Source organism: Leucoraja erinacea, chromosome 28, assembly GCF_028641065.1.
Source record: "Leucoraja erinacea ecotype New England chromosome 28, Leri_hhj_1, whole genome shotgun sequence".
NCBI classification, from domain to species: Eukaryota; Metazoa; Chordata; class Chondrichthyes; order Rajiformes; family Rajidae; genus Leucoraja; species Leucoraja erinaceus.
In genome coordinates this window covers 10,956,963-11,101,141 of record NC_073404.1, presented here as the reverse complement: position 1 = coordinate 11,101,141, position 144,179 = coordinate 10,956,963, and the positions used below count along the sequence as shown (strand labels likewise).

General features: G+C 42.4%; 1 protein-coding gene across 1 annotated transcript; it reads left to right on the top strand.

The window, feature by feature from the left end:
- Positions 1 to 61,970: 61,970 nt before the first annotated feature.
- tbx4 (T-box transcription factor 4) lies at positions 61,971 to 123,151 on the top strand. Its single transcript, XM_055657709.1, has 8 exons — positions 61,971 to 64,716; positions 71,398 to 71,492; positions 91,324 to 91,443; positions 92,575 to 92,722; positions 103,634 to 103,786; positions 111,261 to 111,373; positions 113,914 to 114,149; positions 121,230 to 123,151. Exons 1-8 carry the CDS (start codon positions 64,561 to 64,563, stop codon positions 121,844 to 121,846), a joined length of 1,638 nt encoding a protein of 545 aa, XP_055513684.1. The 5' UTR covers positions 61,971 to 64,560; the 3' UTR covers positions 121,847 to 123,151.
- Positions 123,152 to 144,179: the final 21,028 nt, after the last annotated feature.

Here is a 144,179-nt window from a genome sequence, read left to right as displayed (position 1 = left end):
AGAGCAGTCCTTGGCGATGCTGAGCGCCCTCCGCAGATAGCGCTTGCTTTGGACAGACTCAATGGAGGGGAGCGAGGAACCGGTGATGCGTTGGGCAATTTTCACCACCCTCTGCAATGCCTTCCGGTCGGAGACAGAGCAGTTGCCATACCATACTGTGATGCAGTTGGTAAGGATGCTCTCGATGGTGCAGCGGTAGAAGTTCACCAGGATCTGAGGAGACAGATGGACCTTCTTCAGTCTCCTCAGGAAGAAGAGACGCTGATGAGCCTTCTTGATCAGAGTAGAGTCGCTATTTTTCCCATTCTAGGGAGACACAGGGCATCGTGGTGTGCCCGCGCCGCCGCCATTTTGTCAGTGTACAGTACTGGCTCAGATGGAATACAATGCCAGAATGGGCCTCATTACACGTGATTCCTAATTCTTTCAAGAGCCATTATTTTTATCCACTTGGGAGTAGTAAGCGACATTAAATGTAGGACATGAAATTCCATCGGAAAAATAATTGATGATTTCTCCTGTCAATCCTCTTTGAGAGAGAAAATGTTAACTGACGGATGAGGCCTCCATAGTAGTCAGAGAATCACAGAGTATTATAGCATGCAAACAGGTCCATCAGACCAACTCAACTATGCCAACCAAGGTGCCCATCTAAGCTAGTCCCATTTGCTCATGTTTGGCCCATTTCCCGCTAAGCCTTTCCTAACCATGTACCTGTCCAATTGTATATTAAATATAGTTATTGTACCTGCCTAACCACTGCCTCAGGCAATTTGCTCCATATATCCACCAGCATCTGTGAAAAAGGTTGCCCCTCAGGTTCCTATTAAATCTTTTCCGTCTTACCTTAAACCTACACCCTTGAGTTTTTGATCACCGTTCCCTGGAAAAAAGGTGTGACCTTATCTATGCCCCTCAGAATCTTATACACTTTTAGTGGATTACCCCTCAATCTTCCACACTTCAAGGAATAAAATGCCAGCCTGCCAAGGAATAAAATACAGCCTCTTGCTGTAACTCAGGTCCTTGAGTCCAAACAAAAGCCTTGTAAGTATTTTTTACTCTCTTTCCAGCTTAATGACATAGTTCCTATTGTAAGGTAAACAAAACTGAACACAATATTCTACGTTACAATATTCCAAGTGCAGCCTCACAAACACCTTGGAAATCTGCACCATAATGTACCATCTTCAATATTCAATTCCCTGACTGATGAAGGGTAGCATGACAAACAGCTTCTTCACCACACTTTGTACTAATGCCACTTTCAGGCAACTATGCATTTGTGCTCCAGGTTTCTCTTTTTAACCACGCTCAACAAGGTCCTACTATTTACTGTGAAAAACCTTTCCTGCATTGATTTCCCAAAATGCACCACCTTGCACTTATCTGAATTGAACACCATTTGCCATTCCTCTGCCCATTTATCCAGCTGATCAAGAGCCCACTGATATTGTTGATAACCATCTTCACTGTCTACGATATCACATATTTTAGTGTAATCTGCAAATGTACTCATAATATCTTGTGCTTTCTCACTCAAATTGTTCAGGAAATGATGAACAATATTTGGACCAGCATTGATCCCTGAGGCAGGCCACTAGTCGGGTGCTTCCAGTCCAGAGAGCAACCTCCCACCATCATCCTCCACTTCCTACCATCATGTGTCCAATTAACTAGCTCTCCCTGGATCCCATACATACAAATCTAACCTTCCAGACTAGCCTACCAAAGGTCTTGCTAAAGCCATATGGACAATTTCCACTGCCCTGCCCTCATCAATCCTCCTGGTTACCTCTTCAAAAAAGTCTAACATATTTATGAGACACAATTTCCTGTGCACCAAGCACTGCTGACTGTCCCTAATCAGCTCTTGTCCATCTAACTGCTGGTAGAATCGCCTCCAATAACTCTCCCGTTATTGATGTCAGGCTCACCAGCCTGCAGTTCCTTGGCTTGTGCTTGCTGCCCTTCTTAAATAACGATACAATATTTGCAACCCTCCAGCCTCCTAGAACTTTACCTGAGGCAAAAGATGATGTAGTAATTCTAGATGGGCCTTTACAAAAAATGTTCATTCGCTTTCCACGGGGTTCAAGGATGCATCTGGGAATTTATCAATCTTAATGTACTATGGAAACGCCAATGTGCTAACGCGTAAATGGTCCAGATATAGCGAGTCACGTTTTGGATCAAAAGGATAAGTGGTTAATAGTGATGTGATGTTACTGGACTAGTTGCAGTTAATGATGTGGCCAGCACGTTGCCCCTGCCGATGGATAAGGTCGGAGTAAAAATACTGCAGTTCGAGCTGGAAAAAGAAACGGATCTGCAGCTTTAAAGGCCACATTGCCCTTATTGGGCAGCAGGTCGCCGATTGCCCAGCGCTTCCAGAGAATCCCGGAACTCTGTGGGAAATGTATCATACACCGAATGTCATCGGGGAGATGACTCGCCGCTCCCAGCCACGGCCGGTGAACCTGTTGCCCAATACCATGAATCCCTCGTTGGTTACACAAAAAAGCTGGAGAAACTCAGCGGGTGCAGCAGCATCTATGGAGCGAAGGAAATAGGCAACGTTTCGGGCCGAAACCCTTCTTCAGACTTCATGAATCCCTCTCCCGATGTTCCTCCGTAATATACCCACAAGTTCACCGTCACATTTTATCTGAGTAGAATTAGGCCATTCGGCCCATCGAGCCTACTCCGCCATCCAATCATGGCTGATCGCTGCCTTCTAATCCTATTTTCCTGCCTTCTCGCCATAACCCTTGATACCTGTTCTCCCCATCCCGGGCTGTCAGGCATGAACAGGCCCTTCGACCCACAAAGCCCGTGCCGAACATAATTCCAAGCTAAACTATTCCACTCTGCCTGCATATTCCTCTACTCCCTGCATATCCATGTCCCCAGCTTGCCCCACGTGTTTTTTATGTTTACAGAAATGCGCTACAAAAATATTTGGAACTTTCCATGCAGACAATAGACAATATACAATAGACAATAGCTGAAGGAGTAGGCCATTCGGCCCTTCGAACCAGCACCACCATTCACTGTGATCATGGCTGATCATCCACATCACATTCCTGCCTTCTCCCCATATCCCTTGACTCCGCTATCTTTAAGACCTCGATCTGACTCTCTCTTGAAAGCATCCAGAGGATCGGCCTCCATTGCCTTCTAAGGCAGAGAATTCCACAGATTTACAAATCTATGGGTGAAAACGTTTTTCCTCATCTCCGTCCTAAATGGCCTACCCATTATTCTTAAACTTTGGCCCTTGGTTCTGCACTCCCCCAACATCGGGAACATGTTTCCTGCCTCAAACGTGTCCAATCCCGTAATAATCTTATATGTTTCAATAAGATCCCTTCTCATCTTTCTAAATTCCAGTGCACATAAGCCCAGTCGCTTTGACAGTCCCACCATCCCGGGAATTAACCTCGTGAATTAACCTACGCTGCACTCCCTCAATAGCAAGAATGTCCTTCCTCAAATTTGGAGACCAAAACTGTACACAATACTCCAGGTGTGGTCTCACCAGGGCCCCTGTACAACTGTAGAAGGATCTATTTGCTCCCATACTCAACTTCTCGTTATGAAGGCCAACATGCCATTAGCTTTCTTCACTGCCTGCTGTGCTTACTTTCAGTGACTGGACGGAGACAAGGACACCCAGATCTCGTTGTACTTCCCCTTTTCCTAACTTGACACCGTTCAGATAATAATCTGCCTTCCTGTTCTTGCCACCAAAGTGGATAACCTCACATTTATTCACATTAAACTGCATCTGCCATGCATCTGCCCACTCATCCAACCTGTCCAAGTCACCCTGCATCCTCATAGCATCCTCTTCACAGTTCACACTGCCACTCAGCTTTGTGTCATCTGCAAATTTGCTAATGTTACTTTTAATCCCTTCTTCTAAATCATTAATATATTTTGTAAATAGCTGTGGTCCCAGCACCGAGCCTTGCGGTACCCCACTAGTCACTGCCTGCCAGTCTGAAAGGGACCCGTTAACCCCTGCTATTTGTTTCCTGTCTGCCAACCAATTTTCTATCCATGTCAGTATCCTACCCCCAGTACCATGTGCTCTAATTTTGCCCACTAATCTCCTATGTGGGACTTATCAAAGGTTTTCTGAAAATCTAGGTACACTACATCCACTGGCTCTCCCTTGTCCATTTTCCTAGTTATAACCTCAAAAAATTCCAGAAGATTAGTCAAGCATGATTACGCCTATCCAAATATGCTGCTATTTCATCTTTTATAATTAACTCCAGCATCTTCCCCACCACCGATGTCAGGCTAACTGGTCTATAATTCCCTGTTTTCTCTCTCCCTCCTTTCTTAAAAAGTGGGATAACATTATGTACCCTCAGAGGAAACAAAAAAACGTTGCTCAACCAGGAACTGATCCTGAATCTATAGAACATTGGGAAATGATCACCAATGCATTCACGATTTCTAGAGCCACCTCATTAAGTACCCTGGGATGCAGCCCATCAGGCCCTGAGGATTTATCAGCCTTCAGTCCCATCAGTCTACCCAACACCATTTCCTGCCTAATGTGAATTTCCCTCAGTTCCTCCGTCACCCTACGTCCACTGGCCACTAGTACATCTGGGATATTGTTTGTGTCTACCTTAGTGAAGACAGATCCAAAGTACCTGTTCAACTCGTCTGCCATTTCATTGTTCCCCATAATAAATTCACATGTTTTTGTCTTCAAGGGACCCACATTTGTCTTAACTATTTTTTTCCTCTTCACGTACCTAAGGTGCTTTTTACTATCCTCCTTTGTATTTTTGGCTAACTTACCTTCGTACTTCATCTTTTCTCCCCGTATTGCCTTTTTTGTTACTGCATCTTCTGTTGCTCTTTAAAGGTTTCCCAATCCTCTGGCTTACCCGCTCATCTTTGCTGTTATACTTCTTCTGTTTCGTTTTATACTGTACTTGACTTCCCTTGTCAGCCACGGTCGCCTCTTACTCCCCTTGGAATCTTTCTTCCTCTTTGGAATGAACTTATCCTGCACCTTCGGTATTATTCCCAGAAGTACCTGCAATTCTTGTTCCACCTCATCCTTGCTAGGGTCTCTTTCCAGTCAACTTTGGCCATCTCCTCCCTCATGCCTCCATAGTCCTCTTTGTTCAATTGTAATACTGATACAAACGCAAACAAAAACCTTTAAATCACTTTGGTAAAGATATTTCCAGTGGCTTTTTTCCCCTCATGGAATCAACCGCTGATTAATAAATTCGGTGACTGTATTTTCCGCAGTTTGCTTGGATTATATTCTTACTGAGTTGGTTTGAATTCTCACTTCTTTAAGGGATTTGGTGCAAAGGACTCGTTTCACACATCTAAACATACACTCGGCTCCTTCAGCCTTTTAAAATTGAAACATCCAAAATGAACGAACACGGCTTATCATTTAATAACTGTTCCGGCCTGAGGGTTAACTAACAAATTAAAACCAGTGTTAACATCCAGATTTAAGAACTTCTATGGAGAGGTAAACAGCTGGCGGGAATTGCAACCGGTGGTTTATAGGACTCTACTCTTTTTCAGTTAGAGCCTTCGTTACATTTTGCGAAATGACATTTACTGGCTGAAGTTTAGTTGCAATTGCAAACTGCTGCTGAAACCTTGCGCTCCCACCGCCACTGACAGCCTGCCCCCGCACGTATTTAGCGGGGTGTTGCGAGGATTGCGGCTGCTGGTGTTGAGTAGACACACTTTGGTTTGATGTCCGCTTCGTTGAATTTTATTTGAATAGTGTAAGATTTTACAGACACATGGAACTGCAGATGCTGGAAACTTGAGAAAAACACAAAATGCAGGAATAACTCGCGGGTCAGGTAGCATCCATGGTCTGGAGGGGACGTTTCGGATCGGGGCCCTTCTCTGCTAGGTCAGAGCGGCTGAGCAGAAGTCTATCCATTCCCTCCACAGATGATGCCTGATCGGCTGAGTTCCTCCAGCCAGCACTTTGTGTTCTGCTCAAGATTCCAGCATCTGCAGACTATCGTGTCTCCATGTAAACTTAAAGTTTCATTTTTGTTATCATTGGTTTGTTGTTGTCTGAATTTTATGGTTCTGGTATCTGGGAAAGTTATTGAAACTTAAGCGCTGTTATTGAGGTATCTATGAATTGATGTATGTTCGCGGGCCGCGGGGGGGGGGGGGGGGGGGGGGGGGGGGGGGGGGAGCGTACGTAGTTGTGCAAGACAGCAAACTAACACTACCCTGTGTTATAACATCGCAACTCTCTAAAACGCCAATTCATTATTAGATTGCAAACATAGATTGAAGGATGGTAAGAATGTGTGTGTGTGTGTGTGTGTGGGGGGGGGGGGGGGGGGGGGGGGGGGGAGGGGGGGATGATTAATGTTAGAATTAATTGATTCGTTTTAAATGGGTGGTTGGCGGTCGGTCTGGACTCCGTGGGCCCGAAGGGCCTGTTTCTGTGCTATGTCTCTCTAAGACTCATTTATAGAACATTTTATTTTCGCCTACATTCATTTGGTTAATGAAAAGTAGTTCCTGTGTGCAAAAAAATCCCCACTGGAATTAACATTTCCTTGTTAAAACATGGAGTTTGCAAATGCTGTATTTAGAGGAGGGATTCGGACAGCTTCATGCGGCTCTGCGGATATAAAGCCTTTTCGTAAGCAGGGGATATCTATCAGACAGTTTAAAGTCCAGGCGTTACGGAGCAGTCTTGGTTTTGTTGGAGGCGAAAGCCTACAGCCGTGACTCCTCCGATTTATAGCCGGCAGGGAGGGAAGGGGCTTCTCCCGAGGAAGGGACGGAACTTCGCAGGCTGTGTCGCCGGGGGCCCTCTCGCCAAATATGTCAGCAATCGCAGGCCAAGAGGCCAGAGAACAGGAATCTGCTTGGTCCGTCAACGCGGGGCGCGGGGAGGGGGAGGAGAATCTATCTTGAAAGCAATTCGACAAACCAATTATCGTGCAAGCTTCCAATTCAGATGATGTCAAAAGGAAGTAATTGGCTTTGATGAGTTGCCTTCACGTTATTTATCAGACCTATTATCTCATTCGCTTGAATGGCAGCTCATCTGATTCCGAGTCTATAAGGCGTCCGTCCCTCTTCAGGTTTTAGTGATAATTTCTCTCCCGTTAGTAATTCTGTCTCCAGTCCATACATCGTCCACGTGGCAATCAATTAGCATGTCCATGCTGCTTTGCATTACGGTGTTAGATGTCAAACTCATAAATCTCAGCCATCTCAATGGATTGAGTTATCTGCCCTTCAGACTAAGGCAGACCAGAGCACAATATGGCCGGCTCTAATCAAGAACATACCCGCGGAGGAAGTGGTTCAAATGATAAACAGCAGAAACTGAGTCCTTCTGGTGATATAACGTTGTCAGGCGATTTTAGCTGAAGCACATTATTAGGCACTGACCGTCCTTCTATAATCCGACTGCTAACTTCCAGTAACATGTCATAATGAAACCACTTCTCTGGCTTCATAAACTGACACAGTGAGGTTGAGGGGTTCAAAATTCACTCGCCGGTTTGATCCCATTGTTGTTTTTTTTGTAGACGGGGTGTTTTAACTGCAACCACAAACGACCAGAGGAATGAGACTCAAGGAAGTTTTGATCTCTCGCCGTTTCTCACTATGCTATGCCACAGTAATGACGCGTATGTCGTGTTTGTCCGGGCCACGATGTCAGAATTGTGGTCTGGGTAACTTATGCCATTTAATATATCGCAACACAGGTCACGCCACGTCAGGTGCAGTAATTTTAAATCATATGCAACATTTCAGGAAGGGACAGGTACAATGGAAATCATGTTTGCAACAACTTCGCGGGAGAATTAACATTATATAGGATTGTGAACTCACGCTTTCCAGTCTTGCGAAACGTCGAACACCTGGCACCTCTCTATTTGTGAGTTTCTTCAAAAATGCGGCTAGTTGTGATGGTTCTATATCCGCCCCACTTCTGTCCTACAAAACACTGTCACATACATTCGGAGCAGCACAAGATGCTTCGGGAAGCCCTTCTTCTTTGTAGCTATAATATTTGTTTTAATTGATTGAAATATACACCATGGAATCAGGCCCTTCGGCCACTTAGTCCATCTCGACCACCTGTTCACGTGTAGGAAGGACCTGAAGATGCTGGTTTAAACCGAAGATAGACACACAAAAAAACTGGAGTAACTCAGCGGGACAGGCAGCATCTCTGGAGAGAAGGAATGGGTGACGTTTCGGGTCTTCATCAGTCTGAAGTCCCACTGAGTTACTGACGCCTGAAGGAGGGCCTCGACCCGAAACGTCACCCATTCCTTCTCTCCAGAGATGCTGCCTGGCCAGGTAAGTGATTCCAGCTTTTTGTGTCAGTCTTCGATCACCTGTTCATATTAGTTCTATCTTATCCTACTTCCGCATCCACTTCTTACACATTAGGGGGAATTTACAGCTGCCAAAATGACCTACAAACCCGCACGTCTTTGGGATGTGGGATGAAAACAGGGCACTCGTTGGAAACCCACGCGGTCACAGGGAGACCGTGCAAACTGCTCACTGACAGCGCCCGAAATCAGGATCGAACCTGGGTCTCTGCGGCCGTGAGGCAGCAGCTCTACCAGCTGCGCCACTGGGCGCCCACTAATGAATTAAAATCTTGTAATCATCCTTGTCATACTTGTTTAAGTAATGATATAGGCCAAAATGGATCTATGTATCTGATGACTCTGAGAAACTATTGGTGATATTATACATTAGGTCCACATAAAAATAATTTAAAACTTGATTCTGGCTGTAATTTGCAATGGGGCACCTGGGAATTTCTTATTATTGAGATATGGATGAAAAACGATTCAAGCTTCTCTCAACACTAATGAGGTGAATCTTTAGATAACACGTTTCTAGATGTTGGCCTGTGGACCTATATTAATCAAGGCATGTCGATAATTCATTTGCTCGTTCTTTTCAATGTACCGGGTAAGGTCAGTCCGGGTAAGACATCCATGTAACACAGCTCAGCGTGGCCGAGTTCAACACGTAATCTCTTCATTTAAACCGCGACCTTTTGATTCAGAGGCGAGGATGCCCCCACATGAGCCAAAGCTGACGCCCAGATTGAAGTTAACAGCCTTCACTTCAGGGATTTGTCCAATTTAGAGATCCCCGGGCTGTTGAATTGCGATTAACTGTCATTGATGGACGAACATTTGAAAAGGCTTCTTATTTACAATTACAGAAAGAAAACAATTCAGTTCTCTTGAAATTGTCTGGAATTTGTTTTGTTTAAAATAACTTGGATGGTGGGATGTCCCCGAACCTTGGGTCTGTATTGGGTTTTGTAGCGCCAGCGTTGGCACCATATTCAATGTTTCACTCAGTCCTCCATGAAACTGGTGTGAATTTACAGTTGGGGGTTCCGGCAGAAAGTGGTGGTTGCCAATATCGCTCTTGTTGTCATTTCCAGGTCTTCGACTCTCTGGTAATTTCGTGCTGTCACTTCCGTCGATACCCAGTAAATTCTCTGATCGCACAGAAATAAAGGTTTCTGTATCCATTCTCAATGGTATCCATTATCCTACCGAATGTCAAGCACCTGATCCCCTATCCAGTTGGTGTAATACCTCATGCACTTGAATATAATTTGTTTGCAACCCCAGGCAATGAATCCCGGGAAGACATTTGGTCCCAAATTGCATCGCAAATGGGATTGGGTCCCGTCTCGTCCATTAGATCGACTGGGCTTATATTCACTGGAATTTAGAAGGATGAGAGGGCATCTTATAGAAACATAAATAATTCTTAAGGGATTGGACAGGCTAGATGAAGGAAAAATGTTCCCGATGTTGGGGGAGTCCAAAACCAGGGGTCACAGTGTAAGAATAAACGGTAGGTCATTTCGAACTGAGATGAGGGGGGGAAACATTTTCATTCAGAGAGTTGTGAATCTGTGGAATTCTCTGCCACATAAGGCAGTGGAGGCCAGTTCACTGCATGTTTTCAAGAGAGTGTTGGATATAGTTGGATAGGGCTATCGGAATCAAGAGATATGGAGAGAAAGCAGGAACTATGTACTGATTTTGGATGATCACCCACGATCATATTGAATGACGGTGCTGGCTCGAAAGGCCGAAGGGTCGAATGGCCCACTCCTGCACCTGTTTTCTATGTTTCTATCTATGTTTCTATTGTTCCCTAGCTGTCACCAAGAACCAAGAGTGCGGCAACCCATCATTTTCCTCCCAATTCAGTGTTAACGAGGTTAGCTGCGGGGTCCAAGTCACATCCCCACCCTGGAATGGAAAACCTGATATTTTTTCCCCTATGCTCCATTGAACAATGCGGCTCTTCATTCACCTCCTGGGGAACTCTGATATTTTGATACAGTGAAGTGAGTTTGGATTTATTCACCATTTTACCAATCTGTTAACTAAAGCACACTCGATAATCTGCCCTAAATGGTCTTAGTATAAACAGTTAAATCTTTTTATGGCGACACGCCCCTCTGTTCTACACACATGACCTTCAGAAAATGAAAGTGGTGGGATAGAAAAAAAATCCTAACTTATTAATGCTCCTGGTAGCCTTCGGTTCACCTATATTCCGAATTTTCACTCCATAAATCAGCAGTAAACACACAAAAATTAACCGGAATAAAGCTATTTTGAAGACCAGAAAGTTTCACTGTTTTATTCTTGCATTTTAACTGGAGCTTTTGTCGAGCCATCTTTCAGTTGAATTGAAGCTCAAGGTCTCGATAAAATCTTCTAATATTTATTTCTAACACCTTCTATTACTCATCCTGCAGTCTCTGTGTTCTACGCCATGTCTCCCCACGGATCGTCTATTAGAAATGATTTCTCGAACAAGCTATGGTGCCAGATCTGCTTCGATTATTTTTACATATGTTGAAAATACTTCGAATAACTTCAATGCTATAATGTTCTGGTTGGAACAATTCGTTCAAATATTTTGGCAAAATGAAGATTCCGTCGGACTTATTAATTGAGACCCAACTCCCTGTGAAATAAATTAACGTGTTGTATACACAGTACGTTATATTTTTCTCTGCAGTCATGCAAAGCGTGTGAGTTCTTAATGTCTAGATTTAACAACGAAGACGTGGGCTTTGGATTTTATAAATTACGTGTTCAAGTCATTGATGAAGATAAAGATTTCATTCAGAATTTATAAATCCATCCAAATTACTTAAACTTAAACCGTGTTGTCCAACAATGTGACAACGGGAGGCTATTGAGATTCGAGTGTTCTAGCATAATTGTTTTATCTCAAACGCCTGAGGTTGAAGGTAGACCTGGTATAAGTATATAACATTATGAGGGTCATAGATAGGATAGACCTTCGGAACGATGACATCACATCCCAGACCTCAACTCGCAACGTTTCATTTCTTTAAGGTTCAAGGGAATGTGGTTAGTGCGTGAAACTGACGAGAAATTAAAAGATCAGCCAAGACTCTGTTAAATTGAGGAGCGGGGCGTGAGACCGAATGACCTATTGGCCTTACTTATGTTCTTAAAACCTACCTCTATAAACGAGGTTTTGATCACCTGCCCTACGTTTCCTCATCCGGATCAGTGTCTTGGAGACATCTTGGAGGTGCTGCAATGTTGAGGGCACAGTGTAAGTTATGGTAATCGTTCTACTGTTACTGCTCAAAGGATCGAACAATGCTACATCGTCGTTCATGCCATCCCATTACAGAATGTTCGAGGTATGTCCCAATATTTTACTTTTAGATTCTCTTTCACCCTCATTCCCACGCTGACCATGCAGGGAGCTGTGGTGTGGGATGAAAACCATGTGGTATGTTTGCCTTCATCGGCCGGGGCTAAGAGTGGGAAGTCATGTTGCAGCTTTATAGAAATTAAGTTAGGCGCATTTGGAGTGCCGTTCTGATCGACCCATGACAGAAAGCACGTGGACACTTTGGAGAGGATGCAGAAAAGGCTTATCAGGATGCTGCCTGGATTTGAGGGTATTAGCTACAAGGAAAAGTTGACAAAGGTTTTTTTTGTTCTGGAGCGCCGGAGGCTAAGGGGTAACCTGATAGAAGTATATGAAATTATGAGAGGCATAGATAGGGTTAGAATCTTTTTCCCAGAGGGTATAGTTTAAGATGAGATGTGCGGGACAAATTTTACACACAGTGTGATGGGTGCCTGTAACATGGGGGTAGATACGATCGTTGCATTTTAAGTAGATTTTTGGTAGGCACGTGGATATGCAGGAAATGGAGGGGTATAAATTACATGCAGGTAGAGGAGATTGTTTTAATTTGGCATCATATTCCACGTGGACATTATGAGCGGAAGGGCCTTTTCTTGTGCTGTACCCTTCTGTGTTCTCAACTGCTATCTCCCATCATAGGAGAGGGCCACATGCGAACTCAAGAACTCGAGCCTGGGTTTTATTCCACAGCCCTTCCATCTCAGGCTAGGAGGGAGCAAACCACTAAGTTACCGAAGGCAATCCACTCTCGACATATGTATCTGACTGGGTGACCAATCTTTACACAGCCGTTCAAACGATCCAACTTCTACACCTGAGTATTTGGTCATTAAATCAGCAAATTAGAAGTTCGGCGCAAACTAACGGAACTGCGCATACAGGACGACAAGGAAATATATATAGTCAGGGCTGTAACAATTTGTAAAGCTGGAATTAAATGAGCTCCACGTTCCAGGTGTTCAGATTTTGCCATCGACAGTTAGGTATTAGTGAGAAGCTTTTTTTTTTAGCGTTGGTGTAAAATATAGGAATAATTAAGAAGGATACGGTAGGCTGAAGATGCTGGAGAAAGGAGCAAAAACAAAGCGCCGGAGGAGCTCAGCGGGCCCGGCAGCATCTGTGGAGGGGAGTGTCGAATCGACATGTAATCTCTCAGTTTTTCACGACTTAAGAGTATTTTATCGGCAGATAGATATACAGGGAATGAAGGAATATGGATTACGTACAACGAGATGAGCGACGGTTTTTGCATCATGTTCGGCACAGACATTGTGGTTGAAGGGCCGTTCCTGTGTTATTCTATATGTCTCTGATCTGCAAAATAAAAAAAAAACCATAAAAGTTATAAGAGCCGAGTTTGCAAATTCGTCATGAATTTGTTTCAAGCTAAAATATAGAGCTCGATTTGTTATTGGAATGCGCTACGTCGGCGTTGTACAATGAGCGCCGAAATTGATCTCAACTCTTTGAACTAACGCCTAGGTTCCCGTAGAAAGGTTCAGATCCGAAACGTTGCCTGTCCATTCCCTCCACCGAAGCTGCCCGACCCGCTCAGTTCTCCCAGCAATGTGTGTTTTGCTCAAGATTCCAACATCGGCTGCTCTTTGTATCTCCAGGGTTCTGGTTTCGACGAGTTTACGTACCCAAAAAAAGCACAAACTGCTCCGTTATATTCTGCGAGTTCTGAAATGTGCTCGTTTTTTGGGTCACATGTATCTCCCAGAGCTGTAATTGAAGCAAGTCTTGATGTCTACGTCTCAATTCGGAAAGTATAACCCATGGGCAATTTTAATGCAGCGTGTATTGGCTCAAATACACACATTTTGGGGAAATATGGAAGATTTAGAAGAAAGTCACGAAGCATCCAGTATGGGAAAATTCCTGAAATAAGAACAGAAACTGAATTAATATCTGACCAGGTGACGCAAGCGGCGGCAAACGACGGGGCAATTGTTGGGTATTTTGTTTCTTATCTTAGCCTCGGTTCTCTCCACAGAAGCCGAAACCTGCTGAGCTGTTCCACTGTTCTCTGATGCTTCAGATCTGCGGCGTGTGTTCTTGCGGGAATTTCTGTGTCGTGGCGTGCGTCACAATGAGAACACATCTTCCTTAGCAAATACAATTGATTTAATAAACACAGAGGTGCATCATATGTATTATACAACGTGAACCGAATGGTCCAACCATGTTGCAAATGCAGCTCATATAGGAAATATCGAGCAGAGCTATCCTTTCCACAGCAGAGACGCGGGTTCAATCCTGACCTCCAGTGCTGTCTGCGTGGAGTTTGCACGTTTTCCCTGTGATCGTGTAGAAAGGAACCGCAGATGCTGGTTGAAACCGAAGATAGGCACAAAATGCTGGAGTAACTCAGCGGGACAGGCAGCATCTCTGGAGAGACGGAATGGGTGACGTTTCGGGTTGAGAAAAGAAGGGTCTTCCATTCCTTCTCTACAGAGATGCTGCCTGTCCCGCCGAATTACTCCAGCCTTTTGTGTCTATTCCCTGTGATTGTGTGGGTTTGTAGGTTTATTGGCCGCCGTGAATTGCTCCTTGTGCATCGGCGGGTGGTGGGATCACCTGGATGGAAGAGTTGATGAGAGCTTGGTGTTCATTGAGGATGAATGTAAAGGTGTGATTGGTGGTCGGTGTGGACTGGGTGGGCCGAAGGAGTATTTTTCGGTAATGTGTCTATGACTATTTCCCCAAATCCCCTCAAGTCTCTAAAACTGTTCCGCATCAATGTTAAAGGGCATAACATTCTGCAGATGTTAAGGGTAGAGAATGCCAGCGATTCTCAGCAGGTTGCGTAGCATGTGTGGGGAGGGAAACAAAGTCAATCTTTCATATCGATTATCTTTCACTTTTCGATAAATATTGTTACCCGCGAATAGAATATTTAACATAATCCCATTAGAAACTAAAACTGTGGACATCTTTTGGCATGAAAATGATGGATTGGGGACATCCATTTCTGTGGTCTGTTCTTCAACAAAGGAAAGCGGTGTTGGTTTCATTGATGTGGAACGCCGTATAAAACCCTGAGCAAAACACAACCCATTGGAAGAGATTACCGGGTCAAGGTAATATATGGGGAGGGACTAGACAGGCGAGGTATTGGGTTGGGACCTTTCTTCATACTGTCCATAGAGGCTTCCTGAGTCACTGAGTTCCTCCAGCACCTCGTGCTTTGCTCAAGATCCCAGCATCTGAAGAATCTTGTGGCACCGACGGCGGACCAAAATAAAGCTAGTCCGACGCCGTCAGACCTGAAGACGTGCACCTAACCGAGGTTGTCTGCGAAATATCTGCTTCCTAACAGCATCATGTGGGTATGCAATTACCTTGGAGACTGAACCATTTCAAGAAAGCAGCTCAACGGTATCATCTCAAGGGCTACCTGGGATAGACAAGAGAGTCAAGAGTGTTTTATTGTCATGTCCCAGATGGGACAATGAAATTCTTCCTTGCTGCAGCACAACAGAACATGTAAACCTGGTACATAACGGGAGAAGAAAAAAGAGTCAAGTGTGTGTATACATATGCACACATACTCAATACATAACAAATGTAGTGCAATAATAATAATAATAATAATAATAATAATAATAATAATAAAAATAATAATAATAATAATAATAATAATAATAATAATAATAATAATAATAATAATAATAATAGTCTGTTGCAGTTCAGAGCTTATTTGTTGTTGTGTTTGTCTGGTGGCTGTAGGGAAGAAGCTGTTCCTGAACCTGAACGTTACAGTTTTCAGGTTCCTACACCTTCTTCCCGATGGCAATGGTGAAATGAGTGCGTGGCCAGGATGGTGTGGGTCTTTGATGATGTTGGCTGCCTTTTTGAGGCAGCGACTTCGCTAGATCCCATTGATGGTGGGGAGGTCAAAGCTGGTGATGGACTGGGCAGTGGTCACAACTGTTTGCAGTCTTTTCCGCTGCTGAATGTTCAAGTTGCCGAACCAGGCCACGATGCAACCAGTCAGTATGCTCTCTACTGTGCACCTGTAGATGTTCAGGAGAATCCTCTTTGACATGCCGAATCTCCATCATCTTCTCAGGAAGTAGAGTCACTGATGTGCCTTCTTTAGAATTGAATCAGTGTGCTGGGTCCAGGAAAGATCTTCGGAAATATGCACGCCCAGGAATTTGAAGTTTTTGACCCTCTCCACCAGGACTGTGGGTCCTCGTCGTTCCCCTACCAGAGTCCAGAATCAGTTCCTTGGTTTTACTGATGTTGAGAGCCAGGTTGTTGTGCTGGCACCATTTGGTCAATTGGTCGATCTCACTTCTATATCTGACTCATCACCATCTGTGATTCGTCCAACAACGGTGGTGTCGTTGTTGATGGAGTTTGCACTATGTCCGGCTATGAGTATAGAGTGAGTAAAGCAGGGGGCTGAGCACGCAGCCTTGAGATGCTCCCGTACTGATTGTTACTGAGGATGAAGTGTTTCTGCCAATTCAAACTGACTGTGGTCTGTGGATGAGGAAGTCGAGGATCCAATTGCAGAGGGATGCACAGAGACCAAGTTCCATGAACTTGGTAACCAGCCTGGGGGGGGGGGGGGGGGGGGGGGGGGGGGGGGATGACGGTATTGAACGGCAAACTGTAGTCTATAATTTTTATTGTCCAAGTGGTCCAATGCGGAGTGGAGAGCCAGTGAGATCACATCATCCATTGACCTGTTGTGGGGGTAGGCGAACTGTAGTGGGTTGAGGTTCTTGTCAAGGTAAGAGTTGATATGCACCAAAACCAATCCAAAACGCAAAGCACTTAATCACCACAGACGTTAGTGCCACTGGTCGATAGTCATTGAGGCATGTCACCTTATTCTTCTTGGGCACTGGTATTATGGATGTGCTCTTAAAGCAGGTGGAAACCTCAGACCTCAGAAGTGAAAGGTTGAAAATGTCTGTAAAACCTCCGGCCAGTTGGTCTGCACGGGTTTTGAGAACTCGACCGGGTATAGCATCAGGTCCAGGCGCTTTCAGAGGGTACAACTCCTTTGAAGGATCTTCTGACGTCAGCCCCTGTGAATGTGACTGTAATACCATCAGGGTGAATTGGGGCTCGGGAAGGCACACCAGTGTTCTCCCTATCAAAGCGGGTAGAACGCATTGAGCTCGTCAGGGAGTGATGCCTCGCTGTCATTTGAGCTGCCTCCTGATTTCGCCTTGTAGATAATGATGGCATTCAAGCCCTGCCACAGTTGCCGAGCATCCGCCTCATCCTCCAGCTTAGAGTAGAAGTCCCTTTTGGCCTTTTTGGTGGCCTTGTCAAGGTCGTATCTGGACTTCTTATAGACATCTGCGTCACCAGACCTGAATGCCCGAGATCTGGTCTTCAGAAGTATGCGGATCTCTTGGTTCATTCAAGGCTACTGGGTCGGAAACACTCGGAAGGTTGTTGTTGGAACACAGTCCTCCACACATTTCCTTATGAAGTCTGTAACGACTGTGGCGTATTCATTCAGGTCCGCTGCCGAATCCTTGAACATTGCCCAGTTCACAGATTCCAAGCAGTCCTGTAGTTGTTTACATTAAGGCACAAAAATCTGCCGAGGGTGGAATTTTGAGAAAAACACAAAGTGCTGGAAGAACTTAAGAAGGTTCCGAACACAAAACATCGCCTGTCCATTCCCTCCACATATGCGACCTGATCCGCTGTGTTCCTTTATGTTGTGGGTAATTACATGTTGTCTCAGCATGCAAAACCCACATCCCTTCAATTAATATATAAAATCTATTGTACACAGTGTCCTGTTTAACGTCGATCCAGCAGCCAGACCCCTATCATTTTGTTAATTATTGGATCTTACTTTGTGCTAATTGATTGTATCGTTTCTTTTTTTTAATCAATGACCACAAAATATATTTGGAATGTCACATCGAGCCACAATTATGGGTCAAGAGGTAGTGAATGGCGTTATCTCCGGATAAATAGGACTTTGCCCTCTTTGTGTGGTTAAGGGCAGTGTTAACAAAAATATTCAAAGTTCGCGGAGGATAACTAAATCGGTCCCATCTGCCCGGTGAGTCGGTTACCGGAGCAGACGGAGTTTACTGGAAAACAGACAAAGGAGGAGATAAGTGTGGTTTTATTATACTCTGCGCGTTGCTGCGATTTGAAAGCGTCTGCCTAAAGAGATGATCGAAACAGATTCAACCGAAACTTTGAGATGGGATTTGTATACATTTGGTCCGCGCGTTCAATGAGCCGGAATACTGACGACCGAAGGGCATCCCATAGCGCTGTATAATTCTATTGCAGACAAATAGTTAATGTACATTTGTTAGTGGAAGTAGGTGTTCAAATTATTAAATGAGTGCAAAGAAAAAAACAAGGGCGCGCCGTGCAAAGTCCTCAGCGCGGATAAAATGGTAGAGATTCTCACAGAATCCGGCAGCGTTTGTAGAGAATGAAAAAAAAGTTGGAGTAACTCAGTGGGACAGGCAGCATCTCTGGAGAGAAGGAATGGGTGACGTTTCGGGTCGAGACCGTTCTTCAGGCCGATAAAAGTTGATGAATGAAAACTGTGTCTCGGGGAATGTTTCAGGCCAGTGGCATGCCTTTTGAATTAATGTTGACCTGAAACTTAATTCTCTGAGTAATTTCTGCTCATTTCCTACAACACGGTTTTAGCAGAGGAGAGACAGATTTAACGCTATTGGTAGAATGATAGAAGAACGGGAGCCTGAGAACCATGACCTCCAGGTTGAAGAACAGCTTCATCCCAGTAACAAGGTCCTGAACACCACACAATACCAACCACAACATTACCTCTGCAACAATGAGCCCCGATGAACTTTGCTTCGGTTGCATTACGTACCGGGATTTTGCACTATAACGGTCTGGGTACCCAGTATTACTGATTATCGATTTATTGCAATATTGATTTATTGTATATGTATTTGTTGCATTGTTGCGCTAATGGGCATGTGAAGCTGCAGAATGTAAGAATGTAATTGTTTAATCGTCAGTGTAAACGACAATTAAACATTTCCTTTTCTCCATTCGAGTAGAGATGAGAATCCTTTCACCCGGAGGTCGTTGGGATTCTGGACCTCGCTACCTGATAGGAAGATGGACTGTTGTCTGTTGGGCAATTGTAAAACTGTTTAAAGTAAACTTGAGTGATCACAGAACCGCGAGCCAAGAGCTGTGAACTTGGATATGGAGGCGATGACCTTTTCCTGTGTTGTCATTATTTTATATCATTCGATGGAAACAGGGAGGGGGGAAGGCGGGTCCAGACACTGGCCTCGAGTCTTGGAGACACAAGAAACTGCAAATGCTGGCAATCTTGCCTCCTTAACACCCCCACTGCCCAACCACTTCCTCAGAAATTGCCCGTCCTGAAGGAGGTACCGAAATTAGGAGATGATCATTAATTTAGGTCTCCAGCATCTGCAGATATTTTACGATAGCGAACCATCCTTGATTTTAACTTATTTCAATGACAATACGGTTTTTAATATAGGTCACAATTTGTCATGAGGTGCGGCGTAGGAACGCTGGGATTGTAACCTGTATGTCCCCTCTATCTCGAAGCAGCCAGACTGGAGGCTGGGTTTACGCCCTTTGCAAACTGAAAGCGCCCGCGAGCTTCCTTGCAAACTGGGAATCTCGTCTCCAAAGTAACGAGGCCACTGCCAGATTCTCGGGATGCGCCTTGTTTACATTCAATTGTTGCTGCGAATTTACTTCTGAAACAAAACCAGAAAATGCCGGAATTACTTAGCAGGTCGGGCAATACCCGTGGAGAGAGAAACGAACGACGTTTCGGGTGTGCAAACCTCCACGAAAATCAAAAATGCAAACATAATTCATTAGACTCTTCGACCTGAAATGTCGGCCGTTTTCCTTCCCACACATGCGGTCTGACCAGCTGATTATTTTCAGCATTTTCTGTTTTTATGTCAAGTTGGCTGCAACATTTTATATCGGTGGTGTCAGGGCTCATTTTCGTTCATTTACCACCGAGACGCCCCTCTCTAAAATATCAACGTTACCAATGAACCCATTATCTGAATAATGAATCTTACGATATAGTGTATGCATTTCATTGTGGGCCCAGGTCTGGTTAGTGCAAACTCCTGGGGCTGTTATTATAAGGGCCACATTATGGAGGTTTAAACTCAGCTACGCGATTAGTTCGGAGAAAGTTCCTAGCAGTGAACATTTAATAATGAGCTAGAGTAATGAGCTTTTAATGAGGTTCCATTCTGCAGATGCATGTTCTCGCTGCAAGACACATGTTTCACTCTGTAATCTACAGATTTAATTGACGTACCTGCATTTTTATTCGCAATGGAGATATCCTATGTGACACTCTGGATCACAAGAGCATACGAAAATAGGAGCAGGGGTAGGCTAGAAACCCCCTCAAGCATGCCGCACCATTTTATAATCCCCATGACTGATTTGCACTGGCCTCTGCTCCTCATCGGCTTCCCCCCGAATTTAAATCCTCGATTAAAAAATATTGTGTATCTATCTGTATTGTGTAGCTAATGACGCGCATTCTCAACCCTCTGGGGCAGAGAATCCCAGAGATTCATTACCCAGAGGGTGAAAAAAAATCTAGGTTCATCAGTCACAAGTGACCAACGCGTTATGTGTAACTGTGCCCCCTTCATAGAGACTCTCCCACCAAAGAAAACTCAGTGTGATATATCGGAGAATGTGTGTTTACATGTTGGAGTCCCAGAGGCTTATTCATCGCTTGTTCTCCGGCTGCTAGTTTAAATATATATTTACCTTAGCATATTTTACAAATTCTACCTTCTATTTTCACCAGAATCAAATGACGAACAGTTTTGAATTTGAATCTTAAAACGGTCCCAAAGCCTCAGCTAAGGGCAATTGAATTGTGCAGTGCTATTCTGTTTTGGACGATTGCGGCAAATGGAATACTTTATCATACAATTGGCATTAACCTCATGATAAGGATTTCTAATCAAATCCTAAAATGGAACCTTAAAGGTCAGCTCCCCATCTCCCCCATTCCAGCTTCCCCTCCCCCATACTCCTATCTGTCTGAAGAAGGGTCCAGACCCAAACATTCCCTCCACGGATGCTGCCTGACCCCTGAGTTCTTCCAGCATTTTTTTTACATTGGTCCAAAAATCTATGTGAATGGCCTATCTTTGCTCTCGTTTCCAGTCACCTAGAGTGTTTGATAATAAATAGCGTGCAAAAAGCGCGTAACAGTAATTCATTGGTGATCCACCTTCAGGCCGACCGACTGCTCTCCCTCTTGTGCTCTGGTTGACTTGTGAGAATTTAGCCAATCCCCTAAAGTTGTGTATTCCTCATTCCCCACGCTTGCTTGAATTAATAAAAAAAACACAGACAACACATTCGGTTTAATCCTCCGTTCATCGATTGCAAGTGGGAAAAATAACGCTTGCACTGACAACGCTCGATATGCGGCCGAGGTGTCAGTCCTGTCGCAGCGGCATCTTGAACTCCGGGCTTCTCTTGTGCCGCAGCACGGGGATGTGGTTACCGACACGGTTCGCTCACTCTCTCAATGGGGCACCCACTCCAAATACTAAACGACTTTAATCCAATTGCGAGTGTTTTGACATCGCCACATTATAGCCTTCACATCAAACTTTGCACAGAGATGCAAGGAACTGCAGATGTCGCAGAATTCTTGACCAAAACACAAAGTGCTGGGGGAACTCATCATGTCAGGCAGCATCTTAATTCAGCTGCCAAACCCACTGACCCTCAGCATTGTGTGTTTTGCTGTTAACATCACAGATGCTGCATCTAGAAAGCGTGCAAACAGCACAGAAATAATCTAAAATATCCAAATACATTTTATTCACAATTAAAAAACAAAAATTCTGTTATTATAACAGCCAAATAATTTGAATGGTCTATTAGTCGACTCGATAATACAATATTTTCATTATATAATTTTAACATCAAGGAATACAATCTGATTTATCGGGGATATGCTTCCACGTATACGTTTTTTTTAAATATTCTGTGCCAACCGGCCAGTTATCCCTTGGATCGATGTGAGGCACCACTATTAGGAAACAACTTTAAACGTGAGTATGAAGCACTCACATAATAGTTGTCTCAGTATAATTTTAGCTTATTCAGCAGGGTCCAATGAACAGGGCACTGGTCCGGCAGCATCGGGCCCAGCAGTAAATAAGAAAGCCTCTCTTATCGTGGAAATAAATATAGAAAGCAATTAAGAAGTAACTAATTTTACGACACGGGGAAATCAGATGATGAATTGGCTATGGAGTCCTTTTAATACTAACTATAACATACTGCAATTACACATAAACAAAATCTAATTTTGTGATACAAACAATTTCTTATTAATGCAAGAGAATTGTGACAATTTATTTGTACGGAATTGAAATGAAAAGTAAATTGAGTAAAAAGCCGAAGGGAACGTGCAAGGGGCATCGCGATGACGGTGGGGGAGGGGGGGGGGGGCTGTTTATTTCAGGACATTTACATAAATTAAAAAAAAACATAATATTTGAAAATGTCTGAACCGGTGAAATTGAACAGTCGTCGCTCTCCATCATCCATCCGAGATGCTAAAATCAAGTCGAAATCTGCCCCTGAGCACAGGAAGCAGAGAGGAATTGGAATAACACGATTAACGTATAATTTTCCTCCTGAGCTTTGAATCCGAATATGAACATTTAAACTCTGTAAATAATGCTTTTAATTAACACCCGATATTAAAAATGTTCTATTGTACCCCCTTCAATCAATAATTTTCCCACAAATTTCGGTTCTCACATGTTTAATAAAATCTCTTTCCGATTATAAATATGGCTCTTGACCAATTGTTGATTATGTATTATCAGCTCCTAATTGGGTGCGATGTTTCAAATCCCTTCTGATACTAATTATCTCTTTCAAATGTAAAGCAAAACTAAGTGGACGGATTTCTGTTGGGGACACAGCGGGAGTTTCCTTGCTTTGACAGGTGAGTGAGGTTTCTGGCCGTGGCACATTTTTAGGGGATTGGGAAAGGTGGGGTCGGTCGGTAGGTGTGAGACTACTTAGCCACGTCATTCAGCTTTTGTACAGTGAAGCACCCCAGTGATGCGAGCGGTGGGTTGCACAACCCAGGGCTCGCTCTTAATTAAATGGAGAAGAAGGAAATTAAAAATATACTCAGGTCGAACTTCTGCCTCTATTTAATTGTTGCCCCCAAATATATATTGACTCGTTCGCTGCTTATTTGCTGACCCCTCTTCTCAGAAATAGTCTAAATGGAATTCGGATAACGGTTATTGAAAAGAAATGTCACAACTTTTTTTTTAGTTTTGTAAAATTTCCAGTAAACTTCTTAGAATTGTCATCGTTAGTATGAAAGTTTTTTTTAACTGCTGGAAGTCTAAAATTACAAAAAAAAAAACAGAAGTGCTGGAAATACATTTGTTCAGCCATCTCCCGCTCTAAGAGATTTTATTAAAGGGGTTGATTTTGCTGAAAGGTTTCACGCTACACTCTCTTTGAAAGGTCCCCCCCCCCCCCCCCCCCCCCTCCCTTTCCAAATACTCGTTTCATTAAATTCCTGTAAGGTCGATTTTTGCGTCACGTGACAGGGGAGTCTCCACAGATAAAATTCAGTGTTAAACTCAACGAAGCTCCCAACCCCTGGCTGCTACGCATATTCCTTTTGAAGGAACGGGGCCCTCAGTTTAAGAACCATTTACCACGGCATTGGACTGCTCATCAACCTAGCCAAGAAAAATACTGGATTATCTATTTGCAAAGACAGTTCGCGTTAGGTAAGAACTTTCTCAAAAAACTAGAGGGGTTAAAAAAAATAATCAAACTTGCAAGCATAAATGTAGAAACCAGAATGGTTTTAATTCAGGTTTAATTTGAAGAATTGTTTTCAAGTTTATTGTTCTAGCCCACAGGCCGCATTGAGAATATCAGCAGCCAGCAAACGCGCTTTAATTCAATACAACCCGAATGGCCCGATATTAATATCTGGATTGAAATGATACTTTCCGGCGTTAAGCTGACAAGTTCCAACTAATTCTCAATGCACGCGGCGTTTAAAACGAACACAGGAGATTAAAGAAGGAGATTTTCCATCTAAAGTATCCAACTAACTTTGGGATCATTGTCTGGTTGGTTGAAAGTCTGACAGCGATGACAGAAGATGATAAATAGGAGGGAGACCAGTGAGAGGTGGGGGTTGGGTGCAGGATGTCACTGGAAGAAAGTGGCAGCACACAGGACACCGACTAACAGGCAGAAAGAAGAGAAGTAGCAGTGAGTTAGGAAGAGGGAACCGTGAGCGGGGGCGGCAAAAGTGAAACACTCAAATTGTGGGAGTGTTTATATTGGATGATTGTTACTGTATCTGTAAGAATTTTATAGTGAAATAAATACAGCATCCAAGCTGAATGCGCCCTTTCAGAGAGTGTGGGTAAGATTTGGGCAACACTATTGGGGTTTTTTTCTGTGTGCACTGACATCGATTAGTATTTCCTAAAGTTAATGGTGGGATTTTGAGTTAGTGTTGGGCTTGATCACAATTTATCCTCTATTGTTCGGTATTTACGCTCAGGTATAGAAAGAATCCTAGCCATCTCGTGCCCAATTTTCTAAGAAACAAAATACTCTTATGGAACAAGATAAGATGCCATGAAACCGTTTTGGGGGAGAATCTGTAGGTTTCACAAATGTCCACATGTTTTGGTGTGCTGGTGTGCAAATGGGACTTTGGTTAATTTATCATTTGTGTTTGTTAATGTAAATGATGCGGCGATTAACAGTCACGTCCCACCAGAATTGTAGTTTTAGCGGAAGGAGTGGCAAAAAAGTTTTCCCGAGTTCCTGAATCGTGGGGTTTTCCGCACCGTCCCCGGGTTCCCCGGTATTTAAACATTCTAAAAGTTAACATCCGCTGTACGTTACGTTAAGTCGGAATCCTAGTCGCCACCTGGAATCTGTTGGAATCTGTCTGAAGCAAGGTCCCGGTCCGCAACGTCACCTATCCATGTTCTCCAAAGACGCTGCCCGGCCCACCAGTACTTTGTGTCTTTTTTGACGTGTTGGAAAATCTCGATTAAAAACCCATTCCCTGGACTGTAACCTGCCCTGTGACAACCGTGTAACAATTGCAACAAGGCCGCCACCATAACCTGTCCCAAAACGTTCTATTGCAGATCATTTCCTACTAAATTTGAATGGTTTAAAAATCAAAACATATTCCCCCCCTCCCCTCCCACTACCCTGCTCGACTAAAATAGTAAATCAGTAAAGGTTCAGTGGACGTAGACGGATAATTATTCATCATTATTATTTATTACACTTAAAACCAATGTGATATAAAAAATGTATAAATGCACTTGACCTGTTACCGTGAAATAAACTTGCTTCAATACAGGGCCAAGCGCTCCATTTTCTCACATCTGGATGATTTATGCCGGGAGGGTCGTCGATAATAGATTTCAGCAATATCATTAAATCATTTTCATTCAATGGGTACAGGAATGTAAAGGACATTTTATAAATTTGGCGGGGGCGGGGTGAGGCGGGAGGACTACCGAGACCAGCCTAAAAACAATCCACAGTTGTAAACACGATTCTTGTCTCAATTTAAAAATTCAACGCCGATGAAGGGTCCGTTTATTCCGAATTCCCCCATTAACGACGGCGAATGGGCGTTGGGAGGGGGGGGAAGTCAAGAGTGACGATTGGAGCAGAGGTGACTGTTGACTGACGTGTGTGGATCTATTAATGTTTAGTTCTGGGAGATACATTTTGAAAAATAAACTTTGGGTGTGGATTGAACGGTTTAGAAAAAAAAACCGCGTCTTTCACATTAGTCCACACGCTAGTTAATTTGAAAGACTAATAGAGAACTTTAAAATAAGAATTGTCAAATAAAAAATAAACTCAAATAAAAGGCTTTAGCAATTTAAGTTTAGCAAGACCTCGGACCGTTAGCAAACCGTCCCCCGAACACAGCTGGATTCTGTGGATTGGGGAATCTTGAATTTTCATGCCTGCTACACATAAAGAAGTAGATATTATTTCGTCTTTCTGGGAGAAATGTGAATTGCAGGATTTAGAATAGGAACGATAAGTGAGCCACCGGGCCTAATTCGAACTCGCTCCCAATCATTCTTGGCTGAAATTAAATTTCCTGACGCTTTTACTCACTACTTTCCAACGCTTCCTGCACGTTCCCACATAGATCCACAGTATCTACATGCCGCGTGGCCACGGCGCGACAAAACAACAGCAAGTTGGCCTGGCCTTGGAGAGGGAATGCGTCCCTGACCGTGTGCTGCTGAATAGTGACACCGCGTTACCCGTCGATCGCCGCCCCTTTGAATGAAGTTTACTTAAATAATCACAGGCAATTAGTGGTTATATTGGGAACCGAGCCTAATTAAAGTGCATCCCGCAACACTTAAGGTGCTCATTTGCTGGAATAATTGACCTTAATTAAAACGTATTTTGAGTTTTTGGGGATTACAGCCGCCTGTATCTCAAACGTAGTTCTTTAACCGAGGACAACGGCACAGCTACTCTGTGTCCTACAATTCATTTCCCCCCAAAATTCACGAATTAAGGGATCTAACAAGCTAAACTCTGCTCTTATACATTCATCGAAATCAGAGAAATACGACGGCTATTATAGTGATATTTAACCATTCTAAAAGTTAACATCCGCTGTACTGAATGCCTTAATAACAATTCAGGGGTTGAAGATTAACTAGTGTAACTTCACAATCACAATTTATATACACGTGAAAGCTGTGTATTGTGGCCTGGATAAATATCAGTATCGGTCGGTGTGAACAAGGAGCTGTATCTCCAGAATGGACCCGAAGGTTAACAGACCCTTAAGAAACAGGGCAACAAACCTCTAATGCCCGTGAGCGGAATTGTATTCCGGGCTAATCCGTCCATTCTCGGTTAATCCTTCGTTCCCCTATTTCTAATTATGAATTAAGTTGGTGGCCAATATCAGAAGGCTCATTTAGAACGATAATAGTCTACGTTACAAAGGCAATGATCGAAAAGTGGGAATATTGTCAAGTCGACTGGAGTTGACTCCAGATATTTGCTAAGATGCATCACGAGTAGGTTGAACTCTCTAAGGTAAAACTCCGTTGTCTTTATCTGGCATTTAATTAGGCACCAAAAGCACACATTGTCGGCCTAGGAATTAACGTTACTTTCTTCCGTTGCCGTCGTGATGTTTCAAGGAAACTTAGTAAAAATGTCATAACGCTTGCATTATTTTCCCCGCCCCGTTATTATGTCTCTAATTCTAATTCAACGTCATTAACAATCTGTCATATCATCAAGAATGATGTTTCTAATTCATGGAAGCGAGTGAATGAAGTGAAGGAGATATTTCGGGGCATATTTTATTCGTTAATTGTAGATTAATTGATGCCTTTAATTCTTTTTTTTTATCCTTTGAATGTTCACACGGCAAAGGATGGACAAGCTGTGACTACATATTTTGCAGTTATTATATCAATGTACACTCCTTTCCTGTGGCAACATTAATATCCGAGTGGGAAACGCAAGCTCATCAGCACGTTTTCTCTGTACGACAATGGTCAGAACTGAATAATTCTCAAACCTATAATATTTTAGCAACATAGTTTTGGACTAGATGTAAACCACCTACTCTTGTCTTTGGATCTTTGAGGTGGTCGGTGAATAGGGAATATTTAGCTCTGAATCTTGATTCATAAGAATAAACCTTAAAATGTCATTGTTAATAATCAAGGCAAAAATCATTTCAAATCGCCCTTGTATTGAAAACTAAAGCAATTCATACAAACCGCCCAGCCTTAGATATGACTGGTTTAAACGTTTGTTGGAAACGTTAACTCCATTGGCAATTGGTACTGGGCTTACTGTTTTCATATTACGCCGGCTGATAACTTGGCTTTAAAAATATTTCACATTTATGGTTAAGCTGTTTCATATTCAATATTTACTCCTCTTCACCAGAGGGTGGGCAGGGAGGACGCTTGGAGAGATATACATTTGGATAAAGTGAAAACACTTTGAGGCCATTAGTTCAATTGGTTTGGGAAAGAGAAAAAAAATGTAACCTGAATAACGGTCCAATCCCACAAAGGCAGCCAGGGCCCAATACAGAATGAACAGAGTATCAATTGTAGAGGTGTAGAGAACAGTTACTTGAGAATAATCGCCAACTTGTCTGCCTTTAAATTTATAGAATCGCGGGGTAGAGTATTAACTCCGCGCCCACAGTTTATGCATTGCTCATGTTAAACCGCTGAGCAGGATATTGGGCATGGTGGATTAAGACGGTGTCTGGAATGAGAATTTAACCTTGTCTATCCACAGTTCCATTCTAAATCAGATTAGCTCTCCGTCTTCACCCACAACTCATGAAGCAGCCACTACATTTCTTAGACCGACATCTGAATGATGGCGAGAGATGAGGTTATAAACTTGACTATTTGTATACAGTCTCTCATTATTGAGAGTTCATCACTTTCCTCCCTTCCCATATAAACTGGGAAATGTTGCTTTTATCTGATGACACTAAATGCAGCTGTTAGTATTGGAAAAACGCATATTTGTGGATGCCCGCTATCAGTAAAAAAAAATATTTTAAATTTTTTATCAGGAGCAACACACGACTTCCATGGGAAAATAACAATAGAAAAAAAAAACTCACTGGAATAAACTTTAAAACCGCCTGGAGTGAGTTCAGCGGTGACGAATTTTCCAGTTCTCCAACCCCTTCGGTACATTTCAATGTTTCTCTTTCGGAGGCACCCTGGAATTTTCCGTTGTTCCTCTGAATGCTCCCTGCAGTTTAGCAGCGAGGTTGGGCCAGGATAGACAGGGGCTAAACGCAGATCCTGGTAAAATCGCGCAACTTTTTTGGGGCGGATGGGGGTGGGGTGGTTGGTCGGTGGTGATTGTCTGTACTGTAGGGTCCAGTTGGCAGCCTAATGTGCGCCGGGGAACCCGTTGAAACACCCTAATGGGTCCCAGACAGTGGCTCCTTGTTGGTTCTTTGTCCCGCCGTTTTACGACCATCTCAAATAATCCGCAATGCTCTAATTTCCTCATCATGATTCCCCAGGTAAACGATTTCCGCCTTTCTCATTATCGTGGTTACTGAAAGCACATGGAAAAGTCAGATTCAAACTAGCCAGACCAGACCCTAGATTGGTACAGGAAAGGAAAGGACCAATAAAACAGAAATACGTTTCCATTTTGGATGGCTAACTTACAAAACACGGCGAGGTATTAGGAAAGCAACTCCGATGCATTTCGTTCAATCTTTGACAAGAATGTACGTGTTTTCTTTTTCTTGACTATTCTAAAATGAACCCTTTATTATATTGCAACAACAATTAAAGTGAACAGTTTTCATGGGCATTGCATGTCTCCCGAATTTCCAGAACCCAGAAATAGTTTAATTGCAACACTGGATTGTTTAGAACAGCAATTATAACCTCCGACATAATTATGCATAATTGTTATATGCTGTTTATCACACTTCAACGCTGAAAGTCACTGGAAATCCTTGCATCTCGCAAGGAGGTTTAATCTAAGGCCTGCTTCACAAAGTGGCAATGTGCTGACGCAAATGATCGATATTAATTGTTGCTTGACTAGGACTTCTATGCACGAGTGATGTCCGAGCACGAAGTGGGTTTAGTCGAAGAGGGAGATAACCCCAATTACCTGTTGTAATGTTATTTATTTCGGCGTATAGCAGCATGAATATACACGAGTGTCCATTGTTGGGGTGACTTGTAAGAGCGAGATAACTCCAATGTTGTGTTTGTTTTGTACATTTACATCTACGAGATTGTGTTGGCCAACGTGATCGTGGTCGGAGATTGCTGCTGATTTTATATAAATAGGCTACTTCAGGCTGTAGATTTGCACTGAAAGTGAGTGTTGATTTATACAGGGGCTGACAGCAAGCTCCTGGGACAATTGCGTTTGGAGTGCTGCATTATGTGTTGCGCGCGGTTTGTGGGGTGACGATGGGCAGATGTGGGAACTCAAGAGTCTGCAGATGTTGGAATCTTGACCAAAACACAAAGTGCCGGAGGAACTCAGCGGGTCAGGCAGCATCTGTGGAGGGCGTCGGGCAGGCAACGTTTCTGGTCAGGACCCTTAATCTGGTAGCAGAGAGGAGTTGACATCGGGGAAGGGAGTTAGCACAAAACACCGTTTATTGAATGTGTACTGGGTTATCTATTAAGTCTGGGCGCAAGTGCACTGGGAAAACCAGTCATTTCCCGAGATTGGCGAATGTTAGACGTTGGTGAGAAGTCAAAAATGAAACAATCATTTTGTGGAATTTATACACATGGAGTAAAATTTGTTTAAAGTTTATTTGAAAAGTCTGCGATTCTTCAAATATGAATGAATATACAATGCAGACTGTTCTTCAGTTAACTCGCTGGGTTTTATTTTATTTGGGACTTCTGCAAGAAAGAGTTATTAGATCCAGTATTCACGATGCAGTATGTGGAACTGGCACTCTTAGAAAGTTATGGACGGGCTTCAGAATATTCTCTGCAATGAGGTAGATGGACACATGGTGATTTTTTTTTTGGAGAGTGGTTTGCTTTGAAGTGAAAAGGGACGGGTCGGGTCGGCTGCTCAGAATGCTATTTGGTCCTCTTGTAGGAGCTTGTGGGTTAAGGAGCTGACGATGATCGATGTCTGGGGCCGTTTATTATTGTTGAACGTCGCTGAAAGATTTTTTTTTTAACGTAGTCTGTTACAATGAGACTTGAATGCAAAAGAGTGCTGGAGTCGACTGTATGTGTGCAGGGAGGCGGGTTCTGATTGACAGATCGACGTCAGCGCTGAGGCAAGTAGGCCCTGTACTCAGAACATTAACGAGCACCAGAGCAACGGAGAGATTCTGCAGCATCCAGCAGGTTCACCGTGAGAATCATCCGATAACCTTCAACTTCGCTTTATCTGCATTGATAATATAACGATATACATCAGACATCCCCCCTCCCCCAATTATTCCTGGAGCAGTTGGGGAGTGAAACGCTCTGAATCGTGGGGATTTCTGCAGAAATCAACTTGGTTGCAAGACCTGGGATATCTTTAACTGGGCTCGCCCGAGGCCGTACATTCCGAGACTTTGGTCCAGGGTCGTACTTTCACCAGTGGAACTACTGGGGGCCCTTATAAAATAATCTGGATTTGCTGCATATTGAAAAACTTCGAATGGCGAACCGCTGATCGATTCGGATAGAAGTCGAGGTTCAGTTTGTTGTAAGTGATCATCCGTGACGGTTGTTTACTCGAAATGCAATGCAAAGGGAGTATGATGAAATTAAAATACTGATCCGTTAGAATCTATAACCGGACTGTTGCATCGTAATTGAAAAGGCCCATTCTCTCTCTCTCTCGCTCTCTCTCTCTCGCTCGCCTCTCCCTCGTTCCGTCAGATGTTGATTGCAGAAAGGGAAATGAGTTTTCGCATTGAAACGCTTCTGTCCAAAGGAGGAGGCCCTTGAGTTTGAAGTTTTGCAGTTTAATTCCTAATTGTACAACACCTTAGAGGAGACAGTTTTTGCTAGACCTGGCGGACCAGAATATTATCTGTCTCTCCGCCACTGCGTGACCCTACTGTGGACCTTTCTGTATATTTTATTTTTTATCTCACTCTTGCTTGTCTGGTCACATCGGCCTAGGAGTGGAAGTATTTTACAAGAAAACTTGTCTCCTTTTGTCTGCCTTTCAACCTTTGGTTCAACTTTCCCATTTAAACCAAAACGTCGAAGTTCCAAATTGAACGTTGGATTTGTACGTTTTCCAGCAATGTTTATTTTCGCTAACCAGTGAATAAAATGATTTTGACAGATTACAGAAAATCTCAGTCAGATTTTACCTACATCTAATCAAATAATTCGGACTTCTGTTCATTATATCCGAGTGTATGGATAACCCACATTGATGGTTCGATACATGTTTATTAATCTACATTAAATTGGCAAATGGCAATTATTGTATCAATACTCACCTCCTGATTTCCTGATTTAATTTGTTCAGGGTATGTTACTTCCCGCTTTGTGAATGCTAATTGTCGAAAACCAAGAATATCTTCATTACATATTTTGGCAAACCACGGAACAATAGTTCCATCCCATTTCATTGGTCTCAAATATTAATCTGAATTCTCTCTGCCATTAACCATTACCTAACGTTGTTAAGAACCGTGATGTTACAGTTAAAACCTTCGATAGCTTTGAATCCACATATGGTAATGGATATAAATTGTTTGGCGTCTGATACACTCTATTGTAGATTGTGCGCGCACAATCGCACAGAGGCAGAAATGTGAGATATGAATGCAACGGCGAGTTCAATAAAGACAACTTAATAATTGGGCAAACCCTAAGAGAAAATGCTGAGCCGCATTCGCCAAAACTGGCACCGGACGTTTATGCAAGGAATCTATTTAACTCGGCGCAAGAGTGTTTGAATGTTTTATTTTAATAGTATATTTTAAAATGCATTGTTTACGTACTTGCTTAATGTTGTTGGGGTGTTTCAGTCTAACATGCTCCGAGAAGACTTCCTGCATGCACGCCATGTGTCAAGGTAGATACAGCAGGATTTGAAGGTTTTGAATCTGTGACTGCGTCTGGAAATGTATACGATATCCTGCCGACCAGTAGTAAACTTAATTATTGCGAAACATTTTGTAAATGTCTATCTGAGTGTGCAGAAGCAACGCGGAGTGGCTGCAGAGAACAAAAATAAAGGTGTTTTTCTTCTATTTAATGCCTGTTGTTCTAAAACAGCAAGTGCTCGACAGCGAATCTAAGAGATCGACATCTCGTCACTTTAGTCTGGACATTTATTCTTTGAGATATAAATCACTGTCCCGCGCCATCAGGCACATTCCAAGTTGTTATTTGAAGGTTGCGAGTTTAAATTATTGCTGACTCCTCGCCCTATATATTTGACACATTGAGTTGTGTATATTGGTACCTTACCAAAGCAATGTGCAACCCAGACAGAGCGAGAATCCAGGGCTAGCATATAAGGGAGTTGCAAATCCTTACTCTGGGATCCCGTCGAGGAATAGATCCTCAACGTTTAGATACGTGGGTAAGATAGACCCATAGTGATATCGTTAAATTGGGGTATTCAACAAAATGTTGATAATAAAGCAGAATATTTAGCTGTGCTGAGTAATTACATCAACGCTGTTGTCGAGATTTCTCCCCGAACAACATATCAACAATCCCCTCCTACCCTCACCGCCAACTATAAAGGAGAATAACCGTGGATGTTCCGGACGATAGTAACTTCTTGTAACTCCATTATTTTTCTAACCATATTCCATTGTTGAAAACAGGATTACAACAAACAATCGGAGACAGATCATTGCCATTAAGAGTTTAACGAGACCGATATTTTTGGGGAACATTATAATTATAGAGCCACTCAAAGAGGAACAGACAAAAACTAAGTGAAATGAATTTTTTTTAGAAGTGGAGATATGTCCAGTTCCATCGCTCCCTATTCGATTGGCAAATTGGTCAATGCACCCAACATAAAAGCATCTAATGTGGCGCGTGGATAATGTGATGTGCGAAAATATAGCACAAGGAACATTTTTTGTTGTTGCCATTAATGAAATATTGAATGGAGAGGGCGGGATGTGAGGAGAAGCCGCTACAACTGCAGGTAACGGGCCTAATGCATACACCTAAATTAAACACAAAAAATATAACACACTTTTAATTCATCTTTCTCTTTCAAAACAAGCAGAAAATACAATTCGCTCTGAAGATCAGGGTGTGAAAGAGAGCGAGAGAGAGGGAGAGAAGAGAGAAGGAGAGAGAGAGAGAATGCGCGCGTTACTTGTTTTGTTGCGATTCTGTCAAATGTGTTTTCCTGTGTATTGAAGCTCCAAAGTCAACCCAACATACAATTAGATTTACCTCTGATAATTTTAACTTAATTTAAGCCTTCTTCTAATTTACACTTGTATTTTTCTGTTAGAAATGTTTTTTCGCTTACGAGGGTCTTAGAACCAAAACCATCTACTCAGCGATAAGTGGGAGCGAGGTCCCTGTCTGTAAATGGTTGTGCCACTTGTCAGTGATAACAAGGTCAAAGTATTTTAATGAAAAGTTGAGTATAAAATCAGAGAGTTTTGACAACAACAAAAAATGACCTAACCGAATCTAGAGGGTCGTGAGATTTTCGATTCAAGTTTCTTTCCGGCTTACCCACATATCTATACATCAGACTCTTATGTTTTGTGTGTATGGGTACCTGGTGGTTTGGGTTGTCTCTATCAATTCCCGGTTTATTCTTGAAGTTAGCAACTTCTTCCCATTGAATTCTCTCTTGTGAATTATTGCAGCGCCTCGCACAAATTGCGTGGAGCTCTTTCGTCTCCCACTCTCGCGAAATATCTAATGGTGTTGAGCTTCACTCAACGTGCTGGTTGCTGAAAACACTGGGCACGGGTTTTGTGCCCCTTAAGTGTCTCGGCTTGAACACGTGGGCAGTATTAAGGCGAAATAAAAGGCGATAATCGGTGCAGAGGAGGAAAGAAACACGCGACAGAAAAGGTGATGGCAATGTTTTGCAGCAAATGGTCATATTACATTCCGATGATAGAATCCAGGTACAAATAGGTCACATTATACAGAAGCTGAAACTGACAAGCTGATCAAGTGAGGGAGCAGGGAGATGAGAAATGAACAAGGAGGCCTTTGCGTGACGTAACAGTGCCAGAAATATACTTAATTCAAGGTCATTTATAAACGATTATTGATTGATTTATAAGCTAAATATCGTGAACAGAACCAGCCAGTATCGAGACTGCAAACTCCTGCAAGTTGCAAACAAATTTTCAATTATGTGCATAATAGGACAGTTCCATCTTATGGGGACTAATGTTTTTTTCTGTATAGGAAGGAACTGCAGATGCTGGTTTACACCGAAGATAGACAAAAAATGCTGGAGTAGCTCAGCGGGACAGGCAGGATCTTCTATCCAGAGATGCTGCCTGTCTCGCTGAGTCACTCCAGCATTTTGTGTCTATCTTTAATGCTGTATATTAGTTCCCCACGGATACCTAATTGTCGGAGTTTACTCTGGCCCGAGTATGGTTGGATTTCACGAAGGAAGTTGAAATTAGGCTGCTGACCCGATTGTTTGGTAAACCGGCGGCTGATTTCATGGGAGGATTTGCGTTGCGTACGGCCTTGACATTGGAGGACGTTCTGTGTCAAAATAAGTCTTCGAAACGACTTCTCAAAATATATGTTACAGGGTGTTTTATTTTCATAGTTGTGAGATTGCACATCATACATCAGAAACTATTTCTCGCTTAATTGAAACATGAACGCGTGGAGTTACAGCCACAAGAAGTTCATGGCAGATAATATTTCAGGTGTCTGGGACATCCTGTTCAGTGAGTTTATTGTGTATCAACGTTCAATTGTAATGTTGATAGTTTTCGTTCGGCATAAATAGTAAAGGACGTGCAACCAAAATACTGACATGAAATCAGCTACGAACTCATTAAATGGCCGAGCTTGCTCAAGGAAGTGAACAATCCCTATTTAGGAAACTGTATCAGACCAATTTAGTTCCCACATTCCCGCAACCATTATGTTGTTAGTTGAATCTTCACGTCAACGCCACTTTGTCATCCCCGTTGCCAATCTCAGCATTCCGGTCCGGAACCCGAATCCATCTATCCCAGTCTTGAGTATACACGACCTCATTCCCGACTGTGCTGAACAGCTGAGCATCTGAGTCGTAGGCAATTCTCAAAGATTCGCAACACTTTAAGTGATGGAATCTCTTTGCGTCCCCTACCTCTCCGGCGGCGTATGGGCCAGTTTCTTCAATCTCCACCCAGAGACCCTAGTCGCCCACCAAGTAACGCTCTCTGAAAGTTATACATTTCAATTAGATCATCTATTCTTCAAAACTCAAACGAGTATCATCATCACAGGGCAGTCCTTTCCTTGGAGGCAATAGTTTAGTGAACATATTTGGGGGACTTCATCAGCGAAGAGGGCCAAGCAATGCTTCAGACCATGTCCGGCTAAACCAAAATATGTCCAATTGCAGCAGGTCTGACACATTGATGATTAGCGATCCAGTTACCTGTCGCCTTTACCTGCGCCTTAACCTCATATAATTTGTGCACAAGGGCAGACAAATGCCACTGAAGGCTACACTAACTATTTTTAACTATTCTAATTTTCTCTTCTTTATACCAAATTGGCGAATTCAGCATATTCCCGCGATGTAGCATTTGTACACACGATCGCTTATCAATTTATGTCATATTTTCATCCTCCTCAACACCCGCTCTCCCGCTTGGCATTGTGCCGTCGCTGATATAATCCGTTTGCGTTGCTCTTTTGCAGTTGATATGAAGTTAAATAACTTGAACCCATCATTGCAACTCGCCATTTCGTACACCTTGGCATATCGGCATGACTAATTAATTCCCACTCTATGTTAACTAATCGATGTCGCTACTCGCTCCCTTCGATCCCATCAGCGAGTTCTGTTCCACACCAAGTTACCCGGCCAAGTTAGATTTGGAACAATTGATGGAGTACCTCTACATTTATTGGGCCAGCGCTTTTTGAAACAGTGCTGGAAAACTTTGAGAACTTCTGGAAACTACGCGGTGCGAACCATTCGGGTCGTCTATCATATGCCGAACAGTCTCGCTTATTTTTATATTAATCCTTATCAGATATTTCTAAGGATCCATTTTACACATTTAAAATGTACATATATTTTCGGGAACATATTTCCAGCATAGGATAATTTTAACCAACGCAGTTACTTTTAATGAGAATATATGGGCTCCAAACGTGTCTGATATTAATTTGTGGCCTTCGATCTGATCTTCAAACTAGCCGGACCAAATATAGACACGAAGTGCTGGGATTACTCCAGTACTTTGTATCTATATTTGGTATAAATGAGCATCTGCAGTTCTTTGTTTCTACAATTTAGAACATTTTTTTTCTGGCTGAGAATCACTCTTGTTTGGTGGGGAATCCGAGGCTAATGTGGAGAACATAGACTGTTCCCAGACATGGTAGACTGTAAGGTTCTGCTCTGTTTCGCTTCCACAGGGCTTCTGAGTGCTCCTGATGCACGATTCAAGATTCTACACACTGGCCTGAACGCTGCTTCTTCAGTTTGAGCGGCCATGGCTGGTAATCTTCTTGAGCCAGTTCTTTACGGGTAAAGGGACCTTACAAACTGTGTTTCTCACTCGCCTTTCCTTCAGAAAGCCTGAGCGAAATAAGAGCAAACGATTTAATATAATATAGTTTATTATAATTATCTATTTCCATTCGCTCTAGAACTTTGTGTTTTGCTCAGGATTCCAGCGTCTGCTGTTCCTTATGTGCCGATCTCCTTCTATTGTCGCCACTATTCAGAGTCAGCGTTTTACATAGTTTGAACGTATAACCGGGGAGGAGGAGATGGTTATTTTAAAGTCAACACCACGATAGTTTAACATGCAGATCGCATCATGTTAACGTTTACAATGGTAATGCGATCTCCCCTATCTAACAACGGGCGGACAGTTGATTGTGCGATGGCATTATCTGTATTATTTTTATAAGTACATCCAGTAATTCCTGAAAAGACTTGCCTTCTTCAGATTTTTTTGCGACGAGTTCTTAGATTGTCTCCAGTATTTTCCCAACTGGCTTTCAAAGACCACCCATTTATTATCCACTGCCAGATCAGTTTATACCTCCTTTACTATCTCGGCTCGTTATTGGGGTTTTCCAACCAGGCAGACCCTTCCACGCCCCGTCTGAGACACAGTTCTGCCACAGGCACACATCAGAGGAGTTTTTCATAGTAATAAAATCCTCCAAATGTTTAGAGTGGGCAGGCAGTTCTGTCCAAACATTTCAGTGAACTGTAAGTATTAAAATTGCCGGGAGGTCCGAAGGAAGGTTGTTGGGGTTTAGGGTGGGGGGTGGGGCGGGTGAAGGGTGGGGGCGGTTAGCATGGTCCTAAACGGGCAGTTACACTTTGCACCACACCAAGGGTCGGTGCCTCCCAGAGCAACCGTTTTCTCCTTCGTCCCGAATGAGGGTGATTTAAACCAACAACTGGGCATCACTGCCAAGTGCAAAACCAACTGGAAAAACAAAAGAGCTGAACTTGCGATACAGACGCAAAACAAACATCACTTAGAGAGGTTGTGTCAAAAAATAAAAACGATGATACGATGAGCATATCGGGTCTTAATCACAACTAAAAATTACGTCTTAATCACAACTAAACAAGCAAGTGCAAGGAACCCGGAGCAATAGAGAGAAACAACTGGGAACACACACTGGCCAAATTCGCAGCAACTTTCTTTCCTCCGTCTATGTGTTTTGGGGCAAGTTAGCTCTAACGTTTCACAAAGTTAAAGCCAGGAGCTCTCCGATATATATATATATATATATAAAGATCAGTGGTTGCCGGGAAGCTCGCTGCCAGGGGTTGTGGTGGAGGCAGGTAGGATAGTGGCGTTTAAAGAGGCTTCTACATAGGCACATGGATATGCAGGGAATGGATGGATATGGATCACGTGAGGGCAGAAGAGATTAATTTTAACTTGATATCTTACCCCGCACAAGCATTTTGTTCGGAAGGGCCAGTTCCTACGCCGCCATGCCCACACTTTCTGATTTTGTTCCAAATGTGCAGATTTGCAGAACTTTGCTTTTTCTGTAATTATTTTTAACACAGAGGGTGATGGATATATAGAATGAGTTGCCTAGGAGGAAATTGAAGCAGATAACTATAACAATATTTAACAGATATTACATGGACAGGTACATGGACAGGAAATGCTTCGAGGGAGATGGGCCAAACAAGGACAGGTGAAACGAGCGTAGATGGGGCAGCTTGGTCAGCATGGGTAAATTGGGCCGAACGGCCTGTTTCTGTGCTGTATGACGCTATCTATACATCACTTCCATACATTTCTATATATATAAATCCAATCTATACATCACTTCACAATTATGAGGGCATTGTCACCACTGGTGAAGGATTTAGTCATTCAGTGGCAATGATGGGATTATCTGCGTGTATTGAGGTTGCTTGACACAGTTGCTCGGAATTTAGTTTAGTTTAGAAATACAGCGTACGCACCGACCTGCGACCCCCGCGCACTAACACTATCCTACACACACTCGGGACAATTTACAATTATAGCGAGCCAATTAACCTACAAACCTGCAAAACGTGTGCGAGTGTCGGAGAAAACCGGAGCCTCCGTGGAAAATCCACACAGGTCACGGGGAGAACGTCCAAACACCCGCACAGACAAACACCAGCAGTCAGGATTGAACCCGGGTCTCTGGCGCTGTAAGGCAGCATCTCTAGAAATTCCACGCACAATAAGTTTTATCACAGAAATCTTGAAGTTAAAGTCTCTAATGCCTTCACGTAAATATTTCAAAACATAATAATTTGAAAGTTTATCAAATGAATATATTATTAAGATTTCCCCCTCATCGTATGGGGGTGTTCTAATCTGTATGTAATGCTCCTTATTTTTTTTTTAAATAATAAAATATCGTGCTCTCTACCTGCTTATATACCTATATCATTATGAAATGATTAGAAACAAAATAAAAAGACAGATTTGCAGCTTTGTTATACTAAACGATTGCCCTATTTAAGGCGACACGCAGCAACATATCTGAGTTCCATGTTCAGAAGAATGAGCTTACAACAAAATTCTTAAATAAAATAGAAAGATGAATGCACGTTTAAAGAATGGTCTCAGCCCATTGTGTAGGTGTCAACTCGTTGAAAGAGTTCGCCAATTCGTTCCAATCCAGTGGCTTCGCCCCACATTCCCGACAAGACTTTTGAAACCATCTAACCATCTAATACCCGTTTGAAACACTGTACACTGACAATGACAATTAAAGTTGAATCTGAATCTGAAAGATTCTATTCAATCTGCTATTGAACATTACGGAAAAACGATTTAGAAGTTCGGCCATTCACTAACGTGAACAAAGAGAACTCTTGCGAGTCCAGCACACCACATTGTTCACATGGCAAGTTTAGAAGACCCAAGAGCTCAGGAGAGATACAATCCAAAAGTCAAGTCAAGTCGAGTTGATTGTGACGACGAGGTTCAGGTACATTGGAAATCTTGCTAGCAGCAGCTACTTCTCTACAATCATTGTGTTATTGAACATATTCGCATTTTGGCTCATACATCATACAGAATTATGCATACATCTCACAAGACAGTGAAAAGTTGAGCTTTTCGGACGTGATATTACAACCCCTACTATAATTGGCACCTTCTTAACATCTTGAGTGGGGGTAGGGGTAAAGACTTAATTGGAGTCATCTTCATTGGGGTAAAGAAAAATACCGCAAAATCAAACCATTAGTGCAAAACATAATTAGAAAAAGGTGGAGCTTTAGAATTTCCACGCACAATAAGTTTTATCACAGAATGGTGGTTCAATTGCCGAGGTAGAATTAGGGTTGTGTGGATCGGTTCAGGAACTGATGGTTGCAGTAGAGCGGCTTTTCGTGAACCGTGTGGTGTGGGGCTTCAGGCTTCTGCACTTAACTTTGTTTTAATTTGCAAAGCTTTCAATTGTACCGCAGATCAATCATCGCCTGCTGAGTTCATCCAGCCAGCGGTTTGTGTTTTGTTCAGGATTCCAGCAGTTGCAGTTTCTTGGGGTTTCTTAAAAAGGACATCCGATTACCTGTCTAATTTTGGTTGGGGAATCGCACACGCCGGGCACACTACAGAATATGATCCAACCAGAGCTGCAACTACTTTACTGCACAGCTTCGTTCTTAACCAGCATGGAACTCTGCTCATAAGGGAATCTAATGTAAGTCCAGACTTTGCATTCTAGACTGATGATCAAGGCAGCCCAAGAGCAACTTGAAAATCATTGTGCATCCTTAAAAGTCACCATTTGACGTGGTATCAATTTTCATTACTTGAGCAGAATATATTGGGCCTTGTTAATAAAGAAGGGTGGACTGCTGCATGAGATTTGTTTGTACTTTGGTTCCAGTGCAGCTGCAGGGTGTGTGAGTGCCAACAGGCCCATTATCCTGGGATGTGGGTTTGGATATTGCTCTGAATATTTGAGCAATTTGAACATTTCTTTGATGTAAAAAAATCAAAGAAACCAGAGATTTTGTTAGAAAGCGATGCATTGGCCCGTGAAATTTGAAAATGGCTGGAAATGGCTTATCTTAAATCTTTGGATCCTACTCTAAACACTAGTAGTAACAGAGACAGAGCTCATTAGCACCCTTCTGCAATTTATCAATTCCCCATTTTTAGAAACGGAATTAAAAAATAGCATTGATATTACATGAGTCAAAGTTTGAGGGTTTTGGATAAAAAAAAGAAGAGAGAACTCCAGAAAGTAATCCCAAATCACTGGTAAATAACAGGCATACCATGTAATAAAAATGGAATTTCACTCAGTCACTCACCATACACCAGTGTATCTGATTATAGGGAATAGCGGAGCCATCGTATATTACAGACAAGGGCATTCATTTTTAGTTGTCATGGAAAAATATATTGAATTATGTAAAGCAAATTGCAAATTATTGTTAAAAGTTAGGGAATGCTGTGAAATTAAAAGAACATTTGATTTATAAATCAGATTAAAGCAATGACCTAGGCCTTGAATGGAAATGTCAAATACTAGAGGGCATAGCTTTAAGGTGAGAGGGCTAATGTTTAAAGGAGATGAGAGGGGCAAGTTTTTTTTACACAAAGAGAAGTGGGTCCTTGGAATTTGCCTGGGATGCTGGTGGAGGCAGATATAATAGTGGTTTTTAAGAGCCTTTTAGAGGGGCACATGGATATGCAGGGAATGGAAGATATACAAATTATGTATAGGTTGATGAGATTACTTTGTCTTAGCAACACGTTCTTCACAGACATTATGGGCCAAAGGGCCTGTTCATGTGATTCCATGTTCTATTTCATGTGAGTAGAGAGGTATGTTGAGGTAGCTTGCAAACCAGATGAAGTATTGCTTTTAAAGTCATATCTTCATGAGAGATGTTATGTCCAAGTTTGCCTTCCATCACGTAAATGTTTTTTAATGTCAGCACCCCAGCAACTAGTTACTTATAGTATTACAGGCTACAGAAACAGATCCAGATACAAAACAGTGAATCTACTTTGAAAAAAGGCAAAAGGGTATAATCCAAAAATTTAGGTTTAGAATCTAACAACTTAGCCAATTTCAGAACCATGTTAAGTTTTTCCTAATTATATTTATGAAACTCACTTCAAATTCTTTCAGAATGTGCTTATGTTAAACATCTCCTGCCTCTGAGATTGACAATGATATTCTTCAGGTGAAACAAAACCACATTCAGAAAGGTCGAGCAGCATAAGGATGAAAGATTCATCTATATTCTATCAAGTATCAGAGATATGTGTTGATTATACAAACTAAACACAATTGTAATTGCAGCACAGTAGTAACTTCAACCCATCTGTTCCTATAGTAACATTGAAGCTTCCTCCTGAACTTAAACAATATTGTCAGAATCTCCTCCGATTCATTCCCTGAACTGTCACCATGATATTCAACTCAACCACAGACGTTTGCATTTTTACTACTTAGCAGATAAAGATATTTCCCCTGATTTTTCTTTGAATCCATTGTTGGCCACAACACCTTTATTTAATGTGAGTGGCTATTATTTATTTTACAAAGACATTAATGATAGGCACTCAGCATTGGAAGAACTGCTCATGACACAGGTCCACTTCACCAATAGCATTAGTTATCAGTTAGTGACCTGACAGTGATTCAAAAACATGCATGGTGCACTTGACCACTAATATGTGATGACCTGTTCAAACCAGCTCCCACTGTGGGCAGCCCACCTGATGGGATCTGTCTCCAGACATCCTTTGGATCAAAGTATCGGAATTAATTGAAATGAAGAACAAATTCTCGATTGAATAACCCTGCGCTTTTCCACTATTGCTGTTGAAATTGTCAGATTTGCTTTGTGCTGATGGAAGCCAAGGGTTTTCCCCAAACCGAATACATGGGACATTTATGTTAGATTTGATTTTTGTTACTCAAAATCTACAACTACGTTTTTCTTTGGGCATCGTTGGCAAAAGTAACATGCATTGCCTATCCCTAGTTACCTTTTAGAAGGTGGTAGGTAGCAAGCTGTCTTCTTGAAACACTGCAGACCTTTTGTTAAAAGGTTCCCACACGACTGCAGAGGGGAGGGTGGAGGGGGATTTCTGGTATTTAGATCCAGTGACAATGAAGGAATTGTGACACCTTTCCAAGATTGGACTCTGTGTGATTTTTAAGGGGAACCTGCACCTGGTCAATATGTCAAATGTTTGGGAATCCTGTTGGAGTTGTTTCTTCATGATGGTCCACACTGTAGTCACTGTATGCAGTAGTCAAGGGAATTATTATTTAAGGCGATTGGAGTTGTATCAATCAAGATTGGATGGTATTGAGCTACTTGAGAGTTGGAGGTCCATTTATGCAGCAAGTGGAGAGAATTCTGTTGCATTCCTGATGGTGGAAAGGCTGAGTGGTGTCAGGAGGTGAGTCAGAACACCAAGCATCTGACCATATCTTGTAGTGTTGATATATATGTCAATGGTTCACTCGAGTTTCTGATCATCTACAAGAAGGGCTGCAGTTACTCGATTTGGCAACTCTTACAGCATTCCAAGTCCTCACAGGACTTTGACTGTGGGGGGACTTGTTGATGCTGCAGAATGTTAAGGATAAATGATTGGGCTCTCTCTTATTGGAGATATTTAATGCATGCCATTTCTGCAGTATGAATTTTACTTGCCACTTCAGTTGGATGTTTTTTAGGTCTACCCACGTGCATGTATGGACTGGTTCAATTGCTGAGGAGTTGCAAATGCAATTGAACATGGTGCAATCATCAGCGGATAATCTATTTCCGATTGAAGGAAGGCCATTGATGAAGTAGCTGAAGATGGTTGGTGTTAAGTCTCTGGTTAAAAGATGATGGCAGATAACTTGTCTCAGTTTTCTACTACAGTTATAAAAATCTAATGGCAGTAAAGTAGAACATTAAAAACAAAACATATTTGGAGTTAAGTGAGAGACAAACAACTTGTTAACTACCAGATTACTGACCTTCAAAGTTCTCATGGTAACACAGGCTCCTTTGCACGTGAAGCATTCTGTGTTTTATGTCTCCTTGATATGTATTAAATAACTTAAGTCAAGGGAATGAGCCTCCCCATTGTGCTTGGGTGTCAACAGATTTCAATATGCTGACTGCACAGTGGCGCAGCTGGTGGAGCTGCTGCTCACAGTGCCTGAGACCCGGGTTGGATCCTATCATTGGGCGTTCTCTGTGTGGAGTTTGCACGTTTTCCCTGACTGCATAGGCTTTTCCGGATGCTCCAGTTTCCTCCCACATCCCCTAGATGTGTGGGTTTGTAGGTTAATTGGCTGCTGTAAAATTGTCCCTAATGTGTAGGGAGTGGATAACATTGAGCTAGTGTGAATGGGTGATCGATGTTCAGTGTGGATTTGGTGGGATAAATGGCTTGTTTCAATGCTGTATCTCTAAACTGAACTAAATGTAATGCTGAGGTCCTTTAAGGCGCTGATCTGGCCACATTTGGAGTACTCTGAGCAGATTTGGGCCTCATATCTGAGGAAAGATGTGCTCGCTCTGGAGAGGGCCCAGAGGAGGTTTACAAGAATGGATCCAGGAGTGAGTGGGTTAGCATATGATGAGCGTCTGACAGCACTTGGTCTCTACTTGTTGGAGTTTAGAAGGTTGAGGGGGGACCTCATTGAAACTTACAAAATAATGAAAGGCATAGATAGAGTGGATGTGGAAAGGATGTTTCCACTGATGGGAGAGTCTCGGACCAGAGGTCATAGCCTCAGAATTAAAGGGTGCTCTTTTAGAAAGGAGGTGAGTAGGAACTTCTTCACTCAGAGGGTAGTTAATCTGTGGAACTCATTGCCACAGAGGCCTGTGGAGGCCGTCAGTGGATATTTTTAAGGCAGAGATAGACAAATCCTTGATTAGAGAGGGTGTCAAGGGTTATGGGGAGAAGGCAGGAAAATGGGATTAGGAGGCAGAGAACAGCCATGATAGAATGGCGGAGTGGACTCGGTGGGCCAGATGGCCTAATTCTACTCCTATAATGTGAACTTGTAAATAGGGTTTCACCCAAATTACGCAGCCTTTTAACGACACACACATTTTTCTAAAGCAGACACCACCCTTTTCAGTTCCAGACTGTGATCCCATTCACAGAAAATTACCATTACAGCTCCTCACATTGGAGTACAATGTGCTAACAGCTTTCAATCTCTGAGAAGAACGTTGCTAGGAAAACCCACAAATAGTATTTTCCCTCTGACTCACGAGACTGCCTAGTGACAGAACAGCTGTGGTGAAATCATCAGCTATAAATTAAATTTAAATCATTGAAAGAAAAAATATTTTAAACAGAATTATTCCTAGAGACTCATATCTTTACTCATTCAACACCACAAAGGGAACAGTTAGTCCAGGGTGGGGAACCTGCGGCCTTCTAGGCCATTAAGTGCGGCCTTTTGAATGAATCCAAATTTTGTAGAACAAATCCTTTTATTTTTATTAATATGTTTTTGTTCGTCTTTTATTATTTTAATTTTAATCTTAAAATGAACGTATTTAAAATACCAAAGAGTAAAAGAAGATTCAATGAAATAATCCTCCCCGACTGATGGCCACAATTAAAACATTAGTAAGTCATGAGGGCTATTTTAACACCTGTTATGCTCATGATTTAGTTCTAATGCGACTCTAGAATGTACGTTAACTTTGAGATGCACGAAAAATGCTTTCTTGCTTTTCACCCACTTATTGCTGCAAATCTACATTCTCCTACCTAACCCTAATCAAGACGCCCTTAAGGTCACAAATGATGGATACTCATCTAGAAGATCAGCTGAAACTGCGTACCTCCATGTTGCAACCAAATATTCAAATGCTTTCCCACAAAAGGTAGTCACAACAAAGTCATTAAAAGGTTAATTAATTTTAGAATTAACCATTTTTTTTTTCATTTTTACATAGTAGTTAGATTTTTACAAAATAATGTACATTTTGAAGTATATCTAATCGAAGTTTCTTGGATGCGGTCTTATTAGATTACAACTAACTTAATGCGGCATTCCAACATGAAAAGTTTCCCCACCCCTGAGTTAGTTTCTATCATATTCTACTCCCTGTGCTGATTTGCTGCTGAGAATCTCAAATGTCAACAAATATTATACTTCAAAATATTTGTTTATTAGCCTTGGAATATCATGAGAGCCAGAATAGATTTCTTTGTACCAATTTAGATCATACATTAATAAAAAGTGTGAAATGAAGTGTGGAAATATCTGATAAAACCATATAAAGTTATGAGAGGCATAGATAGGACAGTTAGAACCTTTTTCCCAGGATGGAAACATCAACGACTAGAGGGTATAGCTTTAAGGTGAGAGGGGCAAATATTAAAGGAGATATGGGGGGTAGTTTTAACACAGAGAGTGGTGGATGCCTCGAACTGGCTGCCAGGGAAGGTGGTGGATGTTTTAGATAGGCACATGGATATGCAAGGAATGGAGGGATATGAATCACGTGCAGGCAGATGAGATTAGTGTAACTTGACACCATGTTCGGCACAGACATTGTGGGCTGAAGGGCCAGTACCTGTGCTGTACTGTTCAATGTTCCAAGTACAATCAATAGGATAATAATAACTCTCAGAACTTGGATTATTACTGCGAAGGAGAGTTTCTCCAGCATTTTTGTCTATCTTTGATTTTTCCAGCATCTGCTGTTCTTTCTTAAACACTGTGAAGTAGAGGTCATTTAGTTCATCGTTAATTAGTCAGCGAGGTGTATTCCTGAAACCAAGCACTGAGTGATCATACCTCTCACCCACAGCTGCCCTGCTCTTCCAGGAAGATCTACACAGCAAGCTGTGGGTTGACTAATGCAGTGTGCAGCAATGGAGAGAGCAGCGGTTCATGCCAAGTTTCTAGCACTGGCTTGCTGGCACAGCAAGGCACAGCAAGGTACTGTTGGTGATACACCACTCTGTGTATAACACTCTAGCACTAGTTCCATGAACTCTCAGGAATACAGGTTCACAGGAATGCATCCTGCACTTTAAGTGACGGCTCAGTGAGAAACTTAAAAACATCTAGATTTGTCAAACATTTTTTCCCTTTCATAAATCTTTGTTGTTACTGCCTAGTTATTACTTTCCAAATGCTGTGTGCCATCTGATTATAACATAGTTCAGTATTTTTCCTCTATATAAAGGATATTTAAATGGATTAACAATATATCTGTGGGATCAGAATAACAATATATCTTCAAATATATTTCCCATACGCTTTCAAACTTATTCTCTTTAGAATTTACGAAAATCAAACTGCTGAGTCTGAACGGTTTGTTACCAAATACGACTGTACCCAATTAAATCTTAATTAGAATAGAGGGAGCAATACCCAGAATCAAAATCACAACAACACTTCTTTTTTAGCTACAATGGAGACACAATATGTTGGAACCTTGAGCAGAAAACAAAGTGCTGGAGAAACACAGTTGGTCAGGCAGCTTCAGAGGAGGGAATGTACAGGCAATGCTTTGGGTTGGGATCCTTCTTCAGAATGTTTGGGAAGAATTAACTTTCAGAGAAAGCATGCATTGGAATAATTCATCAAACCAAACTTTTAGTGGTATGATTTCAGTTACTTCTCATTCTTTGCGAATATTTTTAACATTAGAAATAATTGCTACATCTAAACCATTAGCATCTTTGTTTTTTTGCATTCTATTAACATTAGACTGAACAAACTGAGATTAGAAAATGCATTTCAACTGTAAGCCAGACTGGAAGCCTCTCACCCTACTTGGCTCTTGCCTGCTAGGAATTATTCAGGTGCCAGTTCTGTATATGCACTGGGTTCTGTTCCATTGAATCCCAAACGTTGTCTGCAAGTTGCCACTGCAGAATGAGCCCATTCTCTGTGTCTGTAATCACTTTGAATCAATATAAATGCACCCACCACTCTGTGTAAAACACTTGCCAAATTCATTCAGTAAATCAAAATGCACCACATCCACTGAGGTTACGAAAGGTGCAACAGGAATGTAAATCCTTTCTACACTTCTTCAAGCATACTTTTTCCTCTGAATCAAACCAACACATTCCTTTGTAAAATTATTAATTTTTAACATTTAATTCTAATGAAATAATATTGAAACATTGTTTGATTCATAAATAAAAAATCTATCTATCTATCTTCTATATATTTATTATATTAAATTATAAATATATATTATTATTATTATATATTATATTATTTTATTATTTTGTATTCATTTATTATTATTTTATTATACATAACTAAAACTCTGATTTTGTTATCTTCCAGTTTGTGCGGTCTCCCTATTTGCGCAAAAACAGTTCACGATAGCGCTATGATTTTTCGCCAGTTCATTCGCCGTTCTCCAATGCTGCGATTGCACCAAGTTTGGTTCTGATCGGTTGAATGTTGTAAAATAGAACGAGGTATAAAAAATCTTTAAAACCACTCGTGCGCAGATCGATCTCTTCTCCTGCCGTTCAGCACCACCCGTATTCTTCCCCTGTCACTCACCGGGATGGTCCGCCCCTTCCTGCGCCATCGCGTCTTTACTGGAGCTGAGGCTGGCTGGAGGAGCTTTCCAACTGGACACAATTTTCGGAAGGACCCGCAGCAGCCCAACCCCGAGCAGCCCAGCATCGAGAAGCCCAGCATCGGAGAGTCAACCCAGCATCAGAGACCCTGCCCAGCCCAGAGCCCAGAGTCGGAGTCCCAGCCCAGCCCGGAGTCGGAGATGACACCGATGTTGCCATACGGAACGGGGAGACTCTGATCCTCGCAGAGGAGAACATCCAGTGGCCAGCGCCCGCTGTGCGTCCCCATCGCACCGCCAATTCCAGCCACTGTCCCACTGGTCCCCCCCTCGCTGGCTCCTCCCCCCCCCCCCCCCCCCCCCCCCCCCCCATGATCCCCCATGATACCCCCCTCTCGCCCATGGCCCTTCCCTGTCTTTTATCCAAACTCACTCCCCCCCCCTCCATCCCCACCCCCCGCCCACACACCCCTCTCCCCCCACAACTCCCCCCCCGCCCACACATCCTTGTCCCCCCCGCCTGCACCACCCCCCACACCCCAACCCCCATAGCCCCCCCCCCACACTCCCCGCCCCACACCCCACCCGCCCACAACCCCCTGCCCTCACAACCCCCCCGCCCATACAACCCCTCCCCCCTCAACCCCCCACACACACCCCCCCCACCCACACACACCCCATCCCAGATAACTCCCTCCACCACACATCCCTCCTCCCCCCTCCCACATCCCTCCTGCCCACATACACACCTCCTCTCCGCTACACACACACCCCCGCCACACCCCCTCCCACCACACCACCATCTCCCCCCTCCTACACCTCCCCGTCCACACACACCCCTCCTCCCCTCCCACCCACAACCCCCCGCCACACACCCCACTTCCTTCCCTCCCACACATGAAGAGGATAGGGAGGGAGTGCTTGGTGATGAGAGGAAATGAGCCGCGCCTGCACAGTTAGGGGCTATGGGTGAGTGGTGGAATATTGCGTTGGGGAAACGGTTTGCGTTGGGGGACCAGGCCTCCCATGTGACTGGGATCCAACACGTCCCACTTAGTCTAGTACATTTTAAAGATTTGGGCTGTTCTGCAAATCACTTTACCAATGCTCCTTTTTCAAAAAAATTCTCGATTATAGTGGTGGAAGTTTAATGTTCAGCTGGCACTGTAAAACCATGTCAATGGTAGGGTTGCTCATTATACAAGCTTGTTTATTAACAAATGAATTTTGGCATTGTGGGTGCTGTTGGCAAGGCCATGTTATTGGGTAGAAGGTCTGTGTATTGAACCCCACTGACAATTAAGGAATAGTGTTTTATTTCCAAGTCAGTATAACGTATGGTTTGGTGGAGAACCTAGAGATGGTGGTGGCCCCAACAATGTCCTTTGCTCTTTTGAGGTGGTAGAGTTTGGGAGATACTCTAGAGAAGAAGCAACGATGAGTTGCTGTGGTCCATATTTAAATGGCCCTTACTGCAGCCAGCATGAGCCATATTGAAGGTGGGTGCCAACCAAGCAAGCCATTTTGTCCATTTTGGTGCAATTCTTCAACGGCGCCACACTAAACATTCCATCAAACTTGTGATATGCCTCGTAAGTGATGGAGATTAAGATTGTTTTATGGGGTCAGGAAGTGACTCATTCACCACAGAATATCCAGCCTCAGACTTGCTTTGTAGCTTGTGTTGTTCTTGTAGCTTGACTATTTTCAGTAGTCTCTAAACAAGAAATGGGAATGTGTTCAGAGAGTTCCTAAATACATATGTTTAATTCAATGAAAAATGATTGAGTAACACAAGGTCACTGCCAAGGTTGGGACTGCAGAATGTTGAAATATTTGCCACAGTCCTGAATCTGCTGTTTGAGTTTTGAAATGTGATCATATTTATTTCTTACTCATCGGTGAATGGCATCACTGCATTCCACTGTCACTGTGATTTACACCTGCAATTGATTCACTTGTGAATTTCCTTTAGCAACCTTTGAACTATTGCAGAAAATGCACAGAAAATGCATTGCTTAAGACAATAGTGAATAGCCGTCATTTTAAATGAAACATATCTGAATTCCATTTGACATTACTGTACCATGTTGTGATGCAGCACAGCAGAACTTCTATCACTCTTTGTATAATTATGTAAATCTTAGATTTACAGTTCCTTGATTATTGAGGAGTCACGGTGTGATGCTGTAATACATTTTTAGTTGCCATGCATTGCGGGCTGCATGAATCATATTCAAAGTGTCAGATTAATGGGGTTGGGGAGGTGGGAGAAAGCTAAAAAATAAAGGTAGTGGTGGGGCAAAGCTTGGCCTCTGATCATTAGACCGAGGTTCACTTGCATGATTGCATCTCTTCGAACCCCATCATCTGCATTTAGTGCTCCCAATGTGGTCTCCCCTACATTGGCGAAATGAAGTGTAGATTACACGACCGCTTTGCTGAACACCTGCACTCCAACTAGCAAGGCCTGCTGGATCACTCGGTTGCAAACCTTTTCAACTCCCCTTCACATTATCATACCGACCTTTCTGATCTTGGCCTACCCCATTGCCAGAGAAAGGCTACACTGGAAACTGGAAGAACAGCAGCTCATATTCCTCGTCGGTAGTTTACAACCCAACCTGTGAACATTAAATTCTCCAATTTCCTTCCCCTTTCCCTTCACCGGCCCTCGCACATACATTTCTCCCACCATTTCCCACTACTCTGGTTACCCTGGTCCTTTCCTCTCTTCCGCACACTCATGTCCACTCGTTCCATCCCTGGGTCCCCTATTGCACTTAAACCCTCCTCTTCTATTCCTCTCTGAACCTTTTCACCCATACCCCACACACTGATTTTACATTTAAGTCCTCCTCTTCTTTCCTTATGTCTCCTTTTCACTTCTGGCCTTTGTCACTCATTCCATCCATCTGCCAGTCATACTCTCTCTAGTATCCAGCTCTCACTTGCTAGGCTTTGCCCCAGCCCCTCCTTTTTTTCCACAACTTTCTTTCCTACTCCATTAAGTTCATAAGTTCATGTGAGAGGAGCAGATTTAGGCCATTCAGCCCATCAAGTCTACTCCGCTATTCAATCATGGCTGATCTATCTTTCCCACTCAACCCCATTCTCCCGCACCTTCTCCTCATAGAACCCTGATCAAGAATCTTTCTATCTCCGTCTTAAATATATCCATTGACTTGGCCTCCACAACCTTATGTGCCAATGATGCCGCACATTCACCACCTCTGACTAAAAAAATCCTCCTCATCTCCTTCCTAAAGGAACGTCCTTTTATTCTCAGGCTATGGCCTCTTGTCCTAGAACCTCCCACTAGTGGAAACATCCTCTCCAAATCTACTCTATCCAGGCATTAGTGTGAAGCACCTGACCCAAAACATCATGTGTCCATTCCCTCCACCGTCCATTCCTCCACAGATGCTACCCGACCCACTGAGTTCCTCCGGCGCTTTGTTTTTTGTGTCTAGTGATCTAACTTAGTGACTTTGAATGACAGATAAATGTTGACAGGAGCTTTCCTTCACTTCTTTGAAATACACCGTGGGATCGTTAATATCTCTCTGAGAGGGCAGCTATAGTCTTGGTTGGACATTCATTAAAAGACAGCACAAGTAACACTGCAGCACTCCCTCAATACTGTGCTGAGGTGTTAGCTCAGATGCTTGTGCATGAGTTGATGGTCTATGCCTCTGATACGGTCAAGTGTGCTAGAACTGAACTGAACTGATGTCCTGTGCACTTGTCTGTGGTGAGTTAATGAACACCAACAAGAGGCAGATTTAAAATGTGAACCTCAGCCTTGGCTGGGCTAGAATAAGCACGTCTCTAGGGTAAAAAAATAGCTCAAGTTGCTGCTTTGGATATCTATGCAATGTTCAGCAAATCAACAAAGATTCCAATGACCTCTTCTCGTGCAACCAACCGATGCTCACTGTCCAGAAATAAAAAGAGATGATTCTAGAAATGCTCAGCAAGGCTGTTTGCTTTTAAACTCAATGTTCAGAAATTGGCAGACACCTGGTTACTGGATTGAACGACAACCAGTCATGAATGAATGAAACCCCATTCCAATGAGCATCATGAGCCTCAGTAGAGAAAGAGAGAAACATTGGGAAAAATATAGCAGGGAGAGTTGAGATTTGAGTTTTAATTCATTAAAAATATATATATTTAATGGATAAATTCACCAATCCCACACTGCACCTTGTCCTCACCTTCCACCCTACCAGCCATCACATACAACAAATAATCTTCCGAGATTTTCGCCACCTCCAACGGGATCCCACCACTGGTCACATCTTTTCCGATCTCCTCCCCTTTCCGCAGAGACCGCTCCCTCCGTAATTCCCTGGTCAATTCGTCCCTTCCCACCCAAACCAACCCCTCTCCTGGCACTTTCCCTTGCAACCGCAGGAAATGCTACACTTGTCGCTTTACCTTCCCCCTTGACTCCATTTAAGGACCCAAGCAGTCTTTCCAGGTGCGGCAGAGGTTCACCTGCACCTCCTCCAACCTCATCTATTGCATCCACTGCTCTAGGTGTCAGTTGCTCTACATCGGTGAGACCAAGCGTAGGCTTGGCGATCGCTTCGCCCAACACCTCCACTCGGTTCGCAATAACCAACCTGATCTCCCTGTGGCTCAGCACTTCAACTCCCCCTCCCATTCCGAATCCGACCTTTCTGTCCGGGGCCAGAGAGGCCCACTGTAAATTGGAGGAGCAGCACCTCTTATTTCGCTTGGGTAGTTTACACCCCAGCGGTATGAACGACTTCTCCAATTTCAGGTAGTCCCTGCTTTCTCCTTCTTTCCCCTCCCCTTCCCAGCTCTCCCACAGCCCATTGTCTCCGCCTCTTCCTTTCTTCTTCCCGCCATCCCACCCCCACATCAGTCTGAAGAAGGGTCTCGACCCGAAACGTCGACTATTGCCTTCGCTTCATAGATGCTGCCTCCCCCGCTGAGATTCTCCAGCATTTTTGTCTACCTTGTATGATTGTAATGTGTTTTAGGACATCCTGATATCATTAAGGGAGCTGTCTAAATGGAAGTCTTCCTTGTGGATTCATTTCTGGGATAATCCAGGTATACGTCAAATTCCACTGAGTTTTGATGGAATTTTGAAGGAATCAGATTTAAGTTGGTGTTTGACACCACTCCAATGTAACTTGGTCCTGGTCAGTCAGATGGAGGTACTTTAAATTTAAATCAGTGCTTCAATTGTACATCATGGACCCAGTACTCCAGTGAATGCTGATTAAAGTTTTCATAAACAGCCAAAGTGTAGCCAGAAGTTCCGTTCAAGTCAGATTTGCTTCCAAATTCTCAGTGGTGGTATAAACTCGAGGCACTCTTACAGAACTCAATACAAAGCCGCTGTTATGGAAATAGGTTAGTTACTGAAAGTTCTGAGACAGTAACAGGACACACTGCCAATCCTGGGAGGAAAAGTACACTTTTAATGATGGATATTAAAGAAATAAGGCTTGCATTTACACCTGACCCTCCCTATGCCCCTGTGCTTCCAGCAAGAGATTGCCAGGTGGCAACAAAAAAGGGCAAAGAAGCCCATTTTATTTATTTTCCTTAATGAAGGAGAACTGAGCCATTTGTAGCAATGTTCTGAACAAAACCTATGTCAGATTGAGAGCTAGTAATACTGTAGGTGATATATCTCATCACTTAGTAGATGTTAAAGGATGACATTGCAGGATTCTGAAGAAGGATCCCAACCCAAATTTCACCTGTCCATTCCCTCCACAGATGCTGCCTGACCCGTTGAGTTCCTCCAGCACTTTGTATTTTGTTCAGGTTTCTTACCATTGTTTTAAAAAAGGAGTGCCGCCAGCAGTGTGGAGAATTCTTTTTAAAATGAGATGAACAGATAAACCAAGTAAACAGATTAGTTACTTGGTTTAGTTAGATTAGTTAGTTTAACTTTGGCAATGGTAAAAGGTTTAAGTAAAAACTTTGGCAATGCTTGGAATCAATGTTGAGGCATGGTATAAATCTGCAGAAAGGTATGGGTGACATTTCGGGTCGAGACCATTCCTTTTATCCAGAGATGCTGCATGCCCCGCTGAGTTACTCCAGCATTTTGTGCCTATCTTCGGTGTAAACCAGCATCTGCAGTTTCTTCCTACACATTTTAAATTTTGATACAAATACATCGATAGATGTTCCTGAACACATCATCAGTGATGTAACCTGGGGTCATTGGGTGTTTCGGGTCTTTCAACATCAGACACCCTCACCCAGGCGACCCAGCCGTGGTTGATCAGACCACGACTTGTGTTCAGGTGGCATTCGCTCCTCACCATGGACCTCCTCTCCTGATCCCGAGCCATCTCGAGGCCTTCTCCACTGCCTCTGTGGTGTTCTTGATGGCCCTTCTCCTCGCCACTCCGTTGATGCACTCAAGGCTTTGTAGAGCGATTGCCCTGAAAAACCTCTGCAGCCAACCTCAATGGGCATACACCTTGAGGAATGATCAAGGAAGGGTCTGTGTTTGATTAAACCTACATGGATTTTAGAAAGGTTCTTGACAAAGTCCTATATGGCAGGTTGGTCACCAAATTAAAAGATCAAGTGAACCAAGAGAGAGTCGCCAATTAGGCTTAAAACTGGCTCATTGGCAGGAAGGAATGGGTCACAGTCACCAGGTGCTCTTGCAACTGGAAGATAAGTGGCCACAGGGCTCAATGCCTGGCTATTTGCTTTTATGGGAAATATTAACGATTCAAACTTAAACGTAGGAAGCAAATGAAAGATGTGATGATGCAAAAAAAATGAATCGTATGGTTGAGGAACACTCCCTACAGCAAGGATATGAATGCTCCATTCAGTTAGCAACGAAAATAGCAAATGGAATTTAATCCAGGGAAGAGTAAGAAAAAATATTTGGGGAGATACCAGATGTTAAGCAAATGTATGAAATGGCATGGAGGATCAAAGGAAGAGACTCTGGATCTATGTCCACAAATCCTGATAAAGATAACAGAACAGATTAGTATGGGCTTTAACGTGTGGGTTTAAATTAAATAGTGGGGAAGAGGGATTGACAAATTGGGAGTATAAAGATGGAGTTGAAGGGGAAGTGAGTGCAGGAATAGTTACAAAAGATTCTCAAATTAATGGGAAGGAAAGTTCGAGAAGGGGTAAGAGATTAAGGTCACGGCTAATTGCGAGCGGTGCGAGAGGGGAGGTGAAAACCGAGGTCAAGGTGTTGTATATGAATGCACGAAGTAGAAGAAATAAAGTGGACGAGCTTGAGGCTCAGTTAGAAATTGGCTAGTATGATGTTGTGGGACTTACAGAGACATGGCTGCAAGAGGGCCAGGGCTGGGAACTGAATATTCAAGGGTATACCTCTTATCGAAAAGACAGACAGGTGGGCAGAGGGGGTGGGGTAGCTCTGTTGGTGACAAATGAAATTCAGTCCCTTGCAAGGGGTGACATTGAAACAGGAGATGTGGAATCAGTATGGATAGAACTAAGGAATTGAAGGGTAAAAAAGCCCCAATGAGACTTATCTACAGGACCCCAAACAGTAGTCTGAATATAGGGAGCAAGTTGAATCAAGAGTTAAAATTGGCATGGAGTAAAGGTAATGCTGTGGTTGTTATGGGAGATTTCATCATGCAGGTGGACTGGGACAATCAGGTTGGTACTGGACCCCAAGAAAGGGAGTTTGAGGAGTGCCTCCGTGATAGATTCTTAGAGCAGCTTGTATTGGAGCCTACCAGGGAGAAGGCAATTCAGGATTTAGTGTTATGTAATGAACCGGGTTTGATACGGGAACTTGAGGTTAAGGAACCATGAGGAGGTAGTGACCATAATATGGCCAAGTTTAATCTACAATTGGAGAGGGAGAAGGGTAAATCGGAGGTGTCGGTGTTACAGTTGAATAAAGGCGACTATGGAGCCATGAGGGAGGTGCAGGCCTAAGTTGACTGGAAAGATACCCTAACAGGGATGACAGTGGAACAATAATGGCAGGTATTTCTGGGAATAATACAGAAGGTGCAGGATCAGTTCATCCTAAAAAGGAAGAAAGATTCCAAGGGGAGTAAGGGGCGACCGTGGCTGACAAGGGATGTCAGGTACAGTATAAAAATAAAAGAGAAAAAGTACAACGTAGCAAAGATGAGCGGGAAGCAAGAGGATTGGGTAATGTTTAAAGAACAACAGGAGATAACTAGAAAGGCAATACGGGAAGAAAAGATGAGGTACGAAGGTAAGCTAGCCAAGAATATAAAGTAGGATAGTAAAAGCTTCTTCAGATATGTGAAGAGGAAGAAATTAGTTAAGACCAAAGTTGGACCCTTGAAGACAGAAAAAGGTGAATTTATTAAGGGGAACAAGGAAATGGCAGATGAGTTGAACAGGTACTTTGGATCCATCTTCACTAAGGAGGACACAAACAATCTTCCTGATGTACTAGTGGCCAGAGGATCCGGGGTGATGGAGGAACTGAAGGAAATCCACATTAGGCAGGAAATGGTGTTGGGTAGACTGATAGGACTGATGGCTGATAAATCCCCAGGACCTGATGGTCTGCACCCCAGGGTACTTAAGGAAGTGGCTCTAGAAATCGTGGATACATTGGTGATCATTTTCCAATGTTCTATAGATTGGAAGGTAGCTAATGTTATCCCACTTTTTAAGAAAGGTGGGAGAGAGAAAACAAGGAATTATAGACCAGTTAGCCTGACATCGGTGGTGGGGAAGATGCTGGAATTAATTATAAAAGATGAAATATTTATATTTGGATAGCAGTAACAGGATCAGTCCGAGTCAGCATGGATTTATGAAGGGGAAATCATGCTTGACCAACCTTCTGGAATTTTTTGAGGATGTAACTTGGAAAATGGACAAGGGAGAGCCAGTGGATTTAGTGTACCCGGACTTTCAGAAAGCATTTGATAAGGTCCCACATAGGAGATTAGTGGGCCAAATTAAGGCACATGGTATTGGGGGTAGAGGGCTGACATGGATAGAAAATTGGTTGGCAGACAGGAAACAAAGAGTAGGGATACGGGTCCCTTTCAGAATGGCAGGCAGTAACAAGTGGGGTACCGCAAGGCTCGGTGCTGGGACCGCAGCTATTTACAATATACATCAATGATTTAGATGAAGGGATTCAAAGTAACATTAGCAAATTTGCAGATGACACAAAGCTGGGTGGCAGTGTGAACTGTGAGGAGGATGCTATGAGAATGCAGGGTGACTTGGACAGGTTGGGTGAATGGGCAGATGCATGGCAGATGCAGTTTAATGTGGATAAATGTGAGGTTATCCACTTTGGTAGCAAAAACAGGAAGGCAGATTACTATCTAAATGGTGTCAAGTTAGGAAAAGAAAATACAACGGGATCTGAGGGGTCCTTGTTCTTCAGTCAATGAAAGTAAGCATGCAGGTACAGCAGGCAGTGAAGAAAACAAATGGCATGTTGGCCTTTATAACAAGAAGAGTTGAGTATAGGAGCAAAGAGGTCCTTCTGCAGTTGTTTAGGGCCCTAGTGAGACCACACCTGGAGTATTGTGTACAGTTTTGGTCCCCTAATTTGAGGAAGGACATTCTTGCTATTGAGGGAGTGCAGCGTAGGTTTACAAGGTTAATTCCCGGGATGGCGGAACTGTCAAATGCTGAGAGTATGGAACGGCTGGGCTAGTATACTCTGGAGTTTAGAAGGATGAGAGGGGATCTTATTGAAACATATAAGATTATTAAGGGTTTGGACATGCTAGAGGCATGAAACATGTTCCCATTTTTGGGGGAGCCCAGAACCAGGGGCCACAGTTTAAGAATAAGGGGTAAGCCATTTAGAACGGAGACGAGGAAACACTTTTTCTCACAGAAAGTTGTGAGTCTGCAGAATCCTCTGCCTCAGAGAGCAGTGGAGGCCTGTTCTCTGGATACTTTCAAGAGATTGCTAGATAGGGCCCTTAAAGATAGCAGAGTCAGGGGATATTGGGAGAAGGCAGGAACGGGGTACTGATTGGAGATGATCAGCCATGATCACATTGAACAGCTGGCTCGAAGGGCCGAATATCCTACTCCTGCACCTATTGTCTATTGTCCATAGTAAGGTGGATAATAAAACATATTGGATGTTTTCTGTTTGTCAATCATAGAATGTAAGGGCAAGGGGGTTATGTTATAACTAAGAAGGACCCATTTCAATTTGCATCAGACGTGATAAACTGAAGACATTAGCTGGTAGTTAGGGTGGTTCAACTAATTAGTATAAATATTTGAGGGTAAATGAGAAAAAAAACTTCCAAAAGGTATTAGAAGTCTAGATCCCAATGCTGGAAATATTGCTAGGGGACGGAAAACCTCATTATGTTTAAATAGTTTTCAGACAAGTACTTGAAGAGCTTGTAACCAGCAGGAATGTGGACCAAGTATTGATGGTAAGATCAGTTCTGAAGAAAGGTTATTTCTACATGGATGCCCGTGGACTTGCTGAATTATATATGGTTGTTTGAAATTTCCAGTATCTGCAGTTTTTGTTTGGCCTGGTACCTCTTTTTTTTTGCTTGAAAATACATCACAGTTCTCAATAGTCTTTGGGTTCGCAGCACAGTGGCACAGCTGGTGGGGCTGCTGCCTGACAGTACCAGAGACCTGGGTTTGATCCTGACCTCGGTTGCTGTCTGTGTGGAGTTTGCATGTTCTCCCTATGACTGAGTTTCAACGGGTGTTCCGGTTTCCTCCCACATCTCAAAGACGTGCGGGTTTGTAAGTTAAAGTAATTTGCCTCTGTAAAATGCCCCAAGTGCGTAGATGGTGGATGTGAAATAAGGATACCAGAACTAGGGTGAATGGCTGATCGATGGTTGGCGTGGACTCAATGGGCCAAATGGCCTATTTCCATGCTGTATCTTTAAATTACATGGCCAACAGCACCAGAAAAGTAATTACCGCACACTTTACAACCTATGTAGTGCTCTTTGTAGTGTAGTCACTGTTGTTATGAAGGAAACATGCCAGCCAATACCTGCACAGCAAGACTCCACACTCAGCAATATGATACTCATTAGATAATTTTGTTGCACTTTGTATAATATTCCAGAAGTCATTGGATAACTATTATGCTTCCCATCAAAGTCATTCCAAGGAACATATCACATATTCTTGAGAAAACTGAAAGGACCTTGATCTAATGTCGTCTTAAGGACAGTACAATATTTTGCCCGTACAGGAGTGGACTGTCAACCTAGATATTTGTGCTCGTGTACACGTTACTGGAGTGGGCTTATACCCACAACATATTAGGCTAAGATGGAAGGAAACTGAAAAGCCATGGTTGTCCAAAATGAAGAAACAAGGAATTGCAAATACTGGTTTATACCAAAGATACACACAAAGTGCTGGAGTAACTCAGGGGGCCAAGCAGCATCTCTGGAATAAAAGATAGGTGACGTTTTGGGTTGGGATCCTTCTTCAGACTCTCGAGTCTGACTTGTGCCTGATCCGCTGAGTTACTCCAGCACTTTTGATTGTTGAGGAGGCTGGGTGACCTTTTGATTGGTGGAGAATCGGGGGAAGTGTTGTTTCAGTATAATCTTCCTGAAAAGTTAGTGGAAGACAATTTTAAAGGAGGCAAGGTAAAATGTGTTGCAGGGAATGGGGCCAATTGGAGAGCTCTTTAAAAGTCCATCAAAAGAATAATGGGCCAAATTGCAACCCTTTATGCTGTTTAAATTTTGTAAATATTGTAAACCTGAACTCAATCTTAAACTGTACAGAAATATGTAGGTTAAATACCTGGAGTTAGTTAAGTTAAAACTTTTATTCCCTACTTGTCATCTCTACGTTATTTATTGCGACACTAAGTAAATTATTACAAAGATGGCACAAAGATCGGAAGCCAACTAGAATGAGAGGTGCGATTATGCTTACAGCAATTGGGAAAGTTGTGAAGTGCATTTAAATGGGGTTCTAATTAATGTGCAGGCTGCAAAAACCACGAAAAAGAGCAAAGTTGTTATTCCTTACTCCCAAGCGAGCAAAACTGGAAACTGCTCACTTAAAAGAAAAGAACAGAATCAATGGGTTTTGTTAACAGGAGTGTAATTAGTTCAAGCATGTTGGCAACTAGTGAAAATGCTTCAGGATATCTTGGCATCTACATTCAATTTTTAAATTTTGTGAAATAGATGATGATTTTAATATGATTTTTCTCTGTTTTTGTAAAGGCTTTGGTTCTTTGAATTAGCTCCATGTAAAGAGATGTAGCTTGCTAGCCGATGGTCTGTGTCCTTTCTGCACTGTGTGTTGGATACACCAATACCGATGAGAGTGAATCCGTCTCACTCGTTATCTCCGATTGATCAGTAACATAAAAATGAAATAACATGTAGTTAAAGTATCTTTCATGGTCTTCGGCTATCCCTAATTGTTGTACACTCAAGGTGCATCTGAGGTGGAGGTAAGGAAATTCAAGTAAAGTCCGACATCCAGTATTCAAGGTTTCAGAGTGAGAATAATGACCAGGTAATCTGTTTTTATTGGTACTAATTGGGGATAACTGTGGCTAGGACATTAGGGCACAGTTTTCAAAGTTGTATTATTGTCCATTTTGCATATAGCTGAGAGAGCAAAGGGGATCTCAGTATAATGGTTCAATCATCTGTCCAACACCAGAGATTCAGTCTGTACTACTGTAAATAGAAGTGCCAGGTTAGATAAGGTGTTCAAATGTTTAGAGTGGGGATTGAGTACACAATGCTTTTGGAATCCGTTTCAGGCACCAACACGTGCAGGTTTCAATCGTACAATGGAATACAATCATTGTATCTTGCCGACCGCACGCATTTAAAACATGAATAGAGGTATTTATAAATTGCTTGTTTGATCGCCCTAAGTGGCAGACTCAAAGGGCCAAGTGTCCTACTTCAGGTTAATAACAATGATATGATTCTACAAATATAGTTTTCTTATGGACAGAGTACCAAAAAGATGATGAACAGGAACTCCCTGTAAAGTCCAGCCAATGGTCAGATCCTACAACCAACACGAGACTGAATGTCAACATTTCAAAATCGATTTCCAACACTATATGCGGGCAAAAACTTGTAAAGAAAAAATACTGGTTTACATTATATTTTGAGGCCATCATATTCAAAGATATGGTATTATAAAACCAATGTCCCAAAGGAAGCCCAGATCTCCGGCATGTCCGATTCCTGGAGAAGAGCATTGTCATATGGTCTCCGACATGTCCAGCTACACTTTTGTAATTGAATCTACACTTTGATAAATCAGAGTTAAACTCGGCTTCAACCTTGCATTCATGCTTGAAATTTCCATCCACCAGCGGTTTCATTGGTTACATCTGCAGGGCTGCAATGCACCCCGTGAGAAGATGAGATGCTACTGTTCCAACCTACGCTGAACTTCATGGGAGAGACCAGCGGGCGGATGTCAGGGACATATGATTACTTCTGGGATGCCGAATTAAGTAGCAAGAGTAGGAGTGGGATGGTGAATTAAAATGTCAGAATGGGGGTGGGAAGGGGAATTAAGGTGCAGTGTGGGAGTAGAGTGAGAAATTGAGGCATCAGAGTGGGAGTTGGGATAGAGTAGAATGTTGTTGACAGCTCTCTGTTTAATCCACCTGCCCTATTCTCATAACCCCGCTAATTTCTCTTTCTTGAATACATATCTAATTTCCTTTTGCAACTTACAATTGAATCTGCTTTCAGTTATCTCAGGCCAAGCTCAATTTATCATCTCAGGCCTCTGGGACAATGGACAATCCACACATGGAGCAGTCAACACGTTTTATTTAGCAGTTACATTTAGTTCAGTTAGATTTCAGTTGGTGGTTTGGTGCTGAGTCATTCTGGTGTTTGAAGTTTTCCACATGCTGAAACCCCAGGCATAATTCTGAAATCAGGGGGATTCAAAGTTTGATCATACAAGGAAGAGAGAGGGAGATAATTACCCTATCATCCTGCACAAATCTCAAAAACATTAGAATTGAACAAATTATCGATGGATGTCACACAAAGATTACATTTTCTATCAATGGCAAGAATAATTCATAAATAATACTTTAAACCTATTAGTTGATAAGCCAGAAATAAGTCATTGAGAGCTATACATTTTCATAGAACATAGAACAGTACAGTACAGGAACATGCCCTTCGTCCAACAATGTCTGTGTCAAACACAATGCCAAGTTAAACTAATCTCCTCAACCTGCAGGTGATCCATATCCCTCAATTCCCTGCATATCCATGAGCCTATTTCAAAGCATCTCAAATGCCACTAATGTATCTGCCTCCACCACATGGCAATGCACTCCAGCACCCACCGCTCCCTGTGTAAAAAAACATGGCCCGCACATTTTCTTTTCACTATGCTCCTGTCACCTTAAAGCTATACACTTGAGACTATGACTTTTCTATTCTAGGAAAAAGGCTCTGTGGCGCCAGCATTAGGCTCCTAGTCACCTCAGAAACCACAGAACTAGAGTGGATGAAAGCCATCCTTAATCCCGAAGGATTGCCTACAAGGAAGAATGTTGACTGTTTTCATGACCTTTTCAGGAAGTGTAAATTTGATGCATTAAAGTACCAGCACTATAAAAAAAACGTGATTTACAGTGTATTCATTTTGTTCATTAACTTTATCAGAGATAGTAATTGTTGGGTACAACAACAATGTGGACGCTTGTAAGTCACTCATGGAATGCTGAGATGGGAACTGTAGGTTGCTTCTCCTGGGCCAATGAGCTAACATAACATAGATTAGGCGTTAGGTCCCTTCAGTATGTTTATCTACTGACGTGAATCTAAAGAACATCAGGAGGGAGTGCCTTCAACATTAGGACAGCTAACTGAAAATTGGAATGAACAACTCTAGTGCTGCCTCTCGTGAATGGTGACTGCGGAGAGATTTGGCTCAGAATTTCAAAAGTGATTTGAAGTAAATGCACTGTGTAACTTGAGCAATAAATCAAAGGGTAAATCGGTCAGGTGAAAAATCTGTAAGCTTCAAACAAGTTTACTTAATGGAAAAGGTTGTATTTCCTGAGGACAAGGAATGTGGAATAGATTTTATGAGAGGGAAGTGCACTTGAGCTTGGACATCAAATGAAAGTGGAACTATATTTTTGCTGGGAAATAAGGTTGAGCATTGTAGAGCCTGAATTCAAATCTTTTAGCGTAGGCATCATTTGCTCCTCTGCCACGTTGATCTCTATTCTACTTGATAAGACCAAGGACTTAAGTCTTCAAGGCAGTTGATGTATGAACTCTAAACAGACAGGCTTGCTATACTGTGTAGAAAGGAACAGCAGATACTGGTATATACCGAAGTTACTGTTGACACAGAGTGCTGGAGTATCTCGGAGGGTCAGGCAGCATCCCTGGAGAAAAAGGATGGGTGATGTTTTGTGTTGGGACCTTTCTTCAGAATGAAGGCTTGGTATATTCTCGAACGCCTTACAGTCTAACTGATACCCACCTAAGCGCAGACACACTAGTGTAGCTGACCTTCCATCTCTAAACTCATAGATGATTAAATAAACATCTGGGTGTGGAACCAAATCAAGTGTCATCCAGCTCATGTGAATCGGTGATCGCCGATCAAAATTGAATTGAATTGAATCCTTTATTTGTCATTCAGACCTTTTGGTCTGAACGAAATGTTGTTGCTTGCAGCCATACATGTAATAATAACAACACACAATAAACACAAATTAACATCCACCACAGTGAGTTCACCAAGCACCTCCTCACTGTGATGGAGGCAAAAGTCTTAGAGTTACTGTCTCTTCCCTCCTCTTCTCCCTCTGCGCTGAGACGATACCAGAAAGTGATGATAACAGAAACAAACATAGGATTTATTGGCTCGTCATGCATGTTATTGGTAAAACCCGCTAATTACCACTTGAGAGCGGAACCTAGAGTTTCACTTGGTCATTGCAGCCAAAGTTCATATTCATAATGTCCTATGTTGAGTATATCTGCACTGTTTCATTAGGAGATGCTGCAAGAAAAGAGTGCTGCAGAAAGTGAAGAGAGCTATCCAGCAGCTCAGGTGGATGGACACCAGGAACACAGTGTGCAGTCACCAGGGCACGGAGCTCCAGGGGCCAGTAGCATGTCTCCAGGCAGCCCACAGGGACAGGACCCCGACCAGGTAAGAAAGCGTCATCTTCACCTGTGACGCAGAATAACGCAGGATTATTTGGAATTGACAACCCACCCTGTTCACCCCAATAATGATTCTGCCTCGATTCCCTTCTCCTTCGTTGATGCCGTGGACATAACACATCAAGATGAGTTTATCACCATATGCACAAGTACAGAGGAACGGGAATAATGAAACGTTTGCTTGCAGCAGCAGCAGCAGCATCACAGACACACAGATTCAGACACACCAAAATATACATTATATATAAATTACTTATAAAATCCTGCAAGACATCATAAAGACAAAGAAAGGACTGCAAATAAATTAGTGCAAAACACAATCAGAAGAAAAGCAAGCCCATGGTTGTGCAAGTGGTGGTCAATAGTGTTAGGTTGTCAAGGTAAGGTTAGGGTTGCGCAGCAGGATTCAAGAACCTAATCATTTTAGGAAAGTAGCTCTTCCTGAATCTGTTGGTATGGGGCAATGCATTGGCGTACTTCAATCTGAGCTTCAAATCTTCATTCTATCAGTCACCAAAACCACCCCTCTCATCTTTGGAACTCACTTGCTTATTATCATCTGTTGTGAAAATCTAATGCTTTTGTAACCTGCACCTCTGGCGTTACCAATGGGCTGCCTACTAGCTCAAGATGCCAGTACCTGCAGCCTCATGTCAACAAAAGGAGAATGCTGGAAATGCCCAGAACATCAGGCAGTGTGTGTGGAAAGAGGAAAACTGAGTTAATATCACTAATAGATTACCTTGCAGCCGGATTAACCCTTTGTTTCGCTCTACACAAAATCCCTCATTAATCGATTAACCAAACTGCTCGGTAAACAATAAGATCACTTCAGCAATCTGGGCTTCACTAGGGATACAAAGGGTGCAGAAGAAAACAGAATGTTGTCAGTTCTGTAGAACTGGAGGAAGTCAAGAGGTCAGGTGGGGCAAGTCCATGGAAGGGTACATTTAGCATCAAATTTGAGGACTTTATACTTGAAGCATTCTCAGACCCAATGATTAAGCAACAAAAACGAAATAAAAGCTGGAGACTCCAGTTCTGATGGAGAGTCTCGGACCTGAAACATTATTTTTTCTCTTTCCACAGCTGCTGTCTGACCAGGTGAGTGTTTCCAGCATTTAGTGCTTTACTCCCCGATACAAAATTCACCATTTCCAAAAACGTCACCACTTTTTGGTGCCTCTTCTGCATCTGTCGTTCACACAGAGGATGGTGGTTTATGGAATGAGCTGCCCAAGACGGTAGTTAAGGCAGGTACTGTAACAAAATTTAAAAGACATTTGGGCAGATACATAGATAGGAAAGGTTCAGTGGAATATGGGCCAAATCTGGGCTGGTGGGACTAACAATAGAAATCTATTGTCCTTATCCAGTCTTGGTCGGCACTGTCAAACCGGGCCAAAGTACCTGCTTCCATGCTGTATCACTCAATGACTCTAATGTAGCCTCTACCTTTGGCGAATGGACTGTGAGTCATCTCATCTTCCACACAATTATTCTCCTCTAAACTAATCAATGTTATTTAATTCTTCACCATCATATTAATCATCCTTAATATCAACTTCTTTAGCAGTCGCCTCCCTTAATTCCCCACCTATATTTGTTTGGGTCCAGCCCTGAACTTGGCAAGCATCTTGAGGCATCTGGCGACGCATGCTACAAACTGTGAGACTGTACGAGATGTTCTTTCAGGTTGAACATTACTGGTTTCTTCCATAAACATATTTTATGATCAGGTTAAAGGAGGTCAGTACACACCTCCATGCTCATGTTTTCACAATATTAATTTTGAATTTTGTAACAAGAAAGCAATTTATGTTATGGCAAGGCTTGGGAGAATGTTTAGAACAATAGAGTTGATTTAGGATATGGTTATTTTATTTTTTATGATGTTGAAGATGTCGATGATGATGAACCAAATGCTATTTTAGAGGTTTAGGTCAAGGTCCTGTCACAGAGGTATCACCGATGACCAACAGAAACATTTATTGCTTAAGATTTACATCACCATGGCATAACATGGCCCCTGCCAACCCCAATTTATAGTGAGGGAAAATATGCAGATATTTATTTTATGAATTTAACATTCAGTTAACTTTGCTGAAATAGAACTTGAATCAATAACCCAATAGGACACAAAAAACAGCAGATGTTGGAAACTTGAGCTAAACACAAAAATGCTGTAGTAACTCAGCGGGTTTGGCAGCAGATGTGGAGAGTAAGAACAGACAACATTTCAGGTCAGGATCCTTCTTCAGACTGATTGTAATCCCACCCCCTCGCCCAGGATATAATCAGTCTGAAGAAGGGTCCCGACCCAAAACTTTTTTTTTCCATTCCCTCCACAGATGCTGCCTGACCTCCTGCACCTCGTGTTTTGGCTTTGTTAAAATATTAGGAAACCATGGGGTAATATTTCAAATACATGGTAAAACCTATTAAAATGCTCTTGGCACTGGGCAGACTGGAAATGTTTAACCTGAGTGAGAAGCTTTAAAAACCTGGTCCCTTTGGACTTTGCTCATTTTAACATAAAATAATTCAATTAAAAAAAGGATTTTTAGGAATTACTCTAGATGACTAACTATGAAATTACATTACTTTGCTGATGACGTTCTCCTACTTTATGTATCAGTTCTGCACAATGATATATTTGAAATGTTTTCATCTGATGTTAAAATGATGCACTTATTCAGTCCCTTGCATACTCACCACATTACCTCAATCCACCACGTTAATGGCTACTTATTGTGAATGTGACTTAAAGTCCCTACCGTGTGCTTGAGAAAGGTCTCAACTTATTTTTCCAGTCAGCAATGAGAGCTGAGTTTACACATTGGTCCTGGAGGTGAAAGGTCAGCCTGTCAACAACTTTGCGCCAAATCACATGGCAGAGATACAAAATATATTTTAAATCAAGATTGACACCAATGGCCTAGTGATTGAACAAATATAATCAACACGAGAAATGACACAAAGTTCTAGAGTAACTCAGAGAATCAGGCAGCATCTCTGGAGAACACCAATAGGTGATGTTTTGGGTTGGAACGGTGGGAAGGGGTGGGGGGGGGGGGGGGGGAGGGGGGGGGGGGGGGGGGGGGGTGGGGGGGGGGGGGGGGGGGAGGGGGGAGGGGGCAATCGTAGCTCGGAGTTCAATGTTCATACTGTTAAGTTGTCAGCCACCCAAGCAGGATATGAGGTGTTGTGCCTTCAGTTTGCATGTAGCCTAACCCTTGAAATGGAGAAGTCCCAAGAAAGAAAGGACGATATTGGAATTGGGAGTTAAAATAGTTGGCATCTGGGGGATCCAACAGGCCTTGACGGATTAACTGTGACTGTTTGGCAAAAATATTATCAACATTGAATTTTCCAAGTTTAGATAACCAACTACAACTCTCCCCCCCCCCCCCCCCACCTTCCTTCTCCCCTTCTCTCTCCCCTGTGCCTCACCTGGACTCCACCCATTTCTTCCCTTCCCCCATATTCCTTCCTCTGGTTTCACAATTTTTATCTCACCTCTATTTTTATCTCACATCTTTTGTCGCCGGGTTTTGTATTGCCTCTCCTCTCTTCCACTTTTTTTCCTCCCCCCACAACAATGAGAGTGAAGGAGAGTCCCAATCTGAAACATCACCAATCCATATTCTCCAGAGATATTACTGTTGAGATACTCCAGCACTTTGTGCCATTTTTTGTAAAACCAATGTCTGCAGTTCCTTGTTTCTCCATTTTACTACCCACCACACGTACGTGCTTACTCCACAACCGCACTGGAAATATGCCCAGAGTACTAGACAAAAATCTATTTTTATATGGAAAAGATTGCATATTATCATTCAGATTTTTCAACAGGGTTCATGTTAATGAGTAAGTGATGCATTATGTGAAACTTGTTTGTATTCTCTTGTAGTTTTTGTCCCTGACCATACATATACACTCCTCTGACCTGCCTCATTTACATTTCCTACTATTGATACATATGATGAATGGAAAAAAGGACATTGGGCTCCTAAACCCCACTTCCACCATTGAATTCGATCATGGATGTGCTGTACCTTAATTCCCCTTTTTACGTCTATTGTTGCTGTCTCAGGTTAAATCTTTGCCACAAATTTTCATTCCCAAAACCAACATAGAAAAGTACAGCACATGAGCAGGCCCTTTAGCCCACAATGTCTGGGCCAAATATGACAACAAGATTCCTCTGCCTGCATTTGATCCATAAATTACCCCATTCCTTGTATATCCATGTGTCCATCTAAAAGCCGCTTACATGCTCCTATCATATCTGCCTCCACCACCACCCCTGCGGCACCCAGCATTATCTGTGTAAAACACACATGACCCACATATCTCCTTCAACTTTGCCCCTCTCACCTTAAAGCTATAACCTTTAGTATTTGACATTTCCACCCTGGGAAATAGGTTCTGGCTGTTTATGCTTTAATAAGTATCAAGAACAAGGAGTAAAATTAACTTCTTCAAAAATCCAAGGTCTTGAAAGTCTTTGGTGCATTGGGCATCAAACTAAAAAGGGCATTTATTGGTAATTTTCTGTCATGGAGTTGATCTAATTTTCCCAGGAATCCTTTATTGTTGTTGATAAATTATTATTTATCAATTATCATTTATCAATTAGAAATTACTTTCTATTTTTGTAAAATGTAATCATTATTCACACCGTGGCTATCATTTGGCCAACCCCAATGATCCTTGAGAAGGTGGTGGTCCCTCTGTTGAATGTTTGAACTGGTGAAGATATTCCCACAAAACCAGGAGTCTAATGATTTAGACCCAGCAACAAAGGAGGACCAATGGTATACCTTCAAATCAGCACAGTGTGAATTGGAGGAGAACTTGCTGGTGGTGAGGTTCCAATGCACCTGATGCCCTTGTCCTACATAATGGCAGTGGTCATGAGTTAAGAAGGTGCAGTCGGAATAATACCAGGAAGGAATTCCAGTGGATTTTGTAAAATGGCCCCACATTGCAGCCACAGTGTGGTCATGATGGATGGTGCCAATCAAGTGTGCTACTTTGTCTTGAATATTTTTAAGTTTTTAAGAGTTTCTGAAACTGCACTCATCCAGGCACTTGGAAAGTATCCCATCACCGTCCTGACTTGTGCTTTAAATTATCAGAATTTTTTTGCGGTGCCAGGATGTGATTTAGTTTTGATTGATTGATTGAAAAATACAGCATGGATACAGCATGGGATACAGCATGGATACAGGCCCTTTGGCCCATTGAGTCCTCGCCGACCATCAATCACCTGTTTGCACTTGTTCTATCTTCTCCCACTTTGGCATCCACTACTTGCACAATAGAAGCAATTAACAGAGGCCAATTAATTACAAACCTGCACGTCTTTGGGATGTGTGAGGAAATCAGAGCGCTGGGAGAAAACCCATGCAGTCTGAGGTAGAATCTGCAAACTCTACACAGACCGCACCTGAGATCAAGATCGAATTTGTGTTTCTGGCACTGTGAGGCAGCAACCATACCAGCTGATCCCCTCTGCCACCACTGTATTTGCACCATGATACCCAACCTCTGATCTACTCTTACAGCCACAGTATTCCAATGGCAGATCTAACTGAATATTTAGTGAATGGTGACTCCCAAGATTGGGGAACTTAGAATGGTTCTACCATTAAATATTGAATATATAAGCGGTTTGGCTCTTTGCTCAATGGCAAGAGCCATTTCCTCATTGGCATTGCTTGGCATGAATGTGGTATGAATGTCCTTTGACACTTATCAGCCTTTGTCTGAATACTGTCCAGATCTTGCTGAGTATTTCTGAGGAGCAATTGAGTATTGTACAACCATTGGTGAACAACCAATCCAAAGATACTGCCAATGAGATTTTATCAGAATATCAGCAGGCAGTGAAGAAAGCGAATGGTATGTTAGCATTCATAGCAAAATGATTTGAGTATAAGAGCAGGGAGGTTCTACTGCAGTTGTATAGGGTCTTGGTGAGACCCCACCTGGAGTATTGCATACAGTTTTGGTCTCCTAATCTGAGGAAAGACATTTTTGCCATAGAGGGAGTACAGAGAAGGTTCACCAGACTGATTCCTGGGATGGCAGGATTTTCATATGAAGAAAAACTGGATAGACTCGGCTTGTACACGCTAGAATTTAGAAGATTGAGGGGGGATCTTATAGAAACTAACAAAATTCTTAAGGGGTTAGACAGGCTAGATGCAGGAAGATTATTCCCGATGTTGGGGAAGTCCAGAACAAGGGGTCACAGTTTAAGGATAAGAGGGAAGTCTTTTCGGACTGAGATGAGAAAATAATTTTTTTACACAGAGAGTGGTGAATCTGTGGAATTCTCTGCCACAGAAGGTAGATGAGGCCAGTTCGTTGGCTATATTTAACAGGGAGTTAGATGTGGCCCTTGTGGCTAAAGGGATCAGGGGGTATGGAGAGAAGGCAGGTATGGGATATTGATTTGGATGATCAGCTATGATCATATTGAATGGCGGTGCAGGCTCGAGGGGCCGAATGGCCTACTCCTACACCTATTTTCTATGTTTCTATCAGCCATTCTTTTCATTGATTACACAATTTTTGGAAAGTTAGTCTATTACCATTGGAATTATAGTTGTTACACAAAATGTTCACAGCACTAAACAGACCCTTTCACTTCCAGAGCATCGAGAACATCAAGGTTTATCTGCATGAAAAAGAGCTTTGGAAGAAATTTCATGAAGCTGGAACAGAAATGATCATCACCAAGGCTGGCAGGTAGGTTTATTGTGTAAATGGGATTAGCTGGACATTTCCCTACAAATTGATTTCATGGAACAACATGCATTATTTTTCTGTGGCTTTGGGATTCTGCTCCATGTGCAATTTTGCTGCTAGTTTGTTTTAATTAATCAACAAGAATAAAGCCCAATGGTGACTTGAGGAATATGTTGTTTTACATGGGAAGTTCTTATCTGAATGTGTCATTAGAGAGGGTGATGGGTGTAGATTTAATTAACATTCGTAAGGGAAATGGATAAATATTCTAAAGTGAGAACGTTAGCTGCACTGTAGGCAGAGAACAGGCCAGTGGGATTAAATGGATAATTATTTCAAGGAGCTGGCACAGGTATCCAAAGGTCCCCTTGTGTGACTCTGTAATTCTGTAATCTCGGAACTATAAGTCTTTACAAATATTATCTTTACTCATTCAATGGATTAGTTTAGAATGCATGATCACTAGCACAGTGAGATAGATTGATGTAACCCAAGTCTCTGGGTGGTGGGTATATGGATTGTGCTGAAGGATTTCCCCCCCTCCTTCCATTTGTATAATGTGGTCTGCTGTGAACAACCCTATGGAGCAGACTGTACAACATAACCCAGACTTCACAATACAAGCATCACATTGCACAAAGCTAACTGTCCATTCAATGGGTGTCCATCATTTCACCGAATTACTGATATTCCTTTTGTTCCACCCATTGCCCTGCGTACTTTCTCAGTTAATGTGTCAAGAATGTTTAATTGTCATTTGTACCGATATTGGAACAGTGAAATTCTTACTTGCAGAAGCTTAACAGAACCGTAAACGCAATACCCAGAGATTTAAAAAAGTCATGATCAATAAAATTCATCAAATCAATAACCGGAATACTCAATAGCCATCCTAGTGCAAAAACAACCTCTATAGTACAACCAAAGACACAGTCCATAGAAGCTGATAGTTGAGGTTCGTGTCATGTTGTTTTCAAGAGCCTGAAAGTTGCTGGGAAGAAGCTATTCTTGAATGTGGTGATCATGGTTCCTGTCCCTTGTGGTTATTTCATGTTCAAAAAGGTCAGGCTGATCTTCTATCCTGGACCCTATTTTCCTGCTCAGTCTCCACGTCTCTCGATTCCTTTAACATTCAGAAATCTATTGATCACTATTTTGTATGCAATCAACGACTGGCTCTGTAGAGAAGTCCAAAGGTTCACCACTCTCTGAATGACAAAACCTCTCCTCATTTCAGTCCTACACAGTCTCCCTTGTCCCTTGAATCTGTGTCCCCTCGTTCAAGATTCTTCAGATGGGAAAACTTCCTTCATGGAGTGTGGCCAAATTTGATTGATGTCACCGTGGAATATGTTCCAATGTGCTGAAAACACTCAGCAAGTTGGGCAACATCTACAGTGGGAGAAACAGAGTTAACATTTGAGGTTGAAAACTCCTTATCAGAATTAAATAAATGACTTTTAAGTTGCAGAAAGGATGGGGAAGATATAGATTGGCCAAAAGGAATATTTCTGATAGGGTGAGAATTGCTATAGTGATAGTTTTCATTGGGAGAAGCGAGAAGAAGGAATGACTATGGTGGGAAAAGCCGGTGATTATGTTAGCTGTATCTTTAAACTAAACTAAGTTTTGAGCTCCACCGGCATATATAAACAACTGGAATTTTACTCAGTAATTTTTCAAAAAACTCACCACTATAACTGAAGTCAAAGGCAGGCCAGACATTATTGAAAATATTATGGAGATATTAATATTTTGTGTCAGTTGCTGTTATTAGGTTGATATTGAAATGTGAACATGATTTTGATGCAAACAACCTGCCAGTTTAACACAAACCAAATGTACACTCTCATTTCCTTTACTCACGCTCAATTTTGCTCACTATTTATGATCCATGCAGTGAAAAGGTAAAGAATAGCTATTAATATTTCATCGTTCTCCCTTTCAGAATTGAACCAGATTACCCTGGCTGCAGTTGATTGTTATTCCACATCTATTGTAAATGGGGTTATGCAAAGCAGCACCATGGAAATGCACCTTTTATAGTAATGCAGACAGACAGACAACATGGAAACAGGCCCTTCAACCCATCATTTCCAGACTAATCCCACATTAAATCCCACTTTATTCTTCTCAATTCCAATGTACTCCCCCACATGCTATCATTCATTCAAACAGCAGGGCAATTTACAACCTACCAACCTGCATGTATCAACAGTGAGTTATACTGCAAACTTAAAGCCTGCACAAAAAGTGTGATTTAAACAAGTTGTTTCATACTTGTTTAAGTCATTCAGCCAAGTATTATTGGGGATCATAACTAAATAGGCATGAATATATTTTTACAGAAGGATGCATTTTGGATGACTGTTGAGGGGGGGATGGGATGACGATGATGATGATGACTCATGCCCCTATCTCACTTAAAATGTACCTCAAGGTCAGTTTTTTCCAATAACACTCACATGAGGAACTTTGAGATGTTCAACCATGCATATATCATAAAATGAGAATTTCTGCAAAACGCTGTAAGCTAAAAGCTACAGAACAATTCACAATATTGGAAGAGAGAGAGAGAGCACCTGTATATCACAGCGCAGGATGAGCACAGATCAATCTCTAAAATGTGAATATTCAGGAATCACTGCTTACCTGCTTGCATGACTCACCCACATTTGGTACACGTGACAATGATAAACTAATACCTATACGTAATGTGAAGTGTCTGAAGTAGAGTCTCGACCTGAGACGTCACCTCCGGAAGTGGCGGAGCTGTGAAACGGCTGCGGCTCGCCTGCAGTCTGTCTATTTTTACTTTTTTTGTGTTGTTTTTTTTGTCTTGTTCAGTTAAACCTTTGGTTATTAGGTTGTGTTATGTGTGGGGTGTGGGGGGGGCTGAAACAGGGCTTTCTGTCTCTCCCTTCGGGGGAATGCGACTTTCTTGTCGTATCCTCCCCTTCTCTTCCCCTGTCTGAGCTGAGGCTTAATGGCGGAGCTGGCGGCCTCCAACCTGCGACCGACCTCGAGGCTCCGGAGGTAGAGCCAGCCAGGACTTACCAACGCGAGGCTGGCCGTCTTCGAGCTGCGGCGGCATTCGGGCAGCGGCACGACTCGGCGCTCCGGTGAGGGCGGACGGCGCAGGGCTGAGACACTCCCGTGTGGGCAGCCCGGCTACCGGCTGGAAGGCGCTCCCGTGTGGGCGGCCCGGTGCGGGTCTGAGACGCTCCCGTGTGGGCGGCCCGGTGCGGGGCGGAGATGGTGCTCCGGTGGCTGAGGCGGCGTTCTGGCGGCGGTAACCTGAATCCGGGGCTCGGCCGCTGGCCAGTGGACGACATCGTCGGGAACTCGCAGGTCACAGGCTGGTGCCTGTTTTCCGGCGCTCCCGTGGCAACAGCTGCGTCCGCTGGACTGGAGGGCGGCAGTTTCGACCACCCTCGGGCCGCGGAGCTTGAACCGCGGGACTGACTTACCATCGCCCGGTGGGGTATCGCCTCAGCGCAGAGGGAGAAGAGGAGGGAAGAGACAGTAACTCTAAGACTTTTGCCTCCATCACAGTGAGGAGGTGTCTGGTGAACTCACTGTGGTGGATGTTAATTTGTGTTTATTGTGTGTTGTTTATTATTACATGTATGGCTGCAGGCAACGACATTTCGATCAGACCGAAAGGTCTGAATGACAAATAAAGGATTCAATTCAATTCAATTCACCTATCCATCTTCTCAAGAAATGCTGCCTGACCCGCTGAGTTAGTCCAGCACTTTGTGTCGTCTCTTAAACAAAGCGAATAGCTGCAAATGATTAACTTGCTACGTTAAAAAAGCCCCTACTTTTCTTTTGGACAATTTCAGCCTTCACCCAATCCCCTTCACAAATCTATTTTCTGTTTCCTGGATTGCACGAAGCAGTCCTGTCAAGCAACTTTTTGATTACTTTAAGACATCTCTGCAATAAGCCAGTTTTGCAGAAATATCAGGTGATACATGGACAGATCCCATTCCATTCCACAATAATACTTAGTTGAATTACGTAAACAAGGTACAGAGTATGAAAAATGTAAGTGCAAAAGGCTTGCTGATTTGATTAGATTTGTTTACCGCAGTGGAAATTCATCCTGAAAGCACAGAAAGCACATTTGCCTCTCAAGTTATCACGTGGCCATTAAAAAGCATGAAATAGATAACTTAAAAAGTCTCAGAGTGTTCATCATGAAGAGGAATCAGTGCTACATTTTCAATGATACATAAGACAAATAAACACAGCTCACTGATAACAGCAGACATGTCTGCCCCTTCACAGTTTGTTAATAAGATTTACTGTTCACTGTTAAAGTGTCCGGGAGATGAATGAGGATCAGGGCAAACCTTCAGAAGGATAAAAGGCGGGTTAGATGAACAAGCTGAAAGAAAATCGAGAAAATTAGATTGTTCCCTCATAAGTTAACAAAACAGCGGAAGGACCAGACGTGTGTGTAAAAATTCAACGGGATTAATAATGTTAGCATTGTGGACTGAAGAGCAAGAAATCACCATTATAAGATTGTGAAAGAAATGATGCAACCTTTGTTGCACAGTGGTTGCTTCATTAGAATTGAGATCACAATCTTCAAAAGCCAAAGGCCAGATTAAATTCTGACACGGTGACAGCTTTTTTTGTTTTTGTTTCATTGCCAAAGCTAATTCTGTTGGATTCTACGTGCAGTGGTCCAGACAGTGTACACCATCGTAGGCTGGCCTAAACCAGCACAGCTACACGGGGACCTCTTGAGCCCATTTTACCATGGATCTAAATACAAAGCCTGGAGGAATTTAGGGGTTGGGCAGCAAGTGTGGAGGGAATGGGCGGATGACTTTTCATGTCTGGACACTTCTTCGGACTGATTACTCCATAGATATTGCCTGACCCCGCTGAGTTCCTCCAGCACTTTGCGTTTTGCTCATGTTCCAGCATCTGTCGTTCCATGTGTCTGCCATTAATTCAGATCAGGTTGCCTGTACATTGCCTTCATTCACACGGAGTAAATTCACTTCCTTTCCCATCCCGACCGAACAAAAGTAATTCACAAAAAAGCTGGAGTAACTCAGCAGGTCAGCCAGCATCTCTGGAGAAAAGGAATAGGTGACGTTTCGGGTCGAGACCCGTCTTCAGACTGAGAGTCAGGGAAAAGTTTGAAGAAAAGTCGCATTCCTTTTATCCAGAGAAAGTGTTTTGATTAGAGAGATTAGATTTGCATAACACTTTTGAACGGAGAAATTCTTCCCACATCCCGCTCCCAGAAGGTTGATGCCTAACTTTATTTCTGCCTGTTCTTGTTCTCTTCCTCACTGGAGGAAATTGCTTCGAAATTTAGTTTAGAGATACAGCATGGAAACAGGCCCTCCAGGCTACAGGTTCCACTCTAACCATCGATCACCCATTCACATTAGTTTCATGTTATCCCACTTTCACAGCCACTCCCTACACATTAGAGGCATTTTTTTACACAGAGGACAATTAACCTACAAACCCATGTCTTTGGGATGTGGAAGGAAACCAGAGCACTGGAGGAAACCAGCTAAGTTACAGAGGCCAATTAACCCATAAATCCGGACATCTTTGAGATGCTCCACCGCACCACCCCTAACTTATGTCATCCACTCACACTAGTACCATATCATCCCACTTTCTCATCCACACCCTACACACTGAGGGCAATTTACAGAGGCCAAATAAACCTACAAACCTGCATATCTTTGGGAAGTGGAAGGAAACTGGAGCATTCGGAGGAAACCCACACAGTCACAGAGAGAACGTGAAAATTCCACACTGTCAGCACCTGAGGTCAGTAACAAACCTGGGTTCCTAGCATGTCCGGCAGCAGCTCTACCAGCTCCCCCACTGAGGTGTTTGCCTGGGTGAGGATTCTGATTTAGGAGTCGGAGGATTTTGCAGAGACTACTATACTCTGAGGTACTTGCTGTATTAGCCCATGCCACAGAGACACACAGGGGGGCAGGGGGCACTGCTGCCCAGCAGTCCAAGGGCTTTTGGCCAGATTTGAGGTCTCGAACTTCAATCATCTTTTCCTCAGATGGCCAAAGGCTATGCTAATCATGTATCGGTGTTGCCACAGATCCAGGTTGGGAGGGAGGCGGGGGGTGCATGAACTGAGGGAGAATAACTGTGTTTTTCAAACATTTACTATAAGGTTCATTCTCTTATATCTTCAGTGAAGAATTCAAAGATGATTTGGAGATCAATTGGCGTAAGCATCGTCTGCAGCCTGGTGCTCAGTGCTTGAAGCCGGGGTGACTGTATTTCTGAAGTGGAACTGTGGCAGGCTGCATTGCCTCCCATTTGCGAGGTGCAGCAGTCAGCAGTGCAGTGAGGAAGATTGAAAGAAGTGTTGGTGCTCTGATCCCAGCCTTAGACGCAGGTCCGACCCACCCCACAGGTCTAGATGGAATAGACGTGGAGAGGATGTTTCCAGTAGAAACGTAAAAACATAGACCTCGTTCCTGCTTTTTCCCCATATCCCTTGATTCCTTTAGCCCCAAGAGCTAAATCTAACTATCTAGTAGTGGGAGAGTCTAAAACTAGAGGAGGACACAACCTCAGAATAAAATGATGTACACCTATAGAATGGAGACGAGGAGAAATTTCATTAGCCAGATGGTAGCGAATCTGTGGAATTCATTGCCACCAGAGGCTGTCGAGGCCAAGACATTGGGTATTTTTAAAACGGAGATTGATAGGTTCCTGATTAGTAAGGGTGTCCAAGGTTACAGGGAGAAAGCAGGAGAATGGGGATGAGCGGTAAAAATAGATCAATCATGGTCAAATGGTGGAGCAAACTTGAACGACTGAATGGACTGAATTCTGCTCCTATGTCTTATGGTCTATGCGCATGTGCATACATGCTGATAGAAATAAGTAGAAAATGCACAGACAGACTTCAGTAAGTACTCACATACAGATCATGTACGGCTCTGATTTTACCCTCTAAAACCTTTCAACATTTCGAACACCTCAATCAAATCATCACTCAGTCTCCCTCAATGAATATGTCAAGTTTAAGCAACTTGGCTTCAGTAATTTATCCTCTAAGGTCCAGTATTATTCTGTTGAATCAAGGCTGATGGTCTTTTGAGGCCAATATATCCTTCCTTAGGTGCCATGGGCATTACTGCTGGAGTCTGGCCAAGGCTCTGTACATCTGAAACACCACATCCTTCCTTTGTAGCTGGTCCACTCACAATTCCATTGGGCTGTTTGAATGCTCTTTGTACATGTCTGCTAATTTTAGATGATTTATGTACATGTATACCAAACATCCTTATTCACTTACAGTTCCTTGTTCTCACCACTTATACTCCTTTTTTAAGTCTTAGATCCAAAAAAAAATTTGATTTGCTGGATCCAAAAATCCAGCCGGCCCAACATAAATTAAATATAGTTTTATCCATTCACTTCATTTCTCAATATCCCTTTGTCCCTTGACTCACCGTTCAACATCAGGATGCTTTTGGTGCAAGTATTTGCTTTCCCATAAAACTAAAAATATAGTTGTGCTACCTCCAACATCCATTGTTCTGATTGAAATCTTAAATGCTGGGTTAAGGGTTAAGAAGCCAGTCTGAGCCACTGTCAGATGTGATTGCAAATCTCTTAATTCACTTGGGACTCATGAAGCTTGATCCCAACCAGATCAAAGCTGTTAGCTTGAACTTGCACCCTGACTCACTGTGGACGTATAATCTAAAGATGAACTCACCAAGATAAGGACCTCCCTCTTCTGCAAAATCAGTTGCCAATATTAACTAAAGCAGCACAGGAGCCCTTGAGTTACATAGTATCCTGAATTTCAAACACCCAATGAAATATTCATCTTCACTGAGTCGCTTTGCTGTAACTCTCTCTCACCAAATTGCATATTGGGAGCAGCAGCACCACGAGAAGTGACATGATTCCAGCGGAAGACCCATTATCACCTTGTCTGGGAAGCTAGATCTTGGCAATAAATGTGGCTCTGATGCCATTGCCTGCATTTGAATAACGAATAGTAAAGGGGTAGATTGATGGCAGTTCAGACTAACTGTTCTATCCTTATGATTTCTCCCAACTGGGAACAACATTTATTAATAATCAACAGCCTCAAGAGAACTGAATGAAAGAATATCATTGAGCAACTGTGGGTAGTTGTCAAATTTCCATTGTATCAACGACTTTGGTTCCAATTAACCAACTCTAAAATTGGCAGCAGAGATAATAAATGGTAGGGAATTGATATTAAAGTGAGCAGATAGAAGTTCTTTGGTGTATTAATATGTAATGCCCTAGTGGAACTTGGATCTGTGCTCTTGATTCCCCACACAAGGTCCCAATCTAGGAATCTGCTGAGTGACTCTCAGAAACCCAAAACGGCAAAAAATGGAAGCAAATTTTCATGATTGTTCTCACCAATACCTCCTACCCAGGTACAGGAATTGGTTTTAGCCCATATCCTACAACCAGTAGCTGCATATTAAACATTGCCATTTCTCACTATGACAGAACCAAAAATAGTTGGTTACGTAATTAATGCCAGAAACTAACCAGAGCCAGGGTGACAATGGAAGAACCTAGGGTGCAAATCAGCACTTGTTCGCTCAGCAATGAAAGCATCCAAAGGCAACAAAATAACCCTGGGGATGCACACTGAGGTGGTTCAATTCAAAAATAGAACAGTATAGCACAGGAATAGGCCCTTTGGCCCACAATGTCTGTGCTGAACACTATGCCAATACAAACTCTTACCTGCCAATTCAGAACAAAGTAATGGGAAAATAAGAACGAGAATAGCAAATAAAAACATAATCAAGAATTATATTGTTAATATAGGGGTAGTCTGAAGGACATGGGAAGGGAAACAATGTTATCTCAGTCACTTTGAAAAGTGAAATATTCCAAACGTTTGCCCATCTAACACACAATGAACCAAGTACAGCATTAAAACATCAAAGAACAAGGTGGGGCAAGCAGATTGGTTTTATTTTTTAAAAATACAGAACAATCCCACGTTTCACTAGTATCGAGTGAACATGGAGAATGCTTTTGAAAATACAAAAAGCCAATCATAACATCTGTCCAGATCTAGTCCAGACTAGATGTCACATCTGAACCTTTGTGTCCTGTCGGCTGCATCATTAAACCACATAATAAAACACAAAATGCTGGAGCAACTCAGTGGGTCAGGCAGCATCTCTGGAGAACATAGATAGATGATATTTCAGGTCAGGGCCCTTCCTCAGACTGGTTTTGGTGGGGAAGGGAAAGAATGCTGGAAGGGCAGGATAAAGCTGGGCAAGTGATAGATTGATACAGGTGAGGGGGTAATTGATAGGCAGATGATTGGACACAGGCCAGAGATGGAAGGATAGAAGAATTGTGAAGAAGGAAGGTATGTAGATGGAAGGGGAAGGGGAGAAATAGGTGTGAGCCCAGGTGGGACCCATGGAATTGAGAAGGGGTGGGGGAGAAAATGTGGAGAGGGAGAGTGTGTGGTTAGTTACAAATTAGAGAATTCAATGTTCATACTTGGGTTTCTTGTAATCCCAGGCTAGCTCAGTTTGTAATCCAAAATTCCAAAGACAATCCATTATCATAATACTTTCAGAATGTACCGGTGGTATCATTCTCGAGGGCTATAGTGTGAGGTATCACTGAAAATAATAATTAGTCATGCGGATTGTATCTTTAAATTAGACTTTGCTCTTTTTATTCTTGGTTCCACATTAAATATTGAAACACAGAGACTTGATAATTACCTAGGTGACTGCAGCCTGTCACCTTAATTTCGGATGGAATCATTCAATTATTTAGTTATCTGAGAAGGGAGGAGTTTACAGCAAATTGGAACTTGAATCACTTGCACAGTGTTGGAGGAATTCAGGGGGCTGGGCAGCATCTATGAGAGAAAATGGACAGGCGACAAAAGTTCCTGACCCGAAACACACCTGTCCAATCCCTTCACAGATGCTGCCTGACCCAAAGAGTTCTTCCAGTACTTTGTGTTTTGCTCAATATTCCAGCACCTATTCTTCTTTCAATCTGCATCAAATCACTTGTTCGTCCTTCAGTGAGATGGGAAAATGTCAGCTCCTTCGAACTAGGATATGATTTTACAGTTGCTTCACAAATTGGTGGAGGAGAGCAAGCAATATAACAAATATTTGGCAATGGAATTTACTCTTGTTTATATCAAAAACTTGAACAAGTTCACTGATGTTGTAGAAAAAGGAATTGAGCAGTAACAAGCTCAATAATAGTATAGAACTTCATCCCTACTACAGCTTTTGATGAGAGATTACACCAGGACTCAGTGTGCCCTCTTTCAAAACATTAGATACTGAAAATCTGTGGAGTTTATAATCAAAGATTAGATAATTCATCTGTAGTAGGTCTTCAACAAATCATTAAAGTATTTTCCCATACATTCATTGACCAGGCTGCCTATAAATTGTTAATATTTTCTGAAGATGTTTGGTCCATAAATATTTGGAGCTGACCGGTCAACAATTTAATATTTGGATTGGAATTAAATACAAGTCAAGACTGTCTCACATGAGATTGGTTCGGAATGTTGAGCAGAACTTAAGTTGAGGCTGGAATGACACATGGGTCCGGTGCAGATTTATTTTGAAGTTAACTCAATAAAACATCAGTTCACAGGATAGAGTGAGTATGTTTTACCCCTGGATAGCAGCTTTCAGAATTAATTACCCTGATCAGGAGTAGGGAGGGGATTAGGATTGTCTGAAATTCTGTTTTCAGTCTCTTGAGGGAGGCTGGGGAAGTGCTGGATTCATTTTCCTGATACAGATCCATGCTTTGTGGTGACTTTACTGCACGGACATTCACCAGGGATAATTGCGTCTGGCAATGGAGTCGGAGACAAGGTTTCCCAGGAAGCTGTGTGTTCGCTACCTGCCTGTGTGATTAGCAGCTTGGGATCAGCCAGGTAGGAAACTAACTGGATGGGGCTGGGGGAGTGGTACATCGTTAATGCACTGAGTGCCGACCCAGATGAAAGCAAGACACCTAACATATGGGCAATAAAAATACTTCTGTTACCAACGAGAAACAAAAAATATAATGTGGGATAGTGCTTAACTCTGATTACCATTAATCTGCTGACATCTTTTGTGAGTCGTAAAAATACCTAAAGATTTCTCAAGAAGAGTTACAAAGAGATGCCTGAGTTGGAGCTGAGACTAAATTGTCCCCTGGCCATTCAGCCCAACTAGACCACAACACAGCTCTATTCCACACCAACCTCCAACCGTGCTTCACTTCATTCCACATGTATTCACGGCAAGCGCAAAGACAGTCTGCACATGGGATTCCCGTCGACATCTCTCAGTTGTCCAACTGGACATTGATGGGTTCAACATGGCAAACGTTTCTCTAAATCATGAGGGAGAAGAGAGAAGTAAGGAACTGCAGACACTGGTTTACAGAAAAATAGTACTGCAGTGGGAGAAATGGGTGCACACCCTGGTGGGCACAAGAAAGAGAGGGGGAAAAGGGTGTGGGCTGTTACCTTAAATTGGGTATGAGAGGAGAGAAATGGGTGGAGGTATCAAGTCCTTGTGAGATGCTTCTTAGAAGAAGTCATGTTAACAGGTGTGCAATGTCAAAGTACTTTGGTCTCTTCTCACCAGTGGGGTGGGGAAATGATGCAGGAAGAAAGTGAATGGAGCGGAAGAAGTGAATTGCACAGTATGGTGGTTGTGGTGGGATGAGGTGGTGGTGAATGATGAAACTGTTACAAAGCATGAAAGCGAATGTCTGTTCCATCTGTCATACAGAGCTGACAGAGCTGACCACGGGAAGACATGAACCCAGTAACTGGTGCCCTGTCGGAAATCTGACAAATTCATTTCTCAGCCTCACGGACTCTGACAGAGCACAAAAAGCACCTTGTCTAGGGACCCGACACCAGATTAATGTGGCTGCAGACAACACCTCCTTACGTCCAGAGACTTCATTTCTTTTGTTTGTGCTGGTGACAGTGAGGTTAGATTTGAAAAATTAACATGACACGAGAACTCCCATTGAACTGGCCTTGTTTGTTATTATGAGAATTGCCTCTGGCGGACCCTAATCCAGCACTTCAAAGCGAATGGACTTCACTGTATACACAGCACCAGGAGGGCTGCTGGAAGAAGGCATGATAAGAGGACGCAGAGACCTAAACCATTTAAATACTTAGAGCGGAGCAGGCTCTGTCAGGCACCCGCGCCCCCACCCCCTCTTTGATCTTGTCTGAAGCATTTTCTTAAAGTAAAAATCCATCACAAAGCACTAAAAGTAGACCAGCCAGAGAAACACTATAAAATAACTCAGCTTTTAAAAGCAATGGGTTAATTTATCCATAAGGTGCCAGAACCCAACACTCTAACAACTGCTACTTAGCTCCGCTGTGTGATTTGTGCAGCCAGGTGATGATAAATACTCAGCTCAATAGGCTGGGTAATTCAAAATTCCCTTCCTCTTCAGTGGCTGGCATGCTTGGCTCTGTCAGGAGCTACAGATTCAAGTTCTATGTCAGAGACCAGAGTTCAAAATATACCCTGATAGTCCCAGAGTAGTGCCAAGGAAGACTTACATGATCAGAGGTGCGACCTCTCAGACTTGATTATAAACAAGGGCAATGTTGTATACCCGTTAATGGCATTTTCATTGTAAACAATGGGTCTTCTTCTCTTCATTGGTCGGGGCATTATATAAGAATAATGGAGTGATGTTGCAGCTTTATAGGATTCTGGTGAAGCCACATTTGAAATGTGCAGTTCTGGTCACCTCATTACAGGAAGAATGCGAAGGCTTATAAAGAGATATTCAGCCCACAATATCTGTGTCGAACAAAAGGTAAAAATAAACAAATCTCATCGGTCTGCACATGATCCATATCCATCCATTCTCTGCATATCCACATGCCTATCTGAAAGCTTCTTACTGTAAATAGAAACATAGAAACATAGAAAATAGGTGCAGGAGTATGCCATTCGGCACTTCGAGCCTGCACTGCCATTCAATATGATCATGGCTGATCATCCAACTCAGTATCCTGTACCTGCCTTCTCTCCATACCCCCTAATCCCTTTAGCCACAAGGGCCACATCTAACATCTAACTCCCTCTTAAATATAGCCACAGTTGTATCTGCCACCACTCCTGATTGTGTGTTCCAGTAACCCACCATCGTCTGTGTAAAACAACTTGCCCCGCATATCATCTGTAAATGTTGCTCCTTTCATCTTAAAGCTATGTCCTCAAGTTATTGACATTTCCACCCTGGAAAGGGTCATGACTGTCTACACTATATGTGCCTCTCATAACGTTATATACTAATATCAGGATAAAAATATTATCTTCTCTAAGATAGAGTAAAAAGAATGAACCTTGCATAACTATGATGCTGGCTAACTGTATTACTATAGAATCAGCTGGAGCCTAGTTTCAACCAATGAGGAACCAAACAAAAAATAAGATGGTTAAATGGTGAGGGAGTTCTGCGATGTGTGTTTTAGGTTTTGCTAGAGTTTCCTTGGAGTGTCTTAGGTGGGGACACAGAGAGAGGCAGGTGGACGTACTGGCAATGGAGGTGGAATACGTGTGTAGATGTGTTAGGGACTGTTGCACATTCATACAATGGAAGGAGGGTTGTTGGAAGGTAAGAGATCGGGTGTTTAGGGCAGAGGGAATGTGATATAATATGTGACTAGTTCCTTATCAGATTCATCCCTCTAATGGCAATTACTTGACCTATTTCTCTACTTCAGTGACCATTGCATTGACATGTGGCTGCATGGTGCTGCTGTTCCCAGTACTATGTTTCCTGGAGTTGAACAAGATTGTGTGGATTTCTGAGCTAAATGTCACCACTCTGGAAAATAAGTCTGGCTCTTCTGTTGTGAAAAATACACACACACGGATGGGCTGTTTTCCCCCTCAGATGATATTTGCTTCTTACAGTCAAACTTCAGTTGGATCATCGTGTCAAAATGCACCGAAACAGGCATTTTAGTCCACCCTATATACGCTGACCAACTGGTACAAAATTGAGTGGGAAATCTGTTCAGATTTTGTGTTTTTTTGTCATGTTTACGGGATGTGGCAGAAGATGGAGATGTGCATGAAGGTAGACACAAGATGCTGGAGTTACTCAGCGGGACGGGCAGTATCTCTGGAGAGAAGGAATGGGCGACATTTCGGGTCGAGACCCTTCTTCAGACTGATGTCAGGGGAGGGGGCGGGATAAAGATACAATGTAGGTAGAGACAGTAAGACTGGTGGGAGAACTGGGAAGGGGAAAGGGATGGAGAGAGAAAGTAAGGGCTAACTGAAGTTGGAGAAGTCAATGTTCATACCGCTGGGGTATAAACTACCCAAGTGAAATATGAGGTGCTGTTCCTCCAATTTGCGCTGGGCCTCACTCTGACAATGGAGGAGGCCCAGGACAGAAAGGTCAGATTGGGAATGGGAGGGGGAGTTGAAGTGCTGAGCCACAGGGAGATCAGGTAAGACAATTAAGACGGACTGAGCGGAGGGGTTCAGTGAAATGATCGCCGAGCTTCCGCTTGGTCTCGCCGATGTAGAGAAGTTGGCACCTGGAACAGTGGATGCAGTAGATGAGGTTGGAGGAGGTGCAAGTGAACCTTTGCCTCACCTGGAAGGACTGCTTGGGTCCTTGGATGGAGTCGAGGGGGGAGGTAAATGGACAGGTGTAACATCTCCTGCGGTTGCAGGGGAAAGTACCTGAGGAGGGGGTGGTTTGCGTGGGAAGGGACAAGTTGACCATGGAGTTTCGGAGGGAACGGTCTCTGCAGAAAGCAGAAGGGATGGAGATGGGAAGATGTGGCCAGTAGTGGGATCCCGTTGGAGGTGGCAAAAATGTTGGAGGATTATATGCTGTATGCGACGGCTGATAGGGTGGAAGGTGAGGACAAGGGGGACTCTGTCCTTGTTACGAATGGGGGAAGGGGGAGTAAGAGCGGAGCTGCGGGATATTGAGGAGACCCTCGTGTGAGTCTCATCTACAATGGAAGAGGGGAACCTCCGTTTCCAAAAGTATGAATTTAGGTCCCCACAACCCAATCTCAGAGGAAAATAAATTGACTTTTAAGAAGTTAGTTATTGATGCAACAAGTTATTTCTCCAAAGTAGGTAGGCACAGGATGGCAAAATACACGGCTGACAACTGTTATTCTGATTTTCACACATATTGGATGAACTCCTCCTGATTTTCCTCAGTGCCCTAATCTCTTCATGAGAGAGATTGGCGATGGATCAGCTTAGTGTTAGTACCTCTGGCCAAGGTTCCGACCCATGGTACAGGTGCAGCAACAACAGATTAGGAGTTTAGGGTGCCCAAAATGATTAAGAAGTGATGCTGCAACACAGTGAACATCGGCTGACAATTTAACCATAAGAGCACGTAAAAAGCACATTACAATAAATAAGAGGGGAGGGTGGGGAAGGAAATCGTAAACTTTCTGATCAACTCCAGGCCAGTCTAGTATATCTGTTGGAGCAGCAGTACTGATACAGACCCTTAGATAGACTACTCTCTGCCACATGTAGTTCTGGCACAGGAAGATACAGTATTGCCAGATTAGAGGGCAGTTTTAGAGCTAGCAAACACAGAGGCAGCTAGTTTCATTGATATGCCCATGTTTTAATTTTCTATAAAGTTCTACAATTTTTTGCTCAACTGTAAATGAAATAGCCTTCCTGATGACACAGTAACTCACCATTCTTAGCTTGGTCATGTGAATTTTCCTGAATGTGCAGTAATTAGTAATTGGCACAGTGGGTGTTGAACTTGTGAAACAAAACATCATAATAGTCGGAGATAGATGCAAAAAGCTGGAGCAACTCAGCGGGTCAGGCAGCATCTCTGAAGAAAAGAAATAGGTGACATTTTGAGTCAGATGATCATAAGCTCATAAGTGATAGGTGCAGAATTAGGCCATTCGGCCCATCAAGTCTACTCCGCCATTCAATCAAGGCGGATCTATCTCTCCCTTCTAACCCCATTCTCCTGCCTTCTCCCCATAACCTCTGACTCCTTTTGCTATTGAGGGATTGCAGCGTAGGTTTACAAGGTTAATTCCCGGGATGGCGGGACTGTCATATGCTGAGAGAATGGAGCGGCTGGGCTTGTAAACTCTGGAATTTAGAAGGATGAGAGGGATTCTTATTGAAACATAAGATTATTAAGGGTTTGGACATGCTAGAGGCAGGAAACATGTTCCCGATGTCGGGGGAGTCCAGAACCAGGGGCCACAGTTTAAGAATAAGGGATAAGGAAAGCACTTTTTCATACAGATGAGGAAACACTTTTTCATACAGAGAGTTGTGAGTGTGGAATTCTCTGCCTCAGAGGGCGGTGGAGGCCGGTTCTTTGGATACTTTCAAGAGAGAGCTAGATAGGGCTCTTAAAGATAGCGTAGTCAGGGGATATGGGGGAGAAGGCAGGAACAGGGTACTGATTGGGGATGATCAGTCATGATCACATTGAGTGGCAGTTCTGACTCGAAGGGCCAAATGGCCTACTCCTGCACCTATTGTCTATTGATCAATAATCTATCTATCTCTGCCTTAAATATATCCACTGACTTGTCCTCCACAGCCTTCTGTGGTAAAGAATTCCACAGATTCACCACCCTCTGACTAAAAAAAATCCTCCACATCTCCTTCCTAAAAAAACATTCTTTAATTCTGAGGCTATGACCTCTAGTCCTAGACTCTCCCACTAATGGAAACATCTTCTCCACATCCACTCTATTCAAGACTCTGAAAAAGTCCGAAGGGTCTCAAACCGAAACGTCACCTATTCCTTTTCTCCAGAGATGCTGCTTGACCTGCTGAGTTACTCCAGATTTTTGTGTATATCTTTGATTTCAACCAGCATCTGCAGCTCTTCCTATATATCATAATAGTTGGAATCTCTGACACTTGGTACCCCTTTGTTCCTCAGTCCAAGGGATAATAAGCACCTGACAATATTTTGTCTAACCATTGTTAATATAAATTGGAAGGGAAGGTTTGGATTATTGAAGGTGCCCATGAAACAACTGGATTACTGCAAAAACCTTTACGGTTCCCATTCTTTCCAAGACTCACCACCGGGGATATTTCATTGGTGTCCTTTGATATAACCCAGAGAGACATTCAGTTGAAGGGGCAATTAGAATTGGCCATAAATGCCATTGCCTTGCTGGTGATATTCATATACTGCAACAAATGAAGCAAAAAACAATAAATGAAGATATTGTCGCTCTATGCACTGGTACTATGCAGCTTTATACTATTAATCACATGTGCTGGGAATAATGACATTGACAATGGGAGGCTGTAATAGTTAGAATGATGACCGTGATAGTTATAATGATTGCAGGCAGTGACAGATAGGACACTACATTGACACTGACAGACAATCATAGAACCAGTGACAACACTGGTGAATGGCAGCAGGACACTCAGAGACAGTCAGAATGTATTATTCACATTGGCAGACAATGATGGTTAAACTGGCAGGCAGGCAGTAACAGTCAGAATGGCAACATTGACGCTGGTGGGTATGTCTCTATGGCGACACCCGGGATAACAACATTGATACTGGTAGGTATGACAGTCAGAAAACTGTCTATGATAGTTACAGGTCTCTTTAAAACACAATTATCAGGACAAAACAGTGAAAGATTAAAAAAAACATGTGGGATGTTTTACAGTGTGTGACCTGTGGTAACTCTGGTGCATTGCATGGGAGTTGTCAAGAACAGCAGTGAGGAGGGGGACAAGTTTAATGTAATGAAAACATTTCAAAGCAACTTATCTCTGGCGTTCTGTCATACAACATGGATCTTATCAAAATAATCAACTGTCCTGTGGAATTACGTTGAGAAAAAGAAATGGAGGGTGTTTAAAATGAACCCATAAAACATTTTTATTAATCACATTCCCTGAATATAAGCGGACAAATTTTGAGCATATCATATTCAGTGACAAGGTCCAGAAAATTCACAGTGGATCACAGATAGTTAAAAATCCCATGAGGATGTTAATAAAAATTACAAAATGAAAACCAGAGATCAGCAGGTCAACCAGGCAGCAAACTCTCCAAGAGCTTAAAAAAGCACTTCCATTCTGGTAAAGCTCTGATACTTTCAACTACATTAGCGGACTATAATTCTGCTACTTGAGTTCTCTGTGAACCCACTTAAAAATGTCCAGATATGTCAACAATATGAATTTCACATGCCTCGACTCTTTTTTACGGCCATTAAAAAAGCACTTAAAATTTATAAGGCCAGGCTACTTTAGCGGCTAACTTCAGGCATGTGGGCTGAGCAACAAATTATTTTCCAGAAGCCATGACTAATAAATCCCGGTCAGTATGAAGCTCTCCCTATTGATAGGTCTCATTAACTCCCCCCACTTTCTCCCACTTTCCTTCCTTGCTTCTCCTGCCTTCTGTGTCAGTTTAGAAATCCCTTCATCCATCCAAATTCTCTGAACACGGAATAACAGTGGCCATTGAACAATTATCATCATTGGTAATCACTAAAAGTCGAGTAGGGTTGTCCTACTAGTGGATCCTTTCTGTTGGTCTTGAGATGACCGATCCTGGAGCTACAGACTTTATTGCAGTGTTGGCATGAATGAGTGCTATTGGTGTTGGGCCTTCTTGGTGTTGAGTTTCTCATTTCATTACTGGCGCTGAACAACAACCAGGAATAGAATCTATTATATTTCCTTCACCCAGAAATCAAAGTCCAACTGAAATGCCACATCGCATATCTCCCCATCCATTAGCCAGAAATAATAGTGACAATATTAATGAAGAAAGACTTAATATATTTCAGGAGACATTCTCCAGTCCACTATTCTAGTGTAGGTGATGACCTGTTTATTCTGAGTGAGTTAAATACCTCGACTAAATTGAATGCGAGGGATTAGCATTAAGAGTTTAACAATTAATATAACTCAAATTGATTTAAGTCGGAATATAAGGACCCTACTATTGAGTCTTTTAAAGCTGCTCTGCCAATGAAATAGATTATGATTGATCTGTAATTTATCCTTATTTGCTCCCTTAGGTCACATAAGTCTTAATATCCTCACTTAACAAATAAAATCATCAATGCCTTTTTGTACTATTATTATCTGGTTACCTAGTATTTATTGATTATTGTAAATGTACTTGTGTGTTATTATATTAATGGTCCTGCAAAGCTACAGCAAGTAAAAATCTCACTGTTCTGTTCCTGATGCATTTGGCAACTAAACACTTGCCTCTTGGAAGCCTTGACCTTTAAATATTCAAAGCGATGTCTCCAGTAGAAAATTTGTGAAAGAAGGTTCTAGATACTCCTGTGTGAAGAAGTGTCTCTCAATGCCCTGAACGCCATGATTCCAGCTTTAAAATGAATGACCTGATCATGGAGTCTCTACCAGGGAAAATAATTTCTCTCTATCGAAATTCCTAAACTATATATGAATTAAACAGTTACAGTCTTCTAAATTCAATAGAATGCACGCTTAGTCTGTGCAAATTATTCTCAAAATCTACCTGTCGTAAACTGCTTATTTCTTTCCTGATTGTAAATCTTTTTTTTTTATTTCTCAGGATGTGGAAATGGTTTGTGAGGTTAAAATGTATTATACTCCTTAAACAATCTTGTGGAGTTGTGGTGTACAATCTTCGTGAGCTGATGCAATGGTTTGGTACATGTTGACAGTTGTCTATCGTCATAATTTACCATCTTGATATCATTTGGTAACTTCCGTCTCTCTACTTCGTCCAGGCGAATGTTTCCGAGTTACAAGGTGAAGGTTACCGGGATGAATCCAAAAACCAAGTACATTCTGCTGATTGACATTGTGCCTGCAGATGATCATCGATATAAATTTTGTGACAACAAGTGGTATGTACTTGAAACTTGAATCTTCCAAGTCATTATGTATCAATAGATACTTGGAGCAAAGGCAGTCTCTTTGTTCTTGATTGTGGCCAGGGGAAGCTTTAACGCTGAAGGTGCTCCTATAAATTAATAAATGACAGTGACTAGAAGGATCACCTCGTTCCAGCAAATCTGTGGCTATTTGACCGTAAAGAGAATCACAAGTGACCCCAAGGTTTTTGCTAATTAGTTAGCCACAAATGATGAGTGGGCATCTGAATCTACTGGACACACAGGAACTGCAGGTGATGGAATCTTGAGTAAAACACAAAGTAACTCAACAGGTCAGGCAGCTGCTTTGGAGGGAATGGACAGGTAACGTTTCATTTTGGGACCCTTCTCCAGATGCTATTGAACAGAGAATTGTACAGCACAGGCACGTCTCTTTGGCCTACAACGTTGAACATGATGCAACATGCTCTTTGCTACCTGCAGCTGATCCATAAATCTCCATTCCCTGCATTTCCCTGTGCCTATCTAAAAGCCACTTAAATTCCACTATCATATCGGCCTCCACCACCACTTTTGGTGGCATATTCCAGGCACTCACCACTCTCTGTTTAAAAACTTGCCCCACACATCTCCTTTCACCTTTGCCCCAATAGGCCATTGCCCAGTCCCCCCACTGGATGATAGCCAATTTGTCCCATTCCCCTGCTCTAGTCTTCCAGGATTATAATTTCTGCGTTTATCCAAGTCCTTTGAACATGTTTTTGCTGAATGACTAGTCCATGGATTCCAGACCCTATCAATCTGCTGCATAGAATAAATGTTTCCTTCTGTCACCTTGTTATCAATAAATCAATCTCCTTTTGGTATCGACTGTCTGGCCAGAAAATCACAGCATACTCACTGCCTAGGGTTCCATACGACACTATTATTATTATTATTATTATTATTATTATTATTATTATTATTATTATTATTATTATTATTAATGTTTAATATATTATGTGTCATTCCTAACTGTCACTGTATGTCATGTTGTCACTTGCGGGCAGAGCACCAAGGCAAATTCCTTGTATGTGAATACTTGACCAATAAACTTATTATTCATTCATTCATTCACATTTAACAGCTGCTCATTTTGTGCAGGATGGTGGCTGGAAAGGCAGAGCCGGCCATGCCCGGGAGGCTGTATGTGCATCCGGATTCACCAGCTACGGGGGCACACTGGATGCGGCAACTCGTCTCCTTCCAGAAACTGAAACTGACTAACAATCACCTGGATCCATTTGGGCATGTAAGTGAGCGAACATTTTGGGCAACGTTTTTTGATCTTGGTAGTGGTTAATTATTGTCATGCCGACCCTGATACAGTGATACACTTCATTTTACGTGCTACCCATATATATCATAAGTGCATGAGTACCTCAGGTAGTGTTAAAGAGAAAATAAACAGCGCGCAGAATTTAGTGCCACAGCTGCAGAGAGAGTGCAGAGAATAATAGTGCAAGGGGCACAATTAGATAGATTGGAAGATTGGGAATTCGTCTTGAGTATATCAGAGGTCCATTCAAGAGTCATGATCAATTCCTCTTTAAGTGAAAGAATAATATCGCCTTGCTTCCACTATCAATTCTTCATGATCTTACGCCTGTTACTCTAACAGGAATGTTATCAACTCTTTCATTGGTTGTTTAAAGCATCAACCAACTGAATAAAGATTACAGGAGTATCTCTAAAATGCTTACCTTACTATAAATCCTTTCACATTCTTAAGCAGTATCCATGATTCTTTACTGTGTGGATGGGGCACCTTTGAAGAGAGGTCATTATCTGACGTGGGAACAAGAACATTTGAGCACATCAAGATCCCTCACAAGGTGACATGATAGTGACCAGATAATCCGTTTCAGGGATATTGAATGGGGATAAATACTGGCCAGGAAGTCATGAATAAATCTTTCAAAATGCTTTTCCTTTTACCGGAGAGGGGCGATGACCAGGGTGCCCAACAATGTTATGCTCCCTTAAAGCAGCAAGTACATGCTCAGGCCTCCGCCTCTGGCGAGAGTATTCCCCTTTTGTATCTACAATATCTTCGGTGTAAACCAGCATCTGCAGTTCCGTCCTACACATTTCATCTGCTCCACCAATGTTTACATCTCCAATCATGAACGCTCCATTCTAGTAGAATTATATTATATACATCATAAATGTTCAGGCAATATCTTTAAGTCCCAGTGTGCAGCACGACTTTTTCCATGTCTTTGATCTCGTTTGGTAGACACAAAATGCTGGAGTAACTCAACGGGACAGGCAGCATCTCTGGAATCAAACATAGCTCCTTAATATGGTCTCGACTGTATCAAGTCTGAAGTTCAATCACCTTTCCAATTGTGCTCTTCATTGATTTAAAGATACAGCAAGGAAACAGGTTCTTCACCCTATGGAGTTCCCGCCAGTTCTATGTTATCCCATTTTCGCATCTACTTCCTTCACACTGAAGGCAATTTACAGATTGTAATTAATCTACAAACCTGCACATCTTTGGGATGTGGAGGAAACCGGAGCACCGAGGTGAACCCCATGTGGTCACAAGGAAACATGCAAACTCCACACGGACAGCATTTCACACAAATAGCACCCGTGGTCAGGGTCAAACCTGGATCTCTGGATAATGATCATAGGTATTTCATGTCAGGATGCTATGTGATGTCACTGTGTAATTCTGTTAATGGCATAGGCATGAACTTTACATCAATACATATATAAGCAGATAGATGTCCTGAAGCAATCTGCACTCTGTGTGAATTTACAGCATGAAATTACCCTGTGATATAAGTGTGTGTTTAATGCATGAAATTATTTTGCCTCATTTAATAGCATTGAATTAAACCATCTATTTTCATTGATTAAAGGCTATGTTAAAATAGCATTCAAATGAACTTCATAAGTTGTTTTTAACTATTTTCACACTAACATTACAGTGCTCTATTTCAAAGTGAACGATTTAATGACTAATTCTAAGGTCTTATTGCATGGAGTGTAGATTTGAGATAACAATATTACACTGAAAAAGGAATTTAAAGTGATATGTCACAGTTCACATCCTCAACTAATTACAAAGGTCTTCATAGCCTTTGAACTACTGCAGATGAATGTCAACTATTCTGCACAGCAAGATCCCATAAACAGAAATAAACTGCTCGTGTATTTAGTTTGATGTTGGTTGAAGTGTAAACAATGGTGGGGATCACCAGAACACTGGTCTTCTTCTAGTCCTGCCCCAGCAGCTTTTAATTCAACCAAAATTACAGGGCTATCAGCTGACGTTCCATCCTCTATCAATGCCTACTTACTCAGTACAATACTAAAATGGCAGCTTATTTTCAATGCTGAAGTGGGCTTCTAACAATGAGGTACCAGGGCAGTCTTTCATTGATGGGTTGGCAGTGAAGAAAGTTAACAGCTTCAAATGTGTAAGAAGGAACAGCTGGTTTAAACTGAAGATAGACTCAAAAAGCTGGAGTAACTCAGCAGGACAGGCAGCATATCTGGAGAGGAATGGGTGACGTTTCGGGTCTGAAGAAGGGTCTCGACCCGAAACGTCTCCCAATCCTTTTCTCCAGAGATGCTGCCTGTCCCGCTGAGTTACTCCAGCTTTTTGTGCCTATTAACAGCTTCAAATGCCTGGCCATTAACATCTTGGTTGATCTGTTCTGGGCCCAGCACATGGATGTAATCATGATGAAGGCATGCCAGTGTCCGTACTTACTTAGAAGTTTAAAGAGGTTTGGCATGTCTTTGAATACTCCAACAAACTTCCACAGATTTACTATAGAAAGTATCACCGCTGATTGCATCCTGGCCTGGTATGGTAATTCCAATGCACAGGAAAGCCAGAGGCTGCAGAGAGCGGTACAGCCCAATTCATTGCAGGCATAGCCCTCCCTACTATTGAAAGCATCTACGTGGGGCACTGCCTCAACATCTTTTATCAAGGATACCCTCTTCTCACTGCTAATGTTACACAGGAGGTACAGAAACCTAAAGCCTAACACCACCAGTTCAGGTATAACTACATTCCTACAATGATCAGGTCCTTGAAATGACCTGCAAAACCCTAATCCTACCTCAGCAGTGTAATATCACTGACCTCCTCTTGTACTGCCATGGACATGTTTTCACTATGTGTTATTGCAGTGTCTTGTTTTTTTGCAGTCTTTTTCATTTCACCATTTTGTAGCATTTATTTATAATTTCTGTGTAATTTATGATTTTTTATGTATTTTCTTGTCTATGTGCCTGCGATGCTGCTGCAAGCAAGACTTTAAGGCCATTTGGCCCATTGGGTCTGCTCTGCTATTCGATCATGGCTGATCTATTTTGCTCCTCTCAATCCCACTCTCCCTTCTCACCACACCTTTAATGCCCTTATTAAACATGAAACTATCAATCTCCGCTTTAAAAATGCGCAATGCCTTGGCCTCCACAGCTGTCTGTGGCAATGAATTCCGTAGATTTATCACCCTTCTGGCTAAAGAAATTGTTCCTCATCTCCATTCTAAAGGTACGTACTTTTATTGTGAGGCTGTGCCTTCTGGTCCTAGACTCTTCCACTACTTGAAACATTCTCTCCATATCCACTCTATTTAGGACTTGGTGCAATTTTCATCTTTATAAATAATTTTCATTGTACCTGCACCAACACTGTAATTGTACATAAGGTAATAAACTGAACTTGATTTGACCCGACTCAGAATGAGGTCTGCAAATAAAAATATACTATTATGTTCCCTCTGACATTCATGTACGCCCAGACTGGAATTCATTCTGGAACAAGAATAATAATGCTGGGCATTCATTTTAATTCTAGTCAGACCTATGTAGACAGGACTGGAATTTTAGGATTTAACCTCACTCAAAGTGCCGTCTGCTGAATAAAAGATTAAATAAAAAATCTACTGCCATCAACCACATCTCTATAAGCAAGCTGTTATAACAGAGTTTGCGGATTATAAAATAAGTAAAGTGAGATTACTAGCACAGGCGTGAAGCTATGCATAACTTCTTGAGCAGTACGATTCAGAAAAATAATTCAGTTGGCAACTTTACTGGCAGTGGAAACTGAAAGGGTGGGAACTATAGCGCTGTACCTCTTGACGTGACCATTCCAATGCTCGCTCAACTGGCTCGTCTCTCATTCTCCATGGATCAGCTCGTCCACAATTCTCAAAAATGAAATCAACAGGCCACGAAGAAGAAAAACATTGCATTTTCTAAAAAAAATAAAGTCGGTCCATCAACTGTGAAATAGTGGAAAGGAGTTAATGCAGCACTGTGGCATGAGCAAAGAGCAGTCTGACACAAGGGAGCCCTGAAGCGCTTGCCTCATTGTATGTCCCCTCATTTGAGCTCATTAGGTCCTCAGTTTGAAAGGCGCAACCTTAATCTCATTGTCAGAATCACTTGCACCATTTGCAAATGATAAGAAAGGGGTTTGGAACGGAGGAAGCAAGCAGACGTCACTCTGTCGTCCAGACTAGACCTCATTGTGCCAAAGAAAAGCGAGTGACACAAGAGCAAATTTTTTCATTCATTAAACACTTCTGAAGGTGAATGTGTGCACCAGTTATTGGTTATTTACACTGAGCTTGGTACTTCTGCTATTTTCGGAGAGCACACTAAATGTGCGTTACGTTAAAACAATTCAGACAGCTTACTGGTGACTAAATATGCTGCTGATTATAATTTATTAATAGATGCAAGGAGGAGAGCAATTGACTGGCAAAGTTCATGCTTTCCTACTTTTTATATGTGCTCTTTCACTGTGAAATGGTTAACGTCTGCGTAAAAGTGTCATATACAAGAATTCAGCATTTGTAGTTTGCTCGGTACTTGAATGGGAATGTGCTGATTGATTCCGTTGACTATCAATGGGGAAGTTTCATACAATACTTCACATTTCAAGGTGCCTGATAGAAAGCGTGATCAACAGTGACCAGGAAATCCTTATGGTTTTTTAATAGTCTACACTTATGTGTAATGCAATATTCTGAGTTAAATTCCCTTGGTCATATCCTGCAATGTTGAAGGTCTGATTGTTATTCTTATTATTATTAAAGCTTTTACTTTGAAAGGACATTGTCAAAATGCAGAAGCAGAATTTTAGATGTGGAGGCATAAGGAACTGCAGATGCTAGAACCTTGAGCAAAACACAAAGTGCTGGAGGAACTCAACACATCAAGTGGTCTGAAGAAGGGTCCCGACTCAAAATGTCGCCTGTCCATTCCCTCCACAGATGCTGCTCAGGTTTGGACACGCTAGAGGCAGGAAACATGTTCCCGATGTTGGGGGAGTCCAGAGCCAGGGGCCACAGTTTAAGAATAAGGGGTAAGCGGAGATGAGGAAATACTTTTTCACACAGAGTTGTGAGTCAGTGGAATTCTCTGCCTCAGAGGGCGGTGGTGGCCGGTTCTATGGATGCTTTCATGAGAGAGTTAGATAGAGCTCTACAAGATAGCGGAGTCAAGGGATATGGGGAGAAGGCAGGAACAGGGTATTGATTGAGGATGATCAGCCATGATCACTTTGTAGGGCAGAATGGCCTACTCCTACACCTATGGTCTATTGACCCACTGAGTTCCTCCATCACTTTGTGTTTTGGTCATATGTAGGCATGATTGGTGGCAGGCTCTACGTGAGTGAACAGATGTGTTCTTCCAACAATCTTGGTGGTTATTTTTCTGGTACTAGTCCAATGCATCCTTACATCTTATCTTAATTTATTACTTCCGAGCTGCTAGTTATTAAATTGTATTGAGAACACTTATTGTATTTCACTTCTAGCAGAATAAAGCACACACATTAGCACTGTTCTTAAAATTTTTCTCTTAAAGACTATAACTTCAAGTTCAATTGTTTGGGTCTCAGCAGAAATAGGGATCATTAAAACTCAGTCTTGCCATTTTTCTGACCCTTTACTGGAGTTCAGTGGGAGGAGGGGAGGGGTGAACTTGGGTGAATATAACACCAGCCTTGGGCCCTATCCCCGTGCCATTCCGCACAATATTGAGGAGTGATATCTAGTGATTGGAAGAATTGCACAACTGTGTCCACACTTCCACTTTTGTGATGAGTTCTTGAAAAAGCGAGCAGTTGCAACTGACTCGAGGGCAGAACAACAATTTTACTGGGCATGCAAGACTCCCATGGGGACCTGAGTATTATTTTTTTAGGTAACTTGATCTTTGAGCTTGATACAATTTTGGCTGGATCCTTAGTGGAGTGACTGTGAGTCACTCTGCCTTGGTGGGCGCTAATAAGGCACTCGTGCAGATGGAATATACAATTGATTGTGTCCTTGGAATCTGAAAAAGGATCACTAGCATTTGGGATGACAGACCTATTGTTTGTTTTGCATGCCAGTTGATGGAACACATGAATTTGATTTTTTGCTCATTCCTTCACAATTTAATTTGCTTGTCATATTTTCCATTACGTGAGAATAGCATTTCCATGTTTTCTGCACCAGTTTCATTGGATGTAAAGTCAAAGATGTGATTTGCTGCTTCCTGGACTATGGCAATGTGCTTTACATGACAACTTGATATTTCTAGCACATGATAGTGGGACAATTCATTTACAGACTGTCTCTACTTTGGGAAGAACATTAACATTGCAGTAGTTGGGCAGGGGGACATTAAAATACATAAAAACGACTTGTCTTGTGATAGACCCTTCCATTTGTTCCAGTAGTGAATAGAACTGCCATAATATTTTACAGAGATCCTCTCATTGCTCTCCCTCTGTGATTTCTGCTGCTCACCGACCATGTTTTGACCCAAATGCACCTCTAGTCTTTGTCACTTACTCCACCCATCAGTCAATTAACTCCCCCACCTCATCCTTCCTCACCTGTATCCACCTATCGTTTGCCAGGCTTTGTTCAGTTCCTACCTCTCTTTTCCAGTTTTCTTCCCCCTATTATAATTAGTGTGAAGAAGTATCCTGATCTGAAACATCACCTGTACATTCCCTCCATAAATGCTGCCTGACTCGCTGAGTTCCACCAGTGCTTTGTGTTCAGCTCGAGATTTCAGCACCTGCAGTTCCTTATGTGTCCAAATTACTTTTTGAAGTGTTTCCCTATTCTGACATGAAATTGTGAGACTAAATCTGAGCACAGCTTTAACTAGATAATTTATTTTTGTGATCTTGAGTAGAAAATTAATTTCATCACAATGAAACCTGAGCATTTTCTTTTGAAAATTGCTGCAAGATGTTTTGCTTCCATCTGATAGAGCCTCTGATAAATTAACTATACATTGGAGTGTCCATCCATTGTGTCCAATATCTGGAGGAAGATGAGCCCATATTCTTCTGACTCAGGAGTTGATGTCAACTGAGCCCTGGCGGGCACCTTAGAGGTCACTGTCTGCAGAAAGTACCGTAGAAAAGTCAAATATCCAGCTACTCTACACTGCATAGTATACTGAATACTCTACACTGTATAGTGTATAGTCGAGAGAACATGGATAGGTGACTTTGGTCAGGGCCATGGGCAGAAATCCCAGGGGGGCGGACAGGGGGACATGTCCCCTCCATCTTTTGAGAGGTGGGGGTCAATTCCCCCCCCCCCCATGTTTTGTAATCTGGATTTTTAAATTCGGTGAAAAAAAATCTATTAAAAATCTCCGCTTTTCGCGAGACAGTGGGGGTGGAACTGATGATCGAGGACGCCGATTGGATGAGTCAGCAGGCAGTGGGGGGGCCGGGACATGGTGATTCAGCGCGATGATTGGAGGAGGGGGGTTTCGGTCAGAGGCGGAAGAAGGGGGGTGGGACTGTGGATAGAGCGTGGTGACTGGAAGGGGGAGATGTCCTGGTGGAGCAAAGATCATAGAGCGGAGCTTGAATTGGCCCGTTCGCGGGGCCTTTCATCGCCCAGCGCGGCTTAAAATCGGCCGCGGAATCTTCCATCGCCCCGCGGTCAAATTGCTGCGTCGAGACGATCGAGGCTCCCGATGTTGAAACCCCTGCCGAGCGTTGGAAGATTCCGTGGCCGATTTTAAACCGCGCCGAGCGACAAAAGGCCCCGCGAACGGGCCGATTGAAGCCCCACGATTCGGGGTGGACGAAGCTGCTGTTGCTGGAGTTCAGAGTCGGTCACCAACCAGCTCCCAATGTTATCGTCCACAGGGCCCACAGCCAAAGCCTCGCTTGTGTGTGTGTGTGTGTGCGCAACGCGTGGCCACTCAAAAAAAATTATGCCCCCCCCCCCCATGTTTTGATAGTGATTTCTGCCCCTGGTCATGGCCCTTATTCAGAGAGTCTAAAGAAGGGTCCCGACCCAAAATGTTCCCTATTCTTGTTCTCCAGAGATGCTGCCTGACCTGCTGAGTTACTCCAGCACTTTGTGTCTGAATATATGTTGGCTCCATTGTTTTCAATAAAGATCCAAATACCTGGAGCAAAGCTGGATTTCTGCCAGATACATGAGATAAGAGAACATGCCTGTAAATTACCTTTTCGTCTGCAAAGAAACCCAGATTCTGAAATGGTCTTGCAGCATTCCAAGCATTCTTTGGACTGTTGCCCTGTTGTTCTCTGGAAAAAATCAACAATAAAAATAGAGGTGACATTTAGCACTTGATATCGTTATCAAGCACTGGGCTTAGTTTCCTTGTCAGTAGTCAGAAGAAAAAGGATTCAAGCTCCACTTCAGAGGGAGAAGATTTAATAGGAACATGAGGGTCAACTTTTTCAAACAGATGGTCCTATGTATATAGAACAAACTGCCCGATGAGGTAATTGAGGCAGTATGATAACTACATTTAAACAGCATTTGAAGGCAGACACAAAATGCTGGAGCAACTCAGCCGAACAGGCTGCATCTCTGGAGAGAAGAAACGGGCGACACTTCTGGTCGAGACCCTTCCCCAGACTGACCAGACTTTTAAAAAGCATTTGGACAGGTACATGGATAGGAAAGGTTTAGTGGGATGTAGGTCAAACACGTGCAAATGGCACTATCGTACATGGCATTGGGCAAAAGATCTCTTTCCATGCTATCTGATTCGTGTGATTTTAACTGCTGGAGGAACTCAGCGGGCTAGACAGCATCCTTGGAGGGAAATGTTTATGATGGGCAGGTGAGTGGGTGGGACAGAACCTGTGTGTTGTGTGAAAGAAGAGTATGTGTGGGAGGATCTGGGTGGATAGAGGGACCGAGATAGAGCAGGTTTCCTGAAATTAGAAAATTCAATGTTCGTGCCTTTGGGTTGTAGGCTATTGAGGTGGAATATGAGGTGCTGTTCATTTAGTTTACGTTTGCCTTTAACTCGACAATGGAAGAAGCTGAGGACAGACACGTCAGTATGGGAATAGGGAGGGAATTGAAATGGCAACCAGGAGCTCTCGATGGACATGGGGGACACAGCACAGGTGCTCGGCAAAGCAGTCACCTAGTCTGCGCTTGGTCCCACCAATGTACAGAAGGTCACATCAAGTGCACCTAAAGCAAGAGACTCTATATTGCATTGAGTCTCCATGTTGAACAATATCAACTTGATTTAATTGCTTCTAATGGTCAAAAATGTCACGGTGGATTATGATCCCATGTGACCTTAGTGCTCATAGCACTTCAGCCATTATTTACCATCGTCTCTCTCACTCACAAAGACTTTGCCCTCTTAGAATAAAAAAGGCCAAATGTTTAGATTTCATTAAAAACCACCATCCATGTCCCTGTTCAATTATTTCTACTTTTCCAACACTTCATCCACATGTTCCTACCCCATTCTCCCTGCAAACTGCCCATCTCATTAGCAATCGCTCATGCTCCCTGGTCTCTGTCACCTTAACGGCCAATTGATTTTGGTCTGGTTTGTCATTATTTGCCAGCTTTCTAAAAAGCAAACCGGCAACTAATTGCATTAATGGTTACTGCATGGAAAAGCTAATTTAATGAAGAGATATTTATATATCCTTTCATTTCTGCAGCACCTTGTCAGATAAACACAAAACCAAAGATATTTATCTCAGAAGCCACAGGACATGCTTAGTCACTTATTAGCTCCACAAATCTGCAATTTCCTAACTGAAGTGACACGTCGTACCTAAAAGTTACAATTACAATTATTCACAATTAATAAATCCAGTGTGGAATGTTCAGTATCACAGTGGAGATGGAAGATCGTCAGACAGCAATTTCGAGAAAGGCAGAAAATATTTTTTTCATTGTAGGGTATCCTAAAATGTTTTATATCTGAGGTGGTATTGTCAGTGTTGCAGCTTTAGAAATGTCCAAGACAATTCACACACATCGTGCTCCTACAAACAACAATGGAATAAAGGTCAGAAGATCTATCGTGGACATGAAAACAGAAAATGCTGGAAACATTTAGTGGGTCAGGCTGCATCTGTGGAAGAAACTTTCCTCAAAACTGAGGTAGATTCTAAAACATCAACACTGTTCTCTTTCCACAGATGCTGCCTGGCCCATTCAGCGTTTCCAGCACTCACTGTTTTTATTTTGGATTTCCAGCATCTGCAGCTTTATTTGATCTGTTGCGGAAATGGGAACCAAGACATAAACATCAACCAAACTAAAAGTGCTGGAGGAACTCAGTCTTAAGAAGGGTCTTCACCTATAATGCAACGGTCCGTTCCCTCTGCAGATGCTGCCTGGCCTGCTGAGCTCCTAGTGCACTTTGTGTTTTGGTCAATATTCCAGCTTAAGCAGTTCCTTGAGTCTCCATAAATATTGCCCAGGTCAGGGAAACTGATGTTTCTGCCCTCCTTATAAAAGGGAATTTTTACCTGAGAAAAGAGACTCCTGAGATTAACATTACAGGAACTGGATCCCCATCAGGAGATGTCGGTGGCTTAACCAGAAAAATAACCCAAAGTCAAATGTTTCACTTCCACTTATGATCTCTGTTCAAACGAAACCCCAGCTGTCCTGTTACTGGACAATGATGTGATTCAGAAAGTTTCCATTGCAATGTGACCATTGCTCTTAATACACCATCAAACCAGTGGGACACTCCACAACCTCAGCTGCAATGGAATGAATAGGTGGACAAAACTATTAGTTGCAGCTCTTTTGTTCATTGCTTGGACCTGGACAAATAATTCACGGAACATTTTTCTGTTTATCTTGCCGACTCTTAATAATGATATATTTTACTCCCCTTTCCATAGATCATTTTGAATTCCATGCACAAGTACCAACCAAGACTCCACATTGTGAAAGCAGATGAAAATAATGCCTTTGGTTCAAAAAACACAGCCTTCTCTACTCATGTATTTACGGAGACAACATTCATTTCAGTCACATCATATCAGAATCACAAGGTAAGCTCTCTCTCACATACTATCTCTGAGCCTATCCACTCCTCACCACTGTGTTGGTATAACATATGATATAGAATAGCACAGCACAGGATTAGAGCCAACATAAACTAATTTCAGTTACCTGCTCATGATCTATATATCTCAAATCCCTGCGTATTCACTTCTATCTAAAAGCCTATAGATGGCAAGTGGATGTAGTGTGCATTCCTAGGACTTTTCTATGAGCCTAATAATATTGGTCACTCTCTTTATATTTAACTAAAGATCCATTTCCCAACAGAGGATCTTTTAGTCTCATCATTAAAAACATGAGGTAAACCACAGTGGCTGGTGTGGGTATAGGAGTCACTATTGCAGCTTACACTGCACATGGCTCATAAATGTATTCTTGGAAGATGAGTGTCACTGACAAGAATAGTACTGCCTGACCTTAGATATCCTCAAAATACTAACAACAAACTACTTTGTCCTGTAGCCCATGAGTTGCCAGTTCTATTAGATATACATGTAGTTCCAGAATTTAGATATCTCACTTCGTTATTTGCATATTTCATTTCGTTATTTGCATATTTATTTATCAATTGCCTACCTATTAAATGAATAATTATTATTACATGGCATAATTATTTAAATAATTCATCTGCAATTCACATCAAAGTTAAAATAACAATCTTGTTTAAAGAGCCGTGTTATCAGAGAACCTCTTCTGCCCTTGGACAGTCTAGCTAAATGTCTGCATACCCTCCTCATCTTGGTTAGACCAAATGGTGTCATCAACAACTCAACCATGAAACGGGTTGTACTGATGTAATGGGGCAAGATAGGACAACAAGTAAACCAACCCTGGCTTGATGTGAGAAAAAATAAAGACAACATCTAAAATAATTGCTTTGATACTAAGCTGTATTAAAATGACTCCTAACTAACATCACTCCCCCCCCCCCGTACTAGGTTTCCAAATGTAACAACAGGGCTTTCAGGCACAGATTCTTATGAGAGTTAAACTAGTTTAGTATCCAGTCCTATTCCATATATATATATCTCTCCTTTGGCTCAGTATTACTTTTCATGGGTCCACACCACCTCCAGGTCCCTCAGATCGGCCGACTTGTGGTTACTGAACATCTAGGCATAAACTATGGGGCGACTGCGCCTTTGCGATTGCAGCTCCAAGACTGAGGAACAGCATCCCTCTTCCCATCAGAACTGCCCCCTCCATCGACTCCTTTAAGTCGAGACTTAAAACTGATCTTTACTCTCAAGCCTTTCTTGACGTCCTCTGAGGAGGGCTATATGTATGTATTTATGTATGTACTTAATCTATGAACCAATGTTGTATAACGTTAGTACCTCACCAATTGTAAAGCACTTTGGCCAACGAGAGTTGTTTTTTAAATGTGCTATAGAAATAAAAGTGACTTGACTTGACTACACTTCTAGAGCATTTTCCCATTTTAAATTTCTTAAATAGTTAGTAGTGGAAGATTGACCATATATCGATTGACAGATAGATTTTGTATAACTAAGATTGTGACTAATAATTCAGATGTTCATCTGAGAACTGTTTTATGGTAGATCACAAAACCGTTGTTCAATAGAAATAGATTAGCCACAATACTTTTCAACCATTTCTAATCATCTCTACATAGGGGCACCTTACTCACCATTCACCTGGGGTGTGCAGTAAAATCATTTGATTTTACAAAGTATTTCCCTTTATAAACTTTAATTAACTTTCTATCCCCTGGGCCCGCTGCGCTTCCACTTGCCGGCCCCGTAATCCGCACATGCACAGTTGGAGGAGGGTTGACGAGCCCGCCGACATTTTCTGACCGCCATTTTGACAGGCGTCACAACGGGGGCCCAACGGGTCCACGGGTCATATAGTATATAACTAAAAGCCTCATCTTGTATGTATGTAGGTATGTTTGTATGTTCTTAAAATACAGCCAAATCGGTACACGATAGCTCAACAATTTTAGAGGTGTCTTTCTCACCATTCGCCCGGGGTGTGCAGTAGCAGGTTTTGTTTGATTTTACAAAATATTTCCCTTTATAAACTTTAATTAACTTTCTACCACCGGCCCCGTCAGCCGCGCCTGCGCAATTGGGGGTGGGTTGCCTCATTCAAGTTTTCAAAGCTGAGATCAAGAGATTTGTATTTATATCAGGCAAAACACCATATAATACATTTATACAGATGAACCACAATGTAATAGAATGGCACAATGGGGTAGAGTGTTTAGATGGACTATTCCTATGTTAGTGGATATTTTTAAGGCAGAGATAGATAGATTCTTGATTAATACACGTGTCAGAGGTTATGGGGAGAAGGCAGGAGAATGGGGTTAGGAGGGAGAGATAGATCAGCCATGATTGTATGGCGTAGTAAACTTGATGGGCTGAATGGCCTACTCCTATTCCTTATGACCTTGTGACCTATGGAGTCCTATGTTTTCACTTTTTACTTCTCCAAACTCCTATTAACCACGTCTGCAGTTTCCTAAGAGTCACAATTGCACATTGGATGAATTAATTCTATCCATGAATCGGTTAGATTGAGCTGCAGCATCCGCAAACAAAAACATTTGACTGGAGACATAAGAGACCGCAGTTGCTGGAGTCTGGATCAAAAAACAAACTGCTGGAGGAACTCAATGGATAGGCAGCAACTGTGAAGGCAAAGGGATGGTCAGTATTTTGGGTTGCGACCCCCCCATTAGTGTAGATGTGGAGGGACAATGCAGATGTCTTTCCTGCACGTAATGTAGAGGGGGAAATGGTTGTATAAAGAGATGAGAGGGAGGGACGAGACAGTGGCTGGTAGGTGATAGATGGAATAAGGTAAGGGAGGGGAGATGATGGGCAATGGAACCCAGTGAGGGAGGGGACAGAGGCTGGTGGAACCAGATAAGAGAGGATGTTGAGCAGATCTATTCCACCTCTCCCTCTCATTTCTTTTTGCTTGCTATCTTCCCTCTACATTTTCAGCCTTGATGCAAGGCTTTGATCTGAAACATAGCCAAACCCTTTGCTTTCATTGATGATGCTTGTCCCACTGAAGTACTCCAGCAATTTGTCTTTTTCGCTTTTAAAACATGGAGCGGCACGGTGGCGCAGCAGTAGAGTTGCTGCATTATAGGGCTTGCAGCGCCAGAGACCCGGGTTCATTCCTGACTATGGGTGCTGTCTATATGGAGTCTATATATTCTCCCTATGACCGCATGGGTTTTCTCCGAGATCTTCAGTTTCCTCCCACACTTCAAAGACGTACAGGTATGTAGGTTAATTAGCTTGGTATTAGTGTAAATTGTCCCTAGTGTGTGTAGGATAGTGTTAATGCTGGTCGTCACGGACTCGGTGGGCTGAAGGGCCTGTTTCCGCGCTGTATCTCTGAACTAAATAAATTAAAATATGACTGGATCTTTATTACTAACACCCTGTTAGTTAGAGTAACATTTTAACTTGGTGTATCAATAGATATTGATTGGAAAGATATGATTGTGCCCAGAAATATTATCACATTCACGTTTTAAAAAATACACAAAACCAAGTTGTGATCTTCAATTAAAATGTAAAGCCTCAATAAGTTAAATACTCCAAAGCAAATTCAGCTCAATCTCAAATTTTAAATTATACAAATCCATTAAAGAACATGAAAGATTTTTTTTCCATTTCAGAGTACTTATTACCAACCCTGTGTTAGCCAGTGAATTGGAAGTGGAGTGGGGCAAATGACTCCAAGCAAACAGTCTAATCTATAGCAAACTCAATTTACTCATTGAACAGTCTATTTAAATAGCAGAATAATAATCTACAGATAGATACATAGTTACATAGACAATAGGTGCAGGAGTAGACCATTCTGCCATTCAATGTGATCAGGCTGATCATCCACAATCAGTACCCCATTCCTGCCTTCTCCACGTACCCCTTGATTCCGCTAGCCCTAAGAGCTCTATCTAACTCTCTTTTGAATGCATCCAGTGAATTGGCCTCCATTGCCTTCTGAGGCAGAATATTCCACAAATTCACAACTCCGTGTGAAAAAGTTTTTCTTCATCTCAGTTCTGAAAGTCCAGGTACACTATATCCACTGGCTCTCCCCTGTCCATTTTACTTGTCGCATCCTCAAAAAAATCCAAAAGATTTGTCAAGCATGATTTCTCCTTCGTAAATCCATGCTGATTTGGACCGATCCTTTTACTGCTATCCAAATGCGCCCCTATGACATCTTTGATAATCAACTCCAGCATCTTCCCCACCACTGATGTCAGGCTAACTGGACTATAATTCCCTGGTTTCTCTCTCCCACTTTTCCTGAAAAGTGGGATAACATTAGCTACCCGCCAATCCACAAGAACTGATCCAGAATCTATAGAACATTGGAAAATGATGACCAGTGGGCATCCATGATTTCTAGAGCCACCTCCTTGAGTACCCTGGGATGCAGACCATCAGGCCCTGGGGATTTATCAGCCTTCAGTTCCATCAGTCTACCCAACACTATTTCCTACTTCCACCAGTAAAATGAGGCTAATTTCTCAGAACAAAATATAATGTGAAAGATAACTAAATGTAAATTAAATATATAAAATCTCTTCCAATAGTAGTGTGGTGCTGGAAATACACAATCATTATTTCTGCTAGTTATAGCATTGCCATAGAATGCCCCCTTCCCAGTTTTATGTAAAATTCTATACAGATGGGGAAAAAACCTGTTTGGAGAGCAAATATTGGATCAGAAACCATCTGAAGAAGGATAGGGAATAAGGAACAGGCACTTTTATACAGAAGCTTGACCTTTGTCCTTTATTCATAGCTATGTATCTTTGAGATTTCTTCATGTGCTGCAGAATAGGAATTACTAATTGAGTGATCATGGGTGGGAGACTGGCCAAAACATTCATAACTTGAAATTAAATACTTCCATATTTCAGTACAATACATCATGGCAAACCTGACCCTCTTTCAGATATGTGTTAGTTGAAAATTATGGCTAAGTACCTACGTAAAGTCAAAAATATTCCACCGGTTTTCACAACTCGTTCGTATTCTGCTGAAAGATAATTAAAAAGTCAAACAGTAGATTTGGCAACTTCTGTTACCATTGAGAGCATTTCAAACATCATAGAGTACCACACAATTAATCGTGAATAATATAGCAACTACTCAAAGAAACTCACACTAACCTGGCACTCCTGAGGCTGTCGTCTTGAGTAGAATATTTTAAAAGTAGAAAACCATATAGAGCGGTGGCTGAGGCACAGACATATGTGCTACTGTGCAGTGGCTGCTGTGCTACTGTGATCAGTACAACATATAACATAGAAAAGTACACACAGGAACAAGCCTATTTCCTTTGCTCCATAGATGCTGCTGCACCCGCTGAGTTTCTCCAGCATTTTTGTGTACCTTCGATTTTCCAGCATCTGCAGTTCCTTCTTAAACACAGGAACAAGCCCTTCAGTCCAAAATGTCACTGCTGAAAAAATGCCAGCATAAACCATTCTCAATTGTCTGCACATAATCCATATTCTTTCATTCTATGCATGTCCATGTGTCTATTTAAAATCCTTATAAACACCACTTTCATATATGCCTTCATCGCCACCCCTGGCAAAGGCTTTCAGGCACCCACCATTTTCTGTGCAAATAACATGTCCTGCATGTCCCCTTTAAATCTTGCCCCTCTCACCTAAAAGCTATGCCTCATGCCAAATACTAATATCATAAATGACACGCTAACAGTTAGCAACATGTTAAGACAATATTTTGTTTAATATGTTGGATTGTAAGTCATTGACCCGGGTTTGATCCTTACTATGTGTGCTGTCTGTACTGAGTTTGTACGTTCTCCCCATGATCTGCGTGGGTTTAATCCGGGTACTCCTGTTTCCTCCCACACTCCAAAGACATATGGGTTTGTAGGTTAATTGGCTTGGTATCATTGTAAATTGTCCCCACGGTGTGTGGGATGGTGTTTGTGTGTGGGGATCACTGGTTACCGCAAACTTGGTGGGCCAAAGGGCCTGTTTCTGTGCTGTATTTCTAAACTAAACTAAACTAAACATGGGCTGGGGGTTATTGGGATTGGAGACTTATTATGCCACTCAATTGTTTTGCAACAGGACAGTGTGGTGATACAAAAGTATAGAAAGGTTGCTCTTCTGTACAAGAAACTTTTCTTATTAACAGGAATGTAGTCAGGATCCAGGCACCGGGAATGTTCAGTCCCCTGTTTTCACTGCTATCACCAGGCAGAACCCTGAAGCCCACACTAACAGGTTCAGGAACAGCTACTTTTCATACAACCATCAGGTTCTTGAACCAACCAGCATAACCTAATCCTACCTCAGCAATTGAACTCCATGGACAATTTCAAGCACTAATTGTTTATTTTTGCACTAATATCTTCTTTAGGGTTTTTCTTTTCACTGCCTTTATGCTTAATTTATGTTTTTGTGTGATGTCTGAGTCTGTGTGTTTGTCTATGTGCCTTTGATGCTACTGTAAGAAAGATTCTCATTGTACATGTACCTCACAGTATGCATGCATATGACAATAAACTCGAATCACGGTGACAAAATGAGCCAAATATGGCAAATCCTTGAGCTTGCTTTTGTGTTTCTTATAATTAATATGAATGAAATATGTTTAGTTAAATAGGAAAATAGTATCACAGGGAAATGTAGGATGGTAAGAAATATGAGAATATATATATTAAACACGATCAAAGATGAAACTACTTATGATATTGGAACTGAGCTTTCAAAGTATTTAATTCCATGAACTTCACTGTGATTTAATAGACTGCATGAAATGAATGTATTACAGTTTCAGACGTGATACTTCAATATTGACTAAACACCCAATTAAGCTCCAAAGGCAGGAAGCTTTGGACCTCAGCTCGCCCTCATCTGGATAACAGCCACACATTTACCTTCTGGTTTAAAACTCCTGCGCTCCATCTCAGTTAGAATGTTGACATCTTGATGATCCTGTTATCATGTTTTAAATCTGTTCTGAAGACATCTTTATTTTCCAAGAGGAAAGCAAATGCTAGGAGTACGAAAGAGCCACTTTAAAAATGAGGAGGAGGGTGGCTTCCGAATCACTGCCCCGCTTCAGTTCTTCTGTAACAGATAGGGATTAATTTCCACTTGAACTCAGCATATGAAGGACCCAGGGGTATATTCTGTGGTTCATTTGTTCTCTAATTTGAAATAGGCTTCTGCGCTACTTCAGATTTAATGGACTACTGAGACAAAGTGGCTTCTATTACATTGTATGGGGCACCAATTCAAATTAAAACATGGAATCAATATTCACAAGACATGGGCTTATCGTTTATGACATAAACTGGCAGTGGTCGCAGACTTTGAAGTACAATCTTAAAAGGATGTTTTCAGTAAGAAAGGAGGAAATAAGATGAAGACCAAATTAATGTGAATATTGTGCTTTATCTTCACAGATTACCCAGTTGAAGATTGAAAACAATCCATTTGCTAAGGGATTTAGAGGAGGAGATGACAGTGACTTGCGCGTATCTCGTTTGCAGAGGTACGTTATGCAACAAACATGCAGGTACTACATTTTATTTCAATTATTTTTCTGTTCTAATGTTTACATTTCCCTTGTGTATAACGCAATGTGTTTCCTGGCTTGGCAAACTGGATTATTTCTAAGTTTCTTTAACTCTTTCAAAGTAGGTTAGAAGTCAGGAATCTTATTTTCCAATCAGAAATGCCCATTTCCAAATGTAATAAGTTAATTCAATCAGAAAATGGATGGAGAATACATCTAATCCATAAAATATGTGAATGGATTTAAAGTTTCAGGTACGTTTTAAAATCAGTAAGTAAATTATTAAATATTCCCTTACACAATAGGAGGCTATTTGTCACATCAAATCTATGCCAACACACAGATAAATCCAATTCCTCTGCCCAAGTCCCGAAGAAGGGTCCTGACCTGAAACATCGTTTCTTCCATAGATGCTGCCTGACCCTGAGTTTTGTGTTTTACTCTATTCCTCCACTAATTATCTCTGTAATCTATTTACCCCGCATCCCATTAATTCTATTACCTATCACCTGGGGTGAATTTTCTGTGACATTAACCTGTTCCGTCTACATGCCTCGTGGGAGGAAATCGCAGTAACAAAAGGAAAGCCAAATGGTCACAGGGAGAACATGTAAACTCTACACAGCTAACGCCAGTGGTTAGGATTCAACCCAGGTTATGGTTGCGCCACTATACCACCTGTTGACTGCATTTCAGAAAAGAGAATAATCGTGAATAGACAGAGGTTCCAGAATGATGAAGTTGGAAGAGATTTAAAGCACAAAACACAAGCTCCTTTTCACACTCATTCTGTCTCTTCTCTGCTCGCTAATTGGAGCAGGTTAATAAAAACAGCTTGAGAGAACAAAGTAATGTAATTCTTGATTTTATCTTATGAGGTTTAGATCTGAGAGGTATTGATGAGCCTGTATCAAAATAACATCCCAGGAATATGGTGTACTATGTTTGTTTCCACATTGTGGAAGAGATATCATGAGAACATAAACAGAGTACCAATGTGCCTCCTGTTATAGGGAAATCCCAAAACAAATAATCTATGAAGCATTGGTGTTTTCTTCCTATAATAATACATACATTGAGACAAGTCATGCAAGGTTTTACAATAATGAAAGAAGGGTGTGCATTGACAGAAGTACACTGTTTTCGGTAACTAGAAGTCTAGAATGAGGTGAATGAATATAAAAAAATTATCTGGTATAAAACAAGCAAAATTGAGTTGAAACAAGCAAAAGCAAGCATAGAATTTACTGGAAACAAAACTGTTAACGTACAGAAGGATACTGTCAACATCCAAAATCCCAATATACAAAGTTGAACATTTGGATGGTAAAAATGAGAGAATGACAGAAAATGGAAAAAAGAAGGTAAAGACCAAATATGGAAACAGATGAATGAGGTTGTTCAGAATTACGGGTTCTCGAGAGATTTAAATGTTACTTGATCTGAACAATCTGTTCAGTACTTCCATATAAATATGAATTCAAGCTCTCTGTTCCCCAAGATTTCAGAGCTTTCTGACAGTGAGATCATTCCCTTAATAGTGAAGAACTATTGGTCATGGTGGAAAAGTTTTACAAGCAAAATGAAGGCAGATGGTGAAAGAAGGAGTGATTACTCCTGAATGCTCTCTGAATTAGGGGATATTAGCTACATGCTTTGCAGACTTTAATTGTTTTCTCTGGAGTTCCAGAGATTGAGGGGAGACCTAATAGAAACATATAAAATTAAGAGAGGTGTACATGGGTTAGATAGTCAGAACCTTTTTCCCAGGGTAGAGATGTCAAAGACTAGAGGACACCGCTTTAAGGCGAGAGGGAAAGAATAAAGGAGTGTGGAGCAAGTTTTTTTACACAGAATGGTAGGTGTCTGGGACACGCTGACAAGGGTGGTGATGGAGGCAGATACGTTGAAGTTGAAGTCGTTGAAGAGGCATTTTGATAGGAGCATGAATGTGCAGGGAATGGAGGGATATGGAGATAGATAAGATTAGATTAACTCAGTATTGTGTTTGGCACTGACTTTGTAGGCTAAAGGGACTGTTCCTGTTCAATGTTCTATGTAAATATGGGAAGCTGTCCTCAGAATTTATAAGATTTTTAAATATGATTTTTGTCTGTGAAGAATGAACTATTGATTCAGTTCAATTTTTTAAACTTCATAAAAATGTTATATTTCAATCTCAGAATCTACATACTTCATCCCAGTTTAGTTACATTTGTATTATTAATAATATAATTAAAGATGTAATATCCACAGATGTAATGCAAATACCCATTTACTATAATTCTGATGACATGGTTCCTTGCAATTGCAAGCTCTCAAGTCTGGTGGTGCTTTCATACTTGTTGCTTCCCAAAATTGCCAGTTATATTTCCCACATACATATGTTATTAACAGTCTTTTATCTGGGCAACTAAGTCCAGTTATCACCTCTCTTGAATTCATTCTTAGTCTTAACTAATGTTATCTAATGTATATCTAATGTTACAGGTGAACCTACCAGCAGAATGTTCTTCCCATCTGCTTTGTTTCCTTTTCAGAGAATATCCAGTTATTTCAAAAAGCATTGTAAGACAAAGACTTATTTCAAACCACGGTCAATTGACACCGAAGATGGAAGGCAGTGGGCCTCATGGAACACAGGGTCATCAGCACTATGCTTACGACAACAATGGACCAATACAAATAACGGCAGCAGGCGCCCAAGATCTGGCAATCAGTCCATTTGCACCTCAAAGAGATTCAGGACTAATCTATCACTGTTTTAAACCACGAGGTAACTAATAGCAATGTTTAAGTGCAAAAACAGATGGTGATTCATATATAAGGTTCAAGGAAAAGGTAAAGGATGGTACTGCAACAGTCTTTCCAACAAATTCTATTGTAAGGTTAATTTTCAAAAGTGTTCCTTCGATTTGAGATTTAAATGCACAATGAACACTAATTGCCTCTCTCCCCCACTGTGTGCATGTGCCCGTATGCATATATATATACACACACACACACACACGATCATGGTACATGCTCTCCCATGCACAAAACCATGATGACTATCCCTAATCAACCTAATCAGGACTGTCCTCAAGATAGCATCATTAACTTTCCCAAGTTCTTTAGTCTTTCTGTCCTTCTCTGTGGTAAAAACAGAAGAGAAATATTAATTGTGGAATTTGCCCATCTCCTGTGGCTCCACACATAGATGACCATTTTGGATGTTTAGTGGTCCTATTATCTCCCCAGTTACTCTTCCCCCTTAATATACTTATAAAATCGAATGGATTATTTTTAATCTTATGTGCTAGAGCTATCTCTTGCCCCTGTATGTTCTCCTGATTTCCTTCTTATGTATATTTCTCAATCCCCTACACTTGCCCAGGGATACACTTGATCCCAGCTGCCTATAACTGACTCATGCCTCCTTCTTTCTCCTGACCCTTAATTTCTCTTGATATCCAAGACCACAAGAAATTGCAGCGAATTGTGGATGCATCCCAGACCGTCACACAAACCATCCGTATAATCAAGGATGAGTTGCACCCTGGCCACTCCCTCTTTTCCCCTCTCCCATTGGGCAAAAGGTATAGAAGTGTGAAAATGGATTTGAGGATAGTTTCATCCCAGTTGTTATCAGGCAACTGAATCATCCAACCGTAACTAGAGATCAGGGCTGAACTACTCTCTACCTCTTTGGTGACCCTCGGACTACCCTTGATCGGACTTTGCAGGCTTTACCTTGCACTAAACATTATTCCCTTATCATGTATCTCTACACTGTAAATGGATCGATTGTAATTATGTATTGTATTTCTGCTGACAGGTTAGCACGCAACAAAAAAAGCTTTTCACTGTACCTCGGTACACGTGACAATAAACTAAACTTAACTAGGCTCCTTACACCTACTCAACTTGTCCTTCACTCTAACAGGAACATGCATACTTTAAACTCTCACCATCACACTTTCTGGAGGTCATTTCCCCCACAAATAACCTACCCCGATCAACTTTAGCAAATTCCTGCCCCACAGCATCATGGTTAGCCTTGCCACAATTTAGAACTTTCATTTGTAGACCAGAGCTATCCATATCCATAACCATTGGATCCCCAAGTGCTCACCCACTGACAGTTCAGGCACTTGCCCTGTGCAATTCCTTAAGAATGGGTAAAGCTTTGTCTTTTTCCTTGTTGGGTATTCTATATAAGACAGTTTCCTGAACACATTTGACAAATTCCATCCCTTCAAGCCTTGGCACAATGTCAGTCTCAGTCTATATTGGGAAAGTTAACATTCCCATCTATGACTACCCTATTAGCCTTGCAGCAGTCTGCAATCTCCTGTCATATTTTCTCCTCTAATTCCTTCTGATTATTTTGGGGGCCTACAGTATAATCCTAACAAGGTGATCATCCCTTTTTTTGTTTCTTAGCTACACCCATATAACCTCACTGGACAATCCCTCAATAAAGTCATGTCTGACTGTTGCCGTGAAGTTCTCGTGAATCGGTAATGCACTCCCCCTCCTCTTATACCACCACCTCTATCTCGCCAGAACCCTGCAACATTAAGCTACCAGTCCTGTCCCTCCCTTGTCCAGGTTTCCATAATGGCAATAACATCCCAGTAGCACGTAACAATCCATGCCTTGAGTTCATCCAATTTACCTGTCATGCCTTTAGCATTGAAATAAATGTAATTTAATCCAACCATCTTTCATGTGTCCAATGTGCTCACCCAAGAAAGAGATGTTGAAATCCTGAGCAAAAAACAAAGTGCTGGAGAAACTCAATGGGTCAGGCAGCATCTGGGGAGAGAATAGACAGATGACGTGTCGGTTTGAGACCCTTCTTAAGACTCAATGGAGTTCAATGTGCTTATCTGTAATACATTTTTAAAATATTTTATCGGGAGCAAAATAAAGATTGTGACATAAGTCTCAAGATTGAAGTAGAAATTGAAATATTATAAACAAACAAAAATAAAAATAGACTCAAAAATGTCAATTGGTTTCGGGCTAGAGATGTTATTAGGCGATGCTTCGGGCTTTCTACACAATTTAAATGCATTTTTACATAAATGTATTACAAGAACAAATAGTACTGGAAGATCTCAGCAAGGAGAGAGAAATTAGATCTCAGCAAGGAGAAAATAAATGAATTTCAGGTAAACGATAACTTTTTAGAATTTGAAATTTTCTATTTCCTGTTTTGGTTCGGGTTACCAGTATCCGTAGCCATTTGTTTAAGAAGGAACTGCAGATGCTGGAAAATCGAAGGTAGCCAAAAATGCTGGAGAAACTCAGCGGGCGCGGCAACATCTATGAAGCGAAATAGGCTTGTTCCTGTGTTGTACTTTTCTATGTATGATGCACTGATCACAGTGGCCCGAAACGTTGCCTATTTCCCTCGCCCCATAGGGTGATTTCACTAAAGGTCACTGGAGCGTAGATCCGCACCCACGTGACCAAAATTCTCAAGTGGAGGACACTCGAGGGTTCGGTACATGTTAGTGGATGGGAAAAAACGCATTTTCCCACCCGTTAAAAACATAGAAAACGGCGAGGTTGTGAGCTGCAATTTACTGTGCCAGTCGGGGTGACCGTGAGGCACAGCTACCTAGATTTACAGGGGGAAAAAAAGATAGCAAGTAAGGTAAATTCAAGAGGGAACTGAAGGTGCCAAACCGCCGGAAATGAACAGCCGACATTTGCCGTGGATATTTCCAGGTCCAAAATATCGGGAATTATCGCGTTTGCTCACTGAATTTATCAAAAGTAAGGCATTATTAACTTACTTTTGATAAATTCAGTGAGCAAACGCGATAATTCCCGATATTTTGGACCTGGAAATATCCACGGCAAATGTCGGCTGTTCATTTCCGGCGGTTTGGCACCTTCAGTTCCCTCTTGAATTTACCTTACTTGCTATCTTTTTTTTCCCCTGTAAATCTAGGTAGCTGTGCCTCACGGTCACTCCGACTGGCACAGTAAATTGCAGCTCACAACCTCGCCGTTTTCTATGTTTTTAACGGGTGGGAAAATGCGTTTTTTCCCATCCACTAACATGTACCGAACCCTCGAGTGTCCTCCACTTGAGAATTTTGGTCACGTGGGTGCGGATCTACGCTCCAGTGACCTTTAGTGAAATCACCCTATAGATGCTGCCGCACCCGTTGTGTTTCGCCAGCATTTTTGTCTACCTCCGTAGCCATTTGCTCCAATCGCATAACATAAATACCGAGGCTAAACGCACAAACGGAATTGACTAAACGCTGCTTCCAAACTTCGGCCCCATTACGCCAATAGAACAATTTATCTGAAGCGAAATACGATAAACAGTCGCTACTTTGCTGCGCTCCCCGTGGACGGACGGGGAAACTGAAATCAACTTCAGCACATCCACGGTCAGCTGCATGTGCTGCACAGAGGTTACACATTTTCTCCGCACTGACAATGAGCGTCGATCGCCCAAAGCTGACTTTTCTCCGCGCATTCTGGGCTATCATTATTTGTAACAGGTATTTATTAATCTGTACATCAGTTGTATATACTATACATTATTGATATAAATAGGCAATCCAGTTTATATCTTAATATTAATACATGTTTTATTCACTGGTGCGTTTATCCAGACGAAGATATTTGTTTAAGAAGGAACTGCAGATGCTGGAGAATCGAAGTTTACACAAAAAAGCTGGAGAAACTCAGCGGGTGCAGCAGCATCTATGGAGCGAAGGAAATAGGCAACGTTTCGGGCCGAAACCCTTCTTCAGTCTGAAGATATTTGTTGTTTGAAGAAGGATCCCAACATGAAATGTCGCTCACCCATTTCCCTCCACAGACGCTGTCTGATCCGCTGAATTCCTCCAGCACTTTTTGTTGTGCTCAAGATTCCAGCATCTGCAGTTTCTAGTGTCTCTCTGGAGATATTATCTTGCTGACATTAATGGGAAATGCAATTTGACTGTGGTGAGGATGAGAGGGAAGGGGGCGATAAGGTGAATGACCAAGGTTGCTTGATCTTGTCAGGGAATGTGACGGTAAATTGACTCTTGCTATCTGGGTAAGTGCAAGAACGGGGCCTGACAGCAGACGGTTAGTAATTAACTGACCTTAGGCTGATAAGCATTCCTTCTGTTGACCGATGTTTGAGGCGATTTGTCTTTGTAGCTATATAGTAATGGTATTTTTTATAACAAGAGAGCTGAAACGATCCTCCGATTCCTCCTTGGACAAGCTTTTTCCACTTATGGATGGCAGTAAATTATCGAAACGTATATATTCTAGGGAAAAAAGGCGAATGAAAAGGAACCGCATTTACCGACACCGGTTTCTTTAAGAAGATATATATGTTTTAATGTATTGCTATTTCATTCACGTTCTCACTTACACAGTTCTTAGACGCTCTTTCGCTTTTGAGTTTCGTGTCATGCAGTGCGTTGAAAGGGGTTCTGATTGCAGCTCCCGCATCCTCGTCAACACGGGGAAACGTTTTCATATTTTGTTATCAACATCTCACCTAATATTAAGACGTTTAGCCGCTGCGACGCGTCCCGTGGTAAGCGCGCCTCCGGTCCCCGGCTCAATCTTGCACTGGGAGATCTCAGAGGCTGGAATCTTGATCAAAACACAACGTGTTGCAGGAGCTCGGTGGGTCTGGCAACATCTGTGGAGGGAACGGACATATGTTTCCGGTCGGGACTTTTCTTCCTCGTCTTTAAATTTGAACTAGTTGGGGGCCATTTGTACCAACAGTGGGCCATCTCACTACACTGACAATATCAAGAAAGGTCGCAATCTATTCCCTCCATTCTAGACCCGCTTTGTACTCGAGCACTTTCATCTGCAGATTCTTGTCTCTCAAACTGCTTCTTTCACTGTTAACTGCAAGTTTGCACCATTAGAAGCCAAGTCCCTTGTAATCCTCCTACATACTTGGTTGTACTTGTTTCTTTCCACAATATTTCCCGTATGTCGATTCCTGATAGACGGCATAGATACTTCTGCGGGGATTAGGAAAGTGAGGGGAAGCCAGTCCCTTCTTCAATACTATCCACCTGGTAAGGGAGGGGAGAGTCTCTAACTACACTTTGATGGGCCGCAGCTCTACCTGTCGGACTGAATTCACTGGTTATCTTTGGTAGTAGAAAAATAAACTCGAGAGTGTGTCACGATGACACAAGAAAATGCAGAAAATGCAGTATCTGTTACGGTGTTCTCACTTCTTTTCTTCATATTGTCTTAATACACGGAATGAGGCCACGGCGCATCAAGTCTATATCGGCGCTTGAAGCAATCCCATTCCGGAAGTTATTTCGCTGTAACTTCTTCTATCTTTCAGCAACTCCACTCTGACCCTCTACCATCCAACCACAATACCGCTGGCAATTCATCCGCCATCGAGCCAGTCTTCGGGATTCGGGAGAAAACTCACAAGTATATTAAAGTTCGGGAAGCATAGATAGGGTAGACAGTCAGGACCCCTTTCCCAATATGGAAATATCAAAGACAGAAGGGTATAACTTTAAGATAAGATGTGCAAAGTTTAAAGGAGATGTGCGGGGCGAGTATTTTTTGCACAGAGTGGCGGGTGTCTGGAACGGTGGCGGTGAAGGCAGATACCATAGTGGCGATTAAAAGGCTTTAATATTGGCACATGGACATGCAAGGAATGGAGGGATACAGATCACGTCCAGGCAGAGGTTAGTTTATATCGGCATCATGTTCGGCATGGACATTGTGGGCCGAAGTGTCGGTTTCTGTGTTGTATTGTTCCAGGTCACAAGAAGAACCTGTGAAACAGATATGTATTTTTCACTTGGCAAATGGTTTATTTCACTTTGTAGCTACAAGAATGTGAAGAGTTATACTATAGGGTGATTTCACCAAAGGTCAAATGAGCGTAGATCCCCCCCTCACGTGACCGAAAAATTTAACTGGAGGACATATGTCACTTCGGTACATGTTAGTGAATGGGGAAACACGCACTTTCACACCCGTTAAAAACATGGATTATTGACTTACTTTTGATGAAATTCAGCGAGCAAACGCGATAATTCCCGATATTTTGGACCTTTAAATCTCCACGGCAAATGTCTGCTAAGCACTTCCGCTGTTTTTCCACCTTCAGTTCCCTCTTGTAATTACCTTACTTTCTATCTTTTTTTTTGCCTGAAAATTTAGGTCGCTGTGCTTCACGGTCACCCCGACTAGCACAGAAAATTTTAGCACAGAAAATTTCAGCTCAAAAATCGGCCGTTTTCCATGTTTTTAACGGGTGTGAAAGTGCGTGTTTCCCCATTCACTAACATGTACCGAAGTGACATATGTCCTCCAGTTAAATTTTTCGGTCACGTGAGGGGAGGATCTACATTCATTTGACCTTTGGTGAAATCACCCTATTGCCCACAAGATAAGCCGAGTGCCGAATTCTCCCTTTGAACCATTATAGCTAATATATCGTATTATAATTCAATCGGTTCATGGAAGAACATTTTAAAACGTTTGACATTTGAACTAATAAACATATTACCAAAGATGAATAATATTTTGATTGGATCACAAGGGGCTGAGGGAGCTCAGGCAGCATCTGAGTTGGGAAATGGAGAGGCGACGTTTCGGGTCGGGAGCCTTCTTCAGACAAATTCAATCCTGAACGTCGTCTGTTCACTCCGTCCATAGTTGTTCCCTGACCCGCTGAGTCTTTCCAGCACTTTGTGTTTTGCTCAAGATTCCAGCATCCGCAGTTTCTTGCCTTCAATATTTTGTCGCTGAAGTTGATTGATATCGGTGTCGTTTGATGCCTCAAGCCCAGTGTCCGCTCGTAACATTCACCTTTCCCTGTTTTCCTGTTCACTTTCAGAAGCCCATGGCCATCCAGAATTGCCCTGCAAGCGGCCTTTTCTCGAAGCTCCCGCCTCCATTGCGGATGACCATTATTTCCGTCCACCACCTTACGACCAGCAGGTGATGAATCCGTCGTATCGGAACGAGCAAGATTTAAGGGATGCCTGTATGTTTTCCGCCCCTGGAAGTGATGTGCCTGCGGGAGCCACGGTCGAAGAGCATCCTTCTCAAACGCTAAACTGCAACATGTGGGCTTCGGTTCCACCGTACGGTAACTGCAGCGTTCAGACCATGGAGACCGTTCCTTACCAGCATTTCTCGGCCCACTTTACCACCACGGCGATGATGCCACATCTCTCCAGTCTTCCTGGACAGAGCTCACAGCCCCCGTGCGAGTCACAGTTCAGTGGCTATCACTCGCCACCGCAGCAGCAGGTCCGACAGAGAGTCCCCATCTCCTCTTGCTCACCCCGAGACAGAGTGCCCCTCTCCCCCCACGACAGAGTCCCACCTCCTCCTCATGCCCAGAACCCTCGCGAGTTCCTTTTCTCACAAAGCCTCTCCCTACCGAGGGATCTACCTAGCCAGTACCATTCTGGTTTGGGGCCCGTGACAAACTGGACTGACAGCTGACTCAGAATGATATGAAGAAGCAGTATTATTACCAAGGATGTAGGAAAGGCCTGGGTGTCTACTGTCCAGCGGTTGTCCCACTTCAGATGCTTACAATAGCCCTCAAAAGGTCAATATCAAGACTCCACCTCACACCAAAGAAACCACCCAGAATACTTCTCCAACGATACTGCTTTTCTCACCATTTACTTGAGATTATAAGTTCCTTGGCCTATGGTGAATTCCCAAAATCAATGGCAAAGATGAGTTCTGCAAATAAGCATAAAACCAAGAAAAACATAAGGGGGCAATCCTGCAGTAATCTCCTATTACTAGACTTGGGAATCTAAGGGTTCTACAAATTATTGTATGTATTATGGACAGCACTAAAAGACAAGTATTATGTGCTTATATCCAATAATGGAATATATAAATAACAGTATAATATTTTTTTAAATTCATCTATCTATGAATAATTTTGGATGACTGTGAATTCAGTGGCTGGAGCAGTAATTATTTCTGTTTCTCTAACTAATTTCCATTCTCTTAGCTTATACCCTACCCACCAATTCCTATTGTGTGCTCACGTGGTATTTTATTCTGTTATGTAGACTGTGGGCAAGAATTTCATTGCCAGCTGGCTGCTGTTGCTGTACTGAACTGGCCACAGAAAGATGCAAAACATTTGTATAAAGCATCATTCTGCTCTTCCACGGGGAATGGGAATAACTGAACCCAGCACCTTCCAATTGTTGATCTTTGAGGTCCACCGTCTGCAGGGAGACTAAGGAGAATGAATATCCTCTCATTCTGTATTGTCGTGTGCTAGCGAATGAATCCACTGCAGAATCACCAACTTGTAATTCCTTTTGTAATTTAATATTTGAATGTGCCCAGTTGCTGATTAGTGCCAAATATATATTCATTTGCTTAATTATCCATGTAAACTAGCCATTTTCATGCGCATAATTATACAATCTTTTACATGCAGTTTCTGATAAGTAAAGCGAAATATTTGCAAACTTTGGTAATCAATTGTTTGCAGTGTAAAACCTGTGTAAATCATGATGTTCAATTATTGATGCAGAGAAAATTTGAAAAAAAATGTAAGTATTTTATGCAAATGTTCAGTTTGATATATAATTATGGCTTAAAAATATTAAAAGACATTGAGTAAACTTCTCTGAAATCCCATGCTAAATTCAGCTCTGAATCTTTAAAGCATTTCACATATCTGTATCAGTTTTCCAATCCATTTATATTCTAATTCTTGATACAGAGTCATGCTGCATAGAAATTATGTTTGTCAGCTGTCAATTAACCTTCTAACTGTTGCCGCTCACTAAACCGCTTAACGAATGCTTGTCAAGAACAAGCACGCAAAGGAGCTTTTGTAAAGAATGGTTTTACTTGTGTTATCGTGCTGCATCCCAAAGTGTTTTAGATCAGGAGTATTAGATACTTACACTTTTGCGAAAGGGAATATTTCTCCGTATGTTTGACGAAGCAAAAAAAAAGTTATTTATGAATGAGTTTATATTTTCCCCCAATTCTATCTACAGGGAAATTGGCTCCTTTTGGTTTTTCATCAATCACCTTTCTTTTGCTACATTTCAGTTTAAGGGTAAATGATCTTCCTGCCCTCTGGTCTGTTTCAGCTGATAGTCTGATATTAACCAAGCAGGATTTTAAAATTATGTTTGGCCTCTCTTCTCTGTGGATAACCTCAACCCTTAAAATCAGACATCAGCAGGCCATTGAATGCAGAAAATGTGGTAATGACATTGCAACACTAATTCATCAGAAACCTTAATTTATTCTGCAAATATTCAACTAGTTTCAAAGAATAATTGAAATGCAATTATATGCAAATGTAAGCTATCAGTTTGATATCATCTCTCTGCATTTTGCAAACGGATAGTTCTATTTTGCTCATTGTCCAAACATTACTGAGTTGCTGAGTGAAGGAATGAACTTACATTTTTACAGCACCATTTTGTATCTACAACACATCTAAGAAAAGACAAATGTACATGATGAGATGCCCAGGTTGTATTTTGTGCCATGGCACCGTTGTATGTTTAAAATAGGCAGCTACCATCTCAAATTCATAAATGATGCAGTGCATAGAGTGATGTTACCTATAAACTAGGAAAAACACATATTTGATGACACATAGATGACTTTGGACATAAATGTAGGTGGATAGATTAGTAAGTTTGCAGAAGACACCAAGATTACTAGAGTTGAGGATTGTGCGGCAGCTGTCAAAATATACAGCCAAATATTGATATATGTCTTTTATAAAATGTTATATATGTCTTCTTCCTGATATGGTCATCAGCTCTCCTCCATTTTCTTGCACAAACCTGCACTAGAAGTAATATATAACAGCTAATCAACTACTAGCATGTATTTGGGATGCGGGAGGAAACTGGAGCAGCTGGAGGAACCTATGCAGCTTTGAGAAGAGCGTGCAGGCTCTATACAGGTAGAACTCAGGTCACTGGTTACGTTCAGTATGGCTATGCTTACTTGAAAGAGCTCTATAAGATTTTGAAACAATTTCATAAGATTGTTGTAGAAAAGATGGTTCTCCCTATGGGTGAGACCAGAACTAGGGTTCATCGATAAAAAATAATGACAAATTATTCCAATCAGGAATCGCTGAAAACCTTCCTTACACTGAAAGTGCTTGGAATGTGAAACTCACTTGGGTTGAGGTGAATCGCATAGATGTAGCTAAGGAGTAGATCAAAATATGAGTGAGTAAGGGAAAACGATTTGCTGATGAGATTAGATGAATGATTGGATGAGATTTGTGATGAACATACATTATAACATGGGTCAGTTAGGTCAAAGGGTTTGTTTCATTGCTGTAAGTTCTTTAGTATACTATTGTCTGAATGGTGGCCGATTAGGAAAAGAGGAGATGCAACGAGACCTGGGTATCATGGTACACCAGTCATTAGAAGTAGGCATGCAGGTGCAGCAGGCAGTGAAGAAAGTGAATGGTATGTTAGCATATTAGCATTCATAGCAATTTGAGTATAGGAGCAGGGAGGTTCTACTGCAGTTGTACAGGGTCTTGGTGAGCCCACACCTGGAGTATTGCGTACAGTTTTGGTCTCCTAATCTGAGGAAAGACATTCTTGCCATAGAGGGAGTACGGAGAAGGTTAACCAGACTGATTCCTGGGATGTCAGGACTTTCATATGAAGAAAGACTGGATAGACTCGGCTTGTACTCGCTAGAATTTAGAAGATTGAGGGGGGATCTTATAGAAACTTACAAAATTCTTAAGGGGTTGGACAGGCTAGATGCAGGAAGATTGTTCCCGATGTTGGGGAAGTCAAGAACAAGGGGTCACAGTTTAAGGATAAGGGGGAAATCTCGAAGGGCCGAATGGCCTACTCCTGCACCTATTTTCTATGTTTCTATGTTTATAGATAAATTGATATTTATGTGCAGGACAACAAGCAGAATCAGCATCTACTTTTCTTTGGTGCTGGATTCATAGAAATAGAGTCTTAGTTGCAAAAATTGTGGGTTCTTCTTACATGAAGCAAATTGATAACAACATTTACACACCGACAAGAAAATCTAATATTTATAATTCTTTACAAAATCACATTTCTCCATCAAATTATGTTGGCTTATGGCAAAGCTCTGCTTCACATGCAACAACATGGCCTCAGTGATTCTGAAAGCATTAATCAGATATTTCCTATATTCTCTGCTATGAGTTTTACCTGAAAATAATCTAAATTCTTCTATGGAATTTGTCCATGATTTTGCACCAAATGAAGAATTATGCAGCTTGGTTATATATAAAAAAACATTCTAACTATGTTATATTATATTATATTCAGCTTTAAAAATCATATTTTGTATATTTGCAGGGTTCATTTTTGTTTAATATGCTGTATTATGCAAGAAAAGTCAAGAAGTAATACACTAATAACGCATTCAGAAATATTTTGTCAGGTCCCCGAGCCACGTGAATATCGTCATCAGGAAGAACCATACCCCAATTGTGTCTTAACTGGGCTGCTGTATTAAAGTAACCAATTAACATTTTTTTAAAAACAGGCGATTGGGAAAAGCCATGCATTGGCCTTGATGCTCAGTAGACCTATTTCAGCTACAATAGGGAGCCGATGGAGTTAGCATTATATTGATAGGTCACGTTGTCTTTGGAATTAAAGGAGAGAACAAGAGAACTGAATAGGTAGAAATTATAACAGAATAAATAGTAGAAAGATTAAATTGTGAAAGAGAAAGCTTCTGGACAAAGTTCATCTGCATCTCAAATCATCCTCGTTTGAAAACATTGGCTGAATGTGACATTCAACATCATGACAGCTCAAAATGAATGTGTTGTCATTGTAATTGTTAAAAGGACTTGCGTTAGTACTTTCCACTTTTTGGATAACAAACAGTTCCATCAAGCAGAATTACATCTAATGAAAACTGCATCTTGCTATAGGCCTGAACCATAACTTTAACAACATTTTTGTATATTGTAGCGGCACCTGCTGGTGCCTTGGGGTAGTCAAACCCTCGGAGTGGCTGCTCCAATCAGGGCGCGTTATTTGCGCGCTTTTACCGAGTTAATTCATTCTAGCGCCACACTTGTGGATGCAACATCGTTTTGTTGGCTGTCTTAGCGACTCGAGTTTATTCATTGTTTTACTGTTCAAAATAAAACCCGTTGAATTCACTCACTGTCTTGACTCGCCAAACTGGTGACCTTGACGTGTCCAATCGTATATTGGACGCCGAGAATGCAAGCCGCCGCCGTTCCTGATGTTCAGCAGAATGCCGTTGGCCTCAAACTGCCCGTGTTCTGGTCCGAACAGCCACAGGTTTGGTCCGCCCACGTGGAAGCGCAATTCCAGCTCTGCAACATCGTGTTGGATGACACTAAATACTTCCATGTCGTTGGCGCGCTCACACAGGAGACGGCTTCGCGGCTACTGCTGTTCCTACAAGACCCGCCGGTGCTCGCTAAATACGAAGGCCTCAAAGCCCGCCTTCTCTGCACGTTCGGGCTCAGCTGCTCGTCCAACAGGCATACTTAGAGCAGATGCCTGACGACATCCGCCTCATGCTCACCGGCACCGATTTCGCTGACCCCATACAGCTCGCCGAGAGAGCCGACGAACTCTGGCTGGCAAAACAGCAAGATAGTGGCTACATAAACCGGTTTCCATCCCAGCCGCCTTGGCGGGACTGCGGCGATGCCCTGCCCTCGGCTTCCATCGCAGAGCCACAGCCACGCGCCGGGGACTGGGACAAGCACAAATGGTGCTTCTACGACCTCCGCTGGAGTGCTGAGGCTCGACGCTGCCGTCAACCCTGCTTGTTTCAGGGAAATGCCTCGGCCAATCGTCTGTAGAGGCGATCACGATCGGCGCCAATCTATGTTCGTGCCTCCGGCAGGCGTTTCTTCATCGACTCCGGGGCTATCGTCAGCATCCTCCCGCCAACCAGACGCGACACCCGTGCTGGTAAGCCGGGTCCTGTGCTCACGGCCGTTAATAGAAGTACCATTCGCACTTATGGCACGCTGTCCCACTCGATCTATTTCGACTCCCGCCCGTATGAGTGGACGTTTATCGTGGCCGACGTCGCACAGCCGCTCCTGGGTGCCGACTTCCTACGGGCTTACTCCCTCTTAGTCGATGTGCAGGGCGGGCGCATGATTCCGCAATCGGCCCTCAACCCCCGCCCCCACCCAGCCCACAGCTCAGAGCTGTCGCGGAGGTCGATGGCCCCTATTCCTCCCTCCTCACCGATTTCCCTGAGTTCTGCACTCCCCGTTTCAGCGTGGCAGCCCCCAAGCAAGGGGTCGTCCATTACATCCCCACCGTGGGCCCTCTGGTACACGCCCGGTCGCGCCGTCTTCCATCGGCAAGCTGCGCATCGCCCGGGAGGAGTTCCAGCTCATGGAAGACATGGGGATCGTCCGGCGCTCGGACAGCCCGTGGGCATCCCCACTACACATGGTCCCCAAAGCATCTGGGGGGTGGAGACCATGTGGGGACTATCGGCGTCAGAACACCATGACAACTGCGGACCGCTACCCGGTGCCCCACATCCAAGATTTTTCTGCCCATCTCGAGGGTGCCACCTTCTTCTCTAAAGTCGACCTTGGGCTATAATCAGATTCCTGTTCACTCGGACGACGTCCCCAAGAACGCGACAATCACCCCGTTCGGATTGTTCGAATGGCTGCGTATGCCCTTTGGATTAAAGAACGCCGCGCAGGCATTCCAAACGCTTATGGACAGGATCTGGAGGGGTCTGCCATTCGTGTTCATCCACCTCGATGACATCCTGGTTGCAAGCCCCACCCAGGATGAGCACATTGTGCACCATCTTCCAGCGTCTCCTTGACCACGGCCTCATCATCAACCCCGCCAAGTGCCAGTTCGGCCTCCGTTCCATCTCCTTTCTGGGGCACAGCGTCACATGTCAAGGCGTCGCTCCTCTGCCCTCAAAGGTCGAGGCCATTCGGCTGTTTACCCAGCCGCGCACGTTAAAGGGGTTGCAGGAATTTGTCGGCAGTGAGTTTTTACCACCGTTTCGTGCCGGCACCTGCCAACATCATGCGCCCCCTTTTCCAGTGCCTCGCGGGCAAGCCACAGGAGCTCGAATGGTCCTCGGAGGCGGACACGACGTTCGAGGGTGCCAAGGCGGCCCTGGCCAACGCAACCATGTTGGTCCACCCGTGGGCCTCAGCCACAACTGCCCTCACTGTGGACACCTCAGACTCGTTTGTGGGCGGAGTCCTAGAGCACTGGCAACCAATGGCCTTTTTCAGTCGTCAACTACGAGCCTCCGAGCACAACTACAGCGCTTTCGACGGAGAGCTCCTGGCGTTGTACCTGGCCATCAGGCACTTCCGCTATTTTCTTGAAGGTCGCATTTTCACTGCCTTCACTGACCACAAAACCCTTACCTTTGTCTTAGGTAAGGTCTCTGACCCATGGACCGCCCGCCAGCAACGGCACCTTGCTTACATCTCAGAGTTCACTACGGATGTTCAGCACATCACGGGCAAGCTCAACACCGTCGCTGATGCTCTGTCCTGCCCCGCCCTCCCCTCCATTTCTGCCATAGATCACGGCGTGGACTACGACAGACTGGCTGCGGCACAGCATGCGGACGCTGGGATGGCGGACTACCGCACTGCTGTTTCTGGCCTCAAGTTGGCCGATGTCCCATGTGGATCCGCGGGTCTCCAAGGGCCGGCCTCGCCCCATCGTCTCCATAAGTTGGCGTCGCCGGATCTATGACTTCATTCATGGTCTGGCCCACCTGTCCAAAAGGGCGACCTCCGCGCTGGTGGCGGACAAGTTTGTTTGGCACCGTCCCTGCAAACAGGTGCGGCCTGGGCCCGTGCCTGCCTTCCCTGTCAGACCTCCAAGGTCCAGAGGCACGTGCGGACTCCGATGCAGGATTTCGATGTCCCCGTGGGCCATTTCCTGCATAACCACGTTGACCTGGTGGGCCCATTGCCGACATCCCACAACGCAACCCATTTACTCACCGTCGTGGACCGATTCACGAGGGGTCCGGAGGCTAACCCGATCTCGGACACCTCCGCCGCGGCCTGCGCTCGGGACTCGGTCCCGTCGGATATCTCCACCGACAGGGGGGCCCAATTCACTTCCGCTTTATGGTCTTCCCTTGCTCAGCTCTACGGGGCGCGGTTACATCACACCACCACCTACCACCCACAGGCCAACGGGCTCGTTGAGCGTTTTCCCCACCACCTCAAGTCGGCGATGAAGGCTTGGCTCATGGGTCTGGATTGGGTGGACCAGTTGCCGTGGGTGCTACTCGGGATCCGCACCGCCCCCAAGGAGGATTTGGCCGCTTCCTCCGCCAAGTTTGTGTACTGCTTGGCCCTGCGGGTGCCTGGGGACTTTCTCCCTGCTGTCCGAGGACGGATGGACTCTGCCCCGGCGTGGCTGGCGACTCTCCGGGAGCGGGTGAGTGGGCTAGCTCCAGTTCCCACTTCGCGGCACTGTTTGCCGGCGGTGCACGTGCCGTCTGTTCTGCAGCATTGTATCTTTGTTTTCGTTCGCAGAGACACTCACAGATCCCTCTTGCAGCGAGTCTACGAGGGGCCTTTCCGGGTGTTGCGGTCTGGTGTCGCCAACTTCACCTTGGACGTGGCGGGCCGGGAGCGGTTCGTTTCCGTCGGTCGACTCATGCCTGCCCATGTCAACGTTGCCAGCCTGGTGGTGGTCGCGCTGCCCCGACGTATGGGTCGTCCGCAGGCCGATCTAGCTGCACCGGTTGTGCCTGTTTCCCCCCGACCCGGTTGTTCCCGTCCCTTCTGCCCTGTTATGGGCTCCTGGTCCTGTTCGACCAGTCCCAAATGTTATGCCCGCCCCCTTACGGTCTCCTGGCCCTGTTTGTCTTGTCCCTCTTGTTACGCCTGCCCCACCTCCGCTGACCACGCGTTCTGGTCGCTGTGTCCGGGTCCCTGCTCGGTTCTGTACCGTTGGTTCTGGGGGGGGGGAGGGATCCTGTAGCAGCACCTGCTGCTGCCTTGGGGTAATCAAACCCTCGGATTGGCTGCTTCAGCCACGTGGGCGCGGGGAGTATTATTCGCACGCTTTCACCAAGTTAATTCATTCTAGCGCCACACTTGTGGATGCAACATCGTTTTGTTGGCTGTCTTAGTGACTCGAGTTTATTCATTGTTTACTGGTCGAAATAAAACCCATTGATTTCACTCACTGTCTCGACTCGCCAAAATATTAGCAATGTTACAAAATTTTGAGATTTTAAAAATCAAGTCTGTAATTTATCCCATCAGATAAAGCATAAAAAGAAGTTTAATTGGACACCTAATTCACTTTCATATCTCAAGTATTTAAAAAGTTATGGCCATTTTCATACTTGGAAATTAGCATCTTGTTCCCTATTGATTTTCTATGGACAAGACAAAAAAGCTGTGATCGTGTGCTGTCAAAAGGCCATAACCTTCTTAAAAATTAAGAGAACTGAATGAAAGTGTAGCTAATTTCAAACTTCAATTACTAGATCTAAACATCTATCCATTTCTTAATAAATGGTTAACATTTTTAAATAGCCCAAGTCCAAATAATATTCATAAATAATTCACAATAAAACATGATTTTGAAATCTCATTTACATTAATTTATAGGCCAAATGGAAGGAATTTAGTGTTCAATTGCTGTAAATTAAAGTCTATTTAAATCAGCTTTCTAGTGGGATCCTGTGAACGCGCTGGTTTAGAACGTTCACATTGCGCTAGATTTGTGCCCTCAAATGCCCAGAAAAATACTGCGGGATATAAAGAGCCCAAAATTAGCTACTCGCAATAATAAACTTTGTATAAAGGGTTCTTAAGAAGCCCTTTTTAATGTTAAAATAAGCTACATACCTTCTGTATACAGCTCCATGCGGCCCTGTGGTTGCATGAGGTCGCGGGTTTAGAGAGTGATTTTTAAACTATTATAACTATTATACAAGGCCATAAAAACTAATAATACCTTTTGCGACGGGGTCTTTCAGCGATTTTTCGTTAATGATTTACTAGGCTGAACATCTTCGATTGGAACAGCCTAGTGAAAATCGCGTTGTAAACCCGCCCCCCTCTAAACGGCGCCAAAATCGCGCACACCCGCAGCGCCAGATTTTCAGCAACGCTTCAGGTAGGCTTTGCAACATACCTAAAAATATGGTAAAAAAATGTGCAATTTAAAAAAATTCAGGGCATGGTCAATACTTCAAATATAGTTATTCTGTGTAATTTGACTTCCTTACAATTTTAATGGATTTGACAGAGATGATTAAAATGTGTAAATATGTGGTTCAAGAGCAATATAAGATATTTCTTTGTTGTGACATTCATAAATATTTCACCCCTTAATGCTACTGCACCTTCTTTATTTGGTCACCAGTGTATGCACTCAGGTTACCCACTTGCTCAACTCCCAGCCTATGTATTTGCAAAGGCTTGAGTCAATGTGGTCTTTTGCAAGATTCTTGTAGGTGCCACTGGATTATTTGATAATTTATTTTTATACTCCTTTGGATATGGTTAGGAATTAATTAACTGAGGGAAGACGTTCCAATAGTCAAAACTATAATGCATTAATTGTATTGCAATTATAGTGACCATTCCCTAAAGTGATTCATCTTATGGACCATGACAAATGCAAAATGACAATTATAATTCTACTAGTCCAAAAATAGTCTGCATTTGTGTTAACTATGGAATATTGGATTGATATTATAGTAAGGGGATCAAAGCTTCATGCCACAGTATCTTACCTGCATTAAACCAGTTAATTAGAATCTTGACAAAGTACAGGGTCATTAGAATCTTGACAATAAGTTATGAAAGTTTGTGCTGAGCAGATTTTTTTAAGTGGCTCCTGATTCTCTGTGCTCTATTAGAAGTGTGGTCCAAATGAGATTTTTTTTTCCAAAACTGCAATAAGAGGGTTGTAATTCATTGCAGGTTTATTGTGTTAAGATTTAGAGAATAATATTTCCAGCATTATAAGTGTGATTCCATTACCGCTGCTCAAAGATGTTTGTATGAAGTTCTCAAGCATAATTTTTCAACCACGGCTATTTGGCTGCAAGCAATGTGTGCCGAAAAACAAACAGGTCCATAGTTTTGTTTCACAACGTAATTTTCCTTTTATTTTTTGTTATTTTCCTGTTCAGTGCTGCTCTCAAATTGTCACCACAGTAATACGCCTTTTATAGTAAGAATTTCATTATTCCATTTTGGCACATATGACAATTAAACACTCTTGACATGTTCCCTTGTTGTTGCATTCCTCCTTTATTTCGAAGACGCTTTATCTTACAACTATTGTGATTTAGGTGCACATTAATGTCAGTTGTCTTGTAAAATGCAGTATAATTCAGTCACGGGCAGAATAAAAATCACATAAAATAGAATGATACTCAGTGTTTCACTGTAAGCATCATAATTAACAGTAAAATTTTATGCTACAACTGTGGCCAGGAAATCTCTCCTAAACTAAAAAGGTCTATTATGCAAGTTACAGGATCAGAGAACGGTTATAGTACAGGCCATTTGGCCCTTTGAATTTCATACTAGTTCAATATAAGAATCTAATTTCACTCCCCTGCATTCTCCCCATAGTCCTGCAAATTATTTCCTTTCTGATGATTATCCAATTTCTTTTCAAACACTACAGTTTAATCTGTCTTCACTACCAGCTTTGACAGTGCATTTCAAACTCTAACCAGCGAATGACTATTCACTTCATATTAAAGCTTTTCCTTCTGTCATGTTTTGTTCTTCTAATCAGCTTTTATCTATGTCTCATAGTTTTTGATCCCTTCACCAGCGAAAACAGTTCATCTCTATCAACCTCTATTAAATCTCTAGACAACTTCCTATGTCAAAAAGGAAAACAACACCAGAGTCTCCAGTTTGGCCACATAACTGGTCCATCATCCCTTCTGTAACTACTCTAAAGCCTTTGCATTTATCCAAAATGCAATTCCCAGAACTTGACACAATAGTACAGCTGTAGCCAGAAAAAGTGTTTCAAAACGTTTTATAATGACTTCATTGCTCCTGTATATTTTGCCACTATCTATAAGGCCCAGGATCCCATTAATCCTATTAATGTATTGTGGACATAGAAACATAGAAACATAGAAATTAGGTGCAGGAGTAGGCCATTCGGCCCTTCGAGCCTGCACCGCCATTTAATATGATCATGGCTGATCATCCAACTCAGTATCCCGTACCTGCCTTTTCTCCATACCCTCTGATCCCCTTGGCCATAAGGGCCACATCTAACTCCCTCTTAAATATAGCCAATGAACTGGCCTCAACTACCCTCTGTGGTACATAACCTCGCAAGACTGAGAAAATCATTTTTTCGTGTTACTGCATAATTTTGTTGTTCACTTTATACTTCTTGAGAAATGTATTAATACAAGGATTTGCTACACATTATAAAATATGTTTAATTATGCTCACCTTGATGTCGATAGGTGTAATCTTCCATGAGTAGCCTTTGGTGAGAACTTAATGATATTGCCCAGTGATGATTAAGAAGCATGCATCATTCTCCTTTGGCATAATTTCCATAGCATGTGAATTGACCACAAATAATACGTCTGGCACCACCATTATAAAAGAGAGAGAACACAGAGAGTTAGTCATGAACGATTTTAAATTCTATTTTATATGTCAGATGACACCATTTTCCTGTGGGTTACAAAATTGAAATCCCAAAGAGCAGATGCAGCTGGATTGTGAAATATTGTGAGCATCAAGATTGGTGTAGATTAAGGCTACAATCTTGCAGCTTCACCTCTGTCCCTGGGTCAATTCAGCAATGCAACACCACAATAACTGAGAAAAAGACTGCTGCCTATGATGTGCAAAAATGGCTCAAAATTCAGTCATTATGCACATCCTCTAATGAATCCCATAATTCAAGAAAAAATAGTTCACCTTATAGCTTTCGATTAGTTTGCATCATATGACGCAATTATTCCCTGTCAATTAAAAATTAGAATTGAGACTTCCTCCTCACGCCACTGATAACATTCTACACTGCTGTGACCCACCTGTATAATAATAGTTTAATAGATCCTCGAAGATATAACTAACAATGTTTGTGCAAATGTTTGTACAAAATACACCCAAAACACCGCATTATCACTTAAATCAACTATTTTGGAGAAAGAATTTTTAAATAAAGAAATTAATAATTAAAAATCTGTTACAAAAAAGATGATAAAATAATATACAGTAAAGTAGTAATTGAGTAAATCAATCATTCAAATTTGAGCAGGAAAGACTGGAATCCTAAGAAGGACAAGTTTCGAAAGGTCATATTTTCCTTATATTGTAAGGGTATTTATTACAAATGTAAACTTTACTCAGTGTGCCTTAAGCTGGGTGACATAACTTAAGTGCCACTCTCCATTACACTGGCATCTATATGGTTAGAACTGGTTTGTAAATCTGTATTTAGAAGTTGGATTCTTAAAAGTCATGGTAGAAATTGGTATATTAATTTTCAAGTTTGGTTTCTGTTCACTACCTTGTTATTTTACTCTTTTATTAATTCTTGTTTCTTTATGCGTCATTTTACACTGTGCATGATTTTTATTTACCATATTCATTACTGCAACAGTTTCATTTACTTGCGATGGGTGACATTTTCTGGGGTTTAAATGATACAGCAAAATCTGTAGAGGAAAATGAATTCATAAGTTAAGTTCCAAAGAAGGCAAGTTCCATTGTACCTAGATTCATGCACATTCATATCACAACTGCATTTTTTCATCTCCAACAATTCTATCTGAACCTCTTTGATGGGATATGTTTTCTTAATTACTAGTTTACAAGGGAAGTTGTCCTTTCATTAAGATGACAATTTTATTATTTACATGAATGTTCCTAGATGAAGTATTAAATTCAAAGTGCCATATATCTTTTAGGAGGGTGGTTTTTAAAACTGCACTGGACAGTTTGTTTTGATTGAACAAGCCAAAAGGCCTTATTCAGTAAACTGATCTTTTGACTTTCCCAGGATTAGTTAGTCTTTGCAAAGGGTTGAAATTAAATTTCAGGAGACAATTGAAACAAAACATTTTACCATGTCATCCCCTTTTGTACTGCCTAAATATTTGGGCATGTGATTGTATTTTTTAGTCAAGAGTGGTTAATTGTCATATGTATTGACCACAGAACATTGAATGACTTACTTGCAGCAGTATAACAGGTCTGTAAATGCAATACATGCACATAATATATAATAAGCAAAAAAGTCAATAAATTCAATGAATAACCACAAAACATTTTACATGCATATTATGCATAAAATCATAATCAATATTATATTCATAGTTTATTTTCAATTCCAATGTTCTTATGTGCATTCAGTGAACATGCAGACTGAGCTAAGACAGAACTATAAATCAACAAGCACTATTTTTAATGTCACCCTTTAGATTTATATGGTGATTTCCTTGACTGCTAATTGGCTAGAATTATTACTCTGCTCAGTTTTTATACATTTGCTCTAAGGATATGAGTGTCATTATCAAGACCAGCATTTATCATGTACTTGCCCTTTTGAGAAGCTTCCCTTTGTAATCTACATTTTGTCAACATCTATTTTTGCTTTACATAAATGACATCCACGAAAAAAGTCGCAAGTACGACCAACCTATTCGCTGATGATTGTTTGCTGTACCGTCCAATTAAGTCAGCTGATGATGAAGATGCTCTCCAAAAGGATCTTGATACTATGGTTGAGTGGTCACAACAATGGGGCATGCAGTTCAACCCTTCCTAATGTGAAACCATGCGTGTCACCAGAAAGAGGAATCCAGGCGAAACATCTTACAATATACTTGGTGCCACCCTTGAAGAATCCAAACAAACCAAGTATCTTGGCATCAAATTGCAGAATGATCTGCGTTGGAATGGTCAGACTCATCATGCAACGGTGAAAGCAACAGGTGTCCTAAACTTTCTGAGGCGCAACTTTCATCATTGTTCAACTTCTGTCGAGGAGAAGCTATACTTCACCCTCGTTAGACCTCATTTGGACTACGTAGTTGCAGCATGGGACCCATACACAAATAAAAACATTTCTTTCATCGAACGTGTCCAAAGACAGGCAGCTCGATTTGTTACTAACACCTATGAGAGAGAAGCGAGTGTCACCAAACTTCTGAATTCTCTGGGGTGGAACCCTCTCCAAGACAGACGTGAAGCTCACCGTTTGACCTTTTTTTACAAAATGTTAAATGGTCAGCTCGACATAGATTACAAGACCTACACCAAACCCAAACCAATTAGGAGCAGACGAGGGCATTCGATCCAATTTGTGATCCCAGCTACAAAGACAGATGTGTACAGCAATTTGTTCTTCCCCCGCACAATTAAAGCATGGAATAAACTCCACCCTACTATAGTTACCCAACCAGATGCAACTAAATTTAACGTAGCTCTTTCTTTCCAATAACCCTTTCTGGCTTAAGTCCTCCCTCCACCACCTCCAGTTTAAATTCCATTTGGAATATTTTGGAGGACCAAGAAACCAAGAACCAAGAACCAAGAACGTGACCACAGAGTTGTTGGATAGCAAAATTAATAATTTAGTGTATGATGGCAAGGAAATGAACGTCAAAGTCAGGATGGTGTGAGGTTTCTGGGGAAATTTAAGGCTGGTGGCAGTTTCTTGCTCATTACTGCCCTATCTGAAAGGTGCTGTTGAATAATTCCTGCTTTTTTGCACCTTCTCATCAAAATGCCTGAAAGTGTGAAACATAACTTTATTTTGTCTTCTTTAATTAAAAGATCGATAGCTTAAGGGGTGGCACAATGACGCAGTTGGTAGAGCTCTTGCTTCACAGCATTAGAGACCCTGGTTCGATTCTGACCTTGGGTGCTGACTGTGTGGAGTTTGCACATTCTCCCTGTGACAGCATCGGTTTCCTCCAGGTGCTCTGGCTTTCACCCACATCATAAAGTTGTTGGGTTTATTGCTTAATTGGCTGCTGTAAATTGCCCCTGTATGTAAGGAATGGATGTAAAAGTGGGATAATGTAGAACTAGTGTGAACCGGTCGATGGTTGGCATGGACCTGGTGAGCCGAAGGGTCTGTTTCCATGCTGTTTTCAGTCAAACAAAAACGTAGACCCAACTTGAATAAATATGGCTGCTTGTCCAATTTCATTGCTATCTGACTCAACACACTTATCTGTGGTCTACCTGCTAGATCTGTCCTTCTCTAGACTTTGAGTGTTAGCTGGCTGTTTGAGAATGAGCTACCTCTAAATTATATCATTAAAATGAAACCGTAGAATGCATTAACTATACACGTGTCTCTTGACTCACCTTCAGGTGGATATTTTGATTTCACAACGTCTGTGTGTAGAATAGATTCCTTTCATGACAGTGATAAATATAGTATAATGGAAAAGTATTCCGTGCATATTCTGCCAAAGTCTCTTTATCCATCAGTTCAATAGCCAGTCACTGACGAATTCATCAGTGTTGTCAGAGAAACGATAAGGATGTATTTGATTCTGTTGCGATACATTATTGGTGAGGAAAACAAAACATGGTGCTAACCCATGGCCTTCTAATGTGAGGACACAGTATTGCTGGAAAGGAGGACATGCTTGAAATGTATGCTAATTTTACAATTAACTAGACGAACCGTGGACCTGTTGGGTCCTATATAAACTTCGAAACACAATTTTATTTATTTCAAATTCCGCACTCATGAGGAAAATTGCCAAATGCGCACGCCCAGATACCCGGCAATCCTCCCCCAACTGCACATGTGGAGGCAGAGGACCCGTTGGGTCCCCTTTGTGGCACCAGTCAAGTTCACATGGAAGTATTAACTTGTCCCGTTCACAGTATAAAGTTAACTAAAGTTTTTTAAGTGAATTACTTCGTAAAATAGAACAAAACTAGATACTGCACACCGCAGGCGAATGATGAGTAAAGCACCCCTCAAATTGTTGCGTTATTGTGTCCGTTTTGGCTGTATTTCGGGAACACAGATACATACATACATACATACAAGATGAGACTTTTAGTAATATACTAGACAACCCACGGACCCGTTTGGTCCCCGTTGTGACGCCAGTCAAATACACACTGCGCACATGTGGATACGGGCAACCCTCCACCAACTGCGCAGGCATGGCTTACGGGCCCGCAAGTGGGAATGTACTGCCGTTCATGGTAGAAAGATAATTATAGTTTATAAAGGGAATTACTTTGTAAAATCGAACTAAATTTGATACTGCACAAATATTTTTTTACAAATAGCAGTTTTTTATCTAAATGAGATTCAGGATCCCATTGTGATGTCATATGCTGCTAACGGGCAGTGCAAGTGGAAGTGATTTTTGTAGAAGTGGTTTTTGTAAAGTTTAAAATGTGAATAACTTGTAAAATATACCATCAATGTGAACGAAACTTGCCACAGCACACCACAGGACAATGGCGAGTAAGTTGGGCCAAAGATTGTAGCGCTATCGTGTACCATTTTGGTGTAGTTTTGGGATCACAGACACACACACACATGCATACAAACAAACAAAATGAGAGTTTTAGTAATATGCTGGACCATTGGGTCTCTATCTCAAGGGAGGTCTGGTCCCAAAATGCAACCCGTTCTCAAACGCAATATTCCACCAGTCACTCATTCCGCCAACGCAACCCGTTCCTCCAACGCAATGTTCCAGCACTCATCCATAGCTCCCAAATGCGCAGGAACGGCTCATTTCCTCTTATTCACCCTCTCTCATTAAACTTAAAAAAAATCCAATGCCACTTGCATTTGCTGCCAGGACTCAGTGTCCTGGGATTTGTAACATTGTAGCAGGCAGGGCTACAATCCCATTGTGATATCATAGCTTTAACTGCCACTGCAGTGTTCAAGTTATTTTTCTCAAAGTGGCATTTTGTAAAGGTAAAAATGTGAATAATTCGTAAAATATAACATAAATGTGAAAGAAACTTGATAATAAAAGGCACCACAAGGCAATTGTGAGTAAGGTGGTCCAAAAATTGTAGTGCTATCGTGTAACGTTTTGGCGTAGTTCCGGGATCACGTATACACACACACACACATAGAAACAAACAAGATGAGAGTTTTAGTAATATACTACACCAAGTGTGACCCATTGGGCCCCATTCCCCAATGCAATATTACACCACTCACCTGTTCCCCCAACTCAACCCATTTCCACCACTCACCCGTTCCCCCAACGTGACCCGCTCCCCCAACCCATAGTCGCCAACTGCGCAGGCTCATTTGCCCTCATCTCCCAACACTCCCTCCCCCTCCTCTTCACCCTCCCTCTTCTCTCTCCTCTCCCCTCTCCCACACTCCTCGCCCCTCCCCTATCGTATTCCTCCACTAAACACAATGTATAAATAACATTTTCCCTCCTCCCTTCCCCCACTCCCTCCCTCTCCTTACAACAATGTAACAAATCTCTCATTACACCGGGTGGAACACTGTTGCTGGGCAGTTTATGTAAATGAGATCCCATCGTGATGTCATTGTCGGGTGGAGCACTGTTCACGGGCAGTTTATGTAAATGAAATCCCATTGTGACATCATAGCTTAACTGCCAGCAACTGCCATTGCAATGTTCAAGTCATTCTTTCTCAAACTGGATTTTGTAAAGTTGAAAATGTGAATAACTTGTAAAATATGACATCAATCTGAACGAAACGTGATGAAAACACACCACAAGACAATTGTGAGTAAGGTGGTGTAAAAATTGTACCGTTTTGGCGTAATTTCACTCACTCACTCACTCACACACAGGCAGACACCCAAAGACAAAATATGAGAATTTTAGTAATATATACTTGACCAAGTGGGACCCGTTGTGCCCCATTCCCCCGATGCAATATTCCACCATTCACCCGTTCCCCTAACTGCACAGATGCGGCTTATTTGCCCTCATCCCCCAACACCCTCCCCTCCTCTTCACCCTCCATCTTCTCTCTCCTCTCCCCTCTCCTCTCCCTGTTCCCCTTCTCCTCACCTCTCACCTGCACGTGCGTCATTTTAAAATAAATGTAAGTCAGTCAGTCAGTCAGTTTTTGAGGCTGCCACTTTGAGCCACGTGAGGGGGAGGGAGGAGCACGGATCCGGGTCCTGTCTGTGCTCGTGTCTGTGTCCAGCTTGCATTTATCGGGGACAGTGAGTTTAAAAAAAAATGTAAATGAGATCCAATTGTGACGCGTTTTAAATGTCGATGACTTGTAAAATATTGTGAGTAAGGTGGTGCAAACATTTTAGCCATATCATATACCGTTTTCGCGTCAGAGATCAGAGATTGCAGACACTCACACAGACACGCGCACATAGAAACTTGGTTCTTGGTTCTTGGTTTCTTGGTCCTCCAAAATATTCCAAATGGAATTTAAACTGGAGGTGGTGAAGGGAGAAACAAACAAACAAACAAGATGAGAGTTTTAGTAATATATGAGACCAAATGGGACCCGTTGGGTCTCTGTCACACGGGAGACCTGGTCCCCAACGCAATATTCCACCACTGACCCATAGCCCCCATACGAAGCCTGGTCCCCCAATGCAACCCGTTCCCCAATGCAATATTCCACCCATTCCCCCAACGCAAGCCGTTCCCCCAAAGCAATATTCCAGCACTCACCCATAGCCCCCAACTGCACAGGGGCGCCTCATTTCCCCTTATTCACATTAAACTTTTTAAACAATCCTTGCTGCCAGGAATAGTTTTTTAAACATGCACCCTCCCTCATTAAACTTAAAAAAAATCCTTGCTGCCAGGAATATACAAAAAAGGATTGCAACATTGTAGCTTGCAATTTCACTTGCTAGGGCTGGCAGGACTCAGTGTCCTGGGATAGTAACATTGTAGCAAGCAGGGCTACAATCCCATTGTGATGTCATTGCTGTAAGTGCCAGTGCAGAGGGAAGAATATTTTTCTCAAATTGGGGTTTGTAAATTTTAAAATGTGAATTACTTGTAAAATAACATCAATCTGAACAAAACTTGCTACAAACCACCACATGACAATTGTGAGTAAGGTGGTCCAAATATTGTAGTGCTATCGTGTACCGTTTTGGCATAATCCGACATCACCGAATCAGAAATCACAGAGCAGCATGCATACAAACACACACATAGAAACAAACATTTCCCCAGGTTCGGTGTGGCGGCGCCTTGTGGCTGCGGCTCACCTGCAGTCCGTCTGTCTTTTTCCTTGTCGTGTCTCCATTTGCTGGGGCCTAGGCTGGTGCAGAGGCTGTGGTGGCAAGGCGGTGGCGAGGTGGCAGCAACCTGACAGCGGAGCCTCGGAGGCCTTACCTCGCGGAGCTGGCTGGCGTGGAGGCTGAGGTGGTGCGGCGGCGGTGACCCGACTGCGGAGTTTCGGAGGCCTCCCACGCCAAATCGGGAGCTCGCAGATCCCTGGTGGGAGACCGATTTCCGAGAGCTCCCACAGCGGCAACTTCACCCGCCCCGAATTGAGGGGATTGAAACGGCCCGTCGCAGGGCCTTACATCGCTCGGTGTGGCTTAATTGGCCGTGGGACTTATTAACGCCCGCCGGGGGCTTTAACATCAGGAGCCTTGATACGGGGGAAGAATAAAGAACAGGGAAGAGATAAGACCTTTGCCTTCCATCACAGTGAGGAGGTGTTTGGAGATTCACTGTGATGGATGTTTGTGTGAAATTGTTCTAATTGTGTGTTATGTTTATTTTATTGTTATGACTGCAGGAACTAAATTTTGTTCAAACCTCTGTCTGTATTAATGACGATAAAGGCTATTTGTATAGAAACAAACAAGAAAAGAGAGAGCGAGAGAGATCGAGAGGGAGATCGAGAGGGAGATCGAGAGGGAGAGCGAGAGCGAGAGGGAGAGCGCGAGAGAGAGCGAGAGAGAGAGCGAGAGAGAGAGCGAGATAGAGAGCGAGATAGAGATAGAGATCTAGAGATAGATAGAGATCGAGAAATAGTGATAGATCGAGAGAGATCGAGATAGAGATCGAGAGATAGAGAGATCGAGAGATTGAGATCGAGCTAGAGAGAGGGCGAGAGCGAGATAGAGAGCGAGATAAATAGCAAAATTAAGAGCGAAATAGAGAGCGAGATAGAGAGCAAGATAGAGAGCGAGACAGAGAGCAAGATAGAGAGATAGGTAGAGATAGAGATCGAGATAGAGATCGAGAGAGAGATCGAGATATCGAGATAGAGATCGAGAGATAGAGAGAGAGATCGAGAGATAGAGAGATCGAGAGATCGAGAGATAGAGAGAGAGATCGAGAGAGAGATCGAGAGGTAGATATCACTTGAATCATTTGCAGAAATAATAGAATAGAGAAAATCTGGTTGGGAGTAGAGATACCACCATTTGGTATTGAGAGCAATAATTTAAATGAATTGAACCAAACTATGATAACGGTGCCAAGGGGGACATTTACTGTGTATTGTCATGAGGTTTTGCATGAACTGGTTTAATTTGACACATTCCTAACGGCAGTTAGCATTGGAGATTGCATTTGTTTTTGAAAGAATCAGGTGATGCAATCAAATTTAAATATACCGCTAGTATATTGCTTGTGGGAACACTGATTCTGTAGTATTCAAATTTGTCATCACACACAGTAAAATGGATCTGAAAAAGAACAGCTATAGGATTGAATTCTAATGTACAAATTAAGTAAGTGGTATTACCGAAAGTCTGAAAATAACAGAAACCGTGATTTTGTTACTTATGTTTTTATAGGCTTGTAAGTTTACCACAGAAGTTAAAACATAGGCCATAAACATAGTCATCAGATGTCTGTTGCAGATAAAAGGCCTGCTTCATGTATGGAAATAGACGAGGCAAAGAAACTACAATAAAAGCCATTTTCCGTGTCAGGTTTCACTGCTTCCTTCTTCATTTTGCCAGTGTGGTATCAGGAATTCTAAGCAGAGGGCAATGCCAAACAGCTGTGGGAACCAACCAGACCTTTAGAAGTAAGAAGAAATAGTAATTAGCATTGTAAAAGACTTCATATGTCTGAAACCCAGTAACAAGATGCTAAAGCTTATGCTGAGACAAGACTGGTACAGTGTTGATTTTAATGCTGAGTAATTATTCGTTGGGCAGTTATCAGGACAAGTGTGAGATGCTCTATGCAGCCTGGCATTCAGGTTCGGAGATGTTTCAATATCCTGATATGATGGTGGTCAGCTTCCTGTCCAGTTTGGCTGCAAGAAGGCCTTAAAAGTGGCTGCTGAAGGAAATGCTTGGTCTGCCCTAGGGAACGTGGAAAGGAGTGAAATCCAGGAAAGCAGTAAGGACTTTCCATTTGGGTTTTGACCATGGATTCTCCTCCCACCTCCATAAGGGAAGATTCTGCATTCATCTTTAATGAGACCTCGTCTGAAGACTGGCATGGTGGGATTCCTGGAACATTGTTCTGCATAAGTCTGATTTATGAAGTTCTATTACCATTCCTTTAAGAGGTCCATTTATCCAAGTCCATTTCTACCCCATTCACCTGCAGAACAATACTGGAAATAACTACTATCTTGCAATTGTGGTAAAGAATATTAACGTTGCTCTAAATCTTCAGCTACTAACCGGGGAGCTGTTTTTCTCATTTTTAATTGCCTGCTTTCTGTTGGTTAAAATCATGGCCATGTTAATATATCTAAAAACCAAAGCTAAATGACTCAATTTCTCAATAAATACTATAAACCCTTAATATATTGTGGGGGAATCCCAAGCCATTGCCAATATTTCTCCTGCAGTGACACATGCAATAT

Excerpts from the sequence above, each read along its gene's own strand:
- tbx4 (XM_055657709.1), top strand. The coding sequence starts at position 64,561 with ATGCTGCAAGAAAAGAGTGCTGCAGAAAGTGAAGAGAGCTATCCAGCA. Across the intron at positions 64,717-71,397 it reads AGGGACAGGACCCCGACCAG|AGCATCGAGAACATCAAGGT; the intron begins GTAAGAAAGCGT and ends TTTCACTTCCAG. Across the intron at positions 114,150-121,229 it reads TCACTGTTTTAAACCACGAG|AAGCCCATGGCCATCCAGAA; the intron begins GTAACTAATAGC and ends GTTCACTTTCAG.